At 40.2% G+C, this 105486-nt stretch overlaps 9 protein-coding genes across 19 annotated transcripts; 4 read left to right on the top strand and 5 right to left on the bottom strand.

Moving 5' to 3' along the window:
* The first annotated feature begins 5216 nt into the window (after positions 1-5216).
* Positions 5217-29161, top strand: LOC121913671 (adhesion G protein-coupled receptor B1-like). Its single transcript, XM_042436410.1, has 32 exons — positions 5217-5383; positions 8756-9659; positions 10642-10791; positions 10889-10987; positions 11174-11335; positions 11815-11979; positions 13264-13428; positions 13553-13717; positions 13820-13921; positions 14028-14134; positions 14272-14466; positions 14631-14699; positions 15906-16014; positions 16504-16647; positions 16752-16821; positions 17051-17153; positions 17566-17609; positions 19875-20001; positions 23234-23337; positions 23462-23564; positions 23713-23863; positions 23999-24068; positions 24176-24242; positions 24353-24438; positions 24649-24820; positions 24962-25057; positions 25173-25212; positions 25406-26028; positions 26144-26179; positions 26298-26402; positions 26668-26718; positions 26953-29161. Exons 2-32 carry the CDS (start codon positions 8957-8959, stop codon positions 27148-27150), a joined length of 4581 nt encoding a protein of 1526 aa, XP_042292344.1. The 5' UTR covers positions 5217-5383; positions 8756-8956; the 3' UTR covers positions 27151-29161.
* Positions 29162-40492: 11331 nt separating this feature from the next.
* On the top strand, positions 40493-42933 carry atp5if1a (ATP synthase inhibitory factor subunit 1a). The gene is made up of 3 exons (XM_042435956.1): positions 40493-40749; positions 42431-42543; positions 42628-42933. Exons 1-3 carry the CDS (start codon positions 40678-40680, stop codon positions 42767-42769), a joined length of 327 nt encoding a protein of 108 aa, XP_042291890.1. The 5' UTR covers positions 40493-40677; the 3' UTR covers positions 42770-42933.
* Positions 42934-43156: 223 nt separating this feature from the next.
* Positions 43157-51403, top strand: LOC121913273 (heterogeneous nuclear ribonucleoprotein R). Of its 2 annotated transcripts, XM_042435948.1 has the most exons (15): positions 43157-43594; positions 44271-44431; positions 44538-44656; positions 44756-44863; positions 44969-45082; positions 45314-45490; positions 45683-45818; positions 45961-46166; positions 46258-46407; positions 46490-46611; positions 46708-47246; positions 49446-49506; positions 50491-50551; positions 50909-51041; positions 51255-51403. In XM_042435948.1, exons 2-12 carry the CDS (start codon positions 44275-44277, stop codon positions 49478-49480), a joined length of 1863 nt encoding a protein of 620 aa, XP_042291882.1. In that variant the 5' UTR covers positions 43157-43594; positions 44271-44274; the 3' UTR covers positions 49481-49506; positions 50491-50551; positions 50909-51041; positions 51255-51403. The 2 variants fall into 2 exon arrangements, with proteins under 2 accessions (XP_042291882.1, XP_042291881.1); XM_042435947.1 differs by lacking the exons at positions 49446-49506; positions 50491-50551; positions 50909-51041; positions 51255-51403 and having other exon boundaries at positions 43158-43594; positions 46708-48129.
* A 1152-nt stretch (positions 51404-52555) lies between these two features.
* dnajc8 (DnaJ (Hsp40) homolog, subfamily C, member 8) lies at positions 52556-56657 on the top strand. The gene is made up of 9 exons (XM_042435953.1): positions 52556-52661; positions 53183-53284; positions 54839-54895; positions 55028-55094; positions 55206-55300; positions 55424-55495; positions 55718-55809; positions 56008-56083; positions 56195-56657. Exons 1-9 carry the CDS (start codon positions 52590-52592, stop codon positions 56312-56314), a joined length of 753 nt encoding a protein of 250 aa, XP_042291887.1. The 5' UTR covers positions 52556-52589; the 3' UTR covers positions 56315-56657.
* si:ch211-81a5.8 (uncharacterized protein LOC560648 homolog) lies at positions 56592-61063 on the bottom strand. Of its 2 annotated transcripts, none has more exons than XM_042435955.1 (5): positions 60846-61063; positions 58584-59037; positions 57813-58151; positions 57396-57480; positions 56592-57292 (listed from the first exon to the last, which is right to left on the bottom strand). In XM_042435955.1, the coding sequence occupies exons 3-5, from the start codon at positions 58037-58039 to the stop codon at positions 57137-57139; spliced, it is 468 nt and encodes a 155-aa protein (XP_042291889.1). In that variant the 5' UTR covers positions 58040-58151; positions 58584-59037; positions 60846-61063; the 3' UTR covers positions 56592-57136. The 2 variants fall into 2 exon arrangements, with proteins under 2 accessions (XP_042291889.1, XP_042291888.1); XM_042435954.1 differs by having other exon boundaries at positions 56592-57295.
* Positions 61064-61539: 476 nt separating this feature from the next.
* Positions 61540-72219, bottom strand: clk2a (CDC-like kinase 2a). 2 transcript variants are annotated; one of them, XM_042435951.1, is made up of 13 exons: positions 71906-72219; positions 70482-70693; positions 69968-70253; positions 68684-68774; positions 67752-67818; positions 67069-67185; positions 65874-66040; positions 65177-65271; positions 64725-64854; positions 64116-64198; positions 63512-63591; positions 63291-63381; positions 61540-63165 (listed from the first exon to the last, which is right to left on the bottom strand). In XM_042435951.1, the coding sequence occupies exons 2-13, from the start codon at positions 70691-70693 to the stop codon at positions 62977-62979; spliced, it is 1608 nt and encodes a 535-aa protein (XP_042291885.1). In that variant the 5' UTR covers positions 71906-72219; the 3' UTR covers positions 61540-62976. The 2 variants fall into 2 exon arrangements, with proteins under 2 accessions (XP_042291885.1, XP_042291886.1); XM_042435952.1 differs by lacking the exons at positions 68684-68774; positions 70482-70693; positions 71906-72219 and having other exon boundaries at positions 69968-70051.
* A 346-nt stretch (positions 72220-72565) lies between these two features.
* LOC121913274 (histone-lysine N-methyltransferase SETDB1-A-like) lies at positions 72566-81723 on the bottom strand. 3 transcript variants are annotated; one of them, XR_006100281.1, is made up of 10 exons: positions 78775-79031; positions 77516-77690; positions 76712-76818; positions 75837-76565; positions 74994-75161; positions 74316-74517; positions 74112-74185; positions 73352-73542; positions 73114-73233; positions 72566-73019 (listed from the first exon to the last, which is right to left on the bottom strand). XR_006100281.1 is itself a non-coding variant. In XM_042435950.1 (10 exons), the coding sequence occupies exons 2-9, from the start codon at positions 77683-77685 to the stop codon at positions 73145-73147; spliced, it is 1734 nt and encodes a 577-aa protein (XP_042291884.1). In that variant the 5' UTR covers positions 77686-77690; positions 81613-81723; the 3' UTR covers positions 72566-73019; positions 73114-73144. The 3 variants fall into 3 exon arrangements, 2 of the variants coding, with proteins under 2 accessions (XP_042291884.1, XP_042291883.1); XM_042435950.1 differs by lacking the exon at positions 78775-79031 and adding an exon at positions 81613-81723 and having other exon boundaries at positions 73114-73237; XM_042435949.1 differs by having other exon boundaries at positions 73114-73237; positions 78775-79030.
* Positions 81724-82629: 906 nt separating this feature from the next.
* LOC121912868 (histone-lysine N-methyltransferase SETDB1-A-like) lies at positions 82630-92018 on the bottom strand. 2 transcript variants are annotated; one of them, XM_042435357.1, is made up of 9 exons: positions 91914-92018; positions 89426-89600; positions 87944-88050; positions 87014-87799; positions 85089-85256; positions 84690-84891; positions 84427-84500; positions 83855-84045; positions 82630-83749 (listed from the first exon to the last, which is right to left on the bottom strand). In XM_042435357.1, the coding sequence occupies exons 2-9, from the start codon at positions 89593-89595 to the stop codon at positions 83648-83650; spliced, it is 1800 nt and encodes a 599-aa protein (XP_042291291.1). In that variant the 5' UTR covers positions 89596-89600; positions 91914-92018; the 3' UTR covers positions 82630-83647. The 2 variants fall into 2 exon arrangements, with proteins under 2 accessions (XP_042291291.1, XP_042291290.1); XM_042435356.1 differs by lacking the exon at positions 91914-92018 and adding an exon at positions 91701-91889.
* Positions 92019-93236: 1218 nt separating this feature from the next.
* LOC121912869 (histone-lysine N-methyltransferase SETDB1-B-like) lies at positions 93237-103429 on the bottom strand. Of its 5 annotated transcripts, none has more exons than XM_042435359.1 (9): positions 103334-103429; positions 102802-102899; positions 98356-98470; positions 97895-98254; positions 97473-97613; positions 96323-96524; positions 96083-96156; positions 94143-94333; positions 93237-94050 (listed from the first exon to the last, which is right to left on the bottom strand). In XM_042435359.1, the coding sequence occupies exons 1-9, from the start codon at positions 103395-103397 to the stop codon at positions 93949-93951; spliced, it is 1347 nt and encodes a 448-aa protein (XP_042291293.1). In that variant the 5' UTR covers positions 103398-103429; the 3' UTR covers positions 93237-93948. The 5 variants fall into 5 exon arrangements, with proteins under 5 accessions (XP_042291293.1, XP_042291292.1, XP_042291295.1 ...); XM_042435358.1 differs by having other exon boundaries at positions 97473-97640; XM_042435361.1 differs by lacking the exon at positions 103334-103429 and adding an exon at positions 99056-99132 and having other exon boundaries at positions 97473-97640; positions 102501-102839.
* Positions 103430-105486: the final 2057 nt, after the last annotated feature.

A 105486-nucleotide genomic window follows, 5' to 3' on the forward strand; every position in this document is an offset into this window, starting at 1 on the left:
TGTTAACTGTCAGCAAGCACTCTTTATCCCCAGTATAGTCATTCTTAACCTTCTCCTGGTGACTCAGATGCATTTGAGAAAGCATGAGCTGCTGCAGTTCATCCACTGTATATTGTACAATCAACAGGACTGACATCTCTTCAACAGAGTGAAGCGCTGACTGGTTTGTAAGTAGTGATTTAGAGGCACAGGTCATGGTAATTGGTCTTAGACAGGCACAGACATTTCCCTTTTTTCCCACTCTACTCTGTGTGCCCTACTTCTACTGTTTGCTGTTGAAAATGAAGAGATCCATAGAGAGAGAGAGAGAAATGAAGCTACAAATATAAAAAATAAAACAAAAAAATTTAAAAGAAATAAAACTCTGAATCACTATTTCTGTGACTCTTTCTCTCTTTTGAAGATGTCAGTCATAATAAAGCTGCAGCAGGTGTGCAGCATGAAACAGACAGTATGAGCAGCATCTCCTTCAGTTGTATTTTCAACAATCTGTTTATTGTGCAGTGCTTCACAGACAAGAGCTTCAATACACTGACACAGCAGGCTTCCAAGCACCTGTAGAATATACACTTTGTTACACCGGATGTTTTCCAATGTCCTGAGGAGACAACAAATGGGGACAAATATTTATTATTTTAGAGCATCACATGGAAAAAATATGAGTACAGACTTCAGCATGTCCACTGGTTATATCACACTAAGCGTCAGCACTGAGGCTTCAAAGAAACAAAGGCCTCTTGCAGCAGGGACAGCTTTGTGTGCAGCCATCAGACTGTGCAACTCTATTGGCAAAAATGGCCTCAAAATCAGTCAATTAGGACCTCACTGCACTTACCATATATATTACATACACTCTCTATTCTGCATTCTGCAAGTAAACAATTAAAAGTGAATAATATCAGTAATTTTATACACTATACTATACTGTACATGTATTGGAATTGCCAACTGCATATTTTACATGTTCTTGCAACCATGTAATTATTTATTTTCTTATTGTTTATGATATAATTAGCTCTTTTTCATCAATAACACCTCTTCTCTTCTCTGCTGGTTTACACAGGAGCAGTGAACAAGCACAACCTGCTGCAGCCTCATCACTTTGGAAACTAAAAACAGCACCATCTAGGGTCCAGACACCCTCAGCAACAAACAACATGATTGATGATTAGAGAGCAGGAAAGCAGCATGAAAAACTATATCCATCATTTTGGTGCAACTCAAGAACAGCATGTTCTGGAGACTGTACAATACAGACAAATTGTTGGAAAAGCTGAATTAATAGAGAAAGAAATACTTTTCATAGTCAGTCTTACGACTGTTGAAATAATAGTAAACGTAGCTTTTTTGCAGCTTTAAAACCAGAATCAAACAACCCATGAACTGCTCTCCCACCTCAGTGAAGGAAACTGTGTCGCTGAATCACAGGATGTGATTCACATTCACACAGTTCAGCGGTCATTTGCCTCTCTTTGAACGTGACACTGATACCTATCCTGGGTGCAGAAGTGGTTCATCCTGCCTCTGAAATATACCTGTGCAGTAAGAGGGCTGTCCTGGCTCCTGTGGAGAAGAGTGCGGAGGCGATTGGTGCAGAGGTGTAGTGGTGATTCCTCAAACTTTTTCTCTTGCATTCACTTATATGGGCATTTGTTTATGTAACTGTTGGTCTGCAGCGGCCCACGCCTCCCTCTTAAATGAGCCGTGGCATACCAGAAGGCTTTTAAGGTTCAAATGAGAAGGTGTGATAACTTGGTGTTTAGAATTAGATTTTTGTTTATTAGTCCATGATATATATTTGTTAATTACTCCCACATGACCTGCATGCATGCACACGTGCCCAGACTTGTAGTTCTGGTCACTGAGCAGCTCTACTTCAGCTGCTGAAGATTAAATAAACTTTCTCAAGAGCAGACCAGCTTTAGACGGTGAACAAAAAGAGTCTCAGTTTGTCATCTAGGCCTAAATCATCTATCCCGTCAAGATTTTCCCAGACTATCTGGAGAATTTCCACCAGACTAACTATCACTCTTTGTCCAGTTTATCCTGAACAGCATCAGCTCATCATTACAACTCATTATTTCTCCTGGTCCCTTGTGTCTGCCATCCCCATTACACATGCAGCTGGAGGGAGGGGGGATTCTTGAACAACAGGTCAAACTTGTCCTCAGCTTTCTCACATGCTGCGTGTTTAATAGCTTATTTGATTACACAGTTTGACACAAATTTGGTACATCCATTGCTCTGTGTGCAAGAAGGAGAAGAGATGAGGAGTGAAATTTGAGCCAAGATGAAGTTGAAGTATTTCCTCTTGTGTGGGAGAATGTGTGTGCTAGATTGGGAACTTTGTGTTAATTATACAGTTTACAGAGATATTACCAGCAGCAAACTGGTAGTTCAGTTAGTCTTTTTTTACTCTGATCTCCTCAGTGACAGATCCACTCAGCAACCTGCATGAAACATCCACTTCACTAACAGACAGGTTCAAATGAATTAATGACTAATATAAAATAAAAGCAGGTTAATAACAGGGTTAGAATGAACTGGAACAGATTGGAATTGCTGTATATGTATCTTTCAGTGATTTACATCACCACAAAGTCTCACATTTAAGGATATTATGAGATACTAGAAATATGTGAGACAAAGTAACGTTGTGTGACAAGCTGCTCTATGTGTGTGTGACATGACTTTTTGTGTTTCTACACACAGGAAGTTGCTTGTAGTTACACATTTCATTCTGAGGGTGTGCACACCTGTGAAGTAATACTGATGTTGTCCTTTCTTCACAAGATGCCAACAAGTTGCTTGTTGACTCCCAAGAGTAGAGGAAGGGTTTGTTTCCTAATGTTTGATCCAAGAAAAAAGTACAATTTCACTGCAGCTGTTCTCATAACTGTCCGAAATGTCATTGAGTGTAACTCACCAAAGGGATTTGGGCTGGCTGTCTGCAAAGACAAATATCCACGCTGTAAGGATGAAAGTAGGGGGACAGGGGGGATCAGGCTTTCAAAACTCCACCAGAGCACATGTTCTGCACAAGTTCTTAAGAAAAAGTGAAGTTTCAAATTATTTTTTCATTTTTAAAACATGAATGCGGTAGTTTAAATGAATAGAACAAGTACTACATCTAAATGACAAAAGGTTTTTAAGTCCTCGGTATGAAAATAATAATGACTATAACATTTTGTGCAGCACTAAATGCAAAAGCAGTTAATGAACTGATATTCAATCGAATACAAAAATACAAGACAGAGTACAGGACACTTTGGCGGCACTGAAAAGGCTTCCTGACATTGTGTATATGCTGAAAATAGAGCATAATGTCATTTCAGTCCTGCAGGTCACCTTGACCACTAGGTCAAGTCAGCCCCTGGATGAACACAGACTCTCAATATTTGATCAGAGTTTGCTTTAAATACCAGGCAAACTAATTAATGGAAGAGGAAATGACTTTCTTATGTTGTTCTGTTAAGTATATAGTTAGACGTGGGATCTTAGGGCACTACAACAGAGCACAGCATGACTCCTCACTCCCACAGGACCCTGTTTTCTTTGGGGAAACTGAGGGAAAAATACTGAGGAAGGAAATTGACTGATGATCAATCTTAATCAGCTATTTTGTTTTACACTTCCTGACTCATGTTGTTTGTGAAGTTATTTATTCATTTCTTTCTCCCTCTTTCTTTCTCTCTCTCTCTCTCTCTCTCTCTCTCTCTCTCTCTCTCTCTCTCTCTCTCTCTCTCTCTCTCTCTCTCTCTCTCTCTCTCTCTCTCTCTCTCTCTCTCCCTCTCTCTCTCTCTCTCATAAAACACATGGAGGAACCGAGCCAACATTACAGCAGCAGACACCTACGTTAGGTTATCCCTTTCACACTTCTAGAACCACCCAGATCCGCCCACATCTCCGGAGAGAGACTGTGGGTGAGAGAGGCGGAGGCAGGGAGGGATGGAGGAAGGGGGGACGCCTATTCCTGTGTGCATGAATGCGTTTGTGTATGTGAGTGTGTATTTTTGAGAGAAAGAGAGAGGGGGGCAGACTGACAGACAGACAGACAGACAGACAGACAGGTAGAGTGCGCGCCTGTGTGTTTCCTCTCCTGCATTACCGCACTGTCTGCACCGCAGGTCAATTTTAATTGGCTGTGGAGGTACTATCACTATGACAGCCGCCGGAACAGCCTGAGCATATCATGCTTTCTGCGCAGCTGAGTTAACAGAACACCAAACGTGACCATTTAATGAGTTTATTAATCAACCTTAAAAGAAAAAGGAGATCATCCCTTTTCATGCTTTCAATGAACTGACGTGTGAGTTTGAATCCCACATTGCCTTTAAATGTTGTAGATGACATAAAACAACTGCACTTTCTTATTAATTAACAAAATAGTTATCATAATAATACTTCATAATTAATATATCTCCATGTTGCAAGAAGTCAATCTGTCTGCGCAAGGTGCGCATCTTAAACATCTCAAAGGCTGTTTTAAATTTTAGATGAATACAGTTATACTCTTTACTTCATCCCCGTGTGCACCGATTCCGCTGATCCTCTTTCCGGTACCTTTGGCTCTGCGTTCATATCTGCGTAGTTTGGTGTTCATAATCGTTTGTCTCTGTCTCTCTGCACAGGTTCCTCCCTTCCCTTCAGATTCAAAGTCCCTCCCTGCCTCCCCCCTCCTCCGTGCGCTGACACAGTCACTCTCACACTTGCACACGCACACGCGCGCTCACACAAACACTTCTCCCCCGCACACTCCCCCCGTCTTGGTGCTGTCTCATTCACTTCGGTACGCCATCCACGCACTGACTCCAACTTCAAGCAAGGGGGGGCGGGGTTGGATATATACCTCCAAGAGGAGGCCACAAGCTACACTGAGACTGGATCCACTTGCAGTGCAAAGACCACAAGCAAGAAGACTCCGAAGCCGGGAGTAGAAGTACCAACATTTATCCTGGAGCTTAGAGCGAAAAGACAAGCGAGAACAGCCTTTGGTGCGACGGACTGTCTGCTGGAGCTCCGATACAACCAATTTGTCACTCCGCTATACACCAGTTTCTCTGGATATAGCAACTAAACAAAGTTGGTAGTAAACTCTTTGGAGTTTGGTTAGAGTCACTTTATTTTTTCTTTGCTTGTGAGAGTGGACTGCACTGAAACTTGGGATCGATCCTCTTGGGTCGGGAGTGGACCTGGCGCATCCTTTCGCGCCTTCAAACACCGCGAAAGTTTTGGCCAGAGCAATTCCAAGGCGCAGATCTGAAGACTGCGAGTCAAGTCAGACTTTGAGATTCACTCAGCAGCTGCTACCCGAGCCAGATCCAACACACCTGGGCGACCGGATAGAGAGCCACTGACAAGACTTCAGAGAAACTTTTTCATGGTAAGGATAAACAACAAGCTTTTTATATCTTTGACTTTTTAAATGTGTGATTTCTATGTATGTGTTGATGGACGGACCCCTGGAAGTTACATAGAGTGAGGAAGAGTGATGCATATGAGTGTTGTCTTGCAGCATTTAAGCTTATTTCAGCAGAATTGTCTGTTTAAACTGGTCTGTCGCAGTCCGTGGTGCTGAAACTCTGTCTGTGACGCTGATGCACTGTCCGTGGTGCTGAAACTCTCTCTAAAGTATCTAAGTCTGCTGAAATGTTCCAGCGAAGTGTATCTATTGCACTGCCTTTTGCATTTATTTCAGCTTCTGTCAGGAACACCATTCTTCCCCAAAACGTATATATCTTTCTAAATTTTCTTTTAAAATGCTCGAAAGTTCTAGTACTATCTTACCGCTTGCGTAGCATTACTGTAGCTGCTACATTACTTTATCATGCTGCTGGGTGAGGCGATGTTAACGACCCGACAGCAGCAGAAAGTTAGACATCGGCAACAGGTTGATCGCTAGAACTTTCTGGCGTGCTTGTATCGCTTAGATTGCATGGCAGACTGGAGTGTGATTGTGGTCGATGTTATAATATTATAACCTGTATGATGCAAATACATTAAATTTCATATGAGGCTTTCAAATGAGAATGCTTTTGCAATAATGTCTTAAACACACACAAGGATTTGACAACTCCTTGTTGGTGTTTGAAAGAAGACTGTCTCCTTTTAATCAAGATATGACAAACTTGCATTTATTTGTTCTGCTTGTTTCACTCTTCTTCAAGTAAGGAAATGCTGCAGTTTCATAGAAATCACTATAGACATAGGACCCTTGACTTAACTGATTGCAATGCCTTGAATTTGAATACTTCTTCATCTGAATCTGACCAAACACAGTATATTCTTAAAAAGGTTTGTCCCAAAATGCAGAGAGCTCATGTCAGTAATCTGCAGCAACCGTGTTTAGTTTTGCTGTTTGCTGTTTTTGCTGTCACATGGATTTGCAACAAAGCTACCGAGTGGTCTAGTTTCTTGCACGTGTGTGCAAGTAACTGCACCTGGTAGAGCAAAAGAAAAAGTGTGAGCAATTTCACAGATTACATGTAATGGCTACAAAAATGGCTTTTCTTAAGTTTGCTTCAGCAAAAGAGAGCAACCTGCAAAGAAGATATAGGTCAGGCAATGGTTATCGCCTGTCCATCTTTGTCTGTCTACAGCACATACATGCACATACACATGAGGCAAGTATTAGGGAAAAAAATATTCAGACAGAGAAGCTGTCAAAATGTTAGTTTAATCGATGTAAGTCTGGCTGGAAAATCATAAGAGTAACCTACACCAGCCTTCCAGATGTAGCATTGGCTTAATTTATTGTAACTTTTTACTATTTCGTTTCATTTTCACAACTGTGTGATCCAGGTAGTCATGCAAATTACTCAAGCATCTGCAATCATTCATCTGCAGCCAGTGAAAATGTCACTGAGCTTCTCATCAGATGCCTGCATATTTTTTAGTACATTACAATGTAGTTTTGTTTTCTCTTGTTTTTCACCTCATATGAGTTTTGTAAAGCTTGCTGAATCTGTGATGACACAGACTAGTTCAAAACTGTGAACGCCAGCATAAATAGAGAACATGTCGCTGATGGTTATTTTGCTGTGCTTTTTCTGTTTTTCACACTGATCTGCAAAAATAAATCCAGTCTCCATAACAACAAACTGCTTGCTCATTAGGCTGCCAGCTTTGCAGAAATGTTGTTGACGACAGAGAATGGACAAGCAAGAGAAAAGGATAGAAAGGTCGGGGGAGGGGCGGGAATAGGGAGGCTGTGTAGAAAAAGAGCCACACAGAAACAGAGTTCTCCTATGACAGCTGGACCTCTTTCTTTTCACTATGTGCCTCATCAGATGCCCATTCATGGAGCTTCCGGTTGTTGGGAGGCGGGAGAGAGACATCCACCTACACAAAGCAGAGGTCTTTGCTGTGTTGCTCACAGAGAGGAGAGGCAGGGAGGGAGGGAGAGATGTGAAAAGAGATGTGAGGAACGTAATTATGAGTTCTTTGCCTGAAAAGTGCAGGTGCTTCTCGAAGTGAATGTCGCTATAGGCGTCAATTGATATGGTGCTGCTGCTGTGCACTGCCCCTCAATTTATGATGAACCTCTCGGTCATATGCAGCAGATACAGGCATTTATTACTGAGCCTTAAAGCTTCCTTTACACTGACATCATCCAATTCCTAAACATACCTTATGTACTGTATCTTAGTTTGGCAGGATAATGTCCTTAATCTATTTTACTGACTATAATCAGTAATAAAGGAAAGAATAAGTAGGAAAACATGACAAGGTAGAATAATAACCCCAAAAGCTTGTGAAAGATGTTGCTGAGCAACAGTGTTTCCTCCTCTCGTCTCAGCTCCAAGGAGCATTTCTTCTCTCTTCAGTCAGTCCAGTCCAGAGTACAAAAACCTTGATATTGACTGTGCATCCTTCCTCCAGGCAGGGTTAGTCATTCAATGGCACAGGTCTGTACCAGATAAAGTGAAGTCTACATAAAGCATGTTTGCAAGATGAGTTATGTGTGAACAAGCTATGGTGAAGAAAAAATAAAAATGTTCCATTTGCATGCATGTAGCTCCTTTGCAAAGTAGCGTGATTAGAGTGGGTTTTAGTAGTTCACAAGTTTAAAATGTGCATGCACCTGCCACAACATGCATGCATTTGCATTAATACTTGAGGGATGTCAGTTGTCAACCTTTGTGCTTATTTCATCCCAATTTATGTTCTGGTATGTAATGCAGGAAATATTCCCAAAGCAATTTTTAGGTGCCAAAGCAGGGTATGTAATCACACTTTTTCATGGACACAGACAGACAATTTCTCTTGTTTACTGTGCAATAGGAGGAGTGCATTGTACAAAAACGGAACTAATAAGTGTCTGTGGTTTCCAGTAGCAATGCTTCTTTGGACGTCAGACTGACGCACATGATTCGCATTTCAGTTCAGTGTGTGGGAGGAAAGAGCAAGAGCTTGGAGATACCAGCCTGCTGTGAAGGACTGTAATTGCAGTGGCAGAGCAATTATGTCCTGAAGAACTGGGCATTTTAGATCACTGAATCTGCCCTGAAACACTGTGATACTGATCAGAGACAAATCCCTGATGCATAAATATCAGTTTGACAATGGGTCCAATTAAAATGCATCTCATGAACACAGTGGGAAAAAAATGCATTTCATTTGGAGAGAGCTCTTATCCTGCATACTGATGCCTGGTGTTTTGTTCTGATTATTTAGATATTGGAGCATCCTGACTGATATGTTTTTGTGTTTTGATTTATTTTTTTTGCTCTTTTTATTCCCTTTTTCTCTGCAGCTCCCTCACTGACACAGACATGACAGATTGTCTGATGCACTAAAACCTACAAATCCAACAATTCTACAGAGGGTTGCATAGATAAGTCAAAAGATCTGAAACAAGTGCAGTAACTTGCAACAAAGAAGTCAAAGAAACAACCTGTTTTAAACAGCAATCACAGAAACAAGAGCAACATCATCCTCTATCGAAGCCGACCCAATGGCGTGGTCAGCTCTCTCCGGCCCCTGTGTGGCCCTTGTCCTGCTCTTCTTCGGTTTGACCTCCTGCACTCCCTCCGGCCCGGCCTCCGCCACCTGCGCCACCCTGGAGCAGAGCCGCTTCTTTGGTGTATTCTCCTCCACAACGACCCTGCCCTCCACACCGTGCTCCTGGACCCTGCAGAACCCTGATCCCCGCCGCTACACTGTCTACATGAAAATCACCAAGCCCACCGACTCCTGCATGCCCCGCCAGATCAGGACCTTCCAGTTCGACTCCTTCATTGAGACTTCTCGCACCTACCTGGGTATGGAGAGCTTCGATGAGGTGGTCAGGCTGTGCGACGCATCAACCACTGTCACCTACCTGGAGTCCAGCAAGCAGTTCCTACAGATCCGCAAGGTGGCCCCAAGAAATGCCCTGGAGATTGTTGAGGGGGAGAACGACATCAGTGAGTTCAAGGCTGAGTTTCTGGTTGTGGGGAAGAGGAACCCAAGCATGCCTGCCTGCCAGATGCTGTGCCAGTGGCTGGAGAAGTGCCTGTCCAGTAGCACCCATGATTATCCCTGTGGTATCATGAACACCCCTTGCCAGTGCTGGGAGGTCCCCAAGAGGAAGCCAGGGAGCTGCTACAGGGGTGGTGTCTACGTTGAGAAATGCCTTCCAGTTCCCAGAGACAACGGACGCGATGCTGAGATTATCAGTAAGTTTGAAGCATGCTTCATTTTTTGACTTTATTTACCTCCAGAGTAAACTTTAAAATGTTCAAAGAGAAAGAAAAACAAAAATCTCAAGGGGGTGCTCAAAACATTGTTGCTTCAAAAGAAACACGTCTTACCCTGTGTTTATTGTGTTATTTTGTAAGGACATCCACTGGACTAGATTGTTGATAGGAGGTCATGTTCTCTAGGACCCCACAGCTCTGCAGGTTGTCTCCAGCCCTGCTATCACTCAGTGGCCCCTGTTTGTGTCTTATGGGCTGTTGAAGGTAATGATCCGTGTCTGTAGAGCATGGGCACAGGCGGAGGATGTGCACTCCGCTGCTACAAAGTAATGAGAAGTAAATCAAAGGTGTTAGAGAAATTTGTCAATGTATCTTTAGGCTTAAGTGGCAGGACAGCCTCAACCGCACACATCGCCAGCTCTCCATTTTGTCTCAGGCAAGCATGTTGTCTGTAATGCTTGACAAGGAGTCAGCATTTGGCGAGAGATAGAAGGCATGTTTGTGCATTAGGTTTGGAGTTCGGGTGGGGGGGCACAAAAGAGCACAAAGACCTCACAGTCAGCTGGCAGCGGAAATCGAAGCACACCACTTGTGGTTGGCATGGCAACGCGCCTGTCGGTTTTACACACCGCTCTGCTGTGGTTCACACCAAGTGGGTAAAAGCAAACAATCACCATTTCAAATGGAACATATTTCACCTTGAGTGCTTGGTTCTGCTCACAAAGAATGGTCCTTGCTCATTCTCTTCACATAAAATAAATGTTACTTACTTTCTGTTCCTACACATAAAGTTTACCGAGGGAATGTTTGTTGAGTCATGCTTTTGTGCACTCATTCTGTGACTCAGGCATTTAAATAATGTTGGGATATCAACTTTTACCCAACCTTGCTTTGAATTCATGCAATTGTGTTAATTTCCAACCATGCTCAATATCTTTCCTCTCCTCATCTCCTCCTGCAGAGGGCTGGGCTGGTTGGGGACGCTGGTCAGTATGCAGCCAAGAATGTGGTGGCGGAGTCCAGGTGCGCAGCCGAAGCTGTCAGCCAGAGGATGGTGTGTGTGAGGGAACAGTTGAAGAAGGGCGGGCTTGCAACCCTCAGCAGTGCATTGGTAAGCCCACCTGTCATTTAGTCATTTAGTTTGGAGTACTCAGCTGCAGGTGGCTCAGTTTCAATGCAATAATCCTGCAATTTTCAAATTCCCTCAGGCAAAGAGCGCAACAGAAGCCAGGGTCTGCGGGCCATCATTGGTTTGAAGAGAGACAACGTTGATGATTCTAACCATGGGGTCGTTGCAACCCAGACAGGTGAGATAGGCCTTGTTCAATAAGTTTAGAAGTTGTTGGCAGTGAAAGTTTTAAACTTAATGGTGTTGCAAGTGATTATTTCTTTATATATATTGCAGTTTTTGCAGATCTGAGTTAAAAAAAATCTTTAAATGTGCTTGAGGACTTGGTTTGCTGACCCTCTAACTCATGTTTTGTCCACAGTAGATGCGAAGACAGAAGAGTGGTCCACCTGGAGTTCATGTTCAGTCAGCTGTGGGGAGGGCTGGCAGAGCCGCACCCGCATCTGTGCAACTTCCTCCTTCACCACCCAGTGCATTGGACCCCTGCGTGAGAATCGGCCCTGCAACAACACAGTCGTCTGCCCCGGTAAGTGCCTGGTTCCTCCTCTCCAACGTGAGAGTGACAGCAAGAGAAAAGAAAAGAGAGTGTAATCTAGAAAATGTTCCAAAAGACATTTGGTCTTTTGGAAGGACACAATAGAAGTAAAAGCCATTATCCCTTAATGATTTCCCTTTATACAGCACCAGTCACAAAGGAAAAGTAGATAAAGAGAGGCAGACAAGTTTTGAGAGGCATTTTTGAGCTTTTTACACATTAGATTTGGATTGTGGAAAAGAGAGTGCAATTTAATACCAAGTGAATCTCAATATTTTATACATTTAGTTTTGTGTCTAAGACATTGCATGGAGGACTGCCCCACCTAGTGGAAAGTTTACAAAAAGTACCTGTGCTGCGTAGTCTGTACAAACCTCAAATTAATCCACAATAACAGCTGCATATTTTTTACATAAACTACAACTTACCTCATCAAAACATCTGTGTGTGTGTGTTTTACTCATTTGCAGTGGATGGTGCTTGGGATGAGTGGACACCCTGGAGCTTGTGCTCATCCACATGTGGTCGTGGTTACCGTGACCGTACCCGCACATGCAAGCTGCCCAAGAATGGAGGAGAGCCTTGCCGGGGACCTACTAGACAAACCAAGTTCTGCAACATCGCTGTCTGCCCAGGTGAGTCAGTGATCTTACATTTTTCAAATCATTTTTTATAGCAAACAAACACACAAGAGACACATAAAACCAGATCACATTACCTAAAAAAAAATCCCAGCACGTATTATTGCTTCTGTCGGCCAGTTTCTTTAACTACCATACTCAAAAAATCATGACAAATGACTCTAGTTATGATACTTGACCCTGGAGCAAAATGATTCATATATGAGAGCTAATTAAACCACTTATTGGCATCACCACCATCACAAACTGTAGTTGCAGTGGCAGGTTGACATTACATCTGACGCATCAACAGAATAAAAGCCTCTGTGGGCATTAGTCAGTCGCTTTGTGATAACCACCAGTGACTCACACTCTGCCCATGGTCACTGGATATATCAGAAGCTTAGTTCTTTCCTATTCTGCCACCTACTCGTGCACTGAAAAGGATTTCGCTCATTTTGAACCCACAGCTGCAATTTGTGCAGTTACTTTTTCCCCTACTGTGCACCTAGTTTGGTGGTTGTCATTATCACTTGTAAGATGCACTTTATCTATTCAACATTATATTCCCTTGTTGCAATTACATGTTATCATCAGCAGGTGGCAGGTGTGCGCCACAGCTGAGTTACTGTAAGTGGCTGAAGAAGATGGGCTGTTGGGCAAAGTCATTATTGAGAGATGATTACACATTTCATTTGAAATTGAAGGGTTTCGAAAATTGAGTCGTCCTTAATAGCCCATTTAGCAGGATAGACATTTTTATTTTGGCCTGTCTAGCTTTTTTTAAGACTGTGCACTTTATTCCATTTATTTTACGGTCTAACAAGGCAGCATTTAATTGCAATTGTGATTGATTTTTTTCTATTTCTAAGCATTTTCATCTTTTTAAGACCCTAAAATTAAATCTGGAATATGAAAAGTGTCTTTCCTGTGTTCAACCAGTATTAAGTCTCATTTATGTTTCTATAACCCTTTATAAAATATGCCCAACATAGACTTTTTGGAGGACTTGATGACCTTTTTTTATCAGAAAATGGATTCGCAGATAAGTCAAGTGCACCAAACAGTGCTAATAATGTACATAATTAGATTAACTTGATTTTAGTTTTGAGGACAGCGGACCTGTTTGAAGGACAGATAACTGAGCTCCAACTTTCTGTTTCACTTCAACTCAGCCAAAGTAGGTCATGTGAAATGTTAATAGCATCAGTGAGTGTGCCATGATGCCTGTGGCCTGAGGGTCTGTCTTGTCCTTGCACTCTGTATAGCTGTATAATCTGTTCCTCTGCTTCCCTCTAGTGGATGGATCCTGGAACGAGTGGTCTGCCTGGAGCGCATGCTCTGCTTCTTGCTCCAACGGTACCATACAGAGAACACGGGAATGCAATGGCCCTTCCTACGGAGGCTCTGAGTGCCACGGCAGCTGGAAAGAGTCAGCCAACTGCTTCCTGAAAGAGTGTCCTGGTAAAAAGAAAAAAACATCCCCAGATTCAGTATTCATTGCAATTCTAGGAATCTCTGGAAAATATAAATTAATTAGACATATCCCAGTCCAGAGATCATGGTGTGTATTATTCTCTGTCTTTAGTTGATGGACGCTGGCATCCATGGAGCTCATGGGGTAGCTGCAGCAAGACTTGCGGTGGAGGCATCCAGCAGAGGCAGAGAGTCTGTGAAGGGCCTTTCTTTGATGGCACACCTTGCCCCGGTGAAAAGGGAGAGCAGAGGCGTTGCAATGAGAAGAGATGTCCTGGTTAGTGACACCAGCATAGTAATGGATAAAGGTTGCCTCACTATAACACAATCCAATAATAGATCACTCATCATATCACATATGATTCTTGTAACCTTTTAGAGCCCCATGAGATCTGCCCAGAGCAGAACACTGGAGATGTTGTGTGGAAGCAAACCCCCGCTGGAGACATGGCTGCAATCACCTGCCCTGCTGATGCCTCAGGTACAGTGACAGTGAAGACACACATGCTGGTTGTGCATTTTGCTTTTGTTTATCATCACCCCATCATGGCAACTACAAGTGTGCACTTTCTCTCTCACTTTCTCAGGTCTGATTCTTCGTCGGTGCACCCTTGATGCTATAGGTCTTGCCTTCTGGGAGAGCCCAACTCACATCAAGTGTGTCTCCAAGAACTATGAGAACATTCAGATGCTGGTAAGCCCTGAAAAAGTGCCCTAATTAAAATGGGAATGCCTCATCTGTTGTGCTCTCATATGGCTAATTTCCCAGAAGTGTAGTCAAACCAGAGAATGTCAAAGATTCAGATTAACCTCTCAACTCTCCTCCTGTAGTCGAGGGACTACATCTCCAAAGCACAGATGGGGCAGAGCGTGGATGGGGTCGCTGAGGTGATTTCACGGCTGAGATTCTCCTCCGATGAAGGGGCCAAGTACAGCGGCGACCTCTTGGCTGTCATGGAAATCCTGAAGAACACCACTGAACTGTACAAGGGAACCAGGCTGAGACTGAGCAACGCTGATGTAGAGGTGAAATCTTATTAGTTAACCACAAAAAAGGATTGGTTTATTCTTGAGAAGGTGTTACATATGTACATATTTAAAAATAATATTGTGTAGCACTCTCTCTCATGCCTCCCTGGCAAAAAATAGTTTTTAATTTAGCTGTATTTGGTATCTTCTTACAACTGCAGAACTACGTCCAGACCATCAGCAACTTACTGAAGGAGGAACATCGTGACAAATGGGAAGAGGCACAGCTGGTACGTGATAAGAGGATGTGTGTATGAGTGATCCAGAGTGAATATGAGCAGGGGAGCAAATAAGTCTGTTATGCTAACGTACTTGTGATGGGATGAGTGTGTGAGAAAGGGAGAAAGTTGGCTGAGTGTTTATGAGAAGTTACTGTGGAAAATGTGAAAATGGGTTGGGGCGGGGGGAGTGTCAGTGACTGATTAACACTCCAAAATGTCCTTTTACTCACTTAAACATTGGATTAGAATGTAATAAGAGTATAATGCCAAGAGCTAAAATGATCTAAAATTAGACAGTTATAAAAGAAAAACATGCCTCAACCAGTTACCTAGTACTACCTCAGATGTTTTTAGATTTATCACACTTCAACACTAAACTACAATGCACATAAGTTAGTCTAAACTTACAATAACTTAGTAATGTTTGACCACCAGTTGACATATTTTCTTCCCATTTTCATGGCGCTCTATCAGTGCTCTTACTAAAATGAGTTACAAGTTATTGAGTTCTCTAAGAAAGATAATACAAGTGTCGAAAAGTTAGACAAACAAAAGACTCCCTCTGCACAGAGTATACAAGTACAGTATTTGTGCACAAATTGAAAACTGAATGGTGAAGGCAAGGCCACTGCGACAAGAGAAAGCAACACTTCAAGGTGACAGCAAGAGAGAAAAGAGTGAGATTGAATCAGGGAGAATCACTACGCCCACTCCGCAATCTGTGAGTCTCTATGCCATCCTACATACTGATGGCAGTTGTAAGGGGACACAGTGAGCACATCACATAGGAGCACACACCTTGCGCCCACATCGCTGCAGTTCTGCGTCAGAGACACGCAAGTCAGTCAGCCCTCCCTTCCAGCGAGTGAGAGAGAGAGGACAAAAAAACCTGAGTATGAATCAACAGCCTGCCCATTTATGGCCTTAAGGAAGTTCTGAGGTTGCATAGCAGCAAGTAGTGTGTTTTTTTTTTTTTCTTCTTCTTCTTCTTTTCGCTTCACTGTTGAGCGATCTGAAAGAACTAGTATAAGCTGGACTGACATAAGAATAGGAAATCCAGATATGGGCATGTGATACATAGCAGCCTTGCCCAAAGTGTTCAATTAAACCAATTGTGGAAATTGCACATAATGAAACTAGAGGCCCTGCCTGCCCTTTTCCCGTTTCCCTCTCTCTGACTCTTCCTCCATCTCTCTTCTTCCTTTTTTTATCCAGATGGGTGCCAACATTAAGGAGTTTCTCCGCCTTGTTGAGGACTTTGTGAACATGATCGGCATGCAAATGAGCGGCTTTCAGGACATTTATGAAGTCACCGAGAATTTAGGTGAGCCCTAATTTCCACCTCCAGCTGCTCTCTGCTCATGTCTAGTCAGGATGATTTGTCCTTTCTCCATCCAGAGAGTGAATCAATCTTCATCTTACCTGTGAATCTGAGTCCATCAGTTATCACTTTGACAGAGTGTCAAATCCATCATCCAACACCATATTACTCTAAGATGCTGTGCATCTGATCATAAGTATATTTGGCATAACACCTATATGTGTTTTACATAAATTAATCAATCTGTCAAATACTGTAAGAATAACTGTAAACTTGACACTCTAAATCACTGTGTGACTGTTTTGGCTCAGTGAAGGTGACACTCTCACAGGATCTAGTTGGAAATGAATCCAGTCAGACACACATTTTGCATGAAACCAAAATGTCCACGGTACTGTTTGCTTCAGTTCATTCAGATGATTCCTTGTGGAGGCTGATGACCTCCAAGTGCTGTTCACTAAGCACCCGTCTCTCAATTTCTGCCCTTCCCAGTGCTGAGCATCCATAAGCGCCCAACAACCACAAGCTCCAACTTCACCTTCCCTGTGAAGGGCTGGAGGGGCATGCTGGACTGGGTCAGGACCTCTGAGGAGAAGATCTCAGTGTCCCGTGATGCTCTGTCCATTGAGCAGACTGGTAAGACCTTAACACTCTTAATGAAACAAACATTATTTTTTAGGAGATCAATCAATGTGCAGTCTTGTAGATTTGAGTTTAAGCAGGCATTTTGTTCTTTCCAGATGGCAATGATGCTTTTGTGACCGGCATTGTCCTCTACAGAAACCTTGCTTCTATTCTGTCCTTCCAGAGGTAATACAATTTATCTGCTTTTATAGGTACACAACTGGCCTTCCATGAAATAATTTTTATGGTCACAAGATGGCGCCCCATATTGAAAGACTCACTACCTCTATATTGCTGTTTTCTCTTACATTTATTGTCTCAGTTTTTATTGTAAGGCCTTGCAGAGCCCTTATATCAAGTGGTGGTGTGATTTTTTTGCACCACACTGACTGAGTAATTTCCTGTTTCTCTGCAGCAACACCACCCTGATCAACTCAAAGGTGGTGACAGTGATCGTCAAGCCCACCCCAGCTCTCCTCTCATCCCCCGTTGAGATCGAATTCCCCCATCTCCACAACGTAAGTCCCTAATGGTTACCCAATCTAATGGAGCCTTACAAAAAATATCAGCCCCCCTCTGGGTGTTTGCTCACCGCAGTGCACAGAGCCTGACATTTTGTTGACATTTGCAGTGTCACTGTGACTTTTACATATACTTGTGTCAGTTGAAACCTGCAAAGATCACAGCATAACCAACCGGTCAGTTGACGATGATGAGAAATCATGCGCAGTAATTAGTCCCTGCAGCTGATAAGAAGCTGTTTTTAGTTTTGCACATGCATTATGGGGGAGGATGGCGAGAAATGTGGGCAGGTGACATGCAGCAAGCTGTTGCGTTTCACACATTTATAGTAAAGTGTCCTAGCCTACACGTTTCCCTTTTCTGCAGAGATTCCTCACACTGCTTTCTCCGTCTGCCTCTTCTTTGCAGGGCACCATGAATGAGACATGCCTCTCATGGGACGAGAGTGAAACGTAAGTGTCAACTACAGTTGTTTTTCCTCTTAAATGTGCATATTCTCTTTCCTGGGTGGCCATGTCAGCTGATCTGACGCTTGTTTTTGTTGTTTATCTCCTCACTCGTCACCGAGGTCCTTTCAGTCATACATCTGTCATTGCATATGAACATTCAGCCCCCCTAGACCTACACTCACCAGAGAGAGAGAGAGCAATATTGTTTCATCCGTTTTTTATGTCAATCATTTCCGACAAGAAGGACAGAACAATGTGCACAACATGTTGACCCATCTCTCCCAGCCAGGAGCACTAGGCCTCGCTCAGCTTCCTGACATAGCCTACTTACTGCATGACACACCGACTTAAGAAATGACAGCCTCAGTGATGCTCAGAGTTCTAGCTGAGCGACACTTCACTTCGATTCTGCACTGCCTTAAATGAACCGCATCTGGGGGGGCGGATACAGAGGCAACTCTTCTAACCTCATTAAATACATCAGTGAGTAAATTCATCATAGTGTCCCTATAGGTCAGACGGCAGAGTGTCAATCTAAAGACAATGGCAGCTCTCCTCCCTCGCCTCTCAGTCATGTTCATATGTCACTGCTGAGGTTAATGGCTACGGCGCGTGGGAGTTTTTAAAGATGCTTAAGATGCCTTTGAATGACTTATGAAAGGAGCTCCTGGTGGCCAAGCCTGGATGAATCAGCCCCAGGCCCACTCTGCCCTCCTGAAGAATACACAGGTGGACTATTTGCATTTAGATAGATTTGTACACTTGTAGAGGACAGATAAGAAATGAAAATGTGTTAAACTCCTCCTGCACCCAGAACACCCCCCCACACCTTCTCACATACACCGTAACCAAAGCCAAAGCAAAATATAAATCGAAGGAGAAAATGTAATTAACTCATATAATAATTAGATTCATTTTTGACAGCAGATGTGATTAATGGCAGGATAGACAGTGGAAATGGCAGAGGAGGAAGCTCTGGCTGATGGCAGAGTTTGGGGTCAATGCTTTTGTGCAGAGCTGCATATGTTTGGTTTAAGAGAGCAGGCTGATCACAGGAAGTGCTCTATTAGCTCCTCCACCAGTGAATTATAACTAGATGCATACAAAGAAAATGGCATGCAGCTCCTTGTGACATGAAAATAAAAGATGAAGAGCAGCACATGCTTTTCTTGGCCTACTTCACATCACACTTCACCACACAGCGTTTAACCCATCTGCATGATACGGCAACCGCACACATTAATCTGTGCAGCCAAGCTTACTTAGATGCCATTCCAGTTAACTGCCATGATGATTTTGCCCCGCGGCTGTCCGCCCATGACACTCTGTACCAGGCTGGACCTGCTGGCTGTGATGCCCCTCTGAATTCACCAGTCAATTAGAGCCCGAGGGTGCTGCTCCGTGCCTTAACCTGTTCTCTGCTCTCTGGCATCTGCTGCTGCTGCTGCTGCTGCTGCTGCTGCTTACACACAATGGCAGATCCTGATTTGTTTGGCCAGAGTCTCAGAACAAAATTACTGTAAATTCAATGATCTGTAGAGGTTGATAGTTTCAGTGTATCTCATTTGAAAGAAGAACTCATTACTGATTTCATGTTGTTTTTTCATCCATCTATTTTCTGTCTCATCAGATTGGACAGGAATTATACACATATATCGCTTTAGTTTGATTTAAACTGCATAAAGATGGATGAAAATCAGTTGGAGTGTAGATTTCCTCACCATGGAGAAATAATCATAATTCAGATTGTCTTCACATTCCCCTCCTTCTCCTTCAAAAGAGGGAACACGTTGTCCTTTGTCCCTCAGTGCACTGGCCAAGTATTGCCAATAATCTCGTGTCTACTGAGGAAAGATTAACCACAGCAAGAAATGATACAGATTATGCTAATAATGTGATTTATGGCCTATCATCATTAATCATGGCACAGATGGCTATTAATCACAAATGGAAAAGCCATAATCAAGGCAAGATGCAACTGAGCACCTCAAGTTATATACAATAGTATTTATTTTCTCATACTGGACCACACAACTATTAATTAAATATCTAAATGTTATATAAGATGTGAACATATGGAATTATATGTGACTTCTTTACATTCAAACATGATGGGCTTTTCATTAGTAGAATCTTCTTAATCATAAATATCATTACAACATAACAGAAATTCCATTAAGAGGCATTCACATAAGAGATTTGTCAGATCTCAAAGCAGTCTCTCCTCTCCTAACCCGTCGCTGCCGTTCCCTCTCCTTCTCTGTGCAGTTCCTCTCTGCTTGGGTCTTGGTCTGCTCGGAGCTGCAGAGCGGTCCCCGTTCATTCATTCAGAACCAAATGCGTGTGTGACAGCCTCTCCACCTTCGCCATTTTAGCGCGCGTCAACTTCGACTCGGTAAGTCTTCTGTCTGCTCTCAATATGTGCTTGTGGTGTTTGTTTGCTTTTCTACCATATATCTTAAATGTTTTTTCGTGCAGTGTGAGTGAATGCGGTGCAGTGTGAACCGTACAGTATAGCCTACTTGTTGTTTTCGAGCGATTTGCTGTAGCGCTGCCTTTCCAGCACCTCTTTGTCTCCGTGCAGGTGCCGCTGATCGGAGAATTATATTAAACAGGAATTGCATTTAAGATTAAAAACGGAAACGTTATGAATCGCATATGGGCATGTCGATTTTTTGCACGAGCTTGTTCATTTAATGCTTATTTGCTTGCATTCAGCTACATGTAATTGGCAAAATAAATATTATTGCAGCAATGGAAAACAGCTTGCATGAAAATGAAGAAACACTCATCCCAAATTATTAATTAAATCACACAAAATGACTTTTGATTATTGTGTAATCTTGGTTTGCATTAATTTGTTGTTTTGCATGATTTCACATAGTTTGAACATGGGAACTTGGTGTTGCGCACTTGATGCTTTAATTACCGAATTTTGTCATTAGACATCGCTGTATTTTATGCGCAAAGACAATGTGTAATTCTCCCCCCTTAGACTGTGTTGGCTCTGAAGCTGTTCGCTCTCCAGTTGCCTTGGTAACGGCTTCTGCAGCGCAAACTCGGCCTGTGTAATTTTTGATAACTGAGATGCTGAGGGAAAAAAAGCACACACATACAGAGCCCCCTCCTCCCTCATCTGAACACCCCCTCAGGACAGAGGAAATGGTCTGTCCATCTCTGCTGTGCATATGATTGCTGCTGCACACACACACACACACAAACAATCAACAGATGTCTATTAGTTTGAGGAAATGTATATTTAAAATGTGCATTATGCTCATTTTCTCCTCTATTCACTGTACTGCCAATGGCAAAACAGCTTATGAATTTGGACTGCAGTCTCGTCTTTTTGTTTCCCCCCAACCTGTTGTTTACATCCTAGATTTGATTTGTCTTGCTGTTGCCAGTCTGAACAGCACCTCCCATATTTGTTATAGGCTGCACATACCCCCCTCCTTCCAACCTCCCGCGACAGTGAAAAGGCAGCTGCGCCAATCATTCCGTCTGCCAATATCTCTGAATTCTCGATTACGTCCACCCCCCCCCTCCTCCTCCTCCTCGTCCTCGTCCTCCTCCTTCCTCTTCGACCACAGCAGCAAGTCTGAAAATGCCAGAGAGACAGACCAATGAGAGACAGACGTCTGGTCATGCATTGATGGTTCCTCCTTCCCCCCCCTCCCGCCTGCCTCTCCATCCATCCTTTGATGTGTGCCTTGGACATTTTCAATAACGTCTTCCTGCAAGCCCTGTGAGGAACACCAGTAAGAAGCGAGAGGCAGAGAGAAAGAGAGAGAGAGAGAGAGGAGTGAGGAGATGTGAATAACAGCCAGATACTGCAGTGTGTTAGCTCTCATTCGATATGGTCCAATTTTGCAACTCCTGCACCATCATATGTGTTGGGCACATGAAGGTCCACCTAGTTAGTACAGCAGATGCCCTTGACCAGTGATGAATGTTGTGCACACCATCAGTTTCAAAAAACAGCTGAAGATGTGGGTCTTTCTCTGCACATGCAAATGAGAACATGTGATTCGGTCAAGGACAGGCAAAAGACATGCTTCATATTTAGGTCAAACTGACTGTCTGGATTTCACTCAGAGGCCCATGGTGCAAGCGTCAACCCAGATAGAGAGATTGGGAAGAGAGGGAACAGAACATACTGTATCGCCCTTGTTATTTTTTTTTCTTCCGCCAGATTCAGTAAAGGCTGAAGCGAAAGGCAGCTCACTGCTCTGCTATCTGCCATCTGTTTTGGGGCGCTTCTGATGTAGTTGGATAGATTTTGAAACAAATTTGCCACACTAAATTAGTCGTTGGCTGCCACAGGCCGGACTTCACCAGCTGTGCTTTGATATCAGAGAACTCTATGTGGAGCACATATTGAGATGGAGGGGAACGATCCTTCAAGGCTCAGTACTGTACCATTTAATTCTGAGACACTGAGATACTATCAACAATGGCAAACGTATTAGAAGGAACACTTCACGTGTGCTTGCTATATAAGAATTTATGGCCATCATAAATCAATTGAAGGCCAAAGTGGTGTCTCTTTCTTTCACTTCTATCTGTGCTAATTTGATACCTGCAGATTTATTATATTTCAGGACATTTTCTCACTCACCTTATGGAGCCATTTAGACCTTTCTCACCCTTTTTCTCTCTTAACACGTTACACCCTGTTATCAGAAATGTAATCACACCATTTGTCTATGAGGGCTTCTTCAACTTGATCAGAGGTGTTACATTAACTCAAAACCTCATTAAAGCCACTAGACTAGGTATGAGACAGACAGAAAGATTATGGACACAGTGAAACCAGATGATTACGTAGCTACTAGAGGTTTGTAGGTGTGTTGGCCAGGCAACAAGGTCCTTGTGGTGTCTCAAGGAGCTTTGAGATTTGTTTGGAAGACAGGCAAAAGACAATCCCTTCTGTGTTTCTTCCACAAGAGGTTTTGATGCCAGGGCCGTTTGAAACATGGGACGGTCACCACCGCTGGCAGCGGCAGGCGCTAAGCTGCTGTCAGAGATCAGAAGGGCAGGTGGTGGCAGATTAATGCACAGGTGATAATGGTCCACCTGTTCGCTCCTGCAGGGACAGGCAAGGAGCTGCTGGTTGGCGCAAAAACACCAACGTAGTGAGAAAAAACTAAAGGGGAGAGAAAAAGATTAGCTCAGGATGTCTGTCAATGATTAGAAGGTTGCTGTAGCAGCTTAAACTAATGACTGAATACAGCACCCCCTCTGAACTGCCCCTGGGAATTGAGCAACCCCCCTTCCAGCTTAGTGGAGAGAGATATATGTGCAATATCCTCTTCGCCTCATTTGCTGACTCAAAAGCTCAATGGAGAGATGCAGTGACCCTGACCATTTGTTTAGTTTGCCGCTCCATCTTTCTGACATGTTCACCTTGAGGTCACCTTGCCTCAGCCGTGGCCTGATTGTGCCATTCAACTGTTTGCCTACAGGGAGCTGTCTGCTATTCCAGATAGCGCACACCCAGAGGCTTCGCCAGTGCATGCATGTGCGTGTGCGTGGATCTCAGTGCTGGTGCATTAATGTGTATGTGCATTTGTATTGAGAGCACAGCTCTAAGAGGCATGTTTGGTCTTGTCTCCTCTCTGTAGATCATGGACAAGGCACTGCTCCCATCCGTGACTCTCATAGTTGGCTGTGGGGTCTCCTCTCTCACCCTGCTGCTCCTCATCATCATCTACGTCTCCGTGTGGAAGTAAGTAACCCTACGAGCAAAGATCAGCCATGTCAGACTCTAACTCTAAATGCTGCGTGCACTCGGGTTTGTCTCTCTTCTGCTGCGCAACTCATGCTTTTCTTCTCCCTTTTCAAAACTCCAGGTACATCCGCTCCGAGCGCTCCGTTATTCTCATCAACTTCTGCCTCTCCATTATATGCTCCAATGCCCTCATTCTCGTCGGACAAACTCAGGCTCGCAACAAGGTAAGGCACTCTTCTGGACAATCTTAAACCCTCTTTTAAAGCTTTCTGAAACTCACTGCTTTAGGGACTTTCAGAAGTAGCAGCGGTGTCTCTGACACAGATTTCTCATCTTTCCTCTCTATCTCTCCCTCCTCCCGGGCCCCCACAGGTGGTGTGCACTCTCGTAGCTGCTTTCCTGCACTTCTTTTTCCTCTCCTCTTTCTGCTGGGTGCTGACAGAAGCTTGGCAGTCCTACATGGCTGTCACTGGTCGTCTGCGCAATCGCATCATCCGCAAGCGCTTCTTGTGCTTGGGCTGGGGTAAGAGCACCTGTCTTTATGTTCATCTCTGTCTTTTTCTTCTACCTCTCTTGCATCACTTTTCTCAATAGTTTTTTTGGTCCTGTCAAGACTCTAACTCTTTCCTCCACCTTGTGCATATTTTCTATCTTGCAGGCCTTCCTGCATTGGTGGTGGCTGTGTCTGTGGGTTTCACTAAAGCTCAGGGATATGGCACTGTCAACTAGTAAGTCTCAGCCTGCCACTTTTAGGCTTTCTCTTTTCTCTGCATTTGTCTTAAAAACCTCTTCCCTTGGCTCAGGCATTAATATTCTTCCTCCTTCTCTTTTCTAGCTGCTGGCTGTCTCTTGAGGGCGGACTCCTCTACTCCTTTGTTGGCCCTGCCGCAGCTGTTGTTTTGGTTCGTACTCTGACTTTGATGTCCGAATCCACCCCAATGCATAGTCTGTTTGTAAATGCATTACCCATTATTACATTGTCTCATCCTTTTTTTTTTTCTCTTTCGAACAGGTGAATATGGTCATTGGTATTCTGGTCTTCAACAAGCTGGTATCCAAGGACGGCATCACCGACGTGAAGCTGAAGGAGAGAGCCGGGTAGGTTTTATTGATCTTCTCCATACACCAGAGTATTGCGCTTATCGCCCTCATCAGTGCCATTACAGGTATATTGATGATGTGCTTTGATATCAAGCCTCACAATCAAACAACAGGAGAGAATAGAGCTCCGAAGTTCATTGCAGCCTGCGTGAGCCTGCTCTAGTGGTGTTTTGCTGAAGTCTTATCTGCTGTTTTCTCACCCTACAGGGCATCACTTTGGAGCTCCTGCGTGGTTCTGCCTCTCTTGGCCCTCACCTGGATGTCTGCTGTGCTAGCCATCACCGACCGCCGCTCTGCCCTCTTCCAGATCCTCTTTGCTGTCTTTGACTCTCTGGAGGGTTTCATCATTGTCATGGTCCACTGTATCCTGCGTAGAGAGGTAAGAAAAAACCAAACACTGAAATAAGATAAAGTAACAGGAGTTAAGATAAAAATGAAAGTTGTTTTGGTTTATTTTATTTAAGAGGTTACGTGAGCTGTGGTTTGAATGCAATTTCCTGAATTTTACCTTTTCCATTAGGTTCAAGAAGCTGTAAAGTGCAGAGTAGTCGACCGCAAGGACGACGGCAATGGAGACTCTGGCAGTTCCCTTCACAATGGCCACACCCAGCTTATGGTAAATTTCTTGGCTTATTGCCTTTTTAATGTCTTGAGTGCCCCTTGCATTTTATCTTTAAATGAATATGTGCATACATTAAGCACTAATAGAACATTTATTATTCTTTTATCAGCAGTCTGATAACGAAAAGGATGGAGATTCAAGCAGACAAGGTAAGCCCCTTTTACACTAACTTTTTTGCTCTTGCCTTTAACCATTTTTCCATTTGCATTTTACTTTTTATGAGACTTGCACTTAAAACATCTGATCACGCATAAAAAGAAAGCATTTTTATTGGACCAATTTTTCAGGCTTGCTATGGTCCTTTATTATTTTCTAACTATCTCGTACCTTTTTTCTCTAAAGGAATGAAGAGCTCCTCCGAAGAGAAGATGCCTCCTCCTCAGCTGCCTCTTCCCATGGGCTCCAACTTCCACACCCTGCCATCCAACCCCACTAAGAGCCACATGCAGGCAGTTCCCGAATATTCCAGCCACACCCTCACCTTGAAGAGAGAGAAGAGCCGTCTGGCGGGTGGAGTCGACCCAACCTGTGGGAAACCCGTGTATGTGTGCGAGGGAGAGCTCTTCAAACAGCTGGACGCCGATCTTGCTCGGGTTCAGGCTGAAGGTAGCGTCTCCAACGGAAGCGGTTACGTGCTCATGCCCAACACCACCTCCACCCTGAGGTCCAAGCCCAAAGATGACCCGACAAAATACAACATCAGCGTGGAGCAGCTGCCACAGGCCAGACTCATGCACCTCAGCGGGCCATTTGCCGAGCCACAGGCCGCCTTCGGGATGAAGTCGATCCCCCCTGATCAGATCAGCGTGTCATATTCAGAGAGGGACTCGCCCATCCAGAATATCCACAACATGTCAAGTGAGTCTCACATCACCCACAGCAGCCTGGAGAACACCTTCGAGTCCATGAACTCCATGATGTCCAAGAGTGAGACGATCTCCACGCTGTCCATGAGCTCCCTGGAGGTAAGACTGGAATTATGTCACCTATTGCAAAAAAATAGTTTCTGCATTTACTTGCAATGTTTCAAACATTTATTTACTAAATTAAACTGACCTTTGTCTTCTCTTTTCTTTGCAGAGACAGAAATCCCGTTATGCTGAGTTGGACTTTGAGGTAAATATTATTTGAATTGTGTTTCTTCAAAAATGTTATAAGTGACATGATATTATATTAAATTTATGATTGCAATAATTTTTTTGAGAGTAAATTGTTTTCTCTATGTCCCCTGTAGAAAATCATGCACACAAAGAAGCGCCACCAGAACATGTTCCAGGACTTAAACAGGAAGTTACATCATGCTGAGAAAGACAGAGAGTCACCCGCTTCTGACAGCAAGGTAACCTATCATAATAACATGCCCATCATCCATCATCATAGAGAAATACATTTCCCGTAAGTACAAAGTACCAAGTACAAAATGCACGAATAGTAAAAAGAAAAATATAGAGGAGGCAGTTCTAATGTTAAAGATTTTTTGAGCAGAGCCTCTTGGTGGTGTAAAATGACCTTAAAAGCAACCACTGACTTGTGTATTGAGCTATGGTTGTCATTACCTTGAGGTCATTTGAATATGGATGCATTTTCTTCCTTCCTTCTTACAGTCTGTGAGATGGAGTGTGTCATCAGGAGGAAGTGACAAAACGAACCACAGCGTGAGTGTTTATATACAACCTCACAGTCTCAAATTTACTGCCTATAGACAAGACACACCATCAAATATCACACTTGCCTCAAGGAGGAATAACTTCCCCCAAATAACAATATGACTTTCATTATTAGAAAATCTCCACTGATGTAATGAAGCCCATTTCATTTTTGATTAGATCAGAAATTGCTCAGGATGTGTGACACCAGTGCTAAAGTGGCATCTCTTTGTATCTCAACAGGACAAACAGCAGGGTCCTCTTGAGAGGCCATGGGAGGGAGTCCGGGGACTACCGCAGTCCCCCCCTGCATGGGTGCGCAAAGACCTGGAGCCCCTAGCTGCCTCACCTCTGGAGCTGCACTCTGTGGAATGGGAGAAGTCCAGCACCACCATCCCTCTGGTGGGGCAGGACATCATCGACCTGCAGACAGAGGTCTGAGGAGGAGGAGGGGGGCTAGTGAAGCCACCTGATTTCACCTCGGTCACCTTTTTGGTTTTGGGAATGGGATCCTGTATGGATGAAGTATGGGAAACCAAGAATGAGGGGAGGAAGTAAGAAAGTAGGTCCCAGAATCTATGTCTTCAAACCCTCAGCCAGAGCAGGAGGAAGAGAGAGAAGGAGTGAAGGAGGAGAGGTAGAAGAGTGGAAGTGGTAGTGATGGGATGTTTAATGTAGCTTCTCTGTGTGGACTTAAAGCATCTCTTGTCAGAGTGCTCTGAAGGTCAAAGGGTTAGTGAAGTGATCAGTGGTTTCCATGAACCAGGACTGGCTGTGGTTCCATTAATGCTTCACTGGGAGTTTCCGGAACCCTGCAGCCCGGGTTTCAGAAGATGTGGTCGACATGTCTGTGCTTCTTTTTTCCTTCAACTCAACTTTGGAGAAAAATTAAATAATATAAAACGGTGTGTCCTCCCTGCTTCTTGGGAGGAACAACCGGAACTCTTGGCTGCCCCTCTTCCAGCCAAGTTACCTTCCAAAATAGGACAAGGCAAGGGAGCATAAGGGACCAGTTTTATGCTTGGAGTCCAACACTCTGCACTAGAAAGGCACACATTTTGTTTCTGTGCCATAGATTATTATATTTTTCTTTTCTGATTGTGTGTTTGTTTGTACCGCTTTGCACCTAGAACTGCTTCTAAAGAGCTAAATATAAGACTCTGTACTGAGAATACAACTCCTCTACTGGAGAGCAGGCTCAATCACGCTGATAGCGCTTCTCACTGCTATTACCACCATGGTTATTATTATTCCAGTGACTATTGTCGGTTTTATGATTATCATTGTTATTACTTGATTATTTGTTTAGCCTATATTTTGATTTTTCATTCCCCTCATGACTGTCAGGCACAAATTTTAATCGTTTCTGTACTGTGACCTACAACATTAGGCTCCAAAAAATGATTCAATACATTTTCAATGTGTTGTGAGCCCATATGGACTGCATTGGGAAAAACATACTGAGTGTTGATGGAGGTGGCGGTGGTGGTGGTTAGTTATTTCCTGGTTTCTCCAGCATTCTGCTTCGATACCAAAACACCAGCACCAAGATGAACACAGACTCTCACACGGGAAGAGCAGTGCACTCTGGAAATTGCTAGGTGGAAATGTGAGGAGGTGGGGGACACCACTCCCCTCTCAGCTGGCATAAGATGCAGGCTCTTCCATGTCGTACATGTGGATTCAAGGGTCAGCGAGACCTTTCATCATCGCCCTTTTGTTTCTCAGCCTTGCAGGACTCTTGGACCGAGCTGAGGCTCCTGGCGCTGATGTGACTTCCAGTGCAGTGCCAGGTCCTCAAGACTTCAACACATTTGTGTTTTTAGCCATCAGTGTGAAATAGTGCAATATGATGGGTGCTTGATGCTCAAGCAAGACTGATATTAGGATTTAGGCAGAGATTTTTCTTACCAATGTTTCAAAACTTTTATACCATCTTCCTCATATTTACGGAGCATATAGATGCTTTATGAGAATATTGTACAACAAATCTGTATTAGTAATTCAAAGAATTTATTCACTATAGATTTGTTAGCACAAGACTCCATATTTGGAGGTCTCTGTGACAGGTAGATAATTGTACTTCTATAAAGCAAACATTATATAGAATGAATGATAGGCTATGAATATCTCTAAACTGTGCTTCAGGACATTTGTTATTACTCTCCGCTGTGTAGCGACGAGTATTTGAACCTCATGTCTTCTGTAACTGTGTTTTTGATAACCTTGTCAGTAACTCAACAGTATGTACTACCAGCCAATTCCCCTGTTCCTTCAATTCCTCTGTCCGACCCTCAGCCCAATTCATACCTCGAGTTACTTGTATTGAATACCCATTTGTATTTTCTTGTCACGACTTTGTTTTTTATGTTCTGTTTTACCTCCTGTAAATGTACAGTTTTCACAGCACAAAATGAATGTGACTTATTTCTAATAAAACACATCTATATTACATGAAGAATTTGTTCCTGAGTTATTGAGCGAGGACAAGTTATAAAGGTGAAATACAACTTTAAATCTCATATTTTGTGAAATATTGCAATAATCTGTAAGACTAAGTAACTTTTAGTGTAACGTGGTGTCTTTTTTTTCAGAATAACTTAAAAAATAATTCTGCAGAGTCAAATTGTTGTCTGACACAAATATCTCAAGTCAGAACGAAACAAATGAGCAGTGTTCAAAAGTAAAAATAGCTGGCAAAAAATACTGAGATACTGAGTGAAACAGAACTTGGAGAAATGGATTGTGTATCAGTAATGTATTTTTTCATACCCAATGCCACATTAAAGCCTCTGGCAACATTTCGCTCCCTAAATATAGAAATGATTTGCAGGTACAAAAAAAAAAGCAATCTTTTAAGATGATAAAAGCGCAATTCTCCTCTGTTCTATTTTCATGCTTTGCAGAGAGGCGAATCATTACTGAGAAAAAAAAGCTCTATGAAGTTGAGTAATGAGAAAACAAACATATTTGACAGAGGCCAGAATATGATTCTGACCTCTTTAAAAATAGGAAATGTTCTCAACAGTTTAAATTTAGTTCTGCCTGCCTTGTCTGCAGTATTGCCATTCTTCTTCTTTTTTTCTCTCCTCCATAATCGGTTCTTGTTCTTCCTTTTAATTGAAGCAGTGTGCTGTACTTCTGCTGCAAGGCATAAGCAAAAGGAGATTTACATCATCCATTGGTTGAGCACTGCTCATTTTGTGAGGTCAGCTGGAGAGCTAACCGGCTTGTATGCAAATGGTGCTGTATATAACGTAGGTGCCATTTTTCACTGCATTCCGTGTCTGTTACTGCATCACATGATAGGCACCGTTTTCTGAATTTTTTTTTTTTTGCTTTGTGGAACATTTTGTGCTAATTTATTTTCACACCAAAAGTCATCTGTGCTATGCCTGCACCGTCTCATGACAATTCAGAGAGCTAATGTCGGAGCCGATTTCGCAGCATTTGCAAATGTGACTCCTAAAATATACTATATGGGTCACTGTGGCCCCTTGTTATTTTTATTTCTTTCATCTCAGGACCTGCAGATAGTTGCCATCAGCAAGCAAGAAGACAGATTTGACTCATTGAAAATTGACTCAAAAATAGTCATAAAGGGGAGAAGTGCAAGACTTATCTCATGTGTGCAAATCCACATGTTTAAATGTTATAATAGATGTTCACATTAAACAAAAACATGAATGTTAAATGACACAAACTTCTGTCTGCACCCTGCTTCTTCAAGATAATACAACTTCACCTAAACATGCAGGTAGCAACACCTGATAGTCAGTTTGTATGCAGCTATAAAGAAGCCTAGCCCATTGCATGTATACTGATATCTATATGGATAAAGCCTCTCTCTCCTTATGCCGTCGATGTCTGACCACCCCCCACCGAACAATACACACACACACACACGCACACACAGACACACACAACTTCTAATTCTCATCTCAACCCCCAACTCCTCCCAATGTGAAATCCAGTATCAATTAGCACCTCGCTGGCAGTAACAGCGAGGTCCTCGCTGTCTCTTAATTGAAGGCTGTTGCTATAGAAACAGCAGATGCTAATCCCCAAGATGGGCGAGGAAGAGAAGGTCTTTAAACTGCCAAAGAGTGAAAAAACACAGAAAAGAGAAGATGCTGTTCATTTCTAACAGCAAGTCATGTCTTGGTAATAACTGTCAGCAGTACATGAAATTATTATCATTATTAAGGGTGAAGCAGCAGTGAGATTAACTCTGGAGTGTCTTCATCTCTTGCAGTTAATATTTTAATTTTGAGAAAATTTTAATACAATGACAGAGATCAAGTTTTATTAAACTGATTTTGTGTAAGAGTTTTTTTTAACCTTGTTAACAGCCTGGGATGTGATGGGTGGAAAACTCAACTAATTAATATAATTTTAAGAATTTTAATACATTTTTAAATTCTGTTTCATTTACTGTATATCTTAATTTCTAAACTGATATATATTTTTATGTTCTAAATTTTGTAAGACGTATACTTATTTGTATCAATCTGACGGATTATACCCCAAAAGTACTTCATGAAATATATTGTCAAGAAATATGCAACAAATTAACATGCTGGTTCTTCAATATACTCCATCAAATGATCTCTTCCACTTCCACTAGTGCTGTTCTGCAGCCAACAATGTGCTCTGACCTCCTTGTGGTGAGGCAAGAAAAAGCTATGACCTTTGTAGCTAATGTAGTATAATAACTAAATACCATTCTTGAATTCTAATTGATTTTATTTAGAATAATAAAACATTTACGTGTTAATTAGTACCTACTTGAGCTCAATGTCAATGGATCTATAAAACCGTGCATATTATCCTTGAATTTGTCAGTGATGCTGCTGCAAAAGCTCTCTGCAGAGCACATAGAGAAAAGAAAAGGCTGAGGAGAGAAGTGGAAGTAAAAGACTGTCTATGCATGAAACTATTATTGATGCTGCTATCAGCATGCTGTCAATTGTATGACATTGTGAGGCAAAAATTTTGTCTGAGACTCTGGAAAGACCAAGTGATGTGAGAGATAAAAAAAATTCAAAAAGATTAATTCATGGATTCAAACTTATAAATCCCTGCATCCTGTCAACATATTCTTCACAAGTTCTACCTGCTCACTCATGCTAAATCAGTCAAATTAAACATCAGTTTCATGTCTGCACACTGCTATATAATGTAATGTGATGTAATGTTATCTCAGTTATAAGCATATATAAAAGAGATGGACACAATAAAAGCAGCATCCTGCACAGGGGGTTCAAATAAAAACAATAAAGCTGAGATTCAAAGTTCATTTTTGACCTTGAAAGCAGCAGTTGAGAAAACTGTCCCAACATAACGTCCATTTAGTAACTATTCTGTAGCTTTTGATCACACTACTTGTCATAGAATTGAAGATATTAAACCGTTTTCTTAGGGTTTAGAAAAGTGGACAATTGAACATTTATAGTTTCATGACATCTTGGCAAACTCCATCAGCTAATGAAGATTATGTGATATGACTGAAAGCTCCAGAATTATCTTAGCTGTTGGAATAAATATTACATTTCTGAAACTTATAATGCTCAGTTTTTGTTGTGACTGTGTCCGAGAAGTTCCCATTCAAATCCATAGCAATTTTTGTGGTGTTGGTGTATTGAATTCCTTTGTACTATATGTCTTTAATTCAGAACATGGGTTTTATATTTACAATATAAATATTTAAAAATGTTAGTTATCCCCGAAATAGCCATTTTTGCTCCTTTCTGACAGTCTTAACAAAAACTGACTACACGGTAGCAGCTAAAGGTATTGCATCTTGCTGTGTTTGTTATAAAACTGGGTCATTACCGGGAAACAAAAGTTCAGCTGTGAAGATTAGCTACACCCATTGTTTTCAGCTGTGGCACAGCATGTCCTTCAGCTCAAATTATGCTCTTGTCTTACAGAGCATGACAGATCCCCAAGCAAGACTCCAAGATGCTTAAACCTCTGGCTTGTCTGCCTCTGACAGGAGAATTTCTCTTGAATGTCAATACATATTTAAAGCAATCACACACCACTCAGGAAATCGGCACAAGGAGCAGGAGCAACGATGGGGATTGAGGTTGATATTGTGGTCTCTCATTGTCCTGAAATAAGTGCTTACATATATCTATACAAACTCTATCTCTGTGTCTCACACACACCTTCTATCGTTCTTGCACTTTCCCTCCTGATTGGGGTTGAAAAAGGATTTCTGTGCAACAAAAAAGAGTCGTCGCCCCCCCCCCCCCCACTGTGTGGCTCCCTTACCTCTGAATGACAAAAAGCCAGATATGGTGGATTACAGCTGTGTTTGTGCGTCATACCTAAATGACAGCAGTCTCTTGAGAGTGGTTTCCTGGAGAGTATTACCACTTGTTGTACGTTCAGACCGTTTACAAACCCCAGGGGTTGACTGGACTTGGAGAGGTTAATGACCAGCTTTGGTACTGATGGAATGCAGAGGGCTGTAATGTTGAGGTGAAAAGGACATTTTGTACGATGAAAATCAGCTGGAACCTAGAAAGAGGCTTGATGTGGCCACAAGTGAATGAGTCAATGGCAGGGCTGCAAGCAGTCGCCAGTTCATTGGAATTATTGCGGAACAACATGGGAAACAGGCATTTTGAAGAGCAGATGTAATTTTTCGTACGTATGTATGTCATTATTGCGATCATAAAAAAATGGCAAATTATCAAACCCTTTACATTGTAATGCAGCAGTTAGTGGATGCGACAACAGTACTTTGAGAGAGCATTTTGAGCCTGTGCTGCTAGGTTGGACTGAGGAAAAAGAGTGAGGCACCTACTGTCTCAAAAGAACTGATTGGCTGTTTTTGGACGCATCCTTCACGTTGCAGTCAGTTTGCTAAATGAGTCAATCCCCCTTTAATTATTGCCAAGCTGCCCGTGAATCTGACATATAACGTCTGCTGCAGCTCCTTGGCCAAAAGACCTTGTATGTTCCGAACACAAAGAATCTGGACCCCTTTATCACTCCTGGTGGTCACCATGGCAACAACGGCAACATCCAGGCAGCTCATGAGGGCTATTAGCAACGAGGAGTTTTAGCACCAGCAGAGTGTGAGAAATAGATGAGCTGAACACACGTCAAGGAACCAAGAAGTCTAGATACTTTTAACGTGCTGATCAGAGTTTTTACTTACAAAATATCATACAGCTTACAGTTTCCTGCATTGAAATTCAAATGCAGGTGAATTTCCATTTACTGCATATTTCATGAATGTGCACCACAAGATAGGGTTTCTAGGAAACAAATGTATTCCACATTTCAATACCTTATACTAACATGACCCCATGCAAACACAATGCTATTACCTCAGTGGTATGACAGTATGCTGACATCCTTAACAAAAGGTTCAATTACATCCTGAGGCGTATATCAATATGCCTTTCCCCAAAGGTATGAATGAATTTCAGATGGGAGTGCTATTTTGTGCAATTATCGATAGTGCATTGGTAGAAGGGGGCAAATTATAAGCACTATGCATGATATTCAAACATGTAACGCTGCACCAAAAAGGCTGTTAGATGGAGCTGTGTAAATGTGAGTTCACATTCAATGTCATGTATGAAGTGCTAATGCAAAAATGCTGAAAGGATATTACGTCAAAATTATAATGAATGTCCTTGCGAGCAGAGGTTATGAAAATAGATTGTTCATACAGAAACATTGTGCCACATCTTGTTGTCTGCATGACCTTACTTTGTCTTTGCTCAGGTTAGTGCTGTTGCCAGGATACTATTTCCTATGGCAACACTTGAGCCGGCGAGGTGAGCAGCTCTGAAAGGATCCAGGTAACTGGCTGCTTTGTATCCTGTGGACCGGAAGTCCGTACATGACCATGGAACAACGTGCACAAAACACGCACGGCCACACACAAAATTAGCCCTCCAAGTTCAGTTTTCTTCAGTGCGGTAGCTGATGCTTTCTCCCTAACAAAACAAAGATTACTTCCGGTGAAATTCAGCCATGATTTACAATTTCCTCAGGGATATTACAAGCAAAGGTATTCATTTGGAAGTTATACACGTGTCCATCAGGGACTTACAATCCATCTTTTGAAGGATTTATCAGCTATTTTTCCAAGTTATCAATTTATTCATTCTTACAGTTTTCACAGTCGAGTTATGTGACGAATGCATCAGATTCAGTTGCCTCTGAATATTGAAGCTTTCTGTTCAATAATGCTTATTGCATAGCGATATTGTTTGTGTGTTTCAGATTAAATTCATTTTCTTTTGATATAAAGTGAGAGCAGCACGTGTTGTTGTCCATTATAAGGGAAGGAAGAATTGTTTTATATGAATGTTATATGAATAGTGTTCAGTATTCATTGCAACGCATAGCAGATCCTCTCCATCTGCGTGAGAGCATACTGCCACCATTTGTTGCAAGGATGTTACTACCTCAGTCTTGCAGTTTCCTCTTACTGACATGAGAAAGGTTTAAAAGTGGAGCTTCTAAAATCTGAAGTGGGAAAGCGATTCATGGGGAAACTGCCCAAGCAGTTTTTCATTGACCCTGTTCTCTTATTCTGTTGCACAATCACCTCAAGCCTTAATACTTTCCTTCTCTAAACAGTTTGACAGGATGCAATGCGTCATTACCGCGGCACCACGCCTACACTTGCTCATTGACCATCAACTCTGCAGGATTCAGACGATGAAAGAGTGTCAGGGACAGTGAGCTCATACGACACTGTGCTAGGTTGAGTATTGTCTGGCAGGGAGGGCTCCTCATCAATGGGAATCCATTATGACTCATTTGTACTAAACACCCACAGCCTCATATACTGTGCAAAGGTTTCCTTTGTGCTACAGGGTGCCTCATCCAGCACTTCAGAGATGAGCACTGGGTCTTGTCTTTTTGTGTAATAGGACCACATCACAGGGAGATTCAGTCCAGATTGCTGCACAGTCTGTAGACACAATATGAACATGAAATCAGGGGCTTGTGTAGCTTCTGGAATGATCACTTGATAAAAATGACTGAACACAAAGGAGGGAAAATCTATCAGCATTTTATATATTATAAATTTGAGTAATCTTCTCTATGACTGCATAAGACAAGTCTACAGATCTGTGAAAGTCTATGTAAGTTTGTTTTCCGTCTGTTGCATAGTGTTCCACTTATCTGTCCTTCTTTGCGTGTCTGTGTGTTTCAAGGCTCGAGCGTCCAGTGATCTCTAACAGGATTCATTGGTTGAAACAGTGGAAGAATTAATGAATGTCTATTCTCTAGATTTATGTCTTACAAATTGAATGGAGCTTCAGTTCAACTTCATTCTGTGGAGGAACCACAGAATATAGAAACAAAAACATCATAAACTGGCTTTCATTGTACTGAATATTCCGTGTTTGGTAACATAGCAACAAGAATTAAAAGTGAGTAATGCTTTATTTATTAGGTGCTTGATTTCCTTATAATTTCCTAGAAGTTTCCTGGAAAGAACTATGTGATTTGGTGCTAATCAGGGAAATGGAAACAATGATCAATCAGCACACAATCAATTAATTCCTGTTCAAAGTAATTCTTGTGGAAGCTTTTGGTCCCTTTTCAACCCTTTATTAAGTCTTTTAGTCATTGCACAGCAGCTGAACATGTAAAAATGTGAAATATGTCCATGGAGGAGCAATTCATAATATATGAAGGATTAAGCTTCCCATAATGAAAATGAATAATGAATGAACATGTACTTGGGTTTAAATGTTGCAGTTATTTCAAGGAAAAGTGATTTAGACGGGAGAATTAGCCAAATTGCAAATGGAATTTCATCAAATCTGTATTTTGTTTAACCCTTACATACTCTTCATATTCTGACCCTTCACTGTATCCTCTCATAATTAAACCGTGTACTAAACTTCTGAACCACAAATCTATTTTTCATTCATAAATATGAATTCATGTGATTAAGCCTTAACTCAACTTCCAGAGAGCTGAGATGTTTTTAGGTTTTACTTGTTTATGGAGAAAAAAACATTCACAATCACAATGTTATGGTCCTGTGTTGTAAAAAATAGGAGAACATAACAGCCATAATGATTTCAATGAATGTTATTGTATGTAACAATATTTTGAATGGTGAATGGTGCACTCTCTATGTATAAAATGTGTATCAGCTGCACGAAAAAAAAATTTAAAAGTTGAAATATTTACATTTTTTATATATTCTGGGTCACATTATGAAAGGTTATGACATTTCAGGATGAAAGAATGATGTTTAGGGTGTTTCTACTGCTCTCAAATGTTAAAATGGGTCAAATTTGATCTGAACAGTATAAGGATTAATATGTCATTAGGCTTAACTTGTTGGCATTGGTTGACAAATCCAGTGGTGGAAGAAGCACTCAGATCCTCTACTTAAGTAAAAGTAATATGTAAATTAATTACAAGTAAAAGTCCTGCATTTAAAATCCCACTTAAGTAAAGGTATAGAAGTATTATCCTTAAAGTACTAAAGTAAAAGAAAATCCAGCTGTGAGTGATATATTACACAGATTTAACTGTTAATGCATAAGCAGCTTTTATTGCTGTAGCTGGTGGAGGTGGAGCTTTAACTGCTTTATAAGAAAGAAGAAAAAAGTTCTGCTACATGAATTTGGATTCTTTTTTTTAAATTCTTTAATCTTAGCATTTTAGTAAAATATTGGAGAGTTTTACCTCTTTGGGCTTCAAACTGTTATTTATTGGAAACTATGTGAGGGGTAATGTCTGTTTGGTGGAACTGCAAACAACTCATAGATATCTAAAATATGACAAGGAAGCACAACACTGATTTTTTGTAAGGTGCTACATGCCAAAAAGTTTGGGAACAACTGGTTTAATCTGTAAAGGACAGGTTAACAATTGTTCAAGTGTTTCTTAAAACAACATTCAGGTGCCCAAATAAACATTGAAATGGATTTTTCTTGCTGTAATCATTCATCCTGTTTATACTGGCCATCAGAAGATCCCTTTATAATGCATTTTTTGGCAACATTTTCTAATTATTTTGACTGTGTAAATTCAATTAGCCAGGAGGAAAAGTTCGAGTGTGATTCTTCTGTTACTATAGAATGAGTTATAGATGCCATAAATAATCTAAAAAAGTAATAAGTCACCTGGAGTTGCTAGTGCTATTCCCTTTGAAAGTATTTTCAGAGAGCACTGCAAAATCTACACTTCCTACCAGCACTACACAGGGTGATATTTGTCTAATACCTAAACCAGAAAAAATATTTGCTTACAGTCGACAACTGGAAGCCCATTAGTTTACTCAATAATGATTATAAATTGTTGCTGTTATATTTGCCAAGAGATTTAAAAGTGTTCTAGACTCAATTATAGATGAAAATCAATCTGGATTTATGAGTATCAGACATATTTCCAATAACATAAGATTGTTTTTTGATCGTATTGATTATTCTGAACTGATTATTGAGAATAGTTTTATACTTTTTCTTGATTTTTACAAAGCTTTTGACACAGTTGAGCACCCCTTCATTTTTTATTGTCTTAAATTTGGAACATACTTCTGTAATGCAATGAAAACCTCTCTATGAAAATGGAAACAGTTCAATGAAATTAAGTGATGGTACTTCTCAAAGATTCTGTCTAGAAAGAGGCATACGGCAAGGTTGTCCAGTCTCTATTTACTTCATCCTCATTGTTGTGCAAGTTTTTTGTCACTATATAAAATCAAATAACTCTATTGAAATATTATATTTTAACCCAGCTGGCAGATGATGCAGCTTTATTCTTGAAAAATACTCTGCAGTTAAAGCCTCCGATCAAAACTATTGATGTATTTTCAAAAGCTACCTTAGATGGTGGTCTTGACCTTTTAGACTTCTCCACCTTGAATAACGTGTTTAAGATTAACTCGTAAAAGCACTTTTTAAAAAATGACTCCTCCGTGTGGACTCCCCTTCCCATTGGTATGCAATTATAAAATAAATAAAATACCAGTTAAACTGTCAGATTTTCACAACAGGCTTTATAGGTGTTGAATTTAATTTACAAGCACAATTTCTCACCACAACGTTATTATATCTGGAACAATAGTGATATTTTATATAAAAATGATTGTATTTTTCTAAAGAATTGGTTTGACAGAAACATCTTTTTGGTGAGTCAGCCGATTACGCCGGAAGGTCATCTTATGAACGATGAATTCATTTTTCATTTCAATATTCCTGTCACATTTAAGGAATTTGCTCTGATAATTGGGGCTATTCCTATTGGTTCTGTAATTTTGTGCAAGAGTTTTTTATATCAGGCTGATGTTTGGTTAATCCTGTTGACACTCCTTTCGGGAAAATGTGTTTGTCACAATCCTGTAACAAAGCTAATCACTCTCTGATTCAGAGTGAGTCTGTCACAAAGCCTGATGTCATCACATATTGTATATTGAGTAACTTTGCTAAGAATATTCCTTGGATAAAAGTTTGGTCATTGCCTCACAGATACCTTTCCTTTAAAATGATACACAAGTTTTACTCTGCAAAGTATTTTCTCAAGAAAATTAAGGATGATCTAAATATAAATTGTTCCTTTTGCTCAGCTCATCCAGAAACTGTGCCCCAGCTTTGTCAGTAAAATTATGGAAAGATGTTTCCAAATGTGTTATTGACATCTTATACAAACATTTTGCATTATTTTATGAGCAATTTATATTTGGATTCTTTGCCCTTGACAGGAAATTTGAGGAAAAGGCATGTATCATAAATCTATTGATTATTCTAGCCAAACTCTATATACATAAGTGTAAGTTTATGAACCAAAAGTCCCTCTTTACTGTTTTTTACAAAGATTTTGAACAGTACATAAAAGCTAAGCTAATATTATTCCAATAAAAAGCCATAAAAACTGTAAAGGCATGTGTTAACTGTAAAGTATGTATGTAAATCAAATGTGATCTCGGCTGCTCTGAGCACAGTTTGTATCCCAATGAATCTCACTGATTTTCTCCAGTGTTCTGAAGGAGCTAGTCTTTTGGACTAACGCCTGGACTTTGCACTTTGGACTGGATAAGACAAAAGATGCTTGGTTTCCATCGATGAGTTGTGCGCTGACTGTATATGTGCTGTGATTCTTAAATAGTTTATACAATTACAAATTGTGCCTTAAAGGTTTTTTTCTTCTTTTTTCCCCTTTTTATTATTTTTTAACCTAACCCCCTGGCATGTTTGAATGTTTGAATTTTATAACTGTGGTTATTCTTATTGTCAAAATATGTGACATGTGCAATTTGTTCAATAAATTAAAAAAAACAAAAACAAAACAAAACCAAGGCAGCAGTAGTTGTAAGTGCTTGTAAGTGTCCATGCTCTCCAGCGACTGCAGGATCAAGGGCATGATGGGAAACATCTGGCTGTCGCCTGATCAAAGAGCTGATTGGTTCATGTCAACAACATGACGTGTTATAGAAGCGCTTCACGTTTAGTATGATTGTAAAGACACCGTTAAAACAGTGACTGAGTGAATACAAGCTAGATTGATCTGATAGCATTTTATTAATTCATGATCAGATCTAACAGGAATCATTTCTATGACTTGCTGTATGCCAATTTTTTTTCCTAGGATGGCAAAGTCACGACCCGCCCTACTCTGCCTCTGATTGGCTAGTAATTGTTGCCTTCTTGGTTGGATTGGTTAGATTTGGGCAGGGCAAGCCAATCAGAAGCAGAGTGGGGCGGGTCGTGACTTCGCCATCCTAGGAAAAAAAATATCGCTTCCTGTATGTTCCTTAAAGGCTGCTGGAGACTGTCCGACTTTATTGCAGCTTTTTGTCACCGCCCTTGCTGCCGCCGCCCTCAACTTTACAGGCAAGGCGTAGCTCACCTAAAACGAACTGTTTTGGCTTGAAACCCCGACGCAAGCGCACTTCCTGGGTAGAAAAACTAAAGTTTGCTCTGCTCTGTTGCAGTTGAACATAATATCAAAAACATAAGGATAATGTCAAGGTTTCTTTTGAGATCCAACCTCAGAGGATGCATCGCCTCTCAGATTAGAATGGCATCTGATCAGGTAAACTGTGCTGGACTGCTGACAGGTGATGTGTTTAATGTTAGCATTAGCTTGCAAACAATCTGCTAGTATATCAGAGATGTTTGAGCGAAGCCTCATGACGCTAGGCTAGTGGCTAACTTGTATTGTCAGCTAGTGATCACCTCAGTGTACGTGCTTTCATAGATCACTTCAAATATGGCAAGCTTTCAAATGCGGATGTGTTCATCTTAAGTATGCAGCGTATTGCTCATGGCTCCAATGTAAAGTTAAACATGCAATCATCCAATGTAAAGTATGACGCTCCTCTACTACTGGGTGCACTGGCGTTATGTAATGACCTAATGACACAGTGACATATGGATATATTTTAAAAACGTTATTGAACAGTGTAGAGCAGGAGAATATCAATAGTCCACGCACAATTTGCAGATATAGATAGGTAACATGTTGCAAGGACAGTATAAAAAAGAAGTAGACAATAATACAAATTTGCTTCATAACGTCTTGCAGAAGAATTGCATTTTTTGTGCTTTACTTTCTGATGTATACTTGTTTTTATCTAAGATCGTGCATGTATTTATTTTTGGTATTGTATTTTATTGTTCTATGGGCCTCCCATGAGTTGTGAGTCTGTCTTAAACAGACAGTTAGCCACCCAAACGAACTCAGAAACAGCTTTTTCTTGCCATAATCATTCTTCCTGGTCATACTGGCCATCAGAAGATCCCTTCATAATGCACTTACAATGTAAGTAATGGGGGACAAAATCCACAAGCCTCCTTCTGTGCTAAAATGTATTTAAAAAGTTTATCTGAAGCTAATATGAAGCTCCTGCTGTCCAAATGAGTCATATCAAGTAGATATCTTTCAGTCCTTTTAGTGCCAAAGTCCCTCTTTTTGTTACTTTACTCCCACCGCAGCTCAACAGGGAAACACTGTCTGAGGAAACACAAAGAGGGAATTTGATGCTAAAAAGACTGTTAATGTGTCAGATATCCACTTGATATGACTAACTCAGACTGCTGAAGCCTCATATAAGTTTCAAATAAACTTTTAAGTGCATTTTTGTGCAAAATAACTGTGTGGACACACTGTGGATTTTTGCCCCCATCACTTATATTGAAAGCACATTTTAAGGGGATCTTTTAACAGCCAGTATGAACAGGAGGAATGATTACAGTGAGGAAAACTTCTTTCAGTGTTCATATGGGCACCTGACTGTTTTTTTAAGACAGACTTGGAAAAATAGTGAACCTGTTCTTTTAATAAAGTCTGAATTGAAAAAGGTTGGGGTCAGGAACATTGTTTGACTTATGGTTGTGACATTCCCCTAACAAATAGGTTTAATATGTTTTAGACAATCAGAAATTGTTCTTCTGTTAGTGTGAGCAGAGAAAAACATTCAGAGGAAGGAATCACTTTACCAAAGCAACTGTAAAGTAACAAAGAAACATCTGTCCAACATTTTTGGAATGCTAGCAGATAAAAAACAAGTACAATATTGATTCATTGTCATATTTTACACATTGTATTTTATATTTACTTGTGAATTTGTTACATGGATAAAAGTTATGAAAAGTTTAAAGTGTATTTTTACTTTACAAACCCAAGAGAGTCTGTCCAAATGTGCTATTCAGATACAATTCCTTTGACCAAACTGTGACATTGTTACGATAAATGTATTATCTGCTTATTCCAGCTTGGCGAGTTGGGAAAGGGAGCAGGGAAAGGTGGAGGCGGAGGAGGCTCTGTGAGGGAGGCAGGAGGTGCATTTGGAAAGCGACAAGTAGCAGAGGAGGAGCGGTACTTTAGGTGAGACACATCCCTTTACACTGCATGCCTGCATACTCAGTTTCCCACAAGGTGTTTACGCAGTTCCCCTTTTTCACTTTGTAGGCAGAAGGAGAAGGAGCAGATGGAAGCACTGAAGAAGCATCATGAAGAGGAGATTGATCACCACAAAAAGGAGATTGAGCGCCTTCAGAAGGAAATCGACCGCCATAAGGGAAAAATCAGGAAGCTCAAACATGACGACTGAAGCTGGGAAACCTGTTGTCATTTCTCTTCCTGAGAGTCCGGCCATCTTATTGTCAAGTCAATGATTATCAGATATTGATTGATTTACTTGCTGCTCAGGGCAGGTCCTGTATGAGACATCATGAATATAAAAAGTACCAATAAAGTGCTTACTTTTTTCACTTAGATTTTGTGGATGCTTTTCAACACAAGTGTGACTCATTTGCATACTCCTCTCTTTCTTTATTGTCAAAATATCAGTTATTGATTGTGCCTTGAATAACTGTGGTTGTAAGAAAAATTAGGCTTGACCTGTATGTAATATGTACAGAAAAGTGAATTTCATTGGGTAAAAGTCATGTCAGTCAAAGTTCAAACGCCATTGTCAGATAGTTAATGATGAAGCGCTCGTTTTCATTTGGAGCGCTGCCCGCTAACTGTTAGCGGGTTGCTCAAGTTGAATAGAGCAACCGGTTAACCGGGATTTTAGTATCTAGTTAAGCTTTGTTAATGAAACATCACACATTTCCTTTCACCTCTTTGTAAAGTAAGGGTGGACCTTAAACCGTTTGTAGGTTTCGGTAGGGCCATATGAGGACGCTTGACTCCTTGGATAGGAAAACGAACATACCCGCCCCCACTGCGCGTTTTCTCGCTCAGATCTCGCGATGGTTGCTGAGCGGTGGCGTTGTTCGGGCGAGTCGACGACGAGACCGTAGCTGTCTGGAAATTTGTCTCGTGGGTTAGACTCAAACGTATTCTTCATAATAGCCGTTTTTTGTACGTCTGACACGTTAATCGTTTTACATTTTTACACACGCCACTGTTAGTTTCCTGAAATAGACTGGTAAGTTTCGCTAACTATCTGTTTGCACCTTGTACGGAGTGTTTGATTTGTAAAAGGTGTCTTTCTGCACGGCGCGGCCTTCATAACGTTACCTATAAGCTCGTTAGCTTAGCCCGCAAGCAAACCAGCGTTACTGTTTGCTCAAGATTGAAAGATTTTTTTTGGAGATCTGTTACGCTCTTAAGATTGTAATGTGCATATTATTGAGTACAGAAATCAACCAGTAAGCACGTGTAAATATGAAAATGAAAGGTGTTCACCTCGCTAGATAGCAAGCTGCATGTGAAGGGGGCGGGACGGTGACTGTCGGTGGTTTGTTTAAGTGACCGGGTTATGTTACCGTGTAATAGCTGAACGTTTTCACGTCCATTTAATTCATCAAACAGTATTTGTAGCTAATGCAGCCCCCAGCAGATTGATGTTACGGTCTTCAGAATTGCCTTGTGTCATACTTAAAATTGAAGTAATGGTTTAAAAGTTGCATAGACTCCTGACTAAAAGTCTCGTCACAACACCCATCCATTTGTAAACAATGTCGTTCTGTGTATATATAATGATATCAGATGATTGTCTTCATTGAAACAAATTCGTTTGGTATCCAGGAATCACTGTATTTGTTTATCATCAGTCCTGACTTGAAATGAAGTAAACCTGAGTTTGTACTGATGTGTTACAGGAGAATGGCTGCCGCTGAGGTGAACGGTAGTTCTGCCCCGGCAAAGGAGGAAGAAGAGCCCATGGATGTGACAACAACACACACAGAGAACTACCAGACGCTCATTGATGCCGGGCTTCCCCAGAAAGTTGCTGAAAGTCTAGATAACATCTTCCAGACAGGTGAGCGATTGGGCTGGAAATTACTGTGACTTGCTGTGAGATATGTTTACAAACAGTGTTATTTACTGTAGTTGAGACTAAAAGTGATCATCTGTTGAAACTGTAGGTTTGGTGGCATATGTTGACCTGGATGAGAGGGCCATTGATGCACTTCGGGAGTTCAACGAGGAGGGGGCGCTTACTGTGCTGCAGCAATTCAAAGAGAGCGACCTGTCCCATGTACAGGTAAGCACATGAATGGATCCTCCTTTGTCTTTAAGATGAGTTTTATGTTGATCTACATTCTTGTAAACAATGGTCTCTCTCTCTTTTTTTTTAATGTAGAATAAAAGCGCTTTCCTTTGTGGAGTCATGAAGACTTACAGGCAGAGAGAAAAGCAAGGAAGTAAAGTACAAGAGTCTACCAAGGGCCCAGATGAGGCGAAAATAAAGGTAAACAAAGTTGTGTGATTAAGTTTTGCAGTAAAGTAGGTCAGTACAAATGTCATAACACACACATGCAGTGCAGTTAATGTTTTGTGTTTTTGTGTTTGCCAGGCTCTGTTGGAGCGAACAGGATACACTCTGGATGTCACTACAGGGCAGAGGAAATATGGGGGCCCCCCACCTGAGGATGTGTTCAAAGGAACACAACCAGGGATTGGGACTGAGGTAAATATGAACAATAGATGTGTTGGGTTTCATTTGTTAAAAAAATGTTGGGTCAAACTTGACATGTTAGAAACCTGTCTATCATGATTGTCAAATTTCTAAAGTGTTGAATTGGGTGAGAAGTATTAAGTCTGTGCTGCAGTAATATTCATAAAGAATCCTAAACATTATACTGTATAATGTGCTTCACAAATCCTTACACTTGTCCACCTGTTTCATTCTTGTTCATAGGTGTTTGTTGGAAAAATCCCCAGGGATTTGTATGAAGATGAGCTAGTGCCGCTCTTCGAAGGTGCTGGTCCCATCTGGGACCTCAGGTTAATGATGGACCCTCTTTCTGGTCAGAATAGAGGTTACGCCTTTATCACATACTGCAATAAGGACGATGCACAAAAGGCTGTGAAGCTTGTAAGTAGTATGGCAGTGTACTGGAAAAACATAAATCCACATTATAACAATTGTGGAAATACTCAAATATGCAAAAATTTGAGTATTATTTTAAAGACATTTAGAAGAATTTAAACTTGAGTTGGTAAATTTTTTGCTGTTCATTGATAATCTATTCATCACCGTTGTTGACATTTCTGTTTTATTTTTCAGTGTGATAACCATGAAATCCGCCCTGGCAAGTACTTGGGAGTGTGTATATCTGTTGCAAACAATCGTCTGTTTGTTGGATCAATTCCAAAGAACAAGACCAGAGAAAGTATATTGGAAGACTTTGGCAAAGTTACAGGTCAGTTTCAAAATCGCAGCAGTAAATTTCTGTTAGAATACTCTGTAAAACAAATCCTTCATCATGAAGAATGAAAGTTGTAACAGGGGATAGAGCCTTTGCTGTTACATGACATTAAAGAAGTTATTGTTTTGTCTTATAGAGGGTCTTCAAGAGGTGATATTGTACCACCAGCCAGATGACAAGAAGAAGAACCGTGGCTTCTGTTTCTTGGAGTATGAGGACCACAAATCGGCAGCACAGGCCCGCCGTCGCTTAATGAGTGGGAAGGTCAAGGTTTGGGGGAATCCAGTGACTGTAGAGTGGGCTGACCCAGTCGCCGAACCAGACCCCGAGGTTATGGCCAAGGTTAGAGAGTCTCATGTTTTGTTCTTTTGTTCTTCAAAGCACAACACTCGTGTTCTGCGACTCTCTACGTTCTGTTTTTTTGCCTACATAGGTTAAGGTGCTCTTTGTAAGGAAGCTGGCCACAGCAGTTACTGAAGAGCTTCTTGAAAAGACATTCTCTCAGTTTGGAAAGCTGGAGCGAGTGAAGAAACTGAAAGACTACGCTTTTGTGCATTTTGAAGAAAGGGATGCTGCTGTAAAGGTGGGTTTTTCATGCTTTGGACAAGGTATTTTGCATGTCTGATGATTCTATGAATTCGTAGTAATGGATTGTTTAATTTTAGGCAATGGATGAGATGAACGGGAAGGAGCTTGGAGGGGAGGAAATTGAGATCGTCCTGGCAAAACCCCCAGACAAGAAGAGGAAAGAGCGCCAAGCAGCTCGGCAGACCACCAGGAATGCAGGGTGAGGCTGAGGGGCAGAGACATGTGACTAGTCACCCACCTGACTTATTCTCAAATAAGGAATTAAATAAATTTAACGTTATCCTTCCCTCTGTAGGTATGATGACTACTACTACTACCCACCTCCACGTATGCCACCTCCAGGCCGAGGCAGGGGTCGTGGTGGCCGAGGAGGCTATGCCTATCCACCAGATTACTATGGATATGAAGACTATTATGATGACTACTATGGCTACGACTATCATGACTACCGTGGTGGCTATGAAGACCCTTACTACGGCTACGAAGATGTGTACAGCATGAGGGGCCGTGGTACTCGTCCTAGCAGGGGGGGGCCTCCTCCACCCAGGGCTCGTGGAGCGCCACCGGCACGAGGCCGGGGGGGCTATGCCCAAAGAGGGCCACCCCTCGGTGGTCCGAGGGGTGGCAGAGGAGGGCGGGGAGCCCCTTTCCAGCCACAGAGGGGCCGTGGTCCTCGTGGGGCCAGGGGCAATCGCGGGGGAAACGTCGGTGGAAAGAGGAAGGCAGATGTGTTTAACCAGCCTGACTCCAAGCGCCGCCAGACCAACAACCAACAGAACTGGGGGTCCCAGCCCATCGCCCAGCAGCCCCTGCAGCAAGGGGCCGACTATTCCGGTAACTATGGTTACAGTAATGACACCATGGAGTTTTCACAGGATTCTTATGGGCAGCAGTGGAAGTAGATGCACCAAAAGGTATTTGGCAAAGTGACAACAAAAAAAGAGAAAAACAACAATAAAAATGAAAAAAAAAAAAAACAGGAGATTGGCCACAATTTTTGATTAACTTTTTATTCATCATCCCTCATCAAAAAAAAAAAAAAAAAACTGTATATATCTCAAAAAAAAAATGGACAGACCCCAGAATTGGCTCGAGATGATTGGCTGGAAAGCCTTTTGGCTGAAGAAGTGAAGGTAACCGTTGTGGTGAATCATTTCTTACTCCTACGGTTACATTTGGACATGTGTCTTTAAAAAAAACACACAAAACACTTTTATTGTTACTTTTTGTTCCTGATTATTTTAAAGCCAACAATGAACATTTACAAAAAGTGGACATTCATTCTCAAAAGTCTGAGAGGACATTAAATAATGATATTGCCTTGCAGGAAGTTTTTGTCCATGCCCCTTTCCTTCCCTCCCCTTCTTGTACTCCCTTTATTTGTGGTTTCTCATAGTTGCTTAGGGACTTGCTTGTAAATAAATGCATATGGTTAGAGCTTCATACTTTTTCATTTTTTGCAATGGTGGAGAAAAGAATCCACAGGAAGGAAGAAATCAAAGTTTTGTAATGTTCAAAGTGTATGCCTAGCGTTTCTAGAGTTAGACAAATTGTGTTTTTTTTAAACTGATACCATAACTTCCTATGTTTTCTTTGAACTTGCCCAATAGAATTTGGTTTGGCTTACCTTAAGAGCCATAGCAGTTTGTTCTCTGATGTTCTTTGTATTTATAACTTTTACGTTTGTTCCGTTTCAATAAAACTCAGCTGAGCATCAGTCAATTGTCAGATACTCAAATTCAGTGTTGTCATTCAGTATTTGATTTAATTTTTTTTACCTCAATTCTCACATTGGGATGAAGATCATCTTTTCCAAGTCAAATTTTTTTGCTTCAAAGGATAATCAAAAGACTGAAATTGTGCAATCAGACAACGGGACAAGAGAACCTGAAAGGTTTTATGGGTGATAAAGTGATTTAAACAGGATTTTAACCCTTTATTTTTCAGCGATCATGAGACTACAGTCATTTGCTGCACTCCTGAATTCATGTAGTGAATATCAGTCATACCAACAGCTATAAAAGGACCAAACTGTGTAATTTGCTTGCAATTACCTGAGATTGCGCCTGTCTTTAAAAACTTGTGTGCATTGATGTACAGTATGTGCTTTAGTGAACCTCAGCCCACCCTCACTAACTGCTGTTCTCTGCCATTTATGATGAGAAGTGGAAGTTAAACATTGAATGCTTGACATAGGTAATTTATCCCTGTGATAATTACTTGGATGATCACTGTACTTTTACTAAAATTTTGCTTACGGTATTACTCCAGTTATGGCTTTTTTTGTCACAAGACATACAGCCTCATAATGTTTCATAGCAGGTCCGATCAGAGCCAACCAGAGAAATATTTTGCCAAATGGGATGCAGCCTATGAATATTATTTCTTGTGCTAAAGCATAAAAATGGTTAAGAGATTTGACGTTTGTGTGTGTGATTTCTATGGGTTGTTGTAGAGTCAATGCAGTAAATAAAGTTAAAGTTAACGTCTGCATATTTTTCACGGGGGTAGATTACCTATACCTTGCAACCTAAGTGTGAAGGGTGTTTTTTTCACACCTTTTCAGAAATGGAGGCTGATATTTACTGAAGCATTCTGTACACCATGTACATTTTTTCACACAAACTTTATAGACAAGGACAATCTTTGATAATGGTGAGATGTGAGTTGCACTTGTATGGTCCTGATACTGACACCGTTCTAACAGTTAGAGCAACATATTTGACTTTTAATGGATTTGTGCCAAAGGTCAAAATCTTTGTTACTTGTCTGCTGAGTTTGTCTCCAATTCCTTTTTTTATTTCCAAAATCTGCACATCTTCTCCGCCATCTTTTCTCTCCTTTTTGAAGACACCAAGGATCTGACCATCCAAAGGGTTAAAATTCTTCAAATTCACAACATGTTTCCTTTGCAATTGATCCATCTGTCAGAATGGTTTTGTGTAGCAACATGTTTGTAGCATCTGCCTTTTGATACCATGGTATCATTGTATTTTGTTTCATGTGTCTGTCCTCTTATTCCAACCTGCCTAGGTGGAGAAGCATTGAGAGCGGCACCACTAGAATGAGGAACTCACCTGAACGGTACTCAAGGGTGAGCTAGCCTTGCACAGAGTACTGTCTCTTCTCCTGTAGCTAATTGTAATCACTGGAGAAACACTAGCCATAATTATACTGAATTCTTTTTATTGTTTCCTTACTAATATACTGCACTACGATTCAAGATTTTAGTTTTTAAATTCAGTTGGCGCTTTTTTTCCCAGGCAATGAAGTATATAAATCACTGCAGTGGACTCAAGAATTGGAAAAATTTTTTTGTCTTTTTTCACACAGAGGTTTTTGGGGTGTAGAGAGCATATTTTCTTTGCAGATATAGTGTGTATTTCCCTCAAAACAAATGCATATTTTATAAGAGCCAAATGGCTGCTTCTTTAGACTGGATTAAACTGCCAGAAGGCAGGCAGTCAAGGATTTGGTAAGCGCTATAAACACCAAAACCCTGCAAACACCTGTTGCCAGTCTTGGCTTACTGCACCACAATCACCTCAGCTGTCTCTACACACATATACCCACACACACTCTCTGTGAAAAGGGGGGAGGGGGCGGGAAGGCGGTGGATATTTCCCCTCCTATGCCGCTAGAGGTAGCATATACACACAAGCACTAGTGGTCCATTGTTCCTTTACACGACGCTGCATTTATTGGTCGTTTTCCGAGCTGGAAAGGTGTTAATTCATACACCCATATTAACTAGAGGAGCCGCTTTTCAAATTCACTCATATTGCAGTGGGGTCGCTGGATTATATGTTGCTAAAATTGGCTCATGTTGGAACAATGGATGTGCCTCATACTCATGTCTTTACTGTTTAACACCACAAGATGGCAGTAGGTGGGCCGCACTATTTGTATTACACAGGTAAGACACTGATGTAGGGACCACAGCATTACAGCAGACTGCTTTTATCAATTGACATACAGATTTTGGTTTGAATTAAAGTGCCATCCAGTGCTGGAGTGTCCTTTTTAAACAGCTTCTCATATCAGAACTGTGTCTTTATATGTTGCCTCTTGTCACCAGGCAGTAAAGGAGCTGCCCTGATCCATGTGAATGAGTTCACACAAATGGAAAGGACTGATTGGTAAGATTGTTCATTATGTGAACTAATGCTCAGAAAGTCTCTATATGTTTGTATTTTTAAATATTTGTCATACTTTAAGACATGTTTGATGTCCTAGTCATCTCTTAATTCACCTATTTACTTTTTAAAGCTAGTAAGTTCTGTAAGTTGGCTTTTCAGAATTTTACTGGGCAGCAAGTCACACATTGGCAAATGTGTATCTTTTATTGAATAAACTCTCTACATTGCATTATATTAAAAGACAATAAAGTCAGGGTTGCTGGTCATTTTGTTGGGGGTTGATAAATCATGTTGATGCTTAGAAAGTGATCAATCTAGATTTGTTAATATGCTCTTGTCTGTGTGGCTCTTCTCTAGTTCTGAGTCAGGAGACTGTTCTCCACAAGGTGCAAGCCAGGGCTGTCACAGAGTCTCAGATCCCTCAGAATGAACTACTGTACAACACTGAAGTCCAGGACTCATGGGCACCATCTTCCAGCAGAAGGACGAGGTAAAAAGTAATTGTGGAGTAGAGCAGTTACACTGGTATTGTAGTATTTACTAATTTTATCTTCCTGTCACGTCACATTGATGTTTTTTTGATTGACTTTTCCATCTTCAGTGACTAACTCACCAAAAGGAGCATAACCTAAATTCATCAGATGATAATGCATTTACAACATTGCCTATATTCTAATGTTTAATGTCTTTGTGCCCACTGCAGAAGCGCAGGAGGATACAGCTGATGGACATGTCATGACCCAGAGTTCATCCAGCAGACAGCTTCTTCCTTATCCAGATTAAAGAAATTAAAAATTACTGTAAAGGGAAATTATCTGTTTCTCACTCAATACATTTCATTATGCAAGTAAATGTGTGTTTGTGTATGCATATTTATATATATTTTTTTAAAACTATTTTTCATATTAACATGATAGCAATAATTTACTTACATACATTACAGCATTTTACAAACATTATAGCATTTTTTTTGCTCAAGTTATTGGTAACATGACAACACAATACTTGTGTGGCCTCTTTGGAAGTCATTCTGAATTTTGTGCACCATCATGGAGCTCACAAGTTCAGTAATGGTTTCTTCTGACAACAACTAATAAACTGCTTTCTTATTGTACATTTCACCAGTCAAACAGATTGAAATGAGGGTGGGCATGTAAACAGAATGGGTGGATGACTGTAACCTGTCAGTGTCCTACCTGTGCCAGTCCTGTTCATTGTACTTGCCCCTTTCTTCCTCAGTCAAAGGTAAAACTTTGTGTGGAGGCACAGGGTTTATAGGACTGCATCAAATTGGAGAAGGAGGAAGTTGCAAGCCTTTAAACTCTGGTAACATTATATAAGTAAGTTTAAAAAAAAAAAAGGTCCTCTTTTTTATGGGCCATCTCTACTCAGCCACATAGAAGGGCTAAAATGAATAGATATAGAACATAATAGTATAGATAATGAGCAGGATGTTCAAAATAAAGAAGCGTGCAATATTTTTAAATTGAGGGAATAAATAAACGTGTCGTCTCCTTTTTATAAAGTGGGTTTCACATGCCGCCTTCATTATAGATACATTTATATTTTAGGTGTGCGAACGAGTATTTATAACCATCCTTACACAATCGTGCCCATGTATTAATTTCAGTTCCGGTCTATTGTGGCGTATTCACGTAAATCATTTCATAACGATATATGTTTGTAATACATGGAGCACATACTAGAAAACTAATCTGATCAATAAAATGAGCGGGTTTTTTATTAATTTAAGGTCGTGTCTAGACGGTAACCCCAGATCCACGAACGATCTCGCGATAGTGACAATTTGAACCCAAACCATGATCTTTCCTTAACCCTTACAAAGTGTTTTTGTGCCTAAACCTAACCAGACCTTAACCATAGCGTTGTCACATCATAAAACATAATTATTTTTGTACAACGCGCACAATTAAGACAACGCGTACAAATCTCGCGAGAGTTTCACAAATCCAGGGTAACGCTGTATTAAGTTGTATGGTCACGTGATATCGTACGTCACATGTAAACCAGAGTGAAGATGGCGGCTGCCGGGGGAGAGCCTTCCTCTCAGAATGTTTCAGATGAATTATTTCAGAGCTTTTACACGGAGGTACGACGAAGCGCAATTGAATTCATGTGTTTTCAATGTGTTAGTCGCTCTCTGTACATCGGCTCAAGTTAGTTAATCAGTGATCTTAATATTTATCTTCTGTGAGGCCTCGCAGATATTAGCTTAACGTAACGACAGAAGCTAACGTTTGCTGAAATGTTCTGCGAGCGTTCATTCTTTTACGGTGGTTAGGACACCACAAAACAGCGTTTATACTCTTATTTTCTTATTCTCAGCTATTACAAGTCATTTAAGCTCACGTTGAAACTTGTGCATCTGGTTAATTATTCTTAAGACGGGTGCTGTTAGCCTTCTATATCAACTGCAGTGCAGTGTATGGTTGACCAATCACACCAAACACATGTTTACCCAAGAAAAGATGCACAGCTAAATAGTGTTTCATCACATTTCACTCACCATCTTTCACTCCCGAATGCTGACTGTAATAAAACGCAGATTGTGTTTTTGTAGATTGAATGTTTGGCTGTATTTTGATGGTTTCCTTGATGTCTTTTTGACAGGTGAAGCAGATTGAGAAGAGAGATTCCGTCTTAACCTCCAAGCAGCAGATTGACAGACTGCTCAGGCCTGGCGCATCCTACTTTAATCTCAACCCCTTTGAGGTAACTAAGAACACATTTATCAAGAATTTCCACAACAATGTGTCTATTATAGTTAAAGGATGGGTTCACAATTTTTTAAGTCTGTCTTAAAACAACAGTTGGATGCCCAAATGAACATTGAAACATGTTTTTCTTTCTATAATCATTCCTCCTGTTCATACTGGCCGTTGAAGATCCCTTCATAATGCACTTACAATGTAGGTAATGGGGGCCAAAATCCTAAATCCTCCTCCTGTGCCAAAATGTGTTTAAAAGTTTATCTGAAAGCTAATATGAAGCTTCAGCTGTCTAAGTTACAATGTTAGGACTCCTTTATTGTCATTGTACTGATGTATACAACGAAATTCAGGTGCACTGCCTGAGCGGAGCTCTATATCCAAGAATAAACCTATTCATTTCACACGCACTGACAGACACGCATCCAAATCCAAACACACATACACATTTGCCTACATATGCATAAAAAAATCAGTATTGTACACAATAAATATAGTATAAAGAATATAAAAGTATTGCACAGAATTAGTGATGATATTGTAGAGTAAGAGTTGTCTATGGGGGGTGTGCTTTCAGAGCAGAGTTCAGTGTGGTGATGTCTTTGGGATAAAAACTGTTCATTAGTCTTGTGGTGCACGCTTTGATGGACCTTTAGCGCTTTCCTTAGGGCAGATGGTCAAACAGGTGATGTTTGACCTTCTAAATGAGTGAAATCAAGTAGATATCTTTAAACGTTACAATCTTTTTAGTACCAAAGTCCCTCTTTTTGTTACTATACTTCTACCGCAGCTCAACTGGGAAACAACATCTGAGGAGACACAAAGAAGGAGTTTGATGCTAAAAAGACTGTAAATGTGGCAGATATCCACTTGATATGACTAACTCAGACTGCTGAAGCCTTATATAAGCTTCAGATAAACTTTAAAATCCATTTTTGCAGAAAATGACTGTGCGGATACATTGTTGATTTTGGCCCCCAACACTTACATTGAAAGTTATCTCTTAATAACCAGGATGAACAGGAGGAATGATTACAGCAAGGAAAACCTCTTTCAGTGTTCATATGGGCACCTGACTGTTTTAAGACATACTTGAAAAATTGTGAACCTGTCCTTTAAGTCATACTTTACTACATAAATATCAAAATGAATGTTAGATGCCTATTACAAATGACTGGAACCCAAAGCAGTAGCTTAAAATGGTTTACTTTGTCTGGACCAACAGGCTAAAAATCCAAAGTATTAATTTATAATTGGATATAATTGAATAAAATGGATTTAAAAAAAAAACAAGCAATACATCTGGAAATCTGTAAAAATGTTTTACTTTTTTACTTATAAAGTATGTAAAACAATTGGTCAGTGCAATAAAATAAAATGCTGTAAAATAGCAATTAAATTTATGTCTAAACTAATCAGAAAATCTCAGTCAGTTTCAGTACCAGTGGTTTCTTTTACACACTGTCACCATAACTCTCATAACAATTAGATTGCAGCAAACTAGTAATCTAATATTGACATTTTGGTTAAACCTAACAATTGTCATTAAAATGTTCAGGTGCTGCAAATTGATCCAGATGCAACAGATGATGAATTGAAGAAAAGATTTCGGGCGGTAAGCAAAACATCTCACAGACGTTTGAGAACTTTTCTTTGAAGACATGACTTGTCCGTGGAGGTAGTGATAGTACAATGCTGTCTTGTTTGTTTTATAATTCCCTAATCTTTGGTCTCTTTAACTGTGCAGTTGTCCATTTTGGTCCATCCAGACAAAAATCAGGATGACGCAGACAGAGCACAGAAAGCCTTTGAAGGTATAAATGTTCATTTTTACTTCCCTGATAATATATATGTTGTTAAATCCATGAACCTGCTGTGTTCAACAAAATGGGTTTAATTCCATGTGTATATCTTATGTGTTTTAGCTGTGGACAAGGCATACAAACTCTTACTGGATCCGGAACAGAAGAAAAGAGCTTTAGATGTGATTCATGCAGGAAAGGAATATATTGAGCATATGGTGAGTGGTCCCTACATCCCCTTACCTTAAGTTTTTGTTTTTGTTTTGTTTTTGTTGTTTTGTTCCATGTTAATCTACTCCCTTGATTTGTATTTATTTGGTAACATTCTGTGCTCCCAACAGGTAAAAGAGAAAAAGAAACAGTTGAAGAAAGAAGGGAAGCCATTGGATGTGGAGGAGGATGACCCAGAAATGGTAAATCAAAGAAGAAGAAAAAAATCGGTCATAATTTCTTTAAATGGTGGCTGATTTTGTTATTCAACATAGCTGGATTTTGAAGTGACAATCAAAATGCTTTAAAATGATTGAACCACCCGACTGAAAGTGTTGTGAAATCAACCAAAGGTCTGCCTTCTGAAATCATGTTTTCAGTATGTTAATGTAGCACATTTGTCGTTTTTCACTTTCTTTTTCCAGTTCAAGCAAGCAGTGTACAAACAGACCATGAAGTTGTTTGCAGAGCTAGCAATCAAGAGGAAGGAAAGGGAAGCAAAAGAAATGCATGAAAGGTAAAAGACATACAGTATATTTATGGTGTGTGCCAGAGGTTTTTTTTTCAACTTCAAGGCTTGAGAAACGTTATCCTGACACTAAATTATGGCTGAAAATAATTTATTTTGTGATTGCAATCCAGAATCAGTTTTATTATCACCAAACTTCATCCAGAATGTCATGAATTAATTCATTTTTCTCCTTTATTTCCTCAGGAAAAGGGCAAGAGAGGAAGAAATTGAGGCAGCAGAGAAAGCAAAGCGAGAGAGAGAATGGCAGAAAAACTTTGAGGTGTGTTCCTGCTTCATTTTTTATAGTTTCTGATAATAAATGGAAAACATGTTGGCTTTTTTTGGCACTCTGTAAAATACCTTCCTTCTTTTTTAACAAATGATTCCTCAGGAAACAAGAGATGGGCGTGTAGACAGTTGGAGGAACTTCCAGGCCAAAGGGAAGTCTAAAGAGAAAAAGAACAGGTCCTTCCTCAAGCCCCCCAAAGTAAAGATGGAACAGAGGGAATGATGCTGTAAAATCGGACTTCAGTAGATAAAGCTCCCACCCCCCCAGTTTTGTGTATCCCCCCACCTCGTCCTCTGCAGTCAGCGGTGTAGTCGTCCTCACACTGTCATCAGGATACACGTCGTACGGCAACTTCTTCATCCTGACCAACGTAGTTTTGTACTTGGTTTTCTAATGTACATATTCGTGATCTGGACCCTGAGATCATACCTGCCTCACGTCAGAGAAATGATGCATCTTCCAGTTATGTAACTGACCAAAAAAAAAAAAAAGTGGTTGGTCATTGGTTTTGCTTTTTGTTCTTTATTTTTTAAATACAAAATAAAGCTTGGTGTTAACAAGCCTACCTTACAGTGTGAAGTAGATATGTTGTCAGATTAGTGCACAAGAGATATTTCTGGACGGGCCACAAGCTCACAGAATCTTCTGCTGCAGATGTTTTGCACTGAGTCTACAGTATAAATGCCAGTTTTGCATTTTGTGTCTTAATAACCTGATTCTTAAATATGAAGGTAGAACTAAAGACAGTTCACGTTTAACAGACCATTAGACAGAAATAGAAACAGTACAAAGACTGATAACAGTGTCCAATCTGCAGAACAAATGTCAAGAACAAGAAATGTTTTTCCTAAATAAAATCAACATTTCTAAAAGGAAATAAAAGACACTGATCCAAACAGGTTTACCTTCACCTTTTTCTTGGGTAACAAGGTGTGAAACTCTGCTTCATTTTCAAGTTCAACTTTCACCTGCAAGTCTCTGGTCAAGTCTCCTTGGAGGGATAATCTCTCAAGCACAGCCTGATTTGTCCTTAAATGATGGGTCTCACATAACTTTGCACTGATCTCCTCCAGCAGCAGAAGGAGCAGAGACAGCAGGAGATCCGTTTGTGCCTCCCATCAGTCCGTCCAGACTGAGGCCCTGGAAGGCTCCAAAGAAGGAATCATCCTTTGCTGCTGCTGGTTTCCTGGCAGTGGTGGTCTGCTAAATGTGGAGGAGAGGGTGGAGAATGTTGGATTTTGATACTGACATTTTTTTTTTTTAAAAAAAAGATCATTTTTACTTATGTTTACTATTCACTTACCCGTGGGAGGCAGTGGTGGCTCCTGAAATGGGTTCTCGTGGACCGTTCAGCGTTCTTCTTGGCTAGTACAGCTTGCTGTCGTTTCCTTTTGGCAAACAGCAGAGAGCAACATGAGGCACGGCACATGGCCAAGCAGCTTATTCATGTGAGGAAGATCCTCATCCACATTAATCCAAGTCTTGTCTAGCCAAGAGTCTCAGCTGGACACCAACATAGTAACTGAAAACTTAACGATATTACAATTATCTACTATTAGAAAACTCTCAAGACTGGTCTTTAAAAATGATTTACAGCTTTGAATAAATGTTTAAACATTTAACCTTGGATGACCATAAGAGACTAAAATGCCTGCTTTAGAGCTGATCACTACGATAAACAGATTATCTCCATGAATCTGAACTTTTTAGCCCCTCTTACCTTTCTCTCTTCAGTTCAGCCTGGTACGCTCTGAGCCAGGAGTCCGGTACTTTCTGGCTGTTGCAGGGAAGACTTCTCCTCCTGCTGCTGATGCTTTTCCTGCGGGTGAAGCTGCTTCTGCGGACTGACTGGCTCCTCTTGGCTCCTCTCTTGGCGGAGGTGCTTTTTCCAGACACACAGCTGGTGAACTGCTTCAGGGGAGCACCCAGTGACATGAGGGAATCCATCTCTAGAGTTGTCACCTGTTGTGTCACGATATAGGATTTAAACTGATGTCTTGACTCTTAGTAATCCCAGGATAATCTTTCCAATTTACACCAGGAATGATGTGTCTTTTATCTGCAAGAGAGAATAAGAATAACATCATTATAAATGAATGGCATTTTCCTTTTTTTTTTTTTTTAAAAAAAAGTGTCAATTAAGAAAAAGCTCCTGCACACTTAAGTCCAGTAAAGGTTCTAGGGAGTCCCCAGCAAAAAGGGAAATAATTTCATTTCACTATAATTCCATCCATAAGTAACACAATGACAGAATGTATGACTATTTTGGGTTTCATACACTTTCTGTAATGAAATATCTTAAAGTAAAAATCTCATCAGATGGGGGTCCGTGATCTAAATTGTATCGGATTAGGGGTCCTTTATGTGAAAAAGTTTGAGAACCACTGTCCTATGCTCATGTGAGCTTGCTTTCTAATGCCATCCTATTAACATAAAATGTGCAAGTTAACACAATATATAATATTTGCCACAAAGAAACAATAGGACACACCTGCAAGTGGTATCTCCTGTGGACGAGATCAGCCGTTTGTATCATTGGTCGAAGCTGCAAAGCGTAGCATCCGTTCCTCGCATTGCTTCCAGTGTACTGAACTCTGCTCTGTCACTGTCTGCTCTTATGTGGATTTGACTGATGACCTCTGCGGGATTATCTGAAGACGCAAGAGCCGTTTATCTCATTAACACGGTGGTTCCAAGCAGGATAAACAACTGCTTGTTTACCCCTTGACCACCGAAATAGCTCATACAAACTTATGTTTACAGGTGGGGCTGTGCTTAAGTTTAAAAGTCACATCCTCCATTTCAGCATGAAACACCTTTATAGTTTGTGTTTAGGTCACAGGAGTTGAGATCATTTGGTGATGCAGCGTCAGACAGGAAGCCAGACAGATGGAGAGTGGACTGGGGGGTGGAGGGGTCTGCGTCACAGAATCGTCATCTTCTACCTTTCAGAGACAGGGAGGCATCTTCATTGACTGGCGGACATCAAGTACTTGAGTCAGAAAGGTGAATGACTCATTTCATTCACAGATTCGTTCACTCAATACTTAGTCCAGGGGCCAAATGCATAAACGATGCGTACGCACAAAAACAATGCATACGCCACTTCCTGCACATAAACTGATATTTATAAACACAGACAGTGCGCATTCTTTAGACCAGGTGAAGACGTTTTTCTAAAGTGATCTGACGGTGATGTGATGAGGTGGAGATGAAATATAAAGTGAGAGACGGAACTTTTTAGTAAAATATTGTGTAGGTTGATAACCAGCTGCAATGATTGTGTGATTTTTATTTATCATTATTATTAGTAGTAGTAAATTGCCAAATAAAGGCACATTTATATACGTAACATTGATTAATTACTCTTGTGTGTATTTTGCTCTTAAGATTTTTTATTTTATCTTTAGTTGTGACGTACCTTATTTAGTCGGTTTAAATATGAGCTCTACAAACTAATCACGGATTACATTTCTGAGATATCGCTGCCTACGATGTTTTACGGTCCATGTGATGAATTAACGATATGGATGCTATACAGAGCCGCACAGCTGTGCGTAATAGTCGTGCGTAATGACAGCTGTTCTGCTGTAGTAGAACCTCGCCGGCACAATGACACTTTCTTTTTTCCCCCACGTTTGTTTTACTGACAGGTGTACAGACTGATACAGCAGGAGCGAAGTGATATGAAAACAGCTGGTTCAGTGCGTGTCGTCATCCATATATGGCTAATTGCGGGAGTGGAAATGAGGCTCATGCACGTGCGCCCAGTTTCTCAATGACTGGGATTTATAAAAACAGAAACCTGCGTAAGCACAGCTTTATAAATCTAACGAAATGAATGTGTTTTCATATTTCCGGTGCGTACACACAGTTTTACACATCTGGCCTCAGGTCTGGAGAGGTCAATTCAATCCAGCCACACCTCAACAAGTCACTGATGCCTCGGAATGCTACTCCTGAAGTCAAAAACTGTGTAATCTATACATTGATAAATGAAAACCATCAATTCTATAATTACCAGTGGTAGAATGTAACTAAGCGCATTTACTCAGATACTGCACTTAAATACAATTTTGAGGTACTTGTACTTAACGTGAATATTTCCATTTTATGCTACTTTATACTTCAACTCTACTACATTTCAGAGGCAAATGTTGTACTTTTTACTCTACTACATTTATTTGACAGCTTTAGTTACTAGTTACTTTGCAGATTTAGATTATTAATACAAATTATAAATCAATAAATCATGTTTTATAGGTTTAGCTACCCGGCAGTATATTAATTAAAATGAGCTCCACCTTTACCAGCTACAACATTAAAGGGATGAACGCATTACTGCATCAATAGTTATAGTGCAGTGACATGATATATGATTCTGAAATGGGCCCGCTAATGGTCAATATAAAGAGGAGGAATCATTAGTGAGCAAACCCTGTTTTAATGTTCATACAAGCACCTGCATATTGTTTGAAGAAAAACTTAAGAACTTGTGAAGCCATCTTTTTAAAAAATGTCCCATCATTTTTGCGTCAATTTTAGCATAATTATAACTTAATAGTGGATCATACTATTTCTTTAGTCTCGAGTCCTTTAGTGTAGCAGGGCCCTTTGTTATTTATATCTGTTCCTAGAGCCCCACAGCCCCAGTAAATTTTTGCCGTAGAGCTCCCCAGCCAACTCTTCCAACCATCCGTGAACAGGACAAAAGTGAATTTAAAGAATGGGGTCAGTGAGTGAGGTTACCTACCGACAGATGGGGAGAGCTTACGTGACGAAGCATCAATACACCTGTTGTAGCAGATCGTCCACACTTCCCTCTCTTGACCTGTCCTGACAAGGTGACAGCTTAGCGTTGGTTTTGAAAGGGAATAAAAGAGAAGTTAGTTTCCAACACAAATTAACGACCAAGATAGTGGGACTGACAGACAGCACACAATAAAACACCAAAAAAAGAGGCAAAGTCAACAGTGATTTGATTTTTTTTTTTTGGGGGGGGGGGGGGGGGATCCTTCCCAGGGTTCCTATAAGCTCCACAATTTAAATGGTTATTTAAATATCCTAGGCAGTTAAAGTCAAAAACAAGATGAATTTTGGAGGTTTCATTAACATGTAAATGACTGTCTAACCTAATGTTATACTGCTCTACATGATGAACTGCTTTCTGGGAAAACAAACAAGAAATTAACTAACTTTAAACAACTTAAGTTAATTCATATGTAAATGTCTTGAAAGTAATACATTTACTTTATTGTATTAATTGTCAAAATCAACTGATCTCACTCCTGCATCTCAGACAGACCTCTGAGCTTTTTGCAAATCCTCCAGCAGTGGTGTTAGTCACTGCGTTAAGAGATGGTCTCAGACACAGTGACGGTATTTCAAGACACAAAGCCTCCCTTTAGCTGCCAGAGGCCCAAACAATACTGAGAGCACCATAAGCCTTTGGAAAGGAGGACATAACTTTAATTCTACACAATCATACATATATACAGTTTTATACGCTTTAATTTCATACAAAAAAAACAAATCATGTACAGGTGGGGGGGTGGGGACAATGACCTATCTGAACTCAAAAAAATTACCAAAAAATAAATACCATCAACAGGAGTTGTGTGTGGCTCATTGGCTGCCACCAGGAGCTGTGTGCTTAACCTCAGTGGAGACGACAAGTCTGACCATATCACACAAAGGACAAAGGCAGTTTATGTTTTATGTGTTTGAAAGTATGTGAGAATGTTCCCATGACTAATGCTGAAGAACTACCAAGTCAGAGCAAAACATTAACATGGATGTGTCACCCACACCACCCCTACACACACATATATACACACACACACACACGCACGCACGCAGGCTCTCTCTCTCTCTCACACAAACACACACGCACACAGAAAGCATAGCATTAACGTAACAAACATATCTATCAATAAGACAGGCTATAGAGGCCTGTGTGTGTGGAGTGTCCATCACCATTATCATCTCATTGGCGAATAATAACAGGCCTTATGGCCAGATATTAAGGGCAAGAGTTTCCATATAGGGGATAATCTTTTTATACATAAAAAAAATATAACATTAAAAAATTATGGCGCAGTGCAAGCGCTCACTTAACAAAAACGTAAACAAAAATTTGAGACGCTTGCAATTTGCATTGTTTCTTTTTTTGTATTTGTTTTGGAACAAAACGAAAAAATATTTTACTAGTTTGCCCTCTTCAATCATAGTTCCCAATGAAATATGATATTAACTTTTAATGTTTGACGTTAGCATAGTATCTGACTGATGACAGGTGCCTCCACATAATGTGTTTATCATTATGTGGGTGAGGACTTGTGCTGCATATACAGCTCTATCTCCTTTTCCCCCCTTTCCTTAGACTTCAGAATCTGAAGACATTTATTCTCCAAAACTTGTTGTTTTTTTTTAATGACCGGCTTCAGTAGTGCTTATTTCATCAAAAAGGTGAATTATTTTCTTTACATGTTGATGAAAATAACAGACGGACGGACGGAAGGGAGGAAGGTGTTTCAGAAGTCAAAAGGAAGACGAGCTGCATAGAGGGCTACTTTGGGTACAAACAATCTTCTGTTTAAAAATTTTGTCCTCTACTGAGGCTTTAACCGCTAGAAAAAGATTCATTTAGACTCTTCTCCAGCCGTTTGTGGGTTATTTTGGTCTCTGCGGCAAAAACATGCCTCTCGTGGCTTGCAGAGGTGGACACAGATGGGCAGGGTGGAGGAGCAAGAAGTTTAGGTGTCCATGCTTTAATGAAAAAACGACAGAAAAACATCCGAAGCCTCACGTTATTCAACAGTTCACCTGCTCCACATATAAAAGACTTGATCTCCTCTGTCATTCAGTCTTTGGGGGTTTGTGGGTCACCGGCTGATGTCCCGGTTGCCCTCCCAGTTCTTGCTGCCTGCTGCCTCGCCGATCCCCCCGTTCTCGAAGAAAGGGTGCTTGAGGGAGTCGGCCAGCACCAGCCTCTTGGAGGGCTCGTACTCCAACATGCTTTCAATGAGGTCAAACAACTGGTGGTGCTCCTCCGCCTCCGACAGCAGATACCGCTGGCAAGAGACAAGAAAGAGAGACATGAATATTCAGAACGTAAAGAAAAGGACAATAAACACCGCTGTTCCTCCAGTACAATGCGCTGTTTTCACTTTTCCCACTACCCAGCTGCTGCTCTTACCCGTAAGGGTTTGCAGTTTTCTCTGACGTATTTCCCCGCTGACGAACTCTCGTCCCAGTCCAGGCGGCCCCGATAGAAATACTTCTGTTTCCTGAGAGTAGAGGAAGATCCATGTGAGCAGTGTTCAAGTGTGTGCATGGCGATTTCTTTATAAAAAGGGTGAATGCATGAGCGTGTCACATTGAATCTTATCACTTGGTGTGTTTACACGTTTCTCTCACCTCGTCTTACGAATCATCCTAGAGGGCACTGGTCCCAGGATTCTCTCCATCATGGCCAAATGCTCCCTGTTGTCATGAGTCTGAAAGAAATTCAGATTGACTTAGACGACTGTCATTCTTCAAAAAGTCAGAAAGAAACAAAGAGACTGATTCCGAAGATGATTGGGGTTTAACTACAAGCTCTGCTGCTACATACAATTTCAAGACAGTCAAGAGCTCACACATGACATCAAGGGTTAATTTCCACCAGATTAATTGCTGGATTTACTAATTGCTGCTACGCGTGCCATGCACAGGTGTTCGATCTTTGTTTGGTGAGACACAGGCCCACATTTACCAGCTTCACAAAGTAGGCAATCAGTCCTAACTTGGCTCAAAGTCTTTACCTAAAAACTTTAATCTCCTTCAGGATTAAAGAGCGCTAACCTTTCCAGCAGGTAGACAGTTGGGGGTAGATTCTTTAATATTTGATGAATAAGGGCCCAGATCAGCTGACTGACTGATATTAACTCATTCTCCTTATCTTCATATCCTCATCTTAAAGCCTAAATGAAGTTATGCATCCTGGTTACAGCCAGCTGGCAGCAGCAGGTTGCCGTTGTACCTGAAACAAGGTGAAGCCCAGGTAGTACTCAAACAGGATACAGCCAATGCTCCACACATCACAAGGATGACTCCAGCCCAGCTCTGAAGAACGAAAACATGAAATGAATAATTGACAACACCAAGAAAAATGCGTCTGATACGGAGAGAACTCCAGGCTGAGGTTAATGCTTGCTGACATTGCACATCATTTTGCAAATGAATCAGTATTGTAGCTACATTTTACTTTTTCTTTGTACTCCTCACATAACTCAGACCCAATTAATCTCAATACCTATTTCTCCCTGACAGTGACTTGTTGTTGTGTTTATGAGAATATCTAATTTATGTGAATTGGATTGTATCCAAAGAGGAGACACCACATCTCCTGCAGAACAAGGCACCTTAAGATGCTGTTCAAAAGAGGAATCAATCAGGGCAGCAATGCTGAACTTGCTTGTTATAACTGGTCTGTTTCTACAAGAACTTGTTCATCTCCAACATGATTTTAAATATCTGGACATCAAATGGAACTTCGGGAGTATTATTATACTCCCCATGTCTCCTCTGAAATGTAGTGTTGTGTTTCAGTTGAGTGTTTTTTTGGCCAAAGGCATATAATCTTCCTCACCTAGTATGACCTCAGGGGCACGGTAATGCCGCGTGGACACAATGGTGCTGTGGTGCTCGTGGTCAAATGTGGCGCTGCCAAAGTCCACCACGCGTACTGCTGTGCTCTTAACTGTCCTCTCTTCTCGCTTCTACAAAAAAATTATGAAAATTATGTCTGTAAGTTGCATGTGTGCTATAGAGACAGCATTTTTTTCCTGGTATTTCATATTTATTCAGATCTCCAAGCAAAACACATTGACAAAATCTTCCTCCATCTGCAGAAATTCTGGTAAATATAACCTGGAACTGATCAGTTAGTTTTACATGAACTGGACATGATCAACAATAGTCAGTATCAGAGTGGAAAAGGGTACTGGCTTTTCAGTTTTTTTTAACTAACCTGCCACTAACGTCTATAGACAAAAAACTGTTTTCACCCAGTTCCTTTTTTTGCTTTCTACCACAACTTACCTTTTCTACATTGTAGGACATTGTGAAGTCTGAGTTGACGAAAAGGATGTTCTCAGGCTTCAGGTCTGTGTGTGTCAGCTTACTGTCATGGAGAACTATGGAGAGGAAACATGTTATGAGTTACTGCTTCTTTGGTTTTTCACATTTGACAATAAATTACCTTCAAAGCTACTTTTACAGTTCATTTTGTCATCATTAGATAAAACTGTTATTCACACATGTAACAGTAACAATAAAGATACTGATAAAACATATATAATCCAATACATAATCACATTAAAACATTTAGAATAGTAAAAATCAACAAAATACATATAGATATTGACATTTGGGACAAAATTCTGGACAGAGTTTCTACAGGATTATTTTGCTCCTGAGAAGCTTGATGGGTAAATAGTCACAATCCGCAACCTAATCTTTGGATCTATAATGCCCTCATGTGGCTACAAGCTGTATACCACAAACAACAGACGCATTCATTCCAGTCAATCCGCATTCATCATTACCTGGAGGCAATGATGAAGAGACGTCAATTAAATGGGGTCTGTTTGTTGGAACTGTACACTCAATTAAGAGATGTTAAGACCAAGAGCTTTATAACAGAAACATTCAAATTAATTTTCCTACTCTTCCAACTTTCTGAAGTACTGAAATCAAACAGAGGACGTAAAAAAAAAAAAAAAAAAAAACAACTTACATTTCACAGCGAGACAGATTTGGTAGGCCATGTGTCTGACCTGACCAATCGAATAGGGCAGATAGTTGTTTTCCTTTAGAAAGTCGAAGGTGCTGAGAGCTAACAGCTCAAAGGAGAGACACATGTGACCGTGGTAGTCAAACCAGTCATACATCTGCACACACAAGCTGGAAAAGAAACAGGATACAGAAGGTTGAACAAACACCACTTCACTGATATAACAGCTAAATCAAACCATTTTGTAATAATAATAATAATAATAATAATGATCTTTATTTATATAGCACTTCACAAACAAGAACGAGTAAAACAAAGCAGGAAAACAATCACATACAAAATCACAGTCAACAAACAAAATAACAGTTAAAACTAATGATAAAAATAATGGATAAAAGTAACACATGAGAGTAACAGATAAAATAAATAACAGATAAAATAACTAAGCAAAAGCCATACAGTATAAGTAAGTTTTGAAAGATAATTTAAAAGAATGCAGTGAATTTTCTAGTCTTCATTCCTCAGGTAAGCTGTTCCAAAGGGTTGGAGCCCTGACAACAAAAGCCCTGTCATCCTTGGTCTTAAGCGACAGGGCCTTATCAGAGGATCTCAAGCTACGTGCTGCTGAGTAATGATTTAGAAGCTCAGCCAAAGGTCAAAAGTAAAATTTTACAATCGATTCTAAAACGGAAAAGGCAGCCAGTGAAGGGAAGCTAAAATAGGGGAGATACGATCATGCTTCCGTGATCTGGTTAAAAGACTGGCGGCTGCATTTTGGACACCCTGAAGCCGTGCAATCATGTTTTGGCCAAGGCACGTGAACACATTATAATAAATCAGACGAGAAGTGATAAAAGCATGAATCACTCTTATAGGATCATTGAAGAAATAAAAGATCTAATTCTAGAGATATTTCTCAAATGGAAAAAACACAACTGAGTGTGCCTTTTTACATGGGACTTGTGAGAGAGGTTCTGATCTAAAATAACTCCAAGGTTTTTAACAATGGATACCACAGGCTGAGCTGGAGAGCCAAGAGCAGGCAGAACTTGGCCATGGGTGTGGTCAGCTGGTATCAGTATTGGTAGGCTTTAGGTTATGCAACCAGCTCTAACACAGTTCATAGTTTTACGACTGTTTGACCAGTGGACATAATGTTAATTTGACTGCAGTACCACAATACTCAGCCACAACTCACAATTTATTGTCGGGGTCCTTCTCATTGATCTTCTCTAGTACGTTGATCTCAAGGCGAGCTGCTTCCTTGTATTTCTCCACATTTTTGATAATTTTCAGAGCAACATGGGCCCCTCCCCTGTTAAAAATAAAAAAAGCTTGTTTTTTTACAGACAGTACAGACAAACAACAGTAATAACGCAACACTTAATAATTTGACTATGACAGCAAAGTCTCTGATTTCATTGTTAGTTATATGGGTATGCAATAAGAATCTCGTTAATGAAGCTCCAGTTGGTGAAGAGACAGGAGAAAATAATCTGCGAGTGTCACTTTCTAAGGACCGTGCCCCTGAAAATGAACTTGCTTCATGTACATTTCTAGCACTGTCACAATTAATCTTCCACAGACGCCCACAGTTACTCCAGGCTAAGCTACATCAGAGCTAATTTGCCTGCAGTAAACTGCACCATGTGATCAACAAAGGCAGCAGATAAAAATAACCGGCTGGAAACAGTAATAGGGTAGTAAACAAGAGTGAGGTTGGGTGTTTGATACTCTTATCCTAGTCTCATTTGGCTCAAGACTAGTATGACATAAAACACATTTGTTTCTATAAATCACAGTGAACTAGGGGTCTTGGAAATAGGACCCCCAGGGACTGACAGCTCTTGTTTTTTTAGCTTCATACACTCTGACACACACCTGCGATGGTCAACGCACTGCATCACCCTCCCAAAGGTGCCTTCCCCCAGAGTGCTGACAATCTCATCTGCAACACAACACAGAGAGAAAAGGAAAAGAGAGGGAGAGCGGGGAAAGAAAGAACAGGAGAATTAGACATGTGGACTTCAGCAGGAATACATAATGCAAAAGTGTAGACAGGCGTATCAATGCTAGCGCCCATCCCCTTTTCAAATGGCTGCCTATTCAATCTGGCAGGCTTGAAACACTTTGACGTAATCTATGATAACTGAATGCACTATGATACATGTGAAGAAAATAAGGGGGCAAAGGTAAAGCGCTCCCTTCCTTTTGATGACCAATTTGCAGCCATCGAAAATGAGGGCACATCCTCAAAAAACTGGAAAAATTGAAAAATGATAGCATTCCTACTAAACAACGCATGATCCTAAGAATGACAAAAGTTAAGTATATAAATGCAGTGTCTACAGTATATGTGCGCTGGTTGTACTAGTCTTAATGAAAAAGACTAAATAGGTGATGCAGTGAGACGTCTACTAAAAAATTTTTAAGAGAACCCCTAAAAGCCTCGTAGTGGAAAGTAAACTAGCTTAAGTTACAGATTTAAAACTGTAACTGTGTTTTAAACTAAAACGCAACAGAGACAAACAGCTGCAAATGAGATTCTATGTTTAGAAAAGTCAAGTAACCTGTGAAACATAGAAAATGCTCCACAGCTTAAAATCCTAGAACAAAAAGCAGAAGGTATCTAAAGTCCCTCTCAAAATCTTCAACATTCTTGCAATCCACCCTGCTATTTCAGCTAGAGCGAAGAGCATTCTAGCAAGGCATCATCATCATCATCATCATCAGGCACTCCCATGTCATGTAAATGCTCTATGCTTTAATACTCATATGGAGAAGGGTTACGATAGAGTAGTGGCAGTGAGTACATCTCTCTTGCAGGACGTCCCCACTCCGACAGATCAGGTGCCCTTCCTCGTCGTCCCTCACACTCACTGCCCGCGTCCGGCTGTTGCTCCGCTGTTTTCACACCCAAACCGCCATCAGCAGGTCACGACACGACCGAAGGGAACAGGGGGTTTTCAGGGGCAGCCGCAGCCATGGCGTCAGGCGGCACAGGTAGACGAGGAGGGAGGAGGAGGGTGGTGTTGGTGGTAGTTGATGTAGTTGTGGTTGTAGGTGGGTTTGGTGGTCATGGGGCGATTCACGCATGACACCACGTGAAGGAAATATATAACGATAGGGATATAGTGCAAGGGAACAAGTCAAAGATCACATGTTGTCCTCTGCTCCTCTCCCCCCTCTACCTTTAAACCACAGCTGCTTACAAACAAGGAAGCAACTGGCATATCCATTCATCAACGCAAAAACCAATTAAGACAGTAATATAGCTAATTCAAAGCTTATCAGGTTGACTTTTCAGGATAAACAAGATGGAAACAAAAGGAAATAAAAGGAGAGGACCATACGTAATTAAGCAGGAAATATTTAAAGCTAACCAGGTATGTTTTACATTAAATTCAACCACCTTCTCACCTAAAACTATACTACCCAATACATAAGTGTGGTGATAACACACTCACAGCTGCAATTTAATAACTATAAGACATTTCAAATGCCAATATATCCATACAAAAATCTTCATTCAAATCATATCTATATTTTGCATGATGTTTGGTAGAACATTTTCACTTTTCAGCCTACCTGCACTAAAGTTTACAAGTAGCTGCCCAACTACTAGCACAGGCATTTAGGCCTTTTCCAACTGTCAATATAAATTGCAAAGACACTAAATATAAATTAATGAAAGGTAAGGCCACACAGAATTAAGTGTGACCAGGTATAATTGAGTTTTCAAAAAGAAAAGTTAAGAAAGTGGTGGTGAGGGTGTGTTTGAAGAGCAGCAAGAATTAGTGGTTGATCATTAATAAACTACTGAAAAAGTGTTTGCATAAAAATGAAAATGCTCTCCCAAAAAAATATTAAAAAATCTATTTAAGTAAAACCCACTTTAACAAAAAAAAAATCAAACAAAATCCCTCTGACAGACCAAAAACAAATCATAAAGATTGTACTACTTACCAAATCCAGGAGCTGTGAAGAATAAATGGGTTAAAGAAAGAGAGAGACAGAAAGAGCTGAGTGGAAGAGAGAGACGGAAGGAGACAGGATGAGGAGAGTTAAAACACAATCTCAGGTCTGGCTGTACTCACCGAGGAGGATGGGCTATAGGACCTGGTTCTACGCCGCCTTCGTTTGTGCTTACGCCTGCTGCCTTTCCGCCGGTACGACTCGTCCCGTTCACGCTCCCTTTCGCGGCCGCGTCGGTAGTCGTACATGCTTGGGGAGAAGTCGCGTGGATAGTAACTTTCAGCTGCTCCGTGTGGCTCCCTTTCTCTGTCGCGGTCTCGGTCTCGGCTCTGATCCAAGCGTCTGGATCCCTCGCAGTATCTTCGGTCGAATGGCCGGTGCTCCGTTGAGCGATTGTCATAGCTGCGACTGGATCAGAGGACAGAAGCATGCTTTGAAGCCTAATGACTAACAACCAACTGAGATTCAGCTCAAACTAACTGCAAAAGAACAAAATGAAATACTTTGACAGTGTCCATTTGTTTGACATTTTGATGAGAGATAAGGTTGTTAGGTAAATAAAGATCTTCAGAATGCAAACATACATGTTCAACATAAAGAACCAGATTAATATCTCAAACGTACACACAAACATACCTCCGTGAGCGTACGTAACTTCCTTCCTGTCTGTGTCCCCGTCCCCTTCTGTCTCGATCTCTGTCTCTGTCACTGCTTGAAGAGTAGGTAGGTGATCTTCTGTGCCGGTGTCTTCGCCCTCTGTCTCTGTCTCTATCTCTGTCTCTGTAACGGTCTTGGTAGCTGCTTCGACTGTCTCTGTCCGAAGACGAGTACCGTCTAGTGTGAGGCATCTAGCGGATTTTTAAGAAGACAAAGAAATATTTTTTTAGAATAAAAAAATACCCATTAAAGTTCATATTTATTTTGACTTTAACTCCACAGGGAACGATTGCGTTTCACTTCAGAATAATTGTTGTTGCAGTTACTCCTGTTGACATTTTATTACTTGTCAAATTCACATGTCAGCGGAACAGCTGTCCACTGCTGAACACTTAAAAGTGATTTATGGGAGTCAGTTGGAGGAGTGGTAGCTGACAAAAATGTGATGCAAAAATACCTGACTAGGTTGCTTGAAGCAAAAAAGTGTGTTGGCCCTATGCAGTTGTTTTACGAGTTTAAGTACACTGTTCCCTAAGGCAAGCATTGAAGAAGTTTGCTCTTTAAAAATCAGATCACATGTGCTGATTAACAACAACAGCTTAGTAAACACTTGGTAGGAAAAGTAGCTGTGTAGGCGGCCTAATGTTAAAAGTACATTTGAATAAAGCAAACCACATAAACACACAGTTCAACACTTCCAACTTTTTACAACAAGATATAGCTTGCAACCAATTAATCTGAAAGTTGAAAGCACGACAGACAACTAACTATTAAAGCGTGCCTGGAAATATGTGAGAACAGTGATAAAATGCAGGAATGTATATTAATAACCCTGTTGATCCTATTGAACTATTTACGACCTACCCCACTGGTTAGCGTTATCACAGTGGTGTTTAAAGCGAATGTCAACAACAAACAATCTGACTTGAAATACACGATTAAAGCTAACGTTATGTTATTAAACGGGGAAGACTTCACGCTACTGTTAAGTGGCCAGATTAATAAGAAAACAGCATTTCAACTTCATGATACGCTTGTACAGCGTTGCTAATGTGTTTTTTTCCTACGATGTAACGTTAAGACGATGCAATACTGGCGTTAGTAAACCTACCGTTAACGTTTCAATAAGCGCTTAATACTAAAAAAAACATTTACAAACACCAACATATGAACGGCAAATATATCTTTAATCACGAACTAGGTAGCTAACCGACCGACGATCGACGTCCTGGCCGTTAGCATGCTTGGCTAGCAACATTAGCTAATGTAAATAATTTGACCGCCATCTTAGCTTAGCTACGTTCATCGGCTAAACAGCTACTTACGTTAGCTGCCGTGTAAACCGTTTGTTCGGACTGTGGCTCGTTTAACTACACAAAACACATGTCGCACATAACGTTTACCGTTTTAGCAGCGAGGCCTGTACGTTTGTCCCACAAAAAATCCGTGGTGGCGTTCCAGTTTTTTCTTTTTATCTTCTTGCTAAGTCGATGTTCCAAGCTCTGTTGCAAGCAAGCAGCCAGCTTATTTTCTGACTGTCTGCCCCGCAGCACAGCTAGTTCTGGTTCAGACTAGTGGTGCTAACGCCTCCCTGCGCCGAAAATGTCATTCAGCCCTGTTTGTAGCTACACATACCACCGTACATTACTAACATGCACCAGTTAACTAGTTATACATGATGCAAGTAAAAGCCAAAATGACACATTTGGTAAGATTTGAATTAATACGAAATGTCTTATCGCGATGTTTTTTTTTTTTTTTTAGAGATCGTTATTTGTATTTTATTGACAATGAGTCAAACTTTTGATTTGGCATCTTCTTTTCACTTGAATAATCATTTTTAATTATCTCACAATTTAGATTTTTTTTGTCAGAATACTACAATAACATTTTGACTTATCTCATAACGTTGAATCACTACCTCATTTAGATTTAATTTTTTTTTTTATCATGTCTAACTTCCATATTTGCAGCGTTATGTTCATGTATTACATCTTTAATAGATGCTAACTGTAGATGAAGCGGTCTTCTTGACCACACGAGTGAGTTACGTGAAATGAGGCTTGAAGAAAATTACACAATTTTTATTTAAGAACACACAAACAAATAAATACCAATAAAAATAAAAAATTCAAGGTTTTTGACAATTCTCAGTAACTCCTTCAGCAGCACATGTGAGACCAATCCATGGTCCCATCCCCATCTTGCAGGGACACTGATGAGGTGTGAAGAGATTTTGGTATAGTGGTCATAGTCTGAATTGCGGGTCACTTGGTGCACACCAAGCATGTTTGAGCAAAAGGAGATTCTCTCTGGAGGCAACCCTCTCACAGCAGGTGATAATGAGGTCCTGCCTTGCACAATGCAGCCATATCTGCTGGTGGAAGACCACTTTAATGCGTATGCTCTTATCCTGCACAGCCAGAAAAGGTGCACAGACCCCAAAAAAATATGTGCCTGATGAGCAATGTTCACTGGAATGCAGGCAGTGTCATCTTGGAATAGGTATCCAGGTATCTTAGGGAAACACAGAGAAGACAAATGAGATATTAGGAATAACTCTACTAGCTCCATGCTTTTTTTCAGAGTAAGAAGTAAGAGTTTAATTTACCATTGCCTGAAGTATTCATCTTCTTTTGTGGCTAGTTCTTTTTCAACTGCATTAGTTCCCTGATAGTAATCATGTGTTCCAAGCGCATAGAGCCTCGGTATATCCATTCCTTGTGTTGATCTTCCTGAGTGTGATGACACAAATTACTATAAAGCGCACATTCTTATAGCAAGAAAAAACCCCACCAAGAATCCAGCTGTAAGAAATAGTCTAAAGAACAATATTTAATGGTACTAACCTGAAAAACAACCTGTACCAAGCTGGAGTCAACCTGCAGCACCTCACACTTCTTCTGGACTCCATTTAATTCTACATTAAGGGTCCGTCCAACCTGGTACTGGGTCTGGGGTGGGTTAGGCCAGGCCTTCATATAGCCCTTCATGAAATTCTTGTGGATGCCATTTGGAATATCGTCCAATGGGTCCGTCACTAACACAAAAAAAAGAAGGCAGTATAATAGCGGGTACCATAGACAACTGTTGTTCCACATGTGCAAGAATTTCGGGCTCGGATGCCAATAAGGGTCACCTGCTTAAAATCCATTGTTCACTGAAAGCACAGTTTACCACTGAAGGCACATTCACTACAAGAATTAGCAAGAATTCTTTGGTGCATGTACCAGATTCAGGTTACAACGTCATATGTATGGAAACTAAGCAGAAGACTTTTCACCAGGGGGGAGTAAAAGTAAAAGGTTATCTTTGGAAATTTTTCATTGCTTTTATCAATAATCTAGCTAGCTGGCATACTTCTGTTGGCAACATTTTGTTTGCTCTGCCTTTAAACTATAAAACTGCTGCAAGTGGACTGTTGTCACTCAAGTGCTTGTGTTTTCATTTTACTGTGCATTTCTGCCAGGTTCCCTAGATCAGCCTTTTTGAGATCAGCTGAAAACTGCTTTATTAGACCAGACTCAGGTTTTCATAAACTGTTTTCAAAGCTGATGAACTGTAACTAACCATCCTATTAGAAAAAACACACAAAATACCTAAACTTACACGGTCTGCACACCAGGTGAAGTAAAGGTAAACCAACATACATCGGCATGTGATCATCAAGAAAGACCAGGAACCTGGAAAAGGAAAACATGTTTTTCCATCAAACCATACTTTGGCCAAAGCAGCTGAATTTTATCTAGAAAACTGTGATTTATTTCTTGAAAAAGAAGAATTTATGTATGTATAACACACACAAACACAAACCTCATGCGGTTTTTCCTGATTGGAAGCTCTGCCAGGACACCAGGGGAAAACTTTGGCTTGTCACCTTGACACTTGACCACCACACGAGCACCGACATACAGCTGATCCACCTTTGGCACGCAGTGAAAAGCAATGTGGTGTCCAGAGACAAGGCACTTCCCTTTCATCTCAAAATTGATCTTGTATTTCAACCTTCCATCTTCTGCAAAAAAAATAAATAAATAATAGTAATAAACGTCAATTTGGCTTGACTGTGGTTCTAAATTAATTATGCAAATGAAAAATCACAACTCTACAGTATATATAGTAGTCTATACTATTACCAACAAATCTTAAAATGAAATTTACATTCAAAGTGTTAGTTCAGTCATTCCACCTAGCACACATTTTGAAGTGGGTTGATTGGCTCAGGACACTGGCAAAGAATTGCTGCTCATGACACAATTTTACTGGCATAAAAAGCCAGTCTGCTTGCTGTGTGGTGTAGTCATATGTCACAATCTGTTTGTTTTTTTTGTGGATTCAAATGTTGGGTCAGTTTGAAGAGGTGGCCAAAATAGAGGGAAAAACAGATGGTGTATTGGTGTAGACATGACCTCAGCCTCAGCTCAGATAAGTCGTGTTTTTCACACCAAAACACGACTTTTACAAAACTGGAATATTTTAGTTTGTCCTTACCCCTTTCTACAATTTCCATGATTTTCCCCCATTTCCAGCTCATGGCCTTCCTCCTGGCCAGGACGTTCATGCCCACAGTGATCTTTTCTTGTGGCATGCTAGGAAGGACCTTGGTGGCTTTGTCAGATGATTGGCAAAGAGTTGATACTATGCACACAGGCAATGCTCCTGTCAGTGCCAGAGGAACACAGCATGTTAATATTAAAACCAATGAACTTGAGGCATTGAAAAATAAGAATTTCTGGTCTTAGGCATTTTCTGTGAGAAATATATTATACATACATATGTAAAGAGAATAATTCACTTATACCCTTAGTGCTAATTAGCACTAAAGTGCCTGTAATATAAGTACAGACACACTGCTCCACTAGCATGGCTGTAGACTCTTAAGCAGTGTCCCAAATCCAACATTCAGTATACTCAAAGCGGACAGAATGTATACTAAATATGGTCAATTTTTCAGTGCGGTGTGGGTGAACGCACCATTGTCCCATAATGCAACTGGCAGCATAAATGGATGAGGGAGAAACTGCACCAGCAGGCTGGAGACTATGAGGAAACGTTGATGAGGGAACAGCTGGATAAATTGCAGAAGATGCAGCAGCTCATCAGTTGGCGGTTGTCACAGATGCTATAATGTACATCGCAGGAGGTTTTGCATAGGTGCCGCATAGTATGAGATGTTTAGTAAGTTTCATTTGTTGTATGAACGCAAAAATATTGTGTTTATACAGTATATTGTGATGAGTAGTGTGCAGTATATACTGTATCAATTTTGTAGGTAGCGTGGATTTGGGACACAGCACTTGTCTTGTTGTATGGTGTGTTGTTTTTGGCCATTACCGTTGGTGTTTGCTGGCTTTGGTGATGTGTTTGTTGTATTGCTCTTGGCGTTGGTATTTCTGTTGCCTTGGGGTGTTGATGTTCCCCCTGTGTTGCTTTTGCCGTCAGCATTTGTGCTGGCTTGGGGCAATGATGTCTTCATTGCATTGCTCTTCGTGTCGGTATTTGCGCTGGCTTGAAGTGTTGATGTCTGTGTGGCGTTGTTCTTCGTGTCGGCATTTGCGCTGGCTTGAAGTGTTGATGTCTTGGTGGTGTTGCTCTTAGCAGTTATTTTATTATCTTTATCAATTTTTCTCCTCTTGTTTGCCCTACTCGTAAAACTCAAGATTGAAAAGTCAGAATCAGTTGAGTCATCTTCTCTTTCCAACTTTATTTTTCTCCTCTTGTTCACCATACTCGTGAAACTTGAGAAGCAATAATCAGAATCATTTGTGTCATCTTCTGGTTCCCGTTCTACATCAGAATCTGAATCACTTAAGGATTCATGTTTACCGTACTGATTCTGAGGCGTAGGTAGACGTAAAGCAGCAATCTTACTTTTAGGAAGTCTGGTCAAGACCACCACTAGTTCTCTCTTTAGACTAAAAGAACTTTTCTTGCAATCATCTTCATTTAGGTCAGCACTTTCCTCTCGCTTTGGGGGCAGAGGAGTGGGGCCGTTAGTAGCTGGAGGGCTAGGCACTTGAGTCTCAGAGAGAACAGACTCACATGGGGATGAAGGTATACTTCCTAGAAAGGAAAAAACAAACAGGTTAAATTGTGGCTTTCAAACAAACTCCAAGAAGCCAATTTGCCTTGTTGAAAATGTCAGTTAGTGATGGACACAGACACACCAAGTGTTTGTTTTTTCATTGACTCAATGATTTGCATCTTACCACAGCCTTTGATATTATCGTCATCATCATCAGAATCTGTGTCTCTGTACTCCCACCCCAGCAAAGAGTATTGTTTCTTCACAATTGCTTCACATGCTGTCACAGACCTGCAAGACACCAACAACATTATCAAAGAGAACATGAACAAGAGAACAAAAAGAAGACAACTGTACTTCAAGGACAGAGGAGGGGAACTCCACACAAGAGACGAGGAGCCGTGGCAGAGTGGAAAGCCCATTTGTAACAAGACAGAGGAAAGGTAAAGGTGCTAACATGATTGACAAGAACTTCTGAAAGACCAAACCAGCTTCATGTGTGGCTCAAGAATCAACTTTCCCTCTTAAATATCAAAGAGATACTTTTTTCTATTTTAAGGAGCAATGGGGGATAAATGCTTCACTTAAAGGGCCTTTTCACACCTGAAAGTCTGAACCGAGGTTCGTGTTTTTGATACATTTGATCCTGTTAGTTTTGGTTTCCCACACATGAGCATACAAAATTTTGAGGCTGAATTTGCACTCCCCCAATCCTTACCATGATGTTTGTTTGTTTTTTGAACACATTTAACAGTGTTATTTTTTACAGGATAGTCATTTATATTCAAAAGTGTGTGCCCTCTCTTTATCAACTTTATCAAATTTGCCTTTTGAGATTTCACTGTTTTTTACTTTATCTCATTTGGGTTTGATAGTGTCAGTTTTGCTTCTGCTGTCTTATGTGTTGTTTGTGTCTTTTCACTTTGCTGTTGCCAAATATGTAAATCAGAATAAAAGTGGTAAAGCATAAAGTAGATACAAGACTCACTCGCAGAGCTTCAGGAAGTTGGCGGCTTGTTTCTCTCTCCTTTCCAGCACAGACAGCAGTAGAAGGCATTTCTCTAGCACATTTGAGGATATCAGCTCCATCTTCTTTATCCTCTCCCTGATCCACTTCTGGAGCTCCTCTTTGGTCATCTCCATCTCATCCTCCTCCATATTCACTGCAACACACAAAGGTTTCATATGATGTGCTAAAGGAGAGGTGAACAGCAGTGGTGTAGTTGAGCGGTTGGCACTCCCTACTTTCTAAATTGCCAACTTAATGTAAGATAAAGTCCCTGCATGTCTCAAGGGCAGACAGCACAAGCCTCAAGCAACAGACCAGCTCTTTGTTCAACACCCCAGAAATGCTGGCCAATAACATATAAGTGAGAGTCCCAAACTCCTCACTGACCAGACCATATAAACAACCTCCTGCAAAAGAAAGGATCGGATAAGGAAGCCCCATCTCCTGCATGGTCACCAAACCAGACCACTGACCCAAACCACCTTTGATCCTTCAAGCCACAGGAGCCAGCAAGATAGGAAGACCAATTCACACCCCAGTGTGAATCGTAGGGGTGTAGTCTGCTGGTCGACTGGTCGATTAGTTGGTCGACATGCTCTCGTCTGACTAAATTCTAATTGGTCGAATAAACTCCGTGTTATTTTCATAAGGAGAAAAGTGCTACATCAAAAGCTTTCCAGGAGTAAACCATTATTTCCTGCGGCGGGGGGGACAGACTAACAAATTACCTGTAAAAATGGGGGTGTATTCAAAACACCCCTGTTGTTTTCACAACTTTGAACTCGCCCAACCTAATGGAGACTGCTGGGTCTAACTGTACTCAACGTTTACTGAACGTACTGAACGTTTCTCCATAATGACACGAGAACCCCCTCCAGGCCAAAAAACTATTTTTTAATATTTGATATCGAGATCGATAACGTTTGGGGGAGGAAAAGGTTAGTAGTAAGTTGTCAGTCTGGCAGTAAATGTACAGTACACACTACAGTGTGTCAGTTAATAAATGCTAAAAAGTCACGTCTGTTGTTTCCCCAAATGCTGGAAAAGTGAAGGGGGTTAGCTCCAAAGTTAGCAACAATGGGTTAGCATAACCTGAAGACACAAAACAGAGAAATACAGAACAGAGAAATGTGTGGCTGCCGAGTTCACTGTGCATTATATACGATTTTAGTCGACCAAGATTTTCTTTGGTTGACTACAGCCCTAGGAATTGATAGTAGTTGGTTATCATAACTCACCTCTAAGAGCCATTCACACACAGAGACAAGCTGGCACCAACTTAAATCCCACTGTGGATTTTGATGATTTTCAGGACTTGAGTGACCAACCCAAGAACTGGTCAGTGGGTAAGTCAGCATAAGGCACTATTGTGTCAAATCTTTGAATCTCAGTTGAAAAAGTTTCAGATCAGCTCAAGGACAAAACTTCTATTTGATGTTTCAAAAAAGACGAATTATCAGGAGTCAGAGTTCTGAGCAGCAAACTGTACTTTAATGCCAGGCAAAAAAGGAGAGCAGTTACAGTGTACACAAGGTCCACGCCTATTGTCCAACCTCTTCATACTAGCCAATTACACCATTACAATCCCTCTACATCACCTGTTGCAGACCCAAAGTCCCAAAAATAGGTTTTTGGGCTGAAGTGGTTATGCCTGGTATATCCAGTTCTATCCAGTCATGCTCTTTTTATTTTTTATAACTGTTCAAGGTCACTTTACACCATTATTTACAATCCTTCTCCTGGCTTTATTTTTTTTTTTAAGTTATTCTTGCCATTTTACATCCTTATTTCTCGATCCTTTCTTGAGGTTATTTTTAAAAAAGGTGAAGTTTAATACAAAAAGGTGAAGTTTAATATAAACACACTTATACTTTCATCCAGTGCTCTGAGTGTGATTACCTTTAACATACTTTGTGCCCATATATCAATCACAAGTTTTCTGTGAGGTATACATTTAATATAATGATAATTCAATACACTTCTACTTAATGCTTATCATCTTAACAGTAATCATTTGCATTGCATTTTATCTTTCTCTCAGCACATCATAAGTCTTATAAAATTATACCACAACACAAGACATGCTGCACTATATGCCATGCCCCATTCACTCTCTCTCACACACACACACACACACCATTTGCAGTCAGAAACCCTTGGACTTACAAATGTAGTTTTAGATTTTGTCTAAGGACAATTATTGTTGTATGTTTATGTGTGTATATCACAGTATGTGTTGTTATGTAGTTTAGTTAGACTTTTATTCCACTGCCTTTAAGCCAAGAAATGTACCATTAACATAATCCCATCATCCATGATAACACTATCATGTTTAGTACCATTCTGCTTGTTTCACTTTCAGAATGCTAAAGCTACTATCAAAATTGCAAAATTAGGACAGGCGGGACTGACAATCTGCTCACCCAGAACTCTGCATCCCCTGGGATTGGCTAGGATGCACCTTTTGGGCACACAGACTGAAACTTTATAACAGTATCTTCTCTGAGGCTCTAGGCTGTTTTTAGGCTGCTGTTTCTTTAGGCTGCTGCTTGCTTTTGTCTTTGTCTTCTTGCTTCTTGCCATGCTGGTTGAAAGCTTATATTTTGCTAGTCTGAAGATGTGACTTAAAACAATAGGAGGTGAAACCTCAGAATGTAGAGTCAGGAGTTGAGGATCAAGCCTCAATCATGAACCAGCAGCTCTCTTCCAATGGCAACATTTCAAGTCTGGACCTGCCAACTTACTCATCATTACAAGATCCAGACTCCAGCTTCTAACGCCAGCATATTGGATTCCACAAGAGGCCACCCCGGGAGCAAGCAAGTAGTGCTACAAAACCTTCATCAACTTGCTTAAACCCCGGCGCTTTCATAATTTGTCATTTCAATTGGCAATTCAGAACTAAGCTGTTGTACCGTTGATTTGACTTGCTGCTTCAGGTAACAGTCATCTCATCTGTTTATCAGGTCTCTCATACCAACTACACAATAGATAACTCTGCATCATGCATTCAAATCCCCTTGCAAAATTATAATTAACATTAATAACAACCATAATTCTAATTGACCTCTCTTGTGTGACCAACAAGGAGGACTATTTCCCTATTATTATACATATGCAAATATGAGTTATGTCACTGGATGAATAACTTCATGCTGGAGTTGTGCACAATAATAATTCATAATTCCTCCATAAAATTATAAAGATATTTGAGTGCACAAATTCCTACATTAAAATAAAATTGAGATTTTTAAACCGCTAGCATACCTGCAGAATCAGAATAAGCTCAAGTGGATGGACATCACCACCTTTTAGACGAGGGGGCATGCCATAATGTTTTAGATTTGGTGTCTTTCATGAACAGCTGATGTTGATGGCCCAAAATTAGACAGTAAAATATTAGTCAATCATACACCAAGCTAATGTCACTCTCTCATAAGCAGACAACAGGAAGTCAATGTCACCCCCATTCATTCAAAGGAGAGGGGTAGTTGAAACATTTAACTTTATGTACAGTGGGACAAATGAGGGCGAAATTCGTCTGGAAGCTCTGTGGAGATGTGTTGTTAAAAAACGACTAGGTGTATGTGGAGGACAATATTATTTAAGTTTTTTGGGATCTTTTGTATGTCTCTTGCCTCCAAAGTCAAAAACTTTGTTTGCTTCCAGTAGGTCTGCATGACTGGCAAATAAGTGTCCTCTCTTAATAAATCGATTGTTTTTATTACTGTAAGAACTCGTGTTCAATGTCAATAACTCAACAGAGCCTTCACTGTGCAGAATGATGTGTGTGCAGAGTTTGAAACTAGAAGGTTGTTTTCAAATTAATTTGCTGAAATTGGAAAGTTTCTCTGTGCTCACTGAAAGTCTGATTTTTATTCCAACGGCTGCGGCAGGTACTGCTTCATCCATTGAGTTGTCCCCGATGTTAAGGTAACGGTTTTGAGCTGTTCTTTGCCGGGTTTGAGTAAGAATATCCGAGATACATTTGCCAAACTCATCGGTTAATCCTCATCATTAAGTGTTTCCTTTCGTAAAAAGTGAAGCAATACCTTCAAGTAAGATTTAAACCTTACCTTTGAATGGCTCGTTCAGGTCCTACGGTCCAAGTGTGTAGTCTTCTTCTTCTTCTGCTGCTTCTTCTGCTGCTGCTTCTTCTTCGTGTCTTCGTGCAGCTGCGCCAAATCGTGATGTGCTTACTGCTGCCCCAGTGTCCGTCCAAATAATCAATAAGTCCTACCGGTCAGACAAATCTATATTAACTAATATAATATAAATTATAGGAAATATATAAAATAATATATATAGGAAAATATAAAATAAGGTAAAAGGTGCACAATCTAGAAATACTCCACTACAAATACACTACAAGTAAAAGTCCTGCATTGAAAGTGATATTTAAATAAAAGTACCATAAGTGTTGGCAATAAAATGCACTATTTCGAGGTATCAACAATATAAGTAGTCATGCAGAATGCCCCCTGTCAGTGTTATATTGTTATTGTTATTGGCTGTTATTTTTGATGCATTCACATGTTAAGCAGTACTTAAACATTGGAGTCAGGATTTCATTTTAACTGCTTTATCTGCTTTTAGGTAGTTTAATCTAAAATAATGTATCAATTTGAGGTATTCACACTTATCAATTTAAGTAGTTCATCCTTATTGACCTTAGTTTGCTAAATTAGTGATAAAGTATCTTTGTATGAAATGCTATTTGTTTAAGACATATCAACACATGGCACATGGTAGCCTCTCTACTCCTCTCCTAATAGGTGTTTTTTTTGTCCTACAAATGTAGTGTGTTTTCACAGCTCTTCAGACATGCACAGTAGTGTTTACTTTGAAGTGCATACCGGCTTTACTTGTTTTGGTTGGAGCAGTTGTGTCATCTCAGCTATATTACTGGAGGACAACGCTGCTATGTCTCCCACAGGTGGAGGTAGTTTCAATACAGTGGATGAAGCTTACATATGTAACAATTTATGTTTACTGCACAAGTTACAGGTACTTAGAGGCCTGTATACAGTGGCCTTACAATGAGTGAAGTGGTAGACATGTTGGTGCACACAAGCAGAAAAAAGACAAGGGTGAACAGCGTTGAGAAATAATTGTAATAAATGTTTTTTTAATGCAACAACTCCGGAAATAAGGCTGATGAAACGTGCAAATATCAAGCCAATATACAATAATACAACAATAAAATGAAATGAACAATAAAATGTCAAACATTGTCACTTTTATCATTTACCAATTTAAACAAAAGACTAACAGGACTATATAAAGCAAAGAAATGATTGGAAATCAGATTGGATATTGGATATTGAGAAAATGCTGATCCAGATGAGAAACTACAAACGACATCTCTGAATAAATGGTAATAAATATTTACAGTGCTCTTAATCTGCCTTTCTTACTTCCTGAAACTTGCAACACAGCAGCACAACATCCACAGTGGCAAATTTCAACACATGCTGATGATGTAGTACCTACTTTAACTTTTTCAGCTGCAGTTGCATATGTGATATATAAGTGCACCAATTAAAAACAGGAAAAAAAATAGTCGGATTGTCAGGCCACTTGTTAAGACTCAAATGTTACCGTTGATCCTCTCTGTGCGCGTTAAAATCAATGTTTTAATTCATAAAATATTTGGAATATATGGATTATATGCTACATGGGCTTGGTCCGCCAAACTGTTAAAAAAAACAAGAAGAGGACACAGATATTCTTGTTGGCAGTTTCTTGTGTGAATATACAGCCACTTGAATATGCTGAAAAAGTCTGTTATAAGATAAATTAACATTTCTGTTGAAAATTACCATTCTTCATCGCTCACTATGGTTTGTATATGTAATGATGCACAATTTTATTCAAAATTGTAATGATCCACCCAATAACTATCTGCACATTTGTACTAAAAAAAAAAAAAAGAACAAACGTTAGATCTGATTCACTCATATGAAATCATTTCATAACAGCAAATTCTATTTTGGGCTGAGATGGTTCCAGTTTATGTTTTCCAAAAAACAATCCATTGGCACACCACGTTGTTGTGATAGTTTTTTTCTAGACCCACATTATAGTTCACCTGTGTCTGTGGGCTTTTATTCAGTCATTTTTATCCTCTTCCTTACGCTTAATTTCCAAAAACCTCGCCACATGTTCCAGCCGCATGGAGCCTCGGTGGATCCACTCCTTATGTTGATCACCCTGGGTTTAAACACAAAAACTACATTATATCACAACAATCTAAATACAAATAACAGAAAAAGAACATAAGTAGTTTAAACAACAGCAGCGTTACGTGATACTGACCTGAAAAACAACCTGTATCAAGCTGCAGTCGACCACCTGCACCTCACACCTCTGCTGGACTCCGTTTAATTCTGCATTAAGGCTCTGTCCAGGCCTGCACTGGGTTAAATGTGGGTACGGCCAGTCCTTTATGTATTGCCTCATGAAAGACTTGTGAGAGCCGTCTGGAATGTCGTCTACAGCATCTTCTACTGTTGGAGAAAAAACAAAACAAACGCTGACACTCTTCTTACTGGGATGTCTGGCAGTGCAATAGTAGCTACGTATAGATATAATAGTAATAAATAGCATTCATTACACAAAACATGAAAGCAACAGTATCTATATACATATTTTTGGTCTTTTCTCGTTCCTTCTGTTTGTGTTTGTTTGTGTGCAGATGGATGGTTAAGGAGCATTACAACAGGTTTTTTAATTAAAATTCTCCAATATAAGCCTTTTTCCAGTGAACGCCTGGTTGTTTCTACAGTTGAAGTTATAAAGGCCCAGTACGCAATTTGAGAATGTAGAGTAACTCACAGGGTTGATGGCCTTGGGTATAAAATAAGAAAGTATAAAACACTCAAACTTACATGGTCTGCACACCAGGTGAAGTAAAGGTAAGCCGACGTAAACAGGCGTGTGATCGTCAATAAAGACCAAGAACCTGGAAAATCAAATGATGTCTTATGTTTAATCAAATCTTAACTACGGCGTTTGTAATTTCCATAGACTATGAGGTATAATCTCTTATAAAAACGCTTGTACTCTTAAATAGAAATTTATCATAAACATTTCATTCATAGGGGATAGTGGTTCCATAGATTCAGTGATAAGCACACCCTCAAACGCTCACCTTGCGTGGTTCTTCCTGCTGGGGAGCTCTGCCATAATACCAGGCCTGAACCGGAGCTCGTTATCTTGACACTTGACCACCACACGAGCACCGACATACAGTTGATCCACCTTTGGCACAGACTGAAAAGCGATGTGGTGTCCAGAGACAAGGCTCTTCCCTTTCTCCTCAAAATTGATCTTGTATTTCAATCCACCATCATCTGCAAAAACAAACAAACATTTAAAAGTTTTAGTTCAGTCGTTCCAGCTAGCACACGTTTTGAGGGGGGCTGATTGGCTCGTGTAGTCATTTGTCACAATCTGTTTTTTTTGTGGATTCAAATGTCGGGTCAGTGTGAGGCAGTGGCCAAAATAGAGGTGAAAAAAACATGTATTGGTGTAGTTAGTTTGTCCTTACCCCTTTTTACAATTTCCATGATTTTTCCCCATTTCCAGCTCATGGCCCTCCTCCTGGCCAGGACCCTCATGCCCACAATGATCTTTTCTTGTGGCAGGCTAGGAGGGACCTTGGTGGCTTTGTCAGATGATTGGCAAAGAGTCGATACTATGCACACAGGCAATGCTCCTGTCAGTGCAAGAGGAACACAATATGTTAATATTAAAACCAATGAACTTGAGGCATTGGAGAAATCTATTCTGTATATACTGCATTTTTAAATGTAAAGAAAATAATTCACTTATACATTTAGTGCTAATTAACATGTAAGTAAAGACACACAGCTCCACTGGCATGGCTGTAGACTCTTAAGAATTGTCCCAAATCCATACTACATACTAATTCTAAGCAGGTTTTGAGTGTGTAGTTTATTCACATCATTGGTTATGGGCCATGGATAGCCTTGCAGCCAATTTTTCCCTCTGGTCACTCGCAGTATTGCAGCGAAAAATTCCCCTGCAGCCCAAAAAACATTTTCCCTATAAACCACAATTGTAAAAGAGACGTCTGTAAAACTGTTGACAGGACACCTCGAACTGCAAACAAGGTAAATTATGACTTTTTCTATTATGAATTTTTGAACCATGGCGGTTTTGTATTTGTAAAACTTTCCTCGAGCCGAGAAAAGCGATTTAAAAATATGTAACGTCATCACAATGTAAATCTACAGGCCGAGCAGGAACTTGCGGGCAGGGCCGATGGGGGAAGCACTACTCAGTGGGCCACACAATGCGGAAGCAAACCTAGAAGCTAGAAACTTTTTTGCTGTATGTGCCAGCCAGGCAATTCTTACTGGACTGATTGGGCACCATTTTTGGTATCCAGCTCTTATAATACGTCCATGGTCTCCACGTCCTACCACTATGCAAAAGTGAAGCCAAAATATCTCCTTTGCAGGAGCTGCCATCTTGTTTGTGTGACATCATTTGGAGCCAGAGTCTGCGCAGTAGAGTTAGGCGGCAGGATGACAGCCCGAGGGACAGGTTCCCTCACACCTCTTCCTAACATAATGCAAGCAAGCGAACTCTAGCAGATTGAGTGTGAAAAATTGTCCAGATATACTACGAGCAATGTCACAGCATTGAGTATGAGTGTGTCCAGTTACAAATCGGTGACAGCCGTCCCGCCACCTGAGGTTTGAGAGCGGTTTTCACAGCTGTCAATCATGACATAACAACCCCTTTTTATATCATCGAATACCTAATCAAAAACAAACTTATCATAAAAATGAGCACTTGGGCAAACATCAGCGTGATAAGAACTACCTAAAATGACAGAAATCATCTTTGGGAAAAATTTATTTTACATGTACTTTTTTAGTTTGGCTCATGTCCCCTCTGCTAACATGGATGCGGCGGGATTTATGACCTATACTTCAGCCAGCCACCAGGGGGCGATCAAGATGTTTTGGCTTCACTTTTGGGGTGCTGTACGTACGTATTTATATACAGTCGATGATTCACACTGGAAAAGTAACAACATTCAGTAGACTCAAACCAGGCAGAATGTATACTGAACTTTTTTGAGTGTGGTGTGGGTGGACGCACCATTGTCGCATAATGCAACGGACAGTGTAAACGCAGGAGGGAAAAACTGCACTTATAGAGGGCAGCATCACACACCTCATAGCTTCCAGCCTGCTTGAATCTTATTAAAAAAAAGAAACATCAACAGTCATCAACGTTTCTTTTTGAAGATGCTATAACATCTGTCGCAGGAGGTTTTGGTAGTATGAGACGTTTAGTAAGCTTCATTTGTTGTATAACTGCAAAAACGGTATAACATAATGACTAGTGTGTAGTGTATATAATATAGAATTTGTATGTAGCATGGATTTGAGACACAGCACTTGTCTCATTTTATAGTGTGTTGTTTTTTTTCATTACCATTGGTGTTTGCTGGCTTCAGTGTTGGTGTATTGCTCTTGGCGTTGGTATTTCTGTTGCCTTGGGGTGTAGATGTTCCCCCTGTGTTGCTTCTGCCGTCAGTAGTTGTGCTGGCTTGGGGTGTTGATGTCTTCGATGCATTGCTCTTAGCATCGGTATTTGTGCTGGCTTGGGGTGTTGATGTCTTTGATGCATTGCTCTTAGCATCGGTATTTGTGCTGGCTTGGGGTGTTGATGTCTTCAATGCATTGCTCTTAGCATTGGTATTTGTGCTGGCTTGAGGTGTTGATGTTTTTGTTGCCTGACTCTTCACAGCAGTATTTGCACTGGCTTGAGGAGCTGATATTATGGTTTCATTGCTCTTAGTGTCAGTATTTACATTGTTTTGAAGTGCTGATGTTTTGGTTGTGTTGCTCTTAGCAGGTTTTTCCTTATTTTGATCTGTCTTTCTCCTCTTATTTGCCCTCAAGAAACAATGATCCAAATCATCTGAGTCGTCTTCTGGTTTCCATTCTACATCAGAATCTGAATCACTTAAGGATTCATGTTCACTGTACTGATTCTGAGGTGTTGGTAGAAAATCAGCAATCTTACTTTTAGGAAGTCTGGTCAAGACCACCACTAATTCTCTCTTTAGACTAACGGAGCTTTTTTTGCCATTATCTCCATTTAGGTCAGCACTTTCCTCTCGCTTTGGGGGCAGAGGAGTGGGGCCGTTAGTAGCTGGAGGGCTAGGCACTTGAGTCTCAGAGTGAACAGACTCACATGGGGATGAAGGTATACTTCCTAGAAAGGAAAAAACAAACAGGTTAAATTATGTTTCAAACAAACTCCAAGAAGCCAATTTGCCTTGTTGAAAATGTCAGTTAGTGATGGACACAGACACACCAAGTGTCTGTTTTTTCATTGACTCAATGATTTGCATCTTACCACAGCCATTGATATTATCATCGTCATCATCAGAATCTGTGTCTCTGTACTCCCACCCCAGCAAAGAGTATTGTTTCTTCACAATTGCTTCACATGCTGTCACAGACCTGCAAGACACCAACAACATTATCAAAGAGAACATGAACAAGAGAACAAAAAGAAGACAACTGTACTTCAAGGACAGAGGAGGGGAACTCCACACAAGAGACGAGGAGCCATGGCAGAGCGGAGAGCCCATTTGTAACAAGACAGAGGAAAGGTAAAGGTGCTAACATGATTGACGAGAGCTTCTGAAAGACCAAACCAGCTTCATGTGTGGCTCAAGAATCAACTTTCCCTCTCAAATATCAGAGAGATACTTTTTTTCTATTTTAAAGGAGCAAAGGGGGATGAATTCTTACCTTTAAGACTAAGTGGAACAGAGATTTTTTGGTTGCCACAGTTAAAAGAATGGTTGCTTATATTAATGATTTATAATCTGAGCGATAATAAGGGGGTTGTCATATGTGGGGGCATACGACAGACTCCTCAGCCACACACTTCTCCGCTCTCTGTTAAAGAGCAGCTGAGATTGACACTAAAATGAGAATTGCTGGTCCACCTTAAAAGTCAGTCCACCTTAAGTGACCCTGGTCAAGTTAAGCTAACGTGTTGTTGCTAACTTCGGGGCTAACCCCCTTCGATAGATGAGTGTTTTCTTGAGGAGCTGCAGCATTTACTAACTGACACGCAGTCTGTACTGTACATTTACTGCCAGACTGACAACTTACTGCTAAACTTTTCCTCTGCTCCGCTCGCGTTCACGTCACGTTTCTGCGCTCGCGCAACTACACACGCACATTTACACACACATACACACACGCGCGCACTGCCTTATTCCTTAACGGAGCAACGCAACTCTTGCAAAAACACGTAGATGTCCTTTGAAGAACGGAGAGAGTGAGGATGACTAAAAAAAATCCACAATAACGTAGGGTGTTGCACAGTGTGCGAGAGAAAATCATTAATGATCGTCTGAAATTTTAGCAGCTGAATGAATATAGGGGAAACACTACTTATTTTGACAATTTCACAAAAAAACAAGATGCTTGGCTTTAGAAATCAGGCCAAATAATCTGTGATAGATGCACGAGCATATTAAATCTTGAGGCTTAATTTGTACTCCCACAACCCTGATCATGATGTTTTTCCCAGGATAGTCATTTATATCCAAAAGTGTGTGGTCGCCCTCTCTTTTTTTGTTATTTAATTGATTTTCACTTCATTTCATTTGGGTTTGACTATATGAGTTTTGCTTCTGCTGTCTTATGTGTTATTTGTGTCTTCTCAGTTTGCAGTTTCAAACTATGTAAATCAGCATTACAGATGCATTCATTCACAAACGCAGATGATTCTACACCAACACCAAGATATAAACTGTATTTTTGCATGAAGAATGGTTAGTATAAAGGTAGTAAAGCATAGAGTAGATTCAACACTCACTTGCAAAGCTTCAAGAGCTTGGCAGCTTGTTTTTCCCTCCTTTCCAGCAAAGACAGCAGCAGATTGCATTTCTCTAGCACATCTGGGGGGATCAGCACCATCTTCCTCACCCTCTCCCTGATCCAATTCTGGAGCTCCTCTTTGGTCATCTCCATCTCATCCTCCTCCATATTCACTGCAACACACAAAAGGTTTCATATGATGTGCTAAAGGTGAGGTGAACGGTAGTAGTGTAGTTTTGGTATCCCTCTTTTGCATGTCCCTTGCCTTCAACATCAAAACAATTGTTTGCTTCAAGTAGGCCTTCATTATTTGCAAATAAGTGTCCTCTCTCAGGCTGGAAATATACTTGCTTTTTAACCACGCATACATGCAGACAACCGGCTGTGTCGTGAACACAGTTGTTCACATACTTGCCTTTATACTTTCCACTAGTGGGCACATGTTGTGGAAAAAAATCTTTCAGATAGGCCAGTGAATCTTCAGGTCCTCCACAACATATTATTATTCACAAATAGTTAAAATACCCAAAAAGTCAAAAATCGATTCACACAATCAAGAAAAACACTGAAACAGTATCAATGTAAATAAAGATTTACTGTGTATCAAGTGTAATACAAGTAAACCGAGGGCTGGTTCATGAAGCAGGTCTCTAGGGTACATCCTGTTTTTCAAATCCCATCAAATGCTGGCCTCCCATGAATCATTATCAAACTTTAGGGATTTTACATTTCACTCTTCACTATCATTAATGTTCACGTTTGCAACATTTTACCTACTGGTAATTTTCCCTCCAGTTATCTGGTCCTGTGCTGGCAGTTTACCCTATCACATCTTGTTGTTCAGACATTCAAGGCCTTTTAACCACAACTCCTACAACTTGGCCTGGTGTTAACTTACTGCATATCACATGGACCTTCACTTCATGCTCTGCTGTAGTACACACACACTTTATAATGGAACACACACACATTTTATCATGATTGGCCATTATACAAATATGCTATATTGACTAAAAGAAAAACACACTACACACACCACAGAACTAAGGATATGTATATATAGAACTTCCAGATTTGCATGATATGAAATCTGCCAAAAAACACAAAGAACAAGAAGTAAGATGTGAAAAATAAACATGGCGACATTCGAGGAGGTTACTTCTTTGTTAATTCAAGCATATTTGTCACTGTGCAGCAGCAATGACACATCAATGCAATAACGGGTAATTGCAGACTCGGTCTATTAACTTGTCTTCAAAACTTTCCACAGTTGTTGTCGCTGCTTTCGTGACCTCTGACCCTGTCACATGCCCATACTTCCCCTACCATTCATGTGCGTGTTGCATCTTGCAGACACGTTATTTCATTTCTACGAACGTGCACAATGACGCTCAACACGGACACAGGATACACAAGATAGCTATCACGTGCAAGTGAAAATGTAGTTAAAAGCAAGTATATCTCAGGCCTTAATATATCAATTGTTTTTATTATTGCAAGAACTTGTGTTCAATGTCAATAATTCAGAGGTGTTAGCCTACTAAAGTCCCCCTCCATTAAAAAATAAGTGTTTTTCTTCTTGTTACTTCAGTTTGAGCTTCACTGTGCAGAATGATGTACAGAAGGATGACAAATTAAAGGAAGAACCAACATTAAGTGTCTTAGTAAGGTGTTACTAAGAAAGTTAGTTTGCTCCAAGACTGTTTTAAAGAAATCTGATTGTACTGGCTACCTTTACAGTTAAGTTATTTTTATTTATTTTTATTACTTTTACCATTTGTCCTGTTATTGTGTTGAATGTATCAACTAATTGAAAGTGAAGCAATGCCTGTTATGTTATCTTTATTTCATTATGATGCCTAAGTGTTTTTCTTTTATTGTCTTAATGTCACAGATGTTGTAAGTGACGGTTTCTATATATATATAAATAAATTCAATAAAAAAGTACGGGTTGTGCTTCTCAATCTAACACGATATCTAAAAACAGAGCTGTAGACTGTTTAAAAGTTATCAGTTTTAATAATACAGACGGTACTGAACAAAATTACAATAATGAAAGTGTTTCACTCGTCTGATTTAATTGAGCCATACAAAGTGTAACACCAACGGTTGCCCAGCTGATGTCGCCATTTTGACTGTGATGTTTCGAAACAAGTGAACGATTTGCAATGCAAATATTCATTTAATGCTTAAGAAAGCACAAAATCAACAATCCACCATCACTACTGTTTTCACATTCATCTGTCGAAAGTGGGAAGTTTCTGTGTGCTCACTGAAAGTCGCAGGTACAGCTTCATCCACTGACTGAGTTGTCTCCGATGTTAAGGTAAGTTAGCGGTTTTGAGCTGTTCTTTTCCGGGCGTCAGTAAGAATATCCGAGATACATTTGCCAAACTCATTGGTTAATCCTCATCCTTAAAGTCTTTTCTCTCGGAAAAGTGAAACAATGTGTTCCTAAATACCTTAAAATAAGATTTAAACCTCACCTTTGTGTGGCTTGTCTAAGTCCTACGGTGTAAGGTGTACTGTCGAGTGTTGTCTCCTGTCCTGTCTTCTTCCTCGTGTCATCGTGCGGCTGCGCAAAGCCGTGACGTGCTCAATGCTGCCCCCCCGTGTCCGTCCAAATAACCAACAAGTCCTGCCTGTTAGCCTTTTTTGCCACTTTCTTCAAAACAGCATGTAGATACAAATCTATACAAAACATTTATGAAGTAAATGATAAAATATTGATATATAAATACACTGTATTTTCCACCAGGTAGGCCTATACTATGTCAAAACTAATGCAAGTCTAGTCAATTTTATTTGTATAGCCCAATATTACAAATCACAAATTTGCCTCAGGGGGCTTTACAAACTGTACAGCAATGCAACATCCTCTGTCCCCCAAAAATAACATTTAAAGGGGGGAAAATGGAATAAACTCCTTAGGAAGAGCCACAGTGAAGGGATCGGTCTCCCAGGATGGACCGACATGCAATAGATGTAAGCCAAATTACAGAAATACAGCATGGAAAACAGGGTAACAAATTTATAATGGACTTATAATATATATATTAAGAATGTGTTGTCAATACAACAGCCCTACAGCCAAATTACCATTAAGTTTAATCAACACTACGCAGTGATAAAGTAGGAACCTTTTGTTTGTATGTAATACTTTTTATTTAAGACATATCAACACATGGCTTAGCAGCCTGTGAGGGAAAATATTGTATGAATGCTTGTGTGAACTTGTGAAAGGTTCAAATGATTAGTGGTAGTCATAGAAATCATGTTTGTGTGTCTGAGCAGTATGAGTGAAAGAGAAACAAAGAACATCTGTTCATTGTGAAACAGATCCTGCCATGTCTTTTCGAGTATAATGTAATCATGTGTAGAGTAGTCACATCACCTACAGGTTGGTGTGAAACAGGTTAATAAATATTCCCTCCATTGTTCAGGGCTCACTCTTCTACAGCATCTCCACCCCTTTAATTGGTGTTATGTCCTAGAAACGTAGTGTTTTTTTTAGCTCTCCAGACATGCACAATGGTTTTACTGGCTTTACTTGTCTTGGTTGGAGCAGTTGTATCATCTCAGCTATACTGGAGAACAATGCTGCTTTGTCTCCTATATGTGTGTATTACTGTCCAGGTGGAGGTAATTTCAATACAGAGAATGAAACTTACATATGGAACAATTTATATTTACTGCACATGAAACCAACATTACATCTGAATTTCAGGTAGACAGTGGCCTTACAATGAGTGAAGTGGTAGACATGTTGGTGCACACAAGCAGAAAAAAAGAGACAAGGGTGAACAAGGTTGAGAAATAAGATTGTTTTTTTTTAATGCAACAACTCTGGAAATGAGGCTGAGGACACTTGCGAATGACAAGCTAATATACAATAATATGTCAATAAAATAAAATAAACAATAAAATGTCAAACAATCAATGTTACTTTTATTATTTACAAATTTAAACAAAAGACTACCAGGCTGGATGTGGGAAACTACATAAAAGCAAAGAAATAATTGGAAATCAGATTGGATATTGAGAAAATGCTGATCCAGACGAGAAACTATGAACACCGTCTCTGAATAAATGTACAAAAAAAACAAACAGAATTAAAATTATATGAACTTCTAAGTGGATTTGAGTACCATGAGAATTACTGACTTGTTTTGGTTATGCAGTATTTTTAATTTTACCCTGTATATTTACAGTGGTCTTAATCTGCCTTTCCTACTTCCCAAAACTCACAACACAGCAGTACAATATCCACACTGGCAAATTTCAACACATGCTGATGACGTAGCACCGTCTTTCACTTTTTCAACCGCAGTTGCATGTGCGTTATATAATAGAAACGCATCAATAAAAAAAAAAAAAAAAAAATTATTATTATTAAAGTCATGTTTCCCAAAAAACAATCCATTGGCACATCACGTTGTTGTGACAGTTATGGAAACTGAACTTGGACTTTTCCATTTTCCAGACCCACATTATAGTTCGTCCGTGCCTGTGGGCTTTTATTCAGCCATCTTTATGCTCTTCCCCACTCTTCAATTCCAAAAATCTTGCCATATGTTCCAGCCGTATGGAGCCTCGGTGGATCCACTCCTTATGTTGATCACCCTGGGTTTAAACACAAAAACTACATTATATCACAACAACCTAAATACAAATAACAGGAGTTTAAAACAACAGCAGTGTTACATGATACTGACCTGAAAAACAACCTGTATCAAGCTGCAGTCGACTACCTGCACCTCACACCTCTGCTGGACTCCGTTTAATTCTGCATTAAGGGTCTGTCCAGCCCTGTACTGGGTTAAATGTGGATACGGCCAGTCCTTTATGTATTGCTTCATGAAATACTTGTGAGAGCTGTCAGGAATGTCGTCTAAAGCGTCTTTCACTGTTGGAGAAAAAAACCAAAACAAACGCTGTGACTACTGCAACAGTAGCTACGTATAGATGTAATAGTAATGAACAACATTCATTGACCAAAACATGAAAGCAAAAGTATATATACGGTAGGGTCCAAAAGTCTGAGACCACTTTGAAAATTATCTAATATTTTTACATAAGCCTGGAAATAATCAGAAAGTTTGAAGTTTGACTTAACTCCTTTGTACAAAAGGTCAGATTTCCTTGAGTTGTATCCCTTCCATTGAATCATTAAATATGGCTGTGCCTCAAGTTTCTGGCAGATCATTGCTCACTAAGTAGCACTGTAGTTGGAAAACATGGCATCAGAGCTAAGTGAAAGTGTCAGAAGTCAAATTGTTGTTCTAAGAAAAGAGGGGCTTTCTCAGCGTCAAATCATGGCTAGACTAATGGTTTCTAAGGGGGCAGTGCATGGAACTCTAAAACGCTTTGCAGAAACTGGATCAGTTGTATCCAAAGGAAGATCAGGCAGACAAAAAGTGACCACACCATCAGAAGATCAATACATAGGATCCAATCAGCCAAAGTACAGTCAAAAGAAAGCTGTCTTGTTGTGGTCTCAAAGGACGAGTAGCAGTTTCTAAACTATTTCTCAGGAGGGGAAACAAGGCCAAATGCTTGGGGTGGACTAAGAAATACCAGCATTTCACAGTGGATGACGGGAAATAAGTCCTATTTACTGATGAATACAAGTTTGAGATTTATGGCAGTAACAGAAGGTTGTATGTAAGGAGACAAACAGGAGAGAGAATGATACTGCACTGTATGAGACCGACAGTTAAACATGGTGGTGGGAATATTCAAATCTGGGGGTGTTTTGCCGACTCTGGAGTTGGACACCTGCAGCGAGTTGACTACATCCTGACCAAGGAGAAGTGCCACTCCATTCTTCAGAGACATGCTATACCCTCTGGTTTGCTGCTTTGTGGAGAAGGATTCATACTGCAGCAGGATCATGACCCCAAATACATCTTAAAGCTTTGCAAGAACTACTTGAAGACCAACAAAGACCAAGGAGTCCTGACTGTCACAGACTTTCCTCCACAGTCACCTGACCTCAACTCCAATGAATGAACTTATGGGGGCACTTGAAAACTGAGAAAGCCAAGCATCGTGTGACAAATTACAAGAAGCTCTTTGGAACATTGTCACATCATGCTGGGATAACATGAGTCATCGGGTTTTGCATAAATTTGTGGGGTCATGCCAGCTTGAGTGCATGCTGTCATTACAGCAAAAGGGGGATATATTCAGAAGATATTCATGGAAATCTTTCAAAATGTTAAGCTGATATTATAATTTGTAAGGAAAAAATAGTATTAGTAGTATTTGTCTTGTACTTGTTGATAGTAGTCGTTACACCGGAGAAACTTAGAGCAACGGACTGAGGAGTATGACATGACTGTTCTAGTACTGATGGATTTAGTGCTGTGGAAATGTACATTACACTGAATTCATCAAGACATCAAGTAGACAGAGAGAAAGTTCCCATTAACAGCAAATCAAAGCAGGAGCAAATCATAAAACTGAAATATTTTGATATATATAAATGAGAAATAATTAAAATTCTCTCCTATAAGCCTGTTTCCAGTGAACGCCTGGTCGTCTCTGCAGTTAAAGTTATAAAGGCCCAGTACGCAATTTGAGAATGTAGAGTAACTCACAGGGTTGATGGCCTTGGGTATAAAATAAGAAAGCATAAAACACTCAAACTTACATGGTCTGCACACCAGGTGAAGTAAAGGTAAGCCAACGTAAACGGGTGTGTGATCGTCAATAAAGACCAAGAACCTGGAAAATCAAATGATGTCTCATGTTTAATCAAATCTTTACTACAACATTCGGTATAATTTCTAAAAATGTTTGCATTCTTAAAGACAAATTTATCACAAACATTTCATCCATCGGGGATAGTGTTTCCATATATTCAGGGATAAGCACACCCTTAAACACTCACCTTAAGCGGTTCTTTCTGCTGGGGAGCTCTGCCAAAATACCAGGCCTGAACCGGAACTTGTTATCCTGACACCTGACCACCACTCGAGCACCGACATACAGCTGCTCCAGCTTTGGTGGATGGTCAAATGCGATGTGGTGTCCAGATACTAGGCTCTTCCCCTTCTCTTCAAAACTAACCTTGTACTTCAACCGTCCATCTTCTGCAAAGAAAAAAACGTCAATGAACGGCAGCTACATTTTTGTATATAAAGTGAATTTCTGACCAGGTCCTTACTTTTCATTCTTTCTCTCTTTATTTCTGTATGAGATAATGTATCTATACTGAAAATGGGACGCCTAAGAGCACAAAATAATTACATATGAGCGTTTTCAAAAAGCTAAACTTTCTGAAACTGCAGCTATTTCCACCTTTGTGTTAGTAGAAAATTATTTTAGTGAAAATCCATCCAGATCTTTTGGCTGTATTGAGCATATAGCACTTGTATTACACTGCATGGGTACTTGCAGTGATTTTACAGGTTTCCTTTTCTTTTTTTACTGTTCTTTTATTAGGCTTGTGATCAGCGCTGGATCAGTAACATTTAAGAAATTAGTTTTGGTGTAGATCTGATGGGGACAGTAGCCTTAAAACCGCGGTGTCTGTGTCATAAGATCAACTATTTTTATTTGATTAGCAAATACATATACTTTAAAGCTGTCTCTTGAGTCGTCTAAATGTCCCTAACTTGAATGTAGCATACTGTATCAACTACATGCTCCGACAATATAAAACACAGGCGGATCCTTCCACATTTTGACTACTGTAGGTCAGAGTAGAAGAATTACAATTAAAAACAAAGGGTAAAAGTACAGATATTTCTCACTTGGCTCAAAAAAAAAAGGAAAAAAAAGCTTGAGATTGGACAGAAGAGAGAGAAAGATGGAAAAGGAGGGCAGAGGGAGAGGAGAGACTGGAGGAGAGACAGAGGAAGAGTGAAAGAAAATATGTTAATATGACATCACTTCCAGTAAAGCTACTAAATGTTCTGTAATTATTTACCTACATAAGTAGTATATTTTAATGTGGGGACTCCCGACCACTGCTATCCCATGTAAGATTTTCTAGATCTGCCGCTGCATTTTTGCTGCCAAAGTAATTTTTTTCTTACCTTTTGTAACTATCTCCACTATTTTCCCTCGTTGCCATCTCATGCGCCTCTTCCTGGTCAGCACCATCATGTCCACTTTGACCTCTTCCTCTGGCAAGTCGGGACGGATCTTGGTGGTTTCATGAGAACAATGGCCAAAAGCTGATGATTCAATTATGGGGTTAGGTTCTGTCAATATGGAAAAAAGACAAAATGTGTAGCGTACAACAAACCTAGGAGCTTGAAGGATTGCCAAATATGAGTGGAATTAAATATGTAACATTTTTCTGTTGATAAAAAACATCTAAATATCCACAAACCCAACCAGAAAAAGGGGGACACCTTTAAAAATGTCATGGAGTGAGTGGAGGTTCATTCAGTATTTTCATCTGTGAGTGGTAGTAGTGATCATGTTTATGTCACGGTGTTGTTTGTGGAATTACCATGGGTGTTCTTGTTGTTGTTGTTACTGCTCGTTTGTGGTGCAGGTGGTCTTGTTGTTTCAGTCTTAGTGGGTTTTACAGTTTTCTTTTCATTGTTTGAGGCTGAGAAATCAGAATCACTAGAATCATCCTCTGGTTCCCACTGCATATCTGAATCCGAACTGCTGTGGGATTCGTCTTCACTGTAGAACTGCTGAGGCGTCGGTGGTCGAAGAGCCCTGATCTTATATTCAGGGAGTCTGATCAGGACCACCACTGCTTTTTTTACACTGAGAGAGTCACAACCATCTTCCACGTGTGTCCTCTTGCTGGGAGTCTCATTTGTGGAGGGAACAGATTCACACAGGGATTCAGACATATCTTCGATAAAGAAAAACAAAAGCACTGGTGAAGTAGTGGCATCCAAACAAACAATGGTAAAAAATGTTACTTTTTAATTAACATAGTTATATGTGTCTTACCATCATCATCATCTTTTTCTTTTTCAGACTGCATCTTTCTCCTCTTCTCTACCCTCTCCCCGAACTCGTGCAGCTCCAGCATTCTCGGCTGCATCTCATCCAGCTCCATATTCCTCTGCAACACATACAAGGTGTCAAATAATGACGTGCAATAAAGTAGATCCCTCATGAGACTCTACTTGCTGTGACAGTGGATGTGTCAGAGGCAAGGTGCATAAGAGCTCAACCAACATAACAGCATGAACAATATATTGTCCGCTTTCATCTTATTCATGCAGATACTTTGTGTACTTATAGCCCTATTTGGCTATGTAGCAGGTGAGACAGTCACCAACACATCTACTTTAAATCGAACACAAAACAGGTAATTGGAGTATAGTATCCTTATCTCTACCGGAAACCTGTCCCCACAAAAACAGGAAATGTCATGTGTGGTGGCCTCAGCTTTACACAGAAGAACTACTCTGCAGTGACTGTAAATGTGATCGCTGTTATTAGTCTTTGGAGCCATTTCTAACCAAACTACCGTGACCAAACTCTTCGTAACGAAAGATCATCTCACCCAGTGTAACCGTGTGGCTCACTGACGTGTTTTTAAGATATATCAGGCTTTGGATGCACACTCAACACGGGTCAAATTCATCGTTGGTTTGGCTATGGATATGAGATTTGTTACAGTAAGAAAAATATAGAAAATCACCTTTACTACAATCATGGTAAGCTCCTCATCACTCAGCAACCACTTGGCATATACAGTATATTTAGTCTGGTAAGAAACTGTGGTAAAGAAAGTGAAAGATTTGTTTGAGTAAATTCAATGTGTCATAATTACATAGTTTGACCTCCAGGGAACACTGACAAGTCTATCTTTTTGATAGTAAAGTGTCTCATTTAGTTATATGTTGGTAACGAATCTTTAATAACCACATTTAAGGAATAATCTGTTCTGTTTGTGAATGTTATGCACGTATGTCAAAATATCTGATTTTTAAAAAAATGCTGATACCAATATCAGCCTCAAAATTCCAGTATTGATCAGCCCTATTGAACTAGTAAATGCTTGTCTGTGTCAACTGAGTACAAGTTAATTCATATGTTAAGTGTACATTTTCAACATGAGAGGATAACAGGAGCTTTGGTGTGTTTTGACCAACGATTATCCACTTTTATCACAAAACTTGCTTGTATTAACGTCATTCAACTGTGAGAATCTGTCAGCTCACATACAACGTTAATAATAAGAATTTACCAGATGCATTGGTAGTAACTCACTGTAGAACTTTAAGTTAACCTCAATCAATCAATCAATCAATCAATCAATCAATCAATCATTCATTCAATCAATCGTTTAATGACCACACGACCGAGGTCAGTGGAATTTGCTTTCGGTACAGCATATAGGGAAGCTCATAACACTGTGTCAGACATAGAACAGATAACAGCTTAACACAGGACTGGCACAACAAACAATATACGCAAATTTACACAACAATATTTACAGACAGTATATACATTGATATGACAGTATAAAGTGCAGGTGCATCTGACAGGGATTATCGCAAAGATTACTGTAAAGTGCTCAGGCTCCTTATGGCAGTGGGGAAGACGCTGTGTTTGAAACGGGATGTTTTAGTGGAAAGGGATCTATAGCGCCTCCTGTGGGGCATTAGTTGGAACAGGTGGTGAGCAGGGTGAGAGGGGTCAGAGATTATTTTATTTGCCATTAACCTAACGTCATGACATAAAACAACGCTGAAGTTAGGTTGTGATTCCCAGCTTCCGATTCAGTAATGCAAAAAAGGGAGATTTCACCGCTTTTTCACAGTTTTTTAAGACAGTTTCAGATTTGTGAAACAATAGCAAAAGACAAGTAAACGGGAAAAGCACAGAGAATTGGGGGGGGGGGGGGTTAGCAGCAAGCAGCAATGATCAGGGTCCAAGCAGATTGGAAGCATTTGGATGCTTGTTTCGAGTGTATTGTCAAATAAATGAGACTTGTGGAGATTTAGATTTTAATTGATTTGGTATATTTTAATTTTAATATAGTGACAGACTTCTGAATTGACCATAAGTTGCAGTGAGGCAAACATCTGTCACACATCAGTGGATGTGCTGAAAAAATTTCAGCTCTCTCGGGCCTACGGTGAAATTTAAATGATTTTTGGAAGTTCTGACTGCAATACTGATGAACATGACCGTACAACATGGAAAATTTTTTACTCCAATCCACACAGCCAATTATGATATAAACTTTTCACATTTGTGGAGCCCACTAGTGGTAGAATATCCCAGGACTGTGCAGCGAAGCTTAGACCAAGCATCTGAACACCTACACCGAGGTTGGTTACAATAGCTTAAAAACGGTATGAAATATCAAAAATCTGAACAAGTACTTTTTTTCAGGCTCGGTCCAGATATGCAATATGCCAAATTTGATGCCAATTGCTCAAAATGTGTAGGAGGAGGAGTGAAAAACGGCGGCGAAAATGGGCTTGGCTTATATGGATAGATTCATCTGGACATACAAAATCCAGGAAAAAAAGAATTTTGTATTTGAGACTTATGGTTCAAAAGTTATAGGCCAAAATGTATAGTTTGTTTTTATAGCGCCACCATCTGGCCGACCAGTATAATATAACCATAATAATATAATCTTATATCTAATCTAATATGTAATCTTTTTTGTCTGAGTGGTGGGTGAGATTTCCAGCCTATCTGCCAAGTTTGGGAACAGCTTTGCTGCTTGGACCCCGACTTAGAAGGAAAAGGGAAGTAGAAAGGGAAAAGTAAAATGACAGATGAAGAACAGGGACAGGGTGGAAGCTATGCATGTAACTATGAGTGACAGAAACGCAGGAATAGGTGAAAGAAGATAGGAAAGTAAGATAGACAGACATGTACAGAATGTAAGAGGGCAAAGAAGACCGAAGGAACTTGAGACAAAAGTGGGACATACAAATGACGAATGAGAATAGCAGGAAGAAACAAAGACAGACTTACATATGTAGGTTTTAGTGGTAGTTAAAGGGCTTCATAGGAACTTGAAACAATAGTAATGGCAGTAGTTATATTAAGAATGCAATCAAAAGTTGTAGCAGTACTTTCTAGTATTGACAGTAAGAGGATGGGAAACTGAGAAATACTACTTCTGACCCAAAAGCAGACTCTGACTAAAAAAGCAGGAGCATTAAAAGCAGAGTTTACCTTATCAGCAGCCATAACACATGACACCAACAGGGTAAATAGGTAGAGGGTTAAGGCAGACAGGAAAAAGCTAAAAAAAAAAAAAAAAAAAAACTAGCATAGTTCAAAATCACAATTGCAGGCAGGCAGTTTCAGGCAAAACAGGTTTTAATGCTACAACTAGGAGACATGATACACAATGTGGCAAATGACCAGGCTACTGTGAAGGTCTACAGTATTAAACTCTTTGGATAATGGGGTAATGAGGATCATGTGTGCAGGCAGGTGCAAGTCAGGTGAAGGAAGGAACACTGAGGACAACTGGTGTGCAGGAGAGAAAGAGCAGGGTCTGAAATGATGGCAGATGTTAGTGGACAGATTGATTTCTCAATCAAATAACTCACAATCAAAAGCTTTTCACAAAAATGTCTTCATATATAGATCAAATGAAGAACAAGCACACTAATGGCTGTGTTTTAAAAAGGGATACTCTAGTCCAGATTTGACAAATGTAAGTATAGTGGTTTTTGATCAGGACCAGGTCTGATGTGGTCTAGATGTGGAAAAAAAGCAGTGAAATCTCCCCTTTTTTGCATTTTCACAAATAGAATAAAGGTTTCAAAAATCTGAAACTGTGTCTTAAAGAGTCTTTAGCCTCTCTGGGATAATCAAGTCCAGATTTTACCAGTCTAAGTATAGTGGGTTTTGATCTAGATCTGGCCCAATGTGGTCTAGATGTGGAAAAAAGCAGTGAAATCTCCCTTTTTTGCATTTTCACAAATAGAATAAAGGTCCAGATTTTACCAGTCTAAGTATGGTGGTTCTTGGTCTAGACGTGAAAAAACAGTGAACTTCACCTTTTTAGCATTGCTGAATCGAAAGCTGCTAATCGGAAGCTAACTTGAGCGTTGTTAACATAAACACACTTCAACGTAATACTTGCACCAACACTAGCAGCTTACCTGCTATTGTGTCTTGCTTCTCTGCTTCACAGACACAGAAGTCAAGTCACACCACAATGCAAACTGTTTTTTTAAAGTTTTTTTTGAAGTGTCGATTAATTTAGGCAGCACCTGAAGCTAACCGCAGGCTAGCATAACGCACTAGCTAGTGGTAAAAAACAAACGCCTTCAAGAAACTCAGTCTCGATTCTGTGTCACGACTGACTGCAGGTTATCCAACGGGATTTGCACCGCAATATTGTTATGGAAAAAACTATATTAAGCGGACTTAACATGAGGCATAACTTCCTCTATTTCAGACCTCTGCTAATGTTGTTGTGTTGTGATTCTTCTTCGTCTTCTTCTTTGGTTGTTTAATGGTGGTTGGCAAATAGCTTTTAGGTGCATTACCGCCAACTTCTGGATTGGATCAGAACAGTTACTACACTATAACATTAAATTCTCCTATTAATTCAGGTGTTTCTTAAAATCTGGAAATTGCTCTGTGACCTACAGCTCCTGAACTCTTCTGCAACATTTCTCTACTACCAGGTATCATGTGATTCATTTGGAGCCTTGTTGATATTGATATCTAGCACAGTATAAAATGCATGCTCCACTGTTTCCTGTAGTTTAATGTTCTGTTCAGACCGGTGTGAGCCAACCTCGTCCCTTGATATAATGTCCTCTTCCTTTCTATTTCTATTGCCTCCTCTCATTTCTCCTACTTTTCCCTGAATGCTGTAGTAGTATCAGCCCTTATTTCCTATATCTCACTCTTTCTGTCAATTCTTTTTACATTTTTGATTTGATTATACTTTTAACCTCAGCCTTGCTATATTTTACAACCGTACTTATTTCTCTTTTTTCTTGTTGTTCCTTTTGCATATTTATCTGCCAGCTCATTTCCATCCACATCGCTGTGTCTGCTGTTGCCACTTTTTAGTCTTCTTTCCCTGTGACTGATTCTTCTTCATGGTGTTTTATGCTGGTTGGCAAATGATTAAATGGTGCATTACTGCCACTAACTGGTACGGATGGTGGATCTGGAAAATAAACCCAAGTGTCAATCACTCTTGTTAGTGGAGATTAAAAACATACAGTAGAGTCCAAACTTTTGACTGGTGCTGTAGATCCACAAAAATAGCCTCAGAAACTCGGAGGCTGCATCACAAATGAAAGATAATCCATACAAATATATTTATTGTACAAAACAACTAAAGCAAAAATAAGAAAATGACTTTCTGTCATTTAAATGATTGTGTTCATTCAGATCCTTTTCCATCTCATTTCTGTATCTTATCACTTATGTGCAATACCGCACCTGCACACCAATGTGAAATATAATGTATAGTTATATATATCTGTATTCGTCTCTTTCTTATCTTCCTCTTCTCTCTCATTTTATTGTATACTGAAGAAGCCAAATTTCACCGCCTTCAGTGCTGCCATCTGCTGTGTTGCTGTGCATGTGACAATAAAATCTCATGAATCTTGAGTCTCTTCTGTGTGACACGCAAAAGCAGGAGTTCAGTGCTCTGTCTGAGTGCTGCAGTCACAATATTTACTCTCAGGAATAGGAGCTGTAGGATTTCTCATCCCCAAGGGGATAAAATATAACAGTGCAGTACCAGAGTAGGGTGTTTCACGAGTCTTGAGAGAAACATATTCAGTAGCAGCTGCTCCATTAACAGCCTATTCCATGTACAGTTTACACTGGACAATCAACCCCTGGACACAGACATGTAGTAGCTTTACTAAGTTTAATTTAGCAGTATAAACAAATATATTATTATAAATATAAATGAATAGCTCTTAAGATTGAGAACATGATAGGGTCATCACTTCTTCTGACTGAGTTCTTCGACTTTCCAATGAAATAGTTCTTGTTGTAAACACTCAAATACATCTGATACACGTCTTATGACTTTCATGAGCGTGTAATAATGATTTCCTTTTGTTTAAAAGTGGCTTGACCCTTGTATGTGTCCTGTAGAGTCTTCTTACACACAGATTTCCCTCTCCTCGCCCTCAGGTTATTTGCTCCTCCTGGTAGGTGGAGGTGGAGATGGAGCCGTAGGGATCCACCACCGTCTGGGCACAGCGCACCACCGTCACCAGCAGAAAGAAACACAGGAGGAAGAGGAAGAAGAGTGCGAAGCCCAGGTCCACATCCACCTCAAACTGCGGCGCAGGGTGAATAGCCCGGTCCATGTGGGCGATGTTGACCACTGATCCTGCTTTTAACAGTTTCTTCCCTTTGTCAGTTCAGTAACACTGCTTTAAGGGAGAATAAAGACACAGGTGCTCTTAAGATGATGGTGATGACTTCATTCCAGAAATATAAATCAGAAAAAACAGACAAAGGTGAGGAAGAAACAAGGCCTCTGAGGGCAGAGACAGCACATAACACTTGTTATTTAAAGTAATTAATCTGCAGGTTATTTTCTCAATTAATCATTTGATCTAAAATGTAAGAAAACTGTGGAAAAGTATCATCACAATACACTGGAAACACAAGAGGATGTCTTTAAAGTGCCTGTTTTGTCCAACCAACAGTCCAAAACTATCACATAAGACACGAAAAGGGCAAATGCTCAACTTTGAGAAGCTGAAACTAGAGAATCTTTGGCTTTTTTGCCTAAAAATTACTCGATTCTGTCTGTGGACCTTTGTTGCGTGTCATACCCTTCTCTGTTTCCTGTGTCTGTGCACTTTCAGCTATCAAATAAAGGCAAAAAATGCTAATAAATAATCTTAAAAACACCCAAATGATCACAATTAATCAGTTAATCAAGATTATCAAAATTACTCATTTAATTGATTAATCTTTTCAGCTCTACTATTTTGATATTGGACAAGTCAACACATCCATGACATGTTCTAGGAAAAGTCTGTCTACATTTGTCAAACTTTACGGAAAGCTGACATCACCACAAAACTTCAAGGAGGACCAATTTATCAAATAACTGAGGTAACTTTCTATCAATTGATTGAAAAGATATAA

This window comes from Thunnus maccoyii, chromosome 15 (genome assembly GCF_910596095.1).
Source record: "Thunnus maccoyii chromosome 15, fThuMac1.1, whole genome shotgun sequence".
In the NCBI taxonomy this organism is placed as follows: Eukaryota; Metazoa; Chordata; class Actinopteri; order Scombriformes; family Scombridae; genus Thunnus; species Thunnus maccoyii.

Bases quoted from the DNA above. Each gene is read 5' to 3' on its own strand.
- si:ch211-81a5.8 (XM_042435954.1), bottom strand. From the start codon at position 58,039: ATGGATTCCCTCATGTCACTGGGTGCTCCCCTGAAGCAGTTCACCAGC. The intron at 57,481-57,812 runs GTAAGAGGGGCT...GTTTGCCAAAAG, and splicing joins GCTGAACTGAAGAGAGAAAG to GAAACGACAGCAAGCTGTAC. The intron at 57,296-57,395 runs GTAAGTGAATAG...CTCCACATTTAG, and splicing joins GCCACCACTGCCTCCCACGG to CAGACCACCACTGCCAGGAA.
- LOC121913671 (XM_042436410.1), top strand. From the start codon at position 8,957: ATGGCGTGGTCAGCTCTCTCCGGCCCCTGTGTGGCCCTTGTCCTGCTC. The intron at 23,338-23,461 runs GTAAGTAACCCT...TCAAAACTCCAG, and splicing joins ATCTACGTCTCCGTGTGGAA to GTACATCCGCTCCGAGCGCT. The intron at 26,180-26,297 runs GTAAATATTATT...TGTCCCCTGTAG, and splicing joins ATGCTGAGTTGGACTTTGAG to AAAATCATGCACACAAAGAA.
- LOC121913274 (XM_042435949.1), bottom strand. The intron at 74,186-74,315 runs GTTTGTGTTTGT...TTCCTTTTCCAG, and splicing joins ATCAGGAAAAACCGCATGAG to GTTCCTGGTCTTTCTTGATG. The intron at 73,238-73,351 runs GTTAGTACCATT...CATCACACTCAG, and splicing joins TGGTACAGGTTGTTTTTCAG to GAAGATCAACACAAGGAATG.
- LOC121913273 (XM_042435947.1), top strand. From the start codon at position 44,275: ATGGCTGCCGCTGAGGTGAACGGTAGTTCTGCCCCGGCAAAGGAGGAA. The intron at 45,083-45,313 runs GTAAATATGAAC...TCTTGTTCATAG, and splicing joins AACCAGGGATTGGGACTGAG to GTGTTTGTTGGAAAAATCCC. The intron at 45,491-45,682 runs GTAAGTAGTATG...TTTATTTTTCAG, and splicing joins CACAAAAGGCTGTGAAGCTT to TGTGATAACCATGAAATCCG.
- atp5if1a (XM_042435956.1), top strand. From the start codon at position 40,678: ATGTCAAGGTTTCTTTTGAGATCCAACCTCAGAGGATGCATCGCCTCT. The intron at 40,750-42,430 runs GTAAACTGTGCT...TGCTTATTCCAG, and splicing joins TTAGAATGGCATCTGATCAG to CTTGGCGAGTTGGGAAAGGG. The intron at 42,544-42,627 runs GTGAGACACATC...TTCACTTTGTAG, and splicing joins GAGGAGGAGCGGTACTTTAG to GCAGAAGGAGAAGGAGCAGA.
- dnajc8 (XM_042435953.1), top strand. From the start codon at position 52,590: ATGGCGGCTGCCGGGGGAGAGCCTTCCTCTCAGAATGTTTCAGATGAA. The intron at 55,496-55,717 runs GTAAATCAAAGA...TTCTTTTTCCAG, and splicing joins AGGAGGATGACCCAGAAATG to TTCAAGCAAGCAGTGTACAA. The intron at 56,084-56,194 runs GTGTGTTCCTGC...ATGATTCCTCAG, and splicing joins AATGGCAGAAAAACTTTGAG to GAAACAAGAGATGGGCGTGT.
- LOC121912868 (XM_042435356.1), bottom strand. The intron at 87,800-87,943 runs GTAAGATGCAAA...TTTCCTTTCTAG, and splicing joins TGATAATATCAATGGCTGTG to GAAGTATACCTTCATCCCCA. The intron at 84,892-85,088 runs GTAAGGACAAAC...TTGTTTTTGCAG, and splicing joins CATGGAAATTGTAAAAAGGG to ATGATGGTGGATTGAAATAC.
- LOC121912869 (XM_042435358.1), bottom strand. From the start codon at position 103,397: ATGTGGATGGAAATGAGCTGGCAGATAAATATGCAAAAGGAACAACAA. The intron at 98,255-98,355 runs GTAAGACACATA...TCTTTATCGAAG, and splicing joins AGAAAAAGATGATGATGATG to ATATGTCTGAATCCCTGTGT. The intron at 97,641-97,894 runs GTAATTCCACAA...CCATATTGACAG, and splicing joins CAACAACAAGAACACCCATG to AACCTAACCCCATAATTGAA.
- clk2a (XM_042435951.1), bottom strand. From the start codon at position 70,693: ATGCCTCACACTAGACGGTACTCGTCTTCGGACAGAGACAGTCGAAGC. The intron at 64,855-65,176 runs GTAAGTTGTGGT...ATTTTTTTGTAG, and splicing joins TGTCCTACAATGTAGAAAAG to AAGCGAGAAGAGAGGACAGT. The intron at 63,166-63,290 runs GTAAGAGCAGCA...GTCTCTTGCCAG, and splicing joins AAAACTGCAAACCCTTACGG to CGGTATCTGCTGTCGGAGGC.